The sequence below is a fragment of the Paracoccidioides lutzii genome, assembly GCF_000150705.2.
Source record: "Paracoccidioides lutzii Pb01 unplaced genomic scaffold supercont2.1, whole genome shotgun sequence".
NCBI lineage: Eukaryota > Fungi > Ascomycota > Eurotiomycetes > Onygenales > Ajellomycetaceae > Paracoccidioides > Paracoccidioides lutzii.
In genome coordinates this window covers 75,990-214,585 of record NW_015440947.1, presented here as the reverse complement: position 1 = coordinate 214,585, position 138,596 = coordinate 75,990, and the positions used below count along the sequence as shown (strand labels likewise).

General features: G+C 42.9%; 36 protein-coding genes across 36 annotated transcripts; 15 read left to right on the top strand and 21 right to left on the bottom strand.

The window, feature by feature from the left end:
- Positions 1-1,407: 1,407 nt before the first annotated feature.
- PAAG_00051 (hypothetical protein) lies at positions 1,408-1,854 on the bottom strand (the record flags this gene model as incomplete). Its single annotated transcript, XM_015843886.1, has 3 exons — positions 1,408-1,494; positions 1,599-1,652; positions 1,741-1,854. 3 exons carry the CDS (start codon positions 1,852-1,854, stop codon positions 1,408-1,410), a joined length of 255 nt encoding a protein of 84 aa, XP_015700221.1.
- Positions 1,855-3,613: 1,759 nt separating this feature from the next.
- On the bottom strand, positions 3,614-4,978 carry PAAG_11035 (pyruvate dehydrogenase complex dihydrolipoamide acetyltransferase; the record flags this gene model as incomplete). The annotated part of the gene is made up of 2 exons (XM_002797465.2): positions 3,614-4,696; positions 4,781-4,978. The coding sequence occupies 2 exons, from the start codon at positions 4,976-4,978 to the stop codon at positions 3,614-3,616; spliced, it is 1,281 nt and encodes a 426-aa protein (XP_002797511.2).
- Positions 4,979-5,116: 138 nt separating this feature from the next.
- PAAG_11034 (hypothetical protein) lies at positions 5,117-5,359 on the bottom strand (the record flags this gene model as incomplete). Its single annotated transcript, XM_015846746.1, has 2 exons — positions 5,117-5,174; positions 5,247-5,359. 2 exons carry the CDS (start codon positions 5,357-5,359, stop codon positions 5,117-5,119), a joined length of 171 nt encoding a protein of 56 aa, XP_015703550.1.
- Positions 5,360-7,457: 2,098 nt separating this feature from the next.
- Positions 7,458-7,977, bottom strand: PAAG_11033 (hypothetical protein; the record flags this gene model as incomplete). The annotated part of the gene is made up of 2 exons (XM_015846745.1): positions 7,458-7,530; positions 7,799-7,977. The coding sequence occupies 2 exons, from the start codon at positions 7,975-7,977 to the stop codon at positions 7,458-7,460; spliced, it is 252 nt and encodes an 83-aa protein (XP_015703549.1).
- A 3,090-nt stretch (positions 7,978-11,067) lies between these two features.
- Positions 11,068-11,655, top strand: PAAG_00048 (hypothetical protein; the record flags this gene model as incomplete). The annotated part of the gene is made up of 2 exons (XM_002797463.2): positions 11,068-11,250; positions 11,311-11,655. 2 exons carry the CDS (start codon positions 11,068-11,070, stop codon positions 11,653-11,655), a joined length of 528 nt encoding a protein of 175 aa, XP_002797509.1.
- Positions 11,656-14,381: 2,726 nt separating this feature from the next.
- On the top strand, positions 14,382-15,499 carry PAAG_00047 (hypothetical protein; the record flags this gene model as incomplete). Its single annotated transcript, XM_002797462.2, has 3 exons — positions 14,382-14,480; positions 14,703-15,208; positions 15,322-15,499. The coding sequence occupies 3 exons, from the start codon at positions 14,382-14,384 to the stop codon at positions 15,497-15,499; spliced, it is 783 nt and encodes a 260-aa protein (XP_002797508.1).
- A 698-nt stretch (positions 15,500-16,197) lies between these two features.
- Positions 16,198-22,606, bottom strand: PAAG_00046 (transport protein SEC7; the record flags this gene model as incomplete). The annotated part of the gene is made up of 6 exons (XM_015843885.1): positions 16,198-16,546; positions 16,629-17,696; positions 17,755-18,115; positions 18,175-20,489; positions 20,543-20,727; positions 20,807-22,606. The coding sequence occupies 6 exons, from the start codon at positions 22,604-22,606 to the stop codon at positions 16,198-16,200; spliced, it is 6,078 nt and encodes a 2,025-aa protein (XP_015700220.1).
- Positions 22,607-24,107: 1,501 nt separating this feature from the next.
- PAAG_00045 (hypothetical protein) lies at positions 24,108-24,764 on the bottom strand (the record flags this gene model as incomplete). The annotated part of the gene is made up of 3 exons (XM_015843884.1): positions 24,108-24,328; positions 24,372-24,483; positions 24,564-24,764. 3 exons carry the CDS (start codon positions 24,762-24,764, stop codon positions 24,108-24,110), a joined length of 534 nt encoding a protein of 177 aa, XP_015700219.1.
- A 4,489-nt stretch (positions 24,765-29,253) lies between these two features.
- On the top strand, positions 29,254-31,170 carry PAAG_00043 (ribose-phosphate pyrophosphokinase; the record flags this gene model as incomplete). The annotated part of the gene is made up of 4 exons (XM_015843883.1): positions 29,254-29,516; positions 29,682-29,802; positions 29,895-31,027; positions 31,140-31,170. 4 exons carry the CDS (start codon positions 29,254-29,256, stop codon positions 31,168-31,170), a joined length of 1,548 nt encoding a protein of 515 aa, XP_015700218.1.
- Positions 31,171-35,817: 4,647 nt separating this feature from the next.
- PAAG_00042 (hypothetical protein) lies at positions 35,818-36,448 on the bottom strand (the record flags this gene model as incomplete). The annotated part of the gene is made up of 2 exons (XM_002797457.2): positions 35,818-36,143; positions 36,259-36,448. 2 exons carry the CDS (start codon positions 36,446-36,448, stop codon positions 35,818-35,820), a joined length of 516 nt encoding a protein of 171 aa, XP_002797503.2.
- Positions 36,449-36,814: 366 nt separating this feature from the next.
- On the top strand, positions 36,815-37,873 carry PAAG_00041 (hypothetical protein; the record flags this gene model as incomplete). Its single annotated transcript, XM_002797456.2, has 4 exons — positions 36,815-36,955; positions 37,084-37,177; positions 37,261-37,629; positions 37,764-37,873. The coding sequence occupies 4 exons, from the start codon at positions 36,815-36,817 to the stop codon at positions 37,871-37,873; spliced, it is 714 nt and encodes a 237-aa protein (XP_002797502.2).
- Positions 37,874-38,988: 1,115 nt separating this feature from the next.
- Positions 38,989-39,773, bottom strand: PAAG_00040 (hypothetical protein; the record flags this gene model as incomplete). Its single annotated transcript, XM_015843882.1, has 3 exons — positions 38,989-39,227; positions 39,382-39,553; positions 39,582-39,773. The coding sequence occupies 3 exons, from the start codon at positions 39,771-39,773 to the stop codon at positions 38,989-38,991; spliced, it is 603 nt and encodes a 200-aa protein (XP_015700217.1).
- Positions 39,774-41,819: 2,046 nt separating this feature from the next.
- Positions 41,820-43,225, top strand: PAAG_00039 (hypothetical protein; the record flags this gene model as incomplete). The annotated part of the gene is made up of 3 exons (XM_015843881.1): positions 41,820-42,067; positions 42,553-42,984; positions 43,069-43,225. The coding sequence occupies 3 exons, from the start codon at positions 41,820-41,822 to the stop codon at positions 43,223-43,225; spliced, it is 837 nt and encodes a 278-aa protein (XP_015700216.1).
- Positions 43,226-49,996: 6,771 nt separating this feature from the next.
- PAAG_00037 (hypothetical protein) lies at positions 49,997-52,154 on the top strand (the record flags this gene model as incomplete). The annotated part of the gene is made up of 6 exons (XM_002797452.1): positions 49,997-50,013; positions 50,099-50,303; positions 50,387-51,183; positions 51,293-51,344; positions 51,418-51,629; positions 51,737-52,154. The coding sequence occupies 6 exons, from the start codon at positions 49,997-49,999 to the stop codon at positions 52,152-52,154; spliced, it is 1,701 nt and encodes a 566-aa protein (XP_002797498.1).
- Positions 52,155-52,557: 403 nt separating this feature from the next.
- PAAG_00036 (DUF890 domain-containing protein) lies at positions 52,558-54,869 on the top strand (the record flags this gene model as incomplete). Its single annotated transcript, XM_015843880.1, has 10 exons — positions 52,558-52,637; positions 52,769-52,816; positions 52,889-52,964; positions 53,069-53,079; positions 53,196-53,294; positions 53,397-53,470; positions 53,532-53,664; positions 53,737-53,836; positions 53,967-54,230; positions 54,357-54,869. 10 exons carry the CDS (start codon positions 52,558-52,560, stop codon positions 54,867-54,869), a joined length of 1,398 nt encoding a protein of 465 aa, XP_015700215.1.
- A 671-nt stretch (positions 54,870-55,540) lies between these two features.
- On the bottom strand, positions 55,541-56,569 carry PAAG_00035 (hypothetical protein; the record flags this gene model as incomplete). Its single annotated transcript, XM_002797450.1, has 1 exon — positions 55,541-56,569. One exon carries the CDS (start codon positions 56,567-56,569, stop codon positions 55,541-55,543), a length of 1,029 nt encoding a protein of 342 aa, XP_002797496.1.
- A 694-nt stretch (positions 56,570-57,263) lies between these two features.
- PAAG_00034 (APSES transcription factor (MbpA)) lies at positions 57,264-60,049 on the top strand (the record flags this gene model as incomplete). The annotated part of the gene is made up of 3 exons (XM_015843879.1): positions 57,264-57,536; positions 57,638-59,303; positions 59,367-60,049. 3 exons carry the CDS (start codon positions 57,264-57,266, stop codon positions 60,047-60,049), a joined length of 2,622 nt encoding a protein of 873 aa, XP_015700214.1.
- A 1,227-nt stretch (positions 60,050-61,276) lies between these two features.
- On the top strand, positions 61,277-62,108 carry PAAG_00033 (hypothetical protein; the record flags this gene model as incomplete). The annotated part of the gene is made up of 3 exons (XM_002797448.2): positions 61,277-61,480; positions 61,569-61,894; positions 61,988-62,108. 3 exons carry the CDS (start codon positions 61,277-61,279, stop codon positions 62,106-62,108), a joined length of 651 nt encoding a protein of 216 aa, XP_002797494.1.
- Positions 62,109-62,491: 383 nt separating this feature from the next.
- Positions 62,492-63,520, bottom strand: PAAG_11032 (hypothetical protein; the record flags this gene model as incomplete). Its single annotated transcript, XM_015846744.1, has 2 exons — positions 62,492-62,797; positions 63,341-63,520. The coding sequence occupies 2 exons, from the start codon at positions 63,518-63,520 to the stop codon at positions 62,492-62,494; spliced, it is 486 nt and encodes a 161-aa protein (XP_015703548.1).
- Positions 63,521-63,958: 438 nt separating this feature from the next.
- Positions 63,959-65,053, top strand: PAAG_00032 (hypothetical protein; the record flags this gene model as incomplete). The annotated part of the gene is made up of 2 exons (XM_002797447.1): positions 63,959-64,325; positions 64,413-65,053. The coding sequence occupies 2 exons, from the start codon at positions 63,959-63,961 to the stop codon at positions 65,051-65,053; spliced, it is 1,008 nt and encodes a 335-aa protein (XP_002797493.1).
- Positions 65,054-65,630: 577 nt separating this feature from the next.
- On the bottom strand, positions 65,631-65,994 carry PAAG_00031 (NADH-ubiquinone oxidoreductase 20 kDa subunit; the record flags this gene model as incomplete). The annotated part of the gene is made up of 2 exons (XM_002797446.2): positions 65,631-65,774; positions 65,863-65,994. The coding sequence occupies 2 exons, from the start codon at positions 65,992-65,994 to the stop codon at positions 65,631-65,633; spliced, it is 276 nt and encodes a 91-aa protein (XP_002797492.2).
- A 3,916-nt stretch (positions 65,995-69,910) lies between these two features.
- Positions 69,911-73,326, bottom strand: PAAG_00030 (elongation factor 3; the record flags this gene model as incomplete). Its single annotated transcript, XM_002797445.2, has 3 exons — positions 69,911-70,038; positions 70,114-73,013; positions 73,136-73,326. The coding sequence occupies 3 exons, from the start codon at positions 73,324-73,326 to the stop codon at positions 69,911-69,913; spliced, it is 3,219 nt and encodes a 1,072-aa protein (XP_002797491.1).
- A 1,941-nt stretch (positions 73,327-75,267) lies between these two features.
- Positions 75,268-76,344, bottom strand: PAAG_00029 (hypothetical protein; the record flags this gene model as incomplete). The annotated part of the gene is made up of 5 exons (XM_002797444.2): positions 75,268-75,446; positions 75,552-75,593; positions 75,843-75,918; positions 76,141-76,214; positions 76,269-76,344. 5 exons carry the CDS (start codon positions 76,342-76,344, stop codon positions 75,268-75,270), a joined length of 447 nt encoding a protein of 148 aa, XP_002797490.2.
- Positions 76,345-78,883: 2,539 nt separating this feature from the next.
- Positions 78,884-81,949, top strand: PAAG_00028 (TPR repeat-containing protein; the record flags this gene model as incomplete). Its single annotated transcript, XM_002797443.2, has 1 exon — positions 78,884-81,949. The coding sequence occupies one exon, from the start codon at positions 78,884-78,886 to the stop codon at positions 81,947-81,949; it is 3,066 nt and encodes a 1,021-aa protein (XP_002797489.1).
- Positions 81,950-82,635: 686 nt separating this feature from the next.
- PAAG_00027 (hypothetical protein) lies at positions 82,636-83,823 on the bottom strand (the record flags this gene model as incomplete). Its single annotated transcript, XM_002797442.1, has 2 exons — positions 82,636-82,755; positions 82,825-83,823. The coding sequence occupies 2 exons, from the start codon at positions 83,821-83,823 to the stop codon at positions 82,636-82,638; spliced, it is 1,119 nt and encodes a 372-aa protein (XP_002797488.1).
- A 647-nt stretch (positions 83,824-84,470) lies between these two features.
- PAAG_00026 (hypothetical protein) lies at positions 84,471-85,193 on the bottom strand (the record flags this gene model as incomplete). The annotated part of the gene is made up of 1 exon (XM_002797441.1): positions 84,471-85,193. One exon carries the CDS (start codon positions 85,191-85,193, stop codon positions 84,471-84,473), a length of 723 nt encoding a protein of 240 aa, XP_002797487.1.
- A 4,039-nt stretch (positions 85,194-89,232) lies between these two features.
- On the bottom strand, positions 89,233-95,346 carry PAAG_00024 (ubiquitin carboxyl-terminal hydrolase; the record flags this gene model as incomplete). Its single annotated transcript, XM_015843878.1, has 4 exons — positions 89,233-89,915; positions 89,993-92,224; positions 92,307-94,507; positions 95,288-95,346. The coding sequence occupies 4 exons, from the start codon at positions 95,344-95,346 to the stop codon at positions 89,233-89,235; spliced, it is 5,175 nt and encodes a 1,724-aa protein (XP_015700213.1).
- Positions 95,347-95,705: 359 nt separating this feature from the next.
- Positions 95,706-98,074, bottom strand: PAAG_00023 (sorting nexin-41; the record flags this gene model as incomplete). The annotated part of the gene is made up of 6 exons (XM_002797438.2): positions 95,706-95,801; positions 95,931-96,044; positions 96,155-97,219; positions 97,288-97,554; positions 97,630-97,916; positions 97,981-98,074. The coding sequence occupies 6 exons, from the start codon at positions 98,072-98,074 to the stop codon at positions 95,706-95,708; spliced, it is 1,923 nt and encodes a 640-aa protein (XP_002797484.1).
- Positions 98,075-98,600: 526 nt separating this feature from the next.
- PAAG_11031 (hypothetical protein) lies at positions 98,601-99,297 on the bottom strand (the record flags this gene model as incomplete). Its single annotated transcript, XM_015846743.1, has 2 exons — positions 98,601-98,842; positions 99,078-99,297. The coding sequence occupies 2 exons, from the start codon at positions 99,295-99,297 to the stop codon at positions 98,601-98,603; spliced, it is 462 nt and encodes a 153-aa protein (XP_015703547.1).
- A 633-nt stretch (positions 99,298-99,930) lies between these two features.
- On the bottom strand, positions 99,931-100,731 carry PAAG_00022 (hypothetical protein; the record flags this gene model as incomplete). Its single annotated transcript, XM_002797437.1, has 1 exon — positions 99,931-100,731. The coding sequence occupies one exon, from the start codon at positions 100,729-100,731 to the stop codon at positions 99,931-99,933; it is 801 nt and encodes a 266-aa protein (XP_002797483.1).
- An 891-nt stretch (positions 100,732-101,622) lies between these two features.
- Positions 101,623-102,045, bottom strand: PAAG_00021 (hypothetical protein; the record flags this gene model as incomplete). The annotated part of the gene is made up of 1 exon (XM_002797436.1): positions 101,623-102,045. The coding sequence occupies one exon, from the start codon at positions 102,043-102,045 to the stop codon at positions 101,623-101,625; it is 423 nt and encodes a 140-aa protein (XP_002797482.1).
- A 623-nt stretch (positions 102,046-102,668) lies between these two features.
- PAAG_00020 (hypothetical protein) lies at positions 102,669-108,337 on the bottom strand (the record flags this gene model as incomplete). The annotated part of the gene is made up of 10 exons (XM_015843877.1): positions 102,669-103,499; positions 103,556-104,190; positions 104,249-104,389; positions 104,439-104,980; positions 105,085-105,395; positions 105,444-105,675; positions 105,731-105,970; positions 106,042-107,059; positions 107,126-108,093; positions 108,153-108,337. 10 exons carry the CDS (start codon positions 108,335-108,337, stop codon positions 102,669-102,671), a joined length of 5,103 nt encoding a protein of 1,700 aa, XP_015700212.1.
- Positions 108,338-108,861: 524 nt separating this feature from the next.
- Positions 108,862-109,470, top strand: PAAG_00019 (mitochondrial import inner membrane translocase subunit tim23; the record flags this gene model as incomplete). Its single annotated transcript, XM_002797434.2, has 1 exon — positions 108,862-109,470. The coding sequence occupies one exon, from the start codon at positions 108,862-108,864 to the stop codon at positions 109,468-109,470; it is 609 nt and encodes a 202-aa protein (XP_002797480.1).
- A 1,150-nt stretch (positions 109,471-110,620) lies between these two features.
- Positions 110,621-111,755, top strand: PAAG_00018 (hypothetical protein; the record flags this gene model as incomplete). The annotated part of the gene is made up of 2 exons (XM_002797433.2): positions 110,621-111,508; positions 111,594-111,755. 2 exons carry the CDS (start codon positions 110,621-110,623, stop codon positions 111,753-111,755), a joined length of 1,050 nt encoding a protein of 349 aa, XP_002797479.2.
- Positions 111,756-112,640: 885 nt separating this feature from the next.
- PAAG_00017 (catalytic protein kinase domain-containing protein) lies at positions 112,641-114,892 on the top strand (the record flags this gene model as incomplete). The annotated part of the gene is made up of 2 exons (XM_002797432.1): positions 112,641-114,234; positions 114,345-114,892. 2 exons carry the CDS (start codon positions 112,641-112,643, stop codon positions 114,890-114,892), a joined length of 2,142 nt encoding a protein of 713 aa, XP_002797478.1.
- Positions 114,893-121,348: 6,456 nt separating this feature from the next.
- PAAG_11030 (hypothetical protein) lies at positions 121,349-121,828 on the top strand (the record flags this gene model as incomplete). Its single annotated transcript, XM_015846742.1, has 2 exons — positions 121,349-121,375; positions 121,559-121,828. The coding sequence occupies 2 exons, from the start codon at positions 121,349-121,351 to the stop codon at positions 121,826-121,828; spliced, it is 297 nt and encodes a 98-aa protein (XP_015703546.1).
- Between the last annotated feature and the right edge of the window lie 16,768 nt (positions 121,829-138,596).

The following is a 138,596-nucleotide window of genomic DNA, read 5'->3' as shown; positions in this document are numbered from 1 at the left end:
TCTGTATATATCAATTTTTTAAATATATTTTGAAGATCAAGATTATTAATAATGAAATAATATGATTATTTATGAATATATATTCAATAATTATAATCAAATCTCTTGAAAAAAATAAAAAAATGATAAAATTAACTTCTTTAATGCAGTTATAACTCATTCTTCACATTCTTATTCTTCTTGAAATTCAATCTTATTGAAGTTGTATATGTCACAGATGTGAAATTGATACTACTTAAATAGAATCTAAAGATATTCAAATCATATATTAATATATTTAATATCTTTAACTGCTATTTTCTTTGAATTCATCAATTTCTGTTTCACTCTATTATAATCAAATAAATGTTCAATGAATCTATAAGTTCACATCTTGTTGACTTTTGAAGAGAAGATAATAGAATCTATATGCTGATATTTAAGTATTAAATTTGTAAAATCTTCAATGTGTTTAGCTATGAGAGAATAATTCTTTTCATCAAGTAGTTTGATTTATTATTTAATCATGTTCTTCTGACTCTCATTTAATCTCTTGTTAACTGAATCCTTTGCAGTATTCAGATTTCTTTCATTGATACATGCTTGAAGATGTTGATAAGAAACCTCAAATTCTTATGACAGAAACAATATTTTTGAAATTTGAGTTTTTTCAGTGATAAGTGATAGCTTTTTGAATACAGTCTTCAATATTTTTATCCTTATTTGACATTGTGGTGAGTTATTAATCGATGAAGATGATGAAGATGATGAAATTGCAAGATTTTTATCATTTTGATGTTTTTATTGTTTTGATGTGGCACACCCACATGAGGTGTGGGTTGCGCAGCGGCACGATTAATATATTACTATAAAAAGCTTTTTAATTAGTTCGCCGTAGATATGGATGTTGGAAATCCTCCCTCCGCGAATTTTGTTTTTCCTGGATCCTCCACAGTTAGAAAGCAATAAAAATTACACCAAACCGGGTAACCACAAGAAACGTCCATCTTCTTCTGACAGAGTGGCAAGCTTAATTGCTTGCAGAGTTTGCACGCTACGAGTTATTGGTTGGAAAGCAGGTCACGTGCTCGAAGGGTCCTACATCCCTACTTCTGTATCCTTCACTGCTGTACACTACATACTTCCTGAACCAGCGAGAAAATCCACGCAAGGCACCTGGGAAGTTATATCATTCTATCGTTGAGATTTTGAGGCTGACAAACCGAACGCACATAACTAACTAGGTATTTATTAAAATGAATCTTTATTAAAAACAATCTTTTTTTTGAGCTTATACATAACCATTTGGTATAGAGCAAAACAACCATCGAACCACAGCTGAATGGTGGGACATCAGGGTATCCGACTCCGTTCACATAGTCTGTACATCACTGCAGCGCATTCGTCGTTGTCTGGACATTTGCAACCTTAATGAGGCTGCCCTTCCGTCCAAGCCCAGCAGGTGTGAGGCTGGAAGATATCAACCCCGCAGTGAATCAAGCGCCGATCGTGTCTCTGTTTTATATGGTTATTTCAAATTTCAAATTAGCCATTTGCCTCTCTCTTATATTTATTTACAAGCAGTTAAAAGGAAAGGGAAAACTTCAGGAACAACTCACATATGCAATATCTTTACATTCCATGAGAAAGGTGCAGTCGACATCATCGTTACACTTTAGAGAGAATATTGTGTTAGTTATCCATGATAAAAAGGTGCTTTAATTTCAGGGCGATTGGGGTTGATTTATATATATCACATACTCCTTCAGGAAGACCACAGATAGCCCAGACTAGCTCCTCGGGAGGTTTATCCCCAATGGTAGCGCCCATGGCACCGGCAATGACTGATAGTACAAGTACAAGTACGAGCTTCATCTTGATAAGCGCGTTGAAGGGCTGGTTTCAAATGTCCTCGGTAGCACAGTTGAATCTTCTAAACGAACTTGCCTAACTAGAGCACTGTCTCCTTATATAAAGTCCAGCGTTGTAAAATAGACTCGCTTTGCCACACGAGATGCGCATTCTATAGAAGGGGTTTTGGTTACATCGCTCACATCCCCAGTGTTCTATTCGTATAGATTTGAGTATATACACCTGATATATATATATATATATATATATAGATGTTGAATCCTTTGGGCTCCCCACAAAACGGAGAGGATCCTTGGACTCCACCATCTACTATCCATCCAAAAGACATCATTTCATTGTTAAGCAGAACTTTTTGAGTAAATTTTTGGTTACATCTCCAAAAGGCTATTATTATGCTTAAATAAGATAATGGAATGAATATACATAACTAATCGCTTGTTCAAAAAGCTATGATTTAAGCACGTTGCAACTTAAAGTTTCGTATAACAAAGTTAAGTGGGTCTAGTTAAGCGCTCGTCTAAGTAGTTAGTTAACTAGTTAAAATCTAAATGGTTGCCTAATTTGGTAATTGCTCCACTTTTCTCTCTAAACCGGGAGTGGGGTAAGTTAAACCTCATCATGGCTCAACCTTAACTTAATCATTGAGGCTTGTACGGTGGTCAACGTGGAATAAAAGCGCAAAATTCAAGAAAGCTATGTTACATTTTGCTTATTTTAATCCCTCTTTCCCTACTTCCCGATCTTGGCTCAGTGGCGTGTGGTCGTATCAGACCCCTTTACACCCTTAAGGCATGACGTTTGTGGAGGAGGAGGAATTGTGTGGTAACTTTCTGTGGAGATTGCGGGATAATCCCAAGTTGCGGAGATTTTTGAAGCCGTACCGGTCATCTCTCAATGGGGGAGTAATACGTAGACCTGGAGTCTCCATGGCTCCATAGTCTGCCTATACCTGCTCTGCCGCCAATGACGATAAGGTGTGTTGGGGTGTGAGGAATAAAGTTCTCTGTCCAGAGCGGATATAGTTTAGATGAGGGGTTTCTTTGTCGAAGTATGATGAGAATACGAGTGATACACGGGAACACGGTTCCTAAAACCACGATCAATTGAGGATTGGATGCACATAGACTTTAGGAGGCAATCTTGGAACATTATCTGTCGATGCGGTGCGGCCACTCATTCCAAAGTTTCGGAGTGGTTCTCTGCAGGATCAGCGATCGTGGGTTTGGATAGGAGATAGTTGCGGTGTTGCAGAATGGTAACCATACGGGATGGTATTTCGATTTCATGGATTTACCTGTATGGCATCACAAAACTTATGTTGACCGGCAAGGAAATGTGTTGTGGGTTACAGTACATATAACCTGGGACATGTTGTGGGTGAAATCGTTCCCGGAAGCTCACTGTAGATTTAATGATCGAACAAAAAGCTTAAGTCAAGAGAACACAACAAACGAAAAGAAACTCTCACGAATGAAATAGCAAAAAAAGCAAAATTAAAGCGGATGAAGAAGGATGGTCAAGAATGCATTTTAATACATGTTAGGATTGAAATTGTCCGGTCAGTGATTCGCTCTGGGGAGTGAAATAGGAGGGATATGGGAGTGAAAGAGGGAAGAATGGGGGAACTTAAAAACATGACATGGGTCCGCATCCCTTTCTTGGCCTTCATAAAGGCTTTAACTGAGTTCGATTGCTAGCCAAATTCTAAATTAAAGAAGAATAACAAGAAGTAAAAGAGCATTAAGGCATTTCCCTAGTGGTTTTAAAGGAGAAGCTCGAGAGGGTTCTCAACTATCTGCTTCAACTCCCTCATCCACTCAGCGCCAACTGCTCCGTCAACGATTTTGTGGTCGAAACTGGCCGTCACGACAATCTGGTCATCCCATTTGACAGAAGTGCCATCTTCACCCTCCACGGGGATAGCGACTTTCTGCGTCGTGCCAACGGCTAAAATGGCGGATTGAGGAGGATTGATGACTGCGGTAAATCGCTCCACGGCATGGTTCATGCCCATGTTGCTGATGGTGAAGGTTCCGCCAATGTATTCCTCCGGTTTCAATTTGTTCTCGCGTGCGCGCTTGCCAAGGTCTTTGACCTGGCTGGAGATGCTGGAGAGACCGAGGGTGTGCGCGTTTCGTACAATGGGCGTGATGAGGCCGACGGATGTGGCGACGGCGACGCTGATATCCGCTGTCTTGTGTTGGCGGATGACGACCTGTCCGTTCTCCTCAACCCAGCTCGAGTTTACGGCTGGCACCTTAAGCAGAGCAGCCGCGCAGGCTTTGACGAGGAAGTCATTTACAGAAAGCTTATATTTTCCGTCAGCGGAGTTATTGAGAGCCTCGCGCAGCTTCAGCAGTTTAGTGACGGAGAGGTTCGAAGTCACGAAGTAGTGGGGATTTTCTCGCATGGATTGCACTAGACGGTTGGCAATGATCTTACGCATGGAAGATGCGGGAATATCCTCGAAGGCTGGACCAGATGCACTGACAGCCGTACCGGCGGGTTGGTACTTCTCAACATCGTTCTTAGTAACCCGCCCACCAGGACCTGTTCCCTTGATGTCTTTCAAGGGCACACCCCGTTCTAAGGCTAGAGCTTTTACTGCGGGGGCAATAAATGACTCTCTGTCCAGGCTAGGTTGTAATCTCTCTCCCGTTGATACAGGCTCCTCCTCAGCTGCTGGGGTCGATTCCTCCTTTGGTGCAGCTGGAGCAACTTTGAGCTCCTTCTTGGGCTGCTCTGGCTCCTTCAGAGCGGAGGACTTCTCACCACCAGCATCCTCCAATGAGAACGACTCGAATGGTGTGATATCTGTGCCTTCTTCCACCATGACTGCAATTGGCTGTGGAAAAAACATTTAGCATACGACAATCAACCGCTTCCATATGGCCGTCTTGCGTGTCGCAACCTTGGCAATTTAGCTTACATTTCCTACAGCGATATCCTTCTCACCAGCCTCCCTCAAAATCCTTGCCAAGACTCCTCCTTCCTGGAATTCGAAATCCATCTGAGCTTTGTCTGTTTCGATCTCCACCAGAACATCACCGGGAGCAAGGGCATCCCCGACTTTTTTCTGCCAAGCCCCGATGTTGCCGGCAGTCATTGTTGGGGAGAGCGCGGGCATGCTAATTATTGTATGTGGAGGATAAGCTAGGGTAGATATGAACACATCAGAAGTCAGTAACAGTAACAGAAGGCCAATTGAATATGCTCCAATCAAAAGAAAGTGGGTATAGAGCCTTTTATTAACCAGTCCGGTTTGCTACTTGCATTTGGAGGCATAGAATCGGGCAAGGGCTGCCAATGCTGGCAACTTCCGTCTACCCCGATGAACAACAAGAATTAGCATAAACATCAACTACAAGAGCAGTATTCGTGAGCATTGACCATACCGGGAAGCATCACGCAGCCGATACATATGCCCTGATTCCCGTATGCAGATGGAAGGGCTTCTGGAGAACAAGGAGCGGCAAGAAGCAGACCGCGACATGACGGAAGCAGCCATCTTTCGAGAGTAAACGAAGATAAATAGGAGGGTGCAATTGACCGCCCAAGAATGACAATCGCAATGGAAGAGATGGATAGAGACAGAGCCCAGAAGCACAAGGACGAAGAGTGTTGGGGGGGGGGGGGGATAGACAAAGGAAAGCTGTTGGTTACAAGTAACCCTCCTGTGGTTATGCGGATGACCAAGGCAGGCAGGTCCATTCGTCACTACCTGCGTATATTCAAAGGAACAATTCGGGGCTGAGCCGGGTGTCGGCAAATAGTTGTTCCTGCATCACTCTTTTGCGATGTTTCCAACTTTGGAAGGCCCCAATAGGCCGAAAGCAGTTAGTTGGGGCGAACATAACACACCCTAATCCATTGCCTCAAACCATGAGGATTAGTCATCAGTGTTGTTGCACCTTTCATCTCGATCATTAATTTATTCAGTATTACAACCACGGAGAGGCTTCTTCTAATTGAGAAGGAAAACCCTTACTAATGAAAGTCTATAAAACTGATCAATTTTCAAGCATCAGAGTCACTGTTAAGATGTATAATGTTTCTCATTTTATAATAATTTATTATATCAAAAATTAAAGTTTTTAAATTCTCAATTTAGTAATTAAAAACTGATTTTTGTAAAAAAAGAATTTTTAATTCAATAAAAAATATTTTCTTAAATTGTGATTTCATAAAAAATACTTAATTTATTATTATTATTTAATTAATATATATATAATCAATAAGTATATTATTTATTTAATTATATTAAAATTTAATTATTATATAAATTTAATATATATATATATAAATTAAAATATATAGTTATATAATTTTATTCTAAATAATATAATATTTAAATAAATATATTATATAAATTATAATTATATATATTTAATTTAATAAAATATTTATATAAAAATATCTATATTATATTTATAATATATATTTAAAAAAAGATATAGATAATAAAAAAAATTATTTTTTTTAATTTTATAAAATATATATAATAATTAAAGATTAATAATTAATATATAAAATATAATATAAAATTAAAATAATTTTATAATAAAAAATTAATAATTTTATAAATTTAAATAATTATAATTTTTATAATTTAATTAGAAAAAAAATTTTTTAATTAAATATAAAAAAAAATATTATTATATTTAAAATTAAATTTAAATATTATTTTATTAAATTTTATATATTTAAAATAATAATAATAATAATAAACTTTTTTATAAAAAATATTATATTTTATTATAAAAAATTAATAAATAAAATAATATTTAAATAAAATAATAATTTTTTATCATAAAATTGATTAATTTTAATTAAAATATAACTTTTATATTTATTAAAAATTAAAGTTAATATTTATACTTTATATATAATTAAGTATTTTTTTTAAATATTTTTTATATTAAATTAATTTCAATTTATTATTTATTTAATTACTTTTACTAATTTTAAAAACTTAATTATATAATAATTTTTAGTTTAATATTAATATATTTTTTTAAAAATAATTATTAAATATAATATTTATAATAAAAAATAAATTACTTTCAATTTTTAAATCATATAAAATTAAAATAATTAATTATTTAAATATTTTCTATATATAAAAAACTTAATCTTATCAAAGTTGTGTATATCATCTGATAAGATTATACTTTATACAAAATTAAATTACTCACAAATGATCTCAGAATTTTCTCATTAAAGTTGCTGATAAATATACTTTAGAGGATTTTGAATTATCCTCTCATCCATCTTTTGTTTCACAATTAGCGCGATTTCATTAGTGTATATTATACATGATATTATTGGCTAAATAGTGTAATATTGTATACTATTTGGTATTAATGTATTATAATAAACTAAGTCTAATTAGATTATATAGAATCTCCAGCTCTGACAATGTCATGAAATTTCTCTCAGCATCTAGTTTTCAAGCAAAAAGTCACATTTTTACATGCTGAGCATTCAGATCTTGATCTAGAAGTTTGCCTATTCTCCTGCTGACCTAGCTTTCATATATATCAACACCAGGCATAAATTATAGGTTTTGGTAGAGAAATTTATTGATAAATAAGCTTTAAATTTAATCACTCATGAACTAGATCATCATGAACCTTCAAATTAAATTCAAAGAGTTGCTGATAGAGCTTCTCACAGAAGCTTATATGAGTAAAAAGTCTAAAGACCTCCTACTGCTTTATATATATATACTAAAGCCTCTACATGTTGACAACAGCAGCATTTATAATTCAATAGAAAATAAACAATCAGATTCAATAGCTCACTCTATGAGAGCTATAGAAAGTTTTATATTAATTTACTAAATTAACTCTATTTATATTATGATTATAGTTATCAATATAATTGAATAGAGGTAAAGTAGTTATCTATATAAATTGAGTATGAAGTAATTTATTAATTAGCTAACTTTTCAGCAGAAGGTCTAGTAGAAGCTTCATTAATAGAAAGAGCTTTGATGATAGAAGCTTCAATGATAGAAGTCTCAGTAGAAGATCTAGTATTTAATTTCTCAGTAGAAGGTTTAGTATTTGATTCCTCAATAGATTTAATAATAAAGATCTTAAAAAGCTGCTGAATCATATTCATGATTATGAATTCAGTTCTAATAATTTTTGAAAATTGAAAAATAGATATTATACTTTATTGATGATTAAATTAGAAAAATATATAAAGATATTTATGTTTTGCTAGTTCAAAGATCTTATATCTCTGAGAAATTAACTTTGCAGGTATCTTATATATATGCTGACTTTGATTAAAGTATTTAATCATAATTATATCTATAAAAATCTCTGAATCATAGATGTAATATTTCTAGTAAATATTATGAAAGTTAGAAATCAAAGATTTTATTTTATATTATTAATTTTTATTTTTAAAATCTGATTGATAAGCTTCTCAAGAATTGAATATATGAAAATAGTATTTGATTTGCTCAAAATGTTTCAAAATCATATAGAATTGAACTGAATAAATAAAATCTTCTTTTAGATTATTTCTTCAATAATGATCAGTTTAGCTGAATTTATGAATTCTCATATAGATAAAAGCTTTTAAAAAGATCATTATTTTCTCTAAAGTAATCTTTTTCTATAGATATTACTGAATAAAAATCTTTAATTTTTTAGATATTTTTATAAATATAGAGGATTCTGCAGAAGTTTTTATAGAAATTTTCTCTTTTTTATTCTTCTTCTTATTTTTCTCAAAGCTCTTTGAAGCTTCATTATCAGTATCTCTATCATCTTTCTTCAATTTTGCATAAAAATTAAATAAAGTGATAATATTATGAATAAAATCTCTAGAGAAGAATAAGATAAATAAGATATAAATACTTTGAACATCAATATCTGATGAAATATGAAGATTTGACAGCTGTGAACTAGGTTCAAGAGAAAGATATTTAACTTACTCTATAGATGATATCTCTGGAATAATTTTCTCAATTGCTTATTTTTATTTTGTAGAGATTCTATTAAACTTTTTCATAGATTCTAGAGAATATATTAGTTATTTGATGCATAGATTAAAATTGGAATTCTAGAAAATCATCTGAATTCTCTATATACTTCATATTTGCAGGTGAGTAGAGCTTCATGGTAGGCATGTAGATAGGTTTGAATTCTCAATACATTTTCTATTTACATGAAAATCATGAATGTGTGGATTGGTAGTGACCAATAGCAGCCCATACAAAATAGTATGTGAACCTTGGTTGAGACATGCTGACAAATGCCTTTATTTTACGCCTAGTGATACCACGCTAAATTGTGCAACAAAAGACAGACGAGGGGATAACTCATCATAATAATTAATAGAATTTCATATCTAGTGTCATGGCTCCATCTAAAGTCATGATGATAACAAATTCATCTATTTAACTAGGCAGCTGCGACGAGAATACTCAACTGGGAATTAGAATGTGGAATGAACGAGCAACCGAATATATAGAGGTGGTTGGGGATCGGATCGGATCAACATTAATCCATATTACAAGCAGCTGCGCCGTAACATCTAGTTTAACATTAACTGTTGAAGGAGAAATTTAAACTTGATTTCTTAATTTAGATAAAAGCAAATTGACTATATTTCATACAATTATAATTTGGAGTGACTGATGTCACTCAGTGATATGATGAATATAATGAATAGAATTCAGAATAAAAGATTCTTCTTCTGTAATACTGGATTTTCAGTTTTTTGATGAAGTATCAATGTGTGCTATACAACCCTTCACCTGATGAAACAGAGTTGTATAAGAGATGTTGTACAAGTTTGCTGCAATTTGTACACTTGAAATCTGATCTTTATTAAGTGCTTCAATAGCAAGAAGAATCCTTTCTTCATTTTGAAGATCATTGCTCTCTTTCATGACTGACATTTTTTATTAAGTTGGAAGTTGCATCATCTTGTGAGAAACTGTTTCTCTTACTTGTGTGTTTCACTCACTTGCAGATTAACTACATTAAACTTACCAATATTACTCACTATCAGACAGTGAAGGGAATGGATTGTGGATCGAGGGAGCAACAGCATATCTTTCCACAGGAAGTTGACTTGCTTTGTTTCACCATAAAAAGCTGCTACTGCATTTCTGGTATCAGGGTTGCCTGGGCCAGCGACACATCATTGCACGGAAACATTCCCTGGCATTATCTTGATCACTCCTTTATCGACCGCCGCATCCACCAGCTTTCAGACCTCAGGGTCATCATCAGCAAACCACCAGCATGCAACTATGGTGGGTGGTTCGACTGGTCACATCGGCACGAATGGCGGCCCACTGCGGGAATCTCAGCAACAACTCTCCCCCGCTCGATCCCATTTACTGGCAATTGGAAACCGCTCCACATTCCCACATCTGATGGTGTTTTTGATCTTTGTATTTAGCCTGGCTCTCTTTCTTTTAAAAAATTGCGGATTCAGTGTTGATTGGCAGCACTCAATTTGGTTTTGCTTTCTTTTGCATTTTTTTTGTCCCCTAAACCCGATGTTCTAGCAAGTAATAAAGCTGTCTCTCCGAATCTTGGATCTTCTGATGAAGCAGATTACACGTAGGAATCTGTTGAATGATCTGCTCGTTGTCGTTGATCAACTGCGTCTTACCGAACCTTTCAGGGGAAGGGTTTTACACGACGCTGGTCCTAAATAAACTGGGCCAAAGAAGCCCGTATAATTCAATCTCCTCGCCAGGAAAATAATCCCCAATTTAACACTCAAAGGAGGTTACCATGTCGCTCTGGGTGGCCTTCACATTCGATTTCCCTTCGCAGCATCGCTGGCATGTCAAAGATCGACTGAGTTTAGCGGTTGGGCAGTAATGCCAAGCACGGACGCAATGCATAACGAATCAACTCGGCATCCAGTTGGAGAAGTCAAATTCTTTAGACGCAAAAGATTTTTTTTTTTTTTTACTTATTAAAGGTATCCCGGGTTCACGGCCGTTTTTGTGAAGTCACATATGGTAATAACTAATAACTAGTTAATGCGTTGGTTGGACTGAATGCGCTTAGGTAATATTGAACTCTGAGCTAGTCGTCATGTTATGGAGGGGTAGTTATGATGGGAGGGGTAGACTGAAAACACCTTACCCCTCATATAACTAAGTATAAAGCAGAAGATCTGCAAGAAGAACACAAAGGTCATGTATTCCAAGGCCTAGCAGCATACTTAAATATGACTTTTACCGAAGGGTTTTCAATTATAGAAAGTGCAGTTTCGGGGGATCTGGCGCGGCAGCTTGCCAAGTTCCTTGAGCAGGAGTTGCCTCTGAGAGCGCCTGGATTAAAAGGAGAGAAATATTCTCAATACGATATCCAACCACCACTTGCATTACAGATAAAGGAGGAATTTATCAATGTATTTCATGGAAGCCCTCCCATTCTTCTCATTCTCATACTCTAGCTAAGTGTTTTTCAGAATGCTGAAAATATCACCGTGGTTGCCGAACTTCTTCAGAAATCTGTTGCGAAGGCGCCCGACTATATCAGTATCGGAATATTTCATGAAACAGACGCCGATCCCACAAAGCTTAAAACAGCAGGAGAAGGTCGGGTTTATGCGACTATTGCTCTCACTGATCTCGGCCCAAACAATGGCTGGTTCGCTTTCTTCGAAGGGTCTCACAAGCAAAAAAAATCACCGTTGAAGGGACCAACAACCGTCAACATGAAGGCCGGTGATGCATTTGTTTGGAGAGGTGAACTGGTGTACCATCATTCATCTGGAGGAGGGGGGATGTTTGAGACCTTAGTGTATAGGTGATATATGCCTTGCGGAATCTAGATTGACATTACATTCCCGTTTCGTGTTACGCTGAGATTCGTTAGTAGATAATTGTGAGCCCAGTGCGGATTTGGCGGCGAAACCACAAATTGATCCCAATCCAGGGCCGTAAATGTTTGCCAACTGCGGGCTCTGGCCTTTAACAGTCCTTCGGGGGCATTACTTTTAGTAATTTGTTTCCTTTTCTGCGAAAAGGTCGGTTGTTGCTGCAGTTCTATTGGGGTGTAAGCATAAAATGAGCATCGTAAGGCGTTCTGGAATTGTATATCACAAGACACCCGTTCCATGGAACGCTTAGAAATGATATTATGGAATTTTTCCTTCAAGTAGTAACTACTTGACCACGGTCCTTATCACATCATTGGCGTTTCGCCACTGGTCCTCAGCCTGCTGAGGGGTCCCCCACATGGATTGAGCTTTTTCTGCGATGTGTTGATTGTGTAATATAGCAAGAGTAGCATGATAATTCTCTCGCTCAGTGGCAAATGAACTACGTATTTAGAAGCCATTGGTCAGTCCACCAAACCAAAGTACACCAAATACCTGGAGACCTGGAGGTATACTTACATCGAACGATTGATACTATGAAGGTAAACCCAACACCAATAGCCTCCCAAGTCACGAGCAAGAAACGTATAATTTCGCTCTCCGCGCGTTCTCGACTCCCACTATTTCTGACTGTTTTCAATCTAGGAATGGGATATCAACCCGCATTGCAACAAGGTTTCAAAGGCGTCTTGAGAGGAGAATGACTCCTGAATCCAAGCCATCACGGCCAGAAACACCCGCCAGCGTATATCATTGACAACAATGGCTCTTTCCACAGTTTCAACAAGACTGAAGAGGAAGTCCAGCGAAGTGTGGTTTTATCCAGAGAAACGGTTTTCTCCGGAGAATGGCCGTTCAGAGTGACAAAACCGTCTGTCAACCTCCTCAATGTAGTCGTGCAATCTCATTGTTACTTCTTCTGTTTCAATATTATAAAGGAAGTCGTCTCCTTCCTTGATTTTCAGATCTCTAGTGAGGGTGCTTCTCTTGCTGCTAGCTCTCTCTTGACTGAATAGTCCTGCCAATAGAGATCCGGGCAGATCTGTTCACCTCTTGGTATGATCTCAGCCAACAGCTTTATCTGCTCCGCCAATTCTTTGAGTTTATGTCTCAATTCCAAGACTTCAGGATGCTCACGAACTGACTTCTTTACCGCACCTGAAGGCTTGCTTCCAGGCGCTCTTGTGTCACAGTTGTCTCATTTGGCTCCTGCCTCGTTCAAGAATTTCCTTGTGGTGGGGTCGTAGAAGGACAAAACACTGCATGGTCATTCGAACGAATGCGCCTTGGGAGATCACCCTTGAATTCATCATTCTTGGATTTCCGTGGGTTGGTGGCCTTAGGTTCCTCAGATTTTGGTACAAGTGAACCAGGTCATGAACCCGTGATTGCTGATCACATTTCCAGAACTTCAAACAGAACATGCATATTGCCATGAGAGAAATGCCTCGAATGTACCCAGTGATGGCACGCAAGCACAGAAAAGACTACAACATCTATAGTACCTCGTTTTTCCCCCAGATTTTCTGGTCCTGGTCCCCTCCTTTTTGGGGGGTGCTGTTTTGAATTCATATGCGAAAGACTTTTTCCAAGATTGGTGCTGAGCTTTGTGTGTAAAATCTATAAAGAAACATAGGCACATCAAGTGGGTGACAGACTCTCTGCATCTGCTGAAAGGATCTCTCATCCAGTCGATTTTGGCTGAAGAAGGTATGGTATTCAGAGAGCACATTCCAGTAAAGCTTATAGGTATTCAGAGCCTCGTAAAACCCTTATAAAACCCTGAGCCTCTTTCAACAAGCATCTGCATCCAGTCAAAGAAAGCCTGGTATTCAGCTACCTCTGCTCGATGACATTCCCCTGTAACCCCCATTGAGTTCTTTCGCAGTACCTGCCTATGAAAATTAATGTCTTGTAGAGGGATGAACATAAATGGGACCAAATCAGCAGCGCCAAAAACCCTCTATCTCTCTTAAACTGTCCCATGTCGCTCCATCATATTGGGGCATTAGCCATCCACGTTTGCGGAAGCATTCTAAGTGTTCTCTGGTCTCTTTACCAAAGCGGTCCTCCCAAGCTTTTAAACTATCATCCAGCCAAGTGCGCGCCGCACGTTCTCCCACCATTGATTTGATGGTTTGACTGTGCTTTGGAAAAGTACAGAAAAAAGAAGTCAACCATCGAGAGAGGGCCGCAGTGGGGGCCGCAGTGGACGCCGCAGATCTAAGCAAGAATAAAGATTGGGAGGGACATTTTCATTTATTTATATCTCTCAATCTTTTAGGCAGAGAGATAAAACTACTAACTTGGTCACTGTTGGAGCCGAGGCTTCCTATTATGGACTAGCGCACCGCACAGTAGTATGTAGCTACCAAATACAACCACTTCAGACGTCCCACCAGTCACACCCTATAGGCTTACTAAATAGAGTTATATCACGTGAGTAAGTGATCAGTGACTGGCTAAGTAGTTAATAGTTATAGTTATTAACTAACTAGTTAACTAGTTAGTAAGTTGTTCCGTAGCTAGCTACAGATTTCTTATTTGTAAGCCAGAACAAAATTGTATATATTTAACTGCAGAGTATATTAACGACCATAACCAGTACGCGATATATATACCGTGTTGAAATTTATCCTACATGTCTCCTGCTGAGAATGCCGCCCTCGAAATTCCCCGAGATCCAGCCCGGCGGTTCCCTCATCGTCGCATGGCAGGCTAAGAACAAGCACATCCTTGTGGTCGGCGGGGGTGAGGTACAGTCCAACCCATCCATTCATATATATATACAGACATACAATTGAGGCTGCTGCTGTGGAGTATATCAGAGTTTTCAATTGGCCAGCCCTTTTTTCTTTTTTCTCTTTATTTATTTATTTATTTATTTATTTATTTATTTTATTTTTTTTTAATTAATTTATTTATTTATTTATTTATTTTTTTTTGGCAAACTAACCCAACCCAACCATTGCTTGCAGGTAGCAGCCGGGCGCATCTTTCACGGGCTCAACGCAGGCGCAAAGGTAACTGTGATAAGCCCGTCCTCAGGCCTCAACGACGAAGTCTCCTACCGTATCGCCTCCAAACAAGTCTCGCACATCGACCGCAAATTCGAACCGCATGACCTTGATCCGGAAAAGAACGATGGCATAGGGGTGGTAGATATGGTGCTTGTTGCCGTCGATGACCCGGAGGCCTCAACGCAGATCTGGAAGCTGTGTAAGGAGCTCAGGATCCCTGCCAACATAGCCGACGTGCCTTCAGAATGTGATTTTTATTTCGGGAGCGTGCACCGGGATGGGCCGTTACAGATCATGGTGAGTACGAATGGCAACGGGCCGAAATTGGCGAGCATAGTTCGCAAACACATTGCGCGGTCGTTACCAGGGAATACTGGTGCTGCGATCGAGAACGTGGGTCGATTGAGGAGGAGGCTGAGAGACTTGGCGGCATCACAGAAGGATGGACCGAAGAGGATGAAATGGTCAGTCACTTTGTTACTTCTCTTTTTTCTGCGTCTACGTCTGCTTTTTATCAGTTCCTTGGTTCTCTGTTCTCCTGTTTTCCGTTCCCTTTTCCATCTGATAGCTACAATAGGATTTCCCGGATATGCGAAATGTGGAGTCTGGAAGAGCTCGTAGAAATGGATGAGGATGATATTGAGGCCCTGCTCGGCTACTATCCTTCAGACAGAGTGCCGACGTTCGAACAAGTGCGTCTGGGAGAATGTGCGGGCGTGACGGTATTTGACGGGAGCATGGGCTTCAGTTGCTAATGCGGTGTCTGGACGGAGTGTTGTATAGACACCAGGTGAGCCCCAGTGGAAGATAAGAAATCGTATAGTATGGACGGACGGAGTGATGTGCTGTTCATGTAACAGTTTATATGGTTATTTGCATTTTCCAACGGGCGTTATGGGATTGATCAATTGATATCGATGGTTCAGCTACGGAATATAGGAACTGGGAAAAAGAAAACACCAAGCTAGCCGTTTCATTATGTAACTCGAGAAATATTGAAATCTGGTGGGCCTTTCTGCTTAATAGGGGTTATAGTAAACTCACAAACTCCATCCACACAAGGACGAACGTATGCACGCCCATACACGAAAAATGAAGAGATCGAGAGGTATTAAACAAACGAATAAACAAACAAATAAATAAAAAAGAGATGCCTAGCGTTTCGCTTCTGTTCAAATGCTCAAAATGCGACAACTGCAAAATAGGACGGGGGCATAGGAAAGGAGAATACATGTTCGAACCCAATGAAGTCTAGGTATCTAGGCAGATGTACAGGTACAGTATTAAAGGACGGATCCAAAAAGGGGGCTTACAAGTTAGAATCGTCAAACAAAACCAACAAAGCAGGACGTCAACTTGCTAAATAGGAAGCATGAGCAGCAGCTAAAAGATATCACCACTAGTAATGCAAGAAGGGGAAAAAAGGATAAGAAATACGCGCAGGGCCTTTCTTTCACCGACCCTTACTGCGCCTCCTGTCACTATTGAAATAATGTTGTGAAATGGAGCTCAGAGGGCTGACGGGTGTCTCCTGTGGAGAGTATGGTGGCATTCCAAGGCGAGACTCTCCCACGCGGCGGAGGAAAGAATAGAGCGCAAGGCGAATGTCGTTATTGAGATCCCGGCCGAGTAGATCGATGCAGATGGGGTAGAAAATTTCAATGTGCTTTTCGAAAGTTTCGCGGGGGACACCAGTGTACCCTTCCATAACATCCACGACGACTGGTCTCCATGCCACGATGTTCCGTTGTTGGGTTTCTTCGTCCAGATGGGTATAGCCTCGTATGATATCTGCACAGAGTCTAAAAGGGCGTGGAAGGCTCATGTTAGTGCTAGTTATACAAGGTATGGTGGTAGATGGGGGAGGTATGCCAGCAGACTTACGGTATCAGTGCCGCCTCCGTCTCGACCCTATTAGTCTTCTTCTCGTCGCCTTCGTCATGATACATACGGAAAAGAATATTGACATATGTAGCCGCGCTTCCACTTTCTTGTTTGAGGAGGTTGGGAGGTTGTTTCATGAACCCCTGTCGCCACAGCTGGACTCGCAGATCCTTGGCTTCATTGAACCTCTTAGCAAATTGATAACTCTTCTTTAGGAGGGCCATGAGGCGCAAAAGCTCCTGGCTGGGTATCTGCGAATAGACGGAGTCATTCGAGAAGAGTTCATTGACAGTTTCGATCATCAGCAGCTGCAGAACACAATTCGTTATGATTCGATTGAAAAATCGTCTTCGAGCAACTGTCACAACTGCTGGGGGTTGCTCCATATCGGAATGTGGACGGTAATCCTCAAGTTCGGCAGATGCTGCTGGCGGCACATGGCCAGGACTCGTTTGTAAATCTTGTGCATCTCGATCTTCAGCATATGTAGGTTTATTTCCGTTAACTTTGGCGGATGTAGAACTCGACGGAAGCTCGTCTTGAGCACCGTCGTCGGACTGCTCTGCACTAGCGGCTGCTTTAGCGGTGTGCTTCGGGCTCTCTAGGTCCCTGGAGGATGCTGTGGCGCCGGTTGCTGTGAATAGCTCATACGCAGTTGTTTTCTCGAACAATTCCACAAAAGCACCAACAATTTTAGTCCAGTGTTTCTGCTGGAATTTGGAAACGTTCTGCAAGATAAGTTGTTGCAGGCAATTGCTCCCAATTCGTGCAATCGTATCATTCTCCTGACATATGCAGAGCGTGAGAAGCTCCAAAAACCGATTCAACATGTACTCAAGAGAGTCGAAGTAATGTGTGAACAGTGTAATCATATTCCGAAGTGCTTGGATCATCGTGGTTGAAAGCCAGACAGATAACTCTTCGTGATTGGGCACTTTCGACATCTCAGATTTCGACTGGAGCACGACGAAGATGGGATATAATAGCTGCCTCCAAAGTACATCCCAAAATTCCGGAGGGAAATCTCCCCCATATCGAATTAGCGTCTCGAAAAGATAATTCAATGCCCTATAAATTACAGTTAGAAATATGACTCGTAATATAGGTTTGATATTCAATAATTTACCTGGATCGAACTTCAAGGTCATCCCCGGTCATCAGAACATCCTGGAACGCGATCAGGACAGGGTACCAGAATTGCTCCTCAGAAGATTGTCGACTTGGCTGTAAGGAAGCAGCTGGCATATCCTCTCCTTCTTTTCCAGGGCGGCGTTGATACAGTGGGCATTCAGGCGTCTTGAGCATTTTGGGAATTGTTGACTTCAACGTTTCAATTGCCTGGAGCGACTTTTTCTGGAACTTCAAGTTTTTCGAGAATTCTGTGAGACATACAATGAGGTCCGCAAAAGCCCCTTGGGTGATGATGACTCCGAAACGGGTTGTGTAGACCTGCAGCACATGCTCAAATGCCATATTGACGATCCCCTCTGTACGAATGGTTAATAAATAAAGAATGCAGGTTTTAATAAACGCTGTAGAAACTTACCATAGGGCTCTCGTGCAGCAACAGCGAAGACACCAAACATAGTTTTCCACCCAGAACGAATATTATCACCACGCGCTTGAATCATCTGAATGAGACAGCGAAGCACCATATCCTTGACAGTGACCGTGGTGCTATTCGCCATAACATGTTCAAAAGGTTTCAGGAAATCCTTCTGAAATTTGAAACCAGGAAGTTCTGCAATTTCCATAAACCGCATAGAAAGCTGGCGTAGGGAATCCAAAGCAAAGAATACAACAGCTGTATTAGTGTGGCACCCAACTTGGTTGAAGTGTTCACCTAAAACATCCCAGATTCTACTCCACTCGATCCTAACTCGGGTCATGTTGTAGTAACTGACCTCGACCACTTTCTGCAAACTGTAGGTACGAGGAGACTCACTTTGGCCAGAAGACTGGATTTCCTGCCAGCTCACATGGCTAAGGGCACGGACAAAGTCAACGATGGCATCGTTTGACAGATTGGCGGTATTAGTAAATATCCGGTCCACCCCGCGAATCATTTCTGTGGAGCGACTTTCCATAGCAACTTCGGCCCGATAAGGTACATTTCCATTATTGACAGATCGCGATCGTGGTCTCCTGGGGGCCTGAAAAGACTTTCGGCTACGAGAGCCGTCCGCAGTGGATGGCGGAGTGAGTCTAGCCATTGAAACATCCGGAAGAGCCCCTTCATCCACGCCATCGGTAAGGAGCTGGAATCTGTCAAGTTGACTTATGCATGTTAAGACTTCCCGCCAAGATGCTTTCAAGTAGTTCCCTTCGGTGATGGCTACGTCCAGGAGCACCTTCAGTGCTTCCACGTTTTTAGCCATCATTTCCCTGAGATTGCCTAGGTTGGTGAATTTTGCTAGCACGGTAACAAAGGCAACCCTTGGAATTTCTAGGTCGAATTGGCAGGAGATGCGGATAGAAAGGCGGATCCCTTCCATGCAAAGTCGTATTGTTTCCAAATGTTGGGTATCTTGAACCTGAGCAGAAAGGCCGGAAAGGAAAGACATCCAAGTAACGTTAAACATGGATCCAACGTGTCGTGCCGAAGTGGCGGGAATGAAGCGCGACAGGGCTTCTTTGACTGCAGACTTGCGTTGTGCTCTGATCAAACTACGATAAAGCTGTTCGGTCTTGTTTGCAATCTCTTCCGATGCTTGTGCATAACGTTCACCTTGTACATCTCGTCCAACCGTTGCTAAAACCTGCCCTGCCCGGGTCGCTAAGCCTGGCTGTGGATGTGTTTGAATACCCAAATTGGCCGCATTTTCCCTCTCGGTATAGAGAACGATTTCGTTGTTTGCTATCTCGTCGTAGATGCCGGAAAGATACTCTTCAGGCAGGTCGCTATTATCATTGATACCCCTGTTATTATTGATGAAATCCTGTTTCGTCATTCGTCGTCCTTTCATCTTAGTGCTATGGAGATCGGTATTTAACAAAATAACCGAATATGCAAGAACGTAAGCAGCATCGGCGGTAGCAAAGGCGTTCGGATTGCCAGTTAAGTAGCGCTCTGCAAATTTAAGCATGAAACGATCGATTTTCTGGGATTCTCCTGGCAATCGAAAGCTCTGCAAAAACTGCCTGAGGGCATCCACGAAACGTCGTTTCTTGAAATCCATGCAGTCGACAAATGCATGCATTATAGCAATATTCTCCGCATCACCTTCCCCGAGGTATTCACCTAGGGTTGCTTTATCTAGCCGATCGTTTCGAATCAGGAAGCTCGCTATATCCGCAGGGGAGTCGGACCGAATAAATCCTTCTGATAAAAGGACCTTGATTCCTCTTTTGGGTTTAAAATTAAACTGCCTAATAGCATTGGTGAGGGCAATTTTTCGTTGTTTCACTTTTTCGATTTGGCTAGGATCATCATCTAACACTGGGGTTGATTGTCCAGTTGCAAAATCTCCGCTATCAATGTTAGGCGAATGAGCAGCTAACATAGAATTCGTATCTAATGATTCTCTGGAACCTCCTATTGAACTTCGATGGGGGGCTTCGCGGCCGGGAGGGGCCTGCTCTGCGAGCTCCCTAGATGACCAAACATCCAACGATCTTAGAATCTCCACTAGGCATTCTAGTGCTCGCTTCTTCATCATATATTCTAAAGGTATATTCTGCGTATTTGTCGGTGTAGTAGAACCCATTTTTGCAGTGGAAAGCGACGGTGGGAGTGTCCCCTTCTGATGCCAATCATGAGCATTATGGGGAGATTTGCCCTGTTGTTCCTGGTATTGTTGTTCCTGCATAGCCGAAACCGTTACAGGGGTGCTGGACTGTCTCGATAGGTGCTCGATGATACTGTTTCCGTCAGTAAAACAAGCTCTAGTCTATGATGGTTAAAGTTTGCATACCCTTGAAACATGTTCTCTAAGGCTGTCCTATCGCAGTCATAATTCAAATATATTTCCACGAGCGCTCTCGGGTCCGCTGAAAGTCTTTCTAGGATGTCCATAAAATATTGTTTTTGAAACATCGGGGAATTCCGCTTCTCCAAAATGGCGAGGTAAATTTCCTTCAGGAAAACCTCCAGTTCTTTCTGTTGGAATTATCAGATGATTCTCGTTCAAAAAAAAAAAAAAATATAAGGAGTGGAGATAAGGGATCCGTTAACGAACCTTGAGCATGACTCTCATGTGTTTAAGCATGAGCCAGAAGATCTCACACCCAACCTCGAAAACACGGGGCACAGAGCTAGCACCATTTCTGCTCAGGCTCAGACAGAGATGGGGTTTAATAGCTTCCAAAAGGGTCATAGAATCAGAAGAGCTGCTGCTGTGTTTTAATGTGGCGAGAGGGGAAGAGAAAACCGAAATATGGTTGCTGAGAAGATGCTGGATAAGATGTAATGAAAGTAACTTGGATCTCATATTCTGTGATTTGAGATCCAGTTGCTGTTCGTGTGAAAGGATTTTATGGCTCAGTTTGCACAATGCCCGGAAAACAAGGAAAGCATCTTTCACGTATATTTCGTCCTCGTCATCGTCAGCGAATGAATCCCCCTCCTCACCAGATACGGACTTGGCCTGCTTCCTGTTGGCCTTCGCCCGTGTTACCATCGTTGGAGCGTTATCGCTGACCATGGTATCATCTTTATTTATCTCAAAACTCTGTAGCGTGAGCTTCTCAACCAAATCTTTGGCAACTGGATGGTCAGAAACAGGTTGAGTCGTCTCCGCCGATGAATCTTGCTCATTGGGAGTGTCGCCATTTGTCTGACCAATGGATTCGGGTGCCTGGGAGCCATCATCATGGTCTCCGCGATCACGGATTCGAGCCTCCTTCAAGTCAAGTCGGATACGGACTCTGTCGTACACGGTTCCTACCATTTGGGTGAGCGATCCTTGGGCGATCAGTTGGTTCTGGCTAGATTTGGAATATATAAAGATGTTATATATCTGCCTAACGGCCTTCAGAAGGCCAGCGCCGTGGACAACAATCTTGTCATTCAGTACCGCGGCAAGGAGAGATTTGATGATCTGTTGTTGAATTTCAACTGGAGTAGATTCATTTTCAAAACAATCGCAGATTGTCTCAATAGCACGCTCTATCAGCGGAGGTTGATCGGATGAGGTTTGCAGATGCCCATCGTGCGGAGCGGAGGGAAACGCAAAGTAGGAATATGTTATCAGTTTGCCAATGCAATCGAGAGCAGTTACTTGTAGAGGGATACTCGAGGTCTTCGTAGCCAGCTGTAAAGGTAGGAAAATAACTTCTGGATCAATAGGGTGTTGTTCCGATTGCTTGATATTCGCCCGGGCTTGCGCCACAGCATCTTCCAATTCCTTGCTCCGTCGCGCTGCCTTCGAAGATTCAATGGTATCGAGAGCCGTTAAAATAAACACTGCAGAACTAATCGGTGCGGATCGCTGTGTGACTTGCGTTGCGGTGGTAGACCTCGAGTCTGAACGTGTCCTGATGTCGGGGGTGTTCGATTGTCCTGTAACAAAATCTGCTGGAGCATCTTCTTCTGTTATGGCGGACTTTGACACATCTAACTGCGGGGGCTGCAAGGAAGTCTCAGTTCTTTTTTCACCTTCTGAAGCATTTCCCTCAGCCTCTGCACTGGAGTCTGCTTCATCTTTCTCAGCATCACTAGCGTTTTCCGACTGCACGAGATCGACTGCTATTGAAGGGTTTTTTCCAATGTCATCTCTCTGTAGCGACTCTGTATCTGGGGAGGCAGCGGTCGCGGAGGCGCCCATATTACCCACAATGTCCACATTGTCCATCTTTGTTTTGCCTTCCCCGTCAGCGCAGGAATCTATACCTACACCTTCTTTGCCAACTTGTAACAGTCGCCGGGAGCCAGGGTCTTGAATCAGATCGTCGGAGCCGACCTTGCTGCTGCCGCCTACCTGAGCAGGCTCCGCCAAAGCCGGGGAGGGCTTTGGAGGAACATTATCAGGCTCAGCCATTGAAAGGACAAGCTGACATAGGGAGATTGCACGCCGCGAGAATAACCGTCCACATCGAACACAGGGAAATCAAGCAGGAATCAAAAGAAAAGCACGGGCAGAGGGTATATAGCAACACATAAACAGAGCTATGACATGAGGTAAAAATTCATGGGAGGGAGTTAAGAGAGACTGAACATTATACGATTTGGCGGTAAAGTCAAACAGTCGTTCGAGAGGGGACTTCCGAGGCACGTGATTCCAGTTTGAGTCTGGGGAGCCTAGGTTTCCTATTACGGACTAGCCCCCTGCACACAGCAATATCAGTCATCGCTTTAGTAATCACATCTAATCTGTTGGGACCTCACGTGATATACGCGTACAGCTAGCATCCCCTATCCAAATCTAACAAATTGAGGAATTAAGCAACCATCAACTAGAATTTTTTATATTAAATATATAGATCTATCTATTAGGTCTGTTGACAGCTTCTAGCAGTGTGATCAACTATATTACACTAGCTGCAGTGTGGTGAAGCTTGCTTTCCATACAACTGATTCAATTTCTCTATTCTCTTTCTTTGGCTATCTCGGTGCCCTATCATGTGATCTCTGCTATTAGGTTTGTTAGTATCATGTGACCCATAGATCTCTTCTCTCAACTAAATTAAGTATTTTGTCAGTATAGCAGTTAGCAACGCGAAGAATCCTTCTTTTGCAGCTCGCATTCGCTCCCTTAACATACAGCCTGATCAATTGCTCAAGCTCTAGCTATATCTTTCTCAGCTGTTAAAGCTTCATTCTGAGCTATAAATGTATGAGCTTGCTTCTTGTTACACCTTTTCTTTTTAACTGCAGCTATTCACTTTTTATTTTTCTTTGCTAAGATGACAGCACTAGCTAACATAATTCCCAAGCAAGCGGATCACAAAATCATCGTATCCCAACGACTAGATTTAAATCAAATTATCTCAACACCACAACACTCAATTAAATTACACTAGGTTGAGGACATCTTATTCTTGTATGACTGAGAGTGTCACAATTGCTGCAGTGTTGTGGAGCTCATTGACATGATGCAGGCTCAGATGACTGAACCTCATGAGATTGAATAACTGTCTGTTCAACAGATGCAGCAGATGAAATAATAAGATTCTAAGCTTCATTCCTAGTTAGGCCTTCTGGGTGTTGAATTTGATGTGGATGAGTAGTTAAATGAGAAGACTTGGGAAATACATTAGTTAACTTATGGTTAGGAATAACTAGTTAGTTAACTAATCTTAGTCAGCCCTCCTCGAATGATGTCACTTTGGGCTTCTCGTTCATTGGGTTGTTCGACTCCAAAATAAAATAAGCTTATTTTAAGATTCACAAGCGAGGACGCGCATACTTCATTTTGAGTACAAGCAAAAGGTAAAAAATGAACGGGAGAGCAAAAGATACCAAACCGATAAGACGACCTTTTGCCCATGATGTCTCTGTGAACAGCTGATGCTGCTCAAGTCAGTGAGGTTGTCCATTCTTCATGCAGTGCTGTGACTCACTTTACGCCATGTTTTGAGTGGGATGTTCGACGCAATAGATGATAGAAATTCGGTAGCACGAGTCACACGGCCATCATCCACACCAGCAATATCATGCTCCTTTTCGTATTTCTGCATCAACTGCATCGTAATCGCACCCAGTGGCTTGGAGTTCTGGGGAGTCTGAGTGGCCGGGAGGTCTACCCATTCTTTGAAACCGGCTGAAACAGATTGCGTTCAAGAACTGCGTTTATCAAGAAGAACAGTTATACGTATCAACTTTTACCTCCCCCTCCTCAGTAACAAGAATGTCGGAAGAGCTCAGGCGCGAGTGTTCCAGCCGCCAGTCTGTCAGATATAGAAGACCATTAAGAATCTTTGACAATGATTAGCAATATATTTATTGGTTCAGGTGTTGCTCAAACTTGCCTGGACTAGAATGGATGCAAGCTCAACCTCATCCGGATAAGCCTCACAGCCAACAATGTGGCTCAGCGAGATGGCGATATTTTCGTGGAGAGTAAAGATGGAACCATCGTACACAAAACAATTCTGTGAGGAGAGAATATTGTGATGCTGGATATGTTGAAGGAGATGAAGCATCTCTTTAACATCCCTGGCCTGGATAGTCCTAATGGCAATCATGCCTGTAGACATCGGTGACGACCTGATCAATTATGCTTCACTGGAGGAATTTTACCGCAGTCAGAGTGGCAGTGCTGCGTGTGAGGTCGGCCGTCTCAGGAAGGGCAGCTACTCTGTGTAGAGGACAGGGGGTCTGACAGGTCATACAGGGCACAATTTCGGAGGGCATTTTAAAAGAATGTTTGATCGAGGGCTATTGATGAGGGTTGTTTGTTTGGGAGAATAAGAATGTGATGTTTGTAGACAAGTTGGTTGTTGATTTGAGAGCAGCAGGTTTCTTGGAGACATTGTTCCCTTTTCATGTTGCTTTGATAACATTCAGGGTTATCAAAATGGAAGACACTGTAGGGAAAGCTGCGACTTGCTACTTGCTTCAAGCAATTTTCCTATCAGTCTGCCAATCAATAACTATACATTTTCGATTTATCATAGGCCTTAAGGTTCATAAATCTCAGAATTTGTGCCAAGGGTAGCGTGTGCTGTAAAATTCCGCGAAAGAACACAGCTAGTTAACTGCATGGGCAATGGGTTGTAACTGTCCCGTGTGCATGCCCTAGACAAATAATATGGCGCTGCAGCCATTCTCTGAGAAATGCCTGCGATATCCCTATCATTACCAATCCGGGAGAATAAAACATGACTAGGAAACACTCCAAGTTATAAATTGAGCATGAATGCTGCATTGGCGACGCCGTTCCTCTGTTGTGTGATAATGGGAAGAAGACCCTGTGATAACGGGGAGTCGAAAACTCAATATCTCCCGAGATCTCCAGAGAAAAATACCCATCTTTCATCCACATCAATCATGACCCAGAGTCGTCCGGCAAGCAAAACATGGACGCAGCGATAGAATGCGAGCTTAGTTTCAGCACGACAGGAGGTGCCATGTATGGACCACCGTCGATCCTTTCGTGACATTCGTCCTAGTCTTAATTTTACGGTTGGTCGGCTCAGGGCGCACCATCACTGCTGCAAATGTGGAAAGATGATTGGCGAGTAATATGCCAGATCTTTTCCATTAAAACAACTACACCTCGCTTATTTGTTCTTTTAGTGATTCCTGTCTCTCATGCCGTGACCGACTGCACGAAGTGGCAAACTCAACAGATACTTACTAAGCCGAATGCAAGCGTGGAAAAGCAATGTGACGAAACTGCCCGTCGACATTTCGCAGATAAATAGTCATATTAAGGCTTTAAAGGCTGAGGAGGTCTGAATTCTTTATTTGAAAGGCCTATGTGGTATGCGCGATCTAGATCTGGCGGAGCACCGAGATTTCATCCGTGCAGCAGTCGAGGGCGAACGTGGAAAAGTTAGGCAGTCCAATGCCGTATTATTCGCGAATGAGCTTCTAACGATACGAAACAATTATCCTCTTCGCAAAGAAAACTGTCTCATATTAGTTGTATTGATCAGGTTCGCGTATGGTTGATCTGGAGCAAGAGAGCTCTCAAGCACAAATAGCTTTCGCTGTACCATACCTAGGAGAGAACTATTTCACAGTACAATCCTCCATAGATAGAATTTTATTGCTATTGCGTTCATCAGATTTGGGATTTGGAGATCTTCGTCCTCATTCAGGTTGTATGCCCGCCGCCTCAAATCAATATAACAAAACAACAATACAGATAGAGAATTCTAACAAAGTATCATAGATATCAGCTATTTGATCTGACTAACATTGATGCTTAAACTACAAAAGAGATATATCTATCATGATTGCAAAATGATAAAAATATATTTACTTAAAAACTCAACAATAATGTGAATATTATAGAAAAATAGAATATCATATAGAAACTTATCCTCGGCATTTGATAATTAACGTAATCAATCACATACCAGATCATATCACCTACCAGATCACCCCCATCATTCTATTTAACAAAATTTCAAATTAAGCAACAACCACAAGGAATTATATATAGAAATTATATAGGATAGACACTTAGATCTGTTGACATTGTCTAATATTATGTCCAGGTGTATTACACTTGCTGCAGGTTGAGGGCCTTCACTTTCTAGTCCCAGGGTTCAAATCCTCAACCCCTTTCTCTGTATATTGATCAGGCTTTTGAAGTCTAGCAGTCCTAGCTAATGCATCTTAAGCTGTTAGAATTCCTTCCTTAGCTATAAAAAACATGATTTCTCTCTCTTTCACTTCTGCCTGGCATTGGCAGCTCTCAGCTCTGTGTTTTCCTTTGTTAATATAGCAGCACTATGCATGGCCAGCTGACATCCCTTCACTAGATGATCAAGAGCTTGATTGGTAGGACTAGAAAGAGTCTCCATATAGTGTTTAATTATGCTGCTCTGTAGCTCCAACTGAGTCACATTATGAGGAGTTTTAGAAGTCCAGAAAAACTGAGATTCATGCACTGACCCAGGGGGGGAAGGAGTATGAAATTGAGTATGAAGTTGAGTAAAGACCTTATCTGAATTGTATGGCACTAGACCTGTGACTTTAAACTCATTTCTTATAGTAATGTCCTTCATGGCCTCCTGCTTAGCTGCTGCATAGCTAATCAGAAATTCCTTCTTATCAATATGATTGATTTCTAATCTCATGCTTTGCTTCATCTTCTTGTCATATGCTTTTTTCAATGATGAAAAGCAGCTCACATCTAGTGACTGCAGTAGATGGGAGAAGTGAGAAGGCATATATAATACTATAATGTCATGATTCGGACAGAACTTGTCAAATTTAACTGTGATATGACTATCATGTTCATTTAAAATTAATAGTCTCTGTGATGGCGTAGAACGGCCGGGCTCCGTCCAGCCTCCTCAACGGCTTAAGGCCACGGGCCGAGGCGATCAGTAATCACAACTGCCTAGGCATTGGCATAGCAACCAACCTCACAATTACCCTACATATGAATAACATATAAATGTGAGAAACAGTACTAAGAAAAAGAGCTATATAAATAGAGCCTTCTCTGAACTCATCTGTTAGAAATTATCTTAGTATTTCATCTAGATAGCTTCTTTAACTGGTAATTAAATATTTATTTCATTTACATCTAGATTAAAGTCTTAACAGTTTCTCTTTATCAATCATATAAATTAGTAAATCTGTTGAATATTTTTTATAATTATGTTAAATCAAATTCATCTATAATTCAGTTCTTCTTATTAATATTAATTGTTTAGTTCTTTGATAGTTACTTATATTATAAGAATTAATAATACTTGTTGTTGAGTATAATTATAAGAGATAAAACTCAGTCTATAACATTGACTACTTCAATCACAGTTACTCATTCAGTATTTTTTAATTATATAATAGATAATTTGTTATCTTTCTCAGCTCTAGTAATCACTCTGACTGTTGAAATAATTCTCATTATAAAGTCAATCTTATTAAAAATGTAAATATTCTTTGATATAATTTCAAACTTCTTTATTATACAATTTATCAAAATAAATTACTTATATAAAATCTTTGAATTCTTACACAGAGCTTGTTGATAGTTATATTTATGTGAGAACTTTATCTTTAATTTAAAATGTTATTGTATAAATTTATTGACTGAACACTCTTTTACAATAGTAGAAGTATTAAATTTATACTTTTCAAAAAGTAGATTAATCATTTCTTGTATAGTCATAATTTGAGAAGACTATTCTCTCTCATTCATGAAAATTATTCATTGAACTAGAGATTCTTCTTTCATAGAGATCAGTTTTTAATTTTTTAATTGAGCATTTGCATGTGTGATTCAACTGCATAGTCTATAGATCAAAAAGAAATTAGAGAACATTATATAACTTAGAAGCAGCTCTAATAGTTGTAATTTACTAAGCTTTATAAGCTTTAATGACTAATAATACTCTGACTTTCTGATTAGAGAAGTCTTTTTAATGAGAGTGATTGACATTTTGAATTTTTTAATAGAGTATGAATGATTTGAATGAAAGTGATCTGATAAATGATATGATTCAGTAGATGATTGATTACATTAAAATAATTAAATAATCTTATTTTTTAATTAAATTAATTTAGTTATTTTTTTTTTTGAAAAATAGTTAACATACATCAGAATTTAGATTTTTATAAAGTGATATACTTATTTATAAATTATATTATTTAATAGTTAATTTTATTCAAGTTGTAGATATTTTTTTTACAATATTTATATTTTTTATAATATTTTTTATTTGATAAAATATTTTTATACAATTTTAAAATTTTTATAATTTTACAATATTAAATAAATTTATTCACTCAATATTGATTCGAAGTCTTAGTTAAGTGTCTTGCTCAGTTGGAAATTATGGTTTAGTTTCATTAGTAAGTTATCCACCCAAAAGATCTGTCTCCGCTCCAATGATAACCATCCTGATATCATCCACCATCTCTCTCACCAACAGGCACTACTAGCTGCAGGGCAGAAGAAGATTCAGCCAGTTATCAAATTATCTGACGGTTTTTCGACACTCGTATGACCACCAACAATTGAAAATCCAGACAACAGCGTCTAGCGTATCGCTACCAGACATGCGCACCGTACAAGTGTTTTCAGGCAGCTCACACCCTGCGTTGACAGAAGCTATCTGTGAACGTCTAGGAACTGTTCCAGCTCAGTGTGAACTACGCAAATTCAGCAATGGAGAAACAAGCGTCAATATAGGTGTTTCCGTGCGGAACCAGGATGTCTTCATTGTCCAGAGCGGGAGCGCCAAAATCAACGACAGCGTTATGGAGTTACTGATCATGATTTCTGCCTGCAAAGGGGGGTCTGCTAAGTCTATTACTGGTATGTAGGTCTTGCATCTATACTCCTCCTTAACTACACGACTACATCCCCCCGGCTTGAACTGTACCCTATGCCCCTGCTAATCTCTTTTGGTTCTGTTACAGCGGTGATGCCGTAGGTTACTGCCTTCTCTTCCCCACTCAATCCCAATACTGCTGACATTCCAGAGTTACTTCCCGTACTCTCGTCAATCGAAGAAGAAAAGTCATCGTGGCTCTATAACAGCACGGATGTTGGCCAATCTGCTCACTGTGGCTGGTGTGGATCATATAATTACAGTGGATTTACATGTATGGACATTCTCTTTTTGGGAAATTTTATCTTTTGGATTCGTTTCCCTTTATTTTATTTTATTTTTTGGTCCTAACCGTTTTGATACCAGGCGTCTCAAATGCAAGGATTTTTCGGGAAACCCGTCGATAACCTCTTTGCTGAGCCCCTAATTGCGCGCTGGATTCGAATGAACGTACCTCGTTGGAACGAAGCGGTTGTAGTCACTAAAAATGCCGGAGGAAGTAAAAGGGTTACGTCCTTGGCTGATTCTCTGAAGTTGAACTTTGGCATCGTGAACACAGACCGGAGGCGTGACAATAAGAACGGGGGGGTTTCAGGCAGCACCACATTTTTCGATTCTCTTGAACATGGTCTTCCCACATCGCGAGATGAATTGGTCCCTGTGGATCATGTTAGCAAATCCGAATATCCGCAGCCGCAGCCTTCTTCGACCGCCGCTCTCGTACAACCATCCCAGCCTACCGTCTCTCCCAGCCCGTTAACTCAAGAAACTTCCGCTAACGAAACTGAGGCGCAGTCATCAAAGTCCACCCGTTCGCTTAGTCCGGCTCAGCATCCTGAAGCATCGTTTTCTGCCCGTCGTCTTTCTGAGCAAGAGGCTGCGTTTGAATACACAGATGAGCGCGCAAGAGAAGTTATTACAGGTAGACTAGTACAGGGACATATTGTAGACGATGACTACCATTCACCCATCCTCTCGTCATGTGCATCTGTTACTAACCTTCATACGGACCGCAATGGCACCGAGTCCTCAGAACCACCCACTCAGGATCCCATGACGCTTTCCTTTATATCCACAACGTCGTCTTTCCAACCTGACCATGCTCTTGGGGGCTCTTTTGATGCTGCTGTTTCCTCTGATGAAGAAGACAATAAACAAGAAATGTCCACTGGAGAAAGGACGATAACCCTTGTTGGTGATGTCAAGGGAAAGACAGTTTTCATCGTGGATGACATGATTGATAAGTGCCTCTCATGGATCGCTGCTGCAGAAACAGTTGTGAAGAAAGGAGGAGCTAAAAAGGTCTATTGCATTGCCACACATGGCCTGTTTGGTATTGAGTCACTGCAGGAGATGGAAGCCTGCGAGTGCATTGATTTCATTGTAGTCACGAATTCGTTCCCAATTCCCACGAAATCGAAGGAGTTGAAAAAGTTAATTGTTATTGATTTATCAGCGCTCCTATCAGAAAGCATAAGACGTCACCATTATGGAGAGAGGTTGGTCTTTGCTAATTCACGGAATAACTCTTTTTCTTTTCTTTTCTTTTCTTTTTTTTCTTTCCTTTCCCCTTTTACCTATTGTAAACGCTGACTGACTGATATTCACCAGTATCTCCTCTCTTTTCCAAAATCACGATTAGCCATCTTGGGGTTACCTTTTGCGCACTCCTTTCTGCATCCGTCTTTTACATCGATGATGTAGCCTATCACCACCCGGGTTTGCCACCTGCCAGCCGTTGCAGGCGTCCAGCTAAATGGTCTAAATTTATTTTTTCCTTCTGAGCGTTATCCCCCGACAACATACTCTTTCTAGTTATGCGGTTTGTGTTCAGATGACAGTTCTGCTATCTCAGGCCGCTACGTAGACTATTTCAATTAAGTTATGTATGATTACGTATCAATTCCAGATATCCATTACTTTTCCCCACCAAACTCACTGCGCATACCCTCCCCTCCATTTCATCTATTACCATATACCTTTTAGGGACAAAATAGCACGCAAACAAAGTGGTTTGATGTCCATCATACACTGGTGGTCACTTCGTTCATACAAGACGTGACCTAACTCTCCAGACGGCACGGCACGAAGCGAAAGTTACAATTTCTCGCCACGTCCTTTGAAAGATTCTTGTTTCACTTCGATTGATTGGCATCAGAGCAACCAATCATGGTATCTTTTCAGTTTTGCAACCGATTTCCCACCCTTTTCTGCCCGATTTTCGTTTCCATCCCTTCCTTTCGTATGCATGCGTGCCGTTCACCATTTCCCTTATACGATTTGACGTACGTGCTTTTCCACACAACCGTGGCGAGGTTTTTTTTTTCTTTTATTTTTTTTAAAAAATAGAGAAAGCAAACAAAAGAAGAAAACAAATAAAAATAAAATCATGGAAATTACATACCAACGATGCAGAACCGTGAAAGGGTACTGCAAGGACATCTGGCAAGAAAAAATGGGTTATTTATATCCCTATAACTTTTCTTGATATTCCCACAAAGATTGTTCTTAACGGAGCGTTGGCAGATCAAACCAATTGCCGATCCAATTCTTTTCTTTTTTATGAGGAACAGTATTGGGTTAGGAATGGAGACGGCATGCACGACTCAGACTTTTCCCCTTAGTGGAATTCCTCTGTTGCGGCTTTTTATCGCTTTTTGCCTCATTCTCTACTGTCTCCTTTCTATTCTCCAATTCCACTCCTGCTTTCACTTCTCTTTGGAACTTTTTTCTTCTCCTTTCTTCGCTTTTACCTGAATATCTCTGTTCATGTTCTATGAGTTGGGGACGTTCGGGGGGAGAGCTGCGGGGAATTAAATCACAAGGGCTGGGTTGGTTTGGGATGAGGAATGGGGCTGTGGAGGGAGCAAAGGACAAGGAAGGCTGTAACTCGATTTGTTTTATACCCAGATGAAGAAGTCCGAACGTTCATCTTAGATATTGTATCTCGTCCTGTCTCCGACATTACTCTTCGATCCTTACATTTTTATTTATTGTAAGTCATATACTTCTATGTACTTCAGTAGATGGAAGGGATACATTTTGTTATAATGGATTGCTTTACCTGTTGCTTCTTCGGATGATATGTACCTTGAACCCTCCGGTTTCTTGCCATTTCCGCGGTCTAACATGCCGAACGCATCTAATATTATTCTATGCAACACTGCAATTAAATCAGGAGCGAAAGAGCCGAAACAAAAGGATATCCCTGCCTTGAAAAATAATTTTTTTCCAACATGTGGATGTATGGTGCCATTGTGTTCGTCGCCCTGCAGCTTTTTGTCCAGCTTTCCCCTCCTTTTCAAATAATTGCCTTATGTTGGGGCAACTGGTGTCGGTGAAGCTTTTAGCGACGAAATAACTTGATTAGTCAATGCATCGGGTAGTAAAGGGTTAGATACAAAAAAAGAAAGCCGGGGAGGACAATAGACGGAAGGAGACCACAAAAATGGTAATTGGTATCTGCTCGCCACTTTGCCATTTCCATTCTCTTCTTGATTTGAGCCAAGTTCAACAGATGGACAGATGGACCGTGCCTTGAGTTTGAACTAGTAAATAAATAAGACAATGCATGGGCCACATGGGGGGAAAAAGCAACGTGCAGCCTCTGGTGCCACAATTCATTCAGTCCCGTGGGATGACGAAACCCATTGGCTCATGGCTTCCATTAGTTATTGCTTGGTCTGAGACTCGGAGCTGGACGCAAGAGCTGCCCACCAATGCGAGTCGCGTCAACTGGCTGTTAATCAGGATGACATTGAGACGGAACGATGTTCCTCTCTTGAATTCCATACCTATGTGCTAGTAGCTCGACATGAAAATTGTGGAGAAAAGGTTTAGCGAAGTGGGTATGAATGTTTTCTTGTTTTAGACCTAAAGCTGGAAGAAAGAGGGGTTTTGATCACCATACCATCGTGCGCTCACACTAATTGGTATAAGATATTCGTATCCATGACTGCTATTCCTGCGGTGGTCTTCTGCAGCTGATTTGGGCTGCAATATGGCTGGATAGGTATTTCCAGCGAATGGAGGAGAGTTAAAATGGCAGGTTGTCCCCAAAGCTCTATGTTTGGGCGCTTTGAGAGACCGAGACCAAGTTATGTTCATGAAGGTGCACGTAGTCTGCAGGACATATCGTCACAACCATGATAGTATCATTTTAGGGAGAATGGACATTGCTAGGGGTTGTTCTCGAAAAATTTCTGGTAGAAAAACAAGGCGTTCTTTTGCCAGCGAACTAAAATTAAAGGGGGTGGATATAAAAAGGAAAAAGGAAGAAAGCGAAGCATAGAGCAAAGAGTTGTTACGAGCACGTAGATAGAAAGCTCAAACAAAAATAACATCAAAGTTGAGCGGTGGCCCATTTAGGCAGACCAGACAAGGCCGCATAGCCGCGCTATGACTCCCATCATCCTATGAGGCACGCGTCGAATCTAATGTGGACTTTTTTGCATGGGTGGCGTTATACTACGCCAGCACTGAATCGGGCGGCGGGTATCTTGCCAGCACTGCATCGTGGCGTAAAAAGCTAAAAATTTGTGATTGGGTCGGCATGCGGTCGGCATGCTGGCCGGATGATAGACATCGATCGCAGCAAGCTTTTCAGCTTTGGAAAACTTGGGTGAGAGGAGCCCGGGCGTCAAGGTGTTGCTGAACATGTGCACATGGAGCTATTTTGAAAGGCGTTTAATTAAAGACATCCCATTATATTCAGTGTTCACTCGGACCCCTCGATGAGTTTTCACAGGCTGGACCATAAATAGGAGCAGTTAGGCTGGCAAACAGCAGATTCAGATGACCAATGCGGGGTTGCATGACGAGATTGGTCTTCACATCGAAGCTTTGATTGGTTGGGCATAAATTAAGAATTTCTGAGCTTGCTGACGCAGGGAGGCAGAATCCAGTGGAGAACAGATCTTATCCAGCTCGCACAGGCCCCGATAGGGGCTTTCGAGTTCACCTTCTCCAGATTGATTTGATTCGGTACATTGTAGACGGTCTGGGCCAAAGGCTTGATTTAGGCCAGCTAAAGGGATCAGCACTCTAGAAATTGGGTTAGGGTCAGTTAATGGGCGAAAAAGAACCTGTATCTCGATCCTTTTTTTCTTTTGCTTTCTTTTTGGATTCGGGCCTATTCAATCATCTTGTTCCCTGCTCTCCTTGATTGGGGCCAGATTAGAAATACATTCGAAGGACACAATCAGGCTGGTGTATGTGGTTATCTGCGAGTGAGCCATGTGCCCGATTTCAATTCTCCTCGCATGATAGAGGGTTGATTTTGCATCAATGGTTGATGGGAAGATTGTTATCGGGTTCGAAAATATAACATAATTTCACAGCGGAGAAAGCCGGCGCAAGTTGGGCTTTCCAGCAATGACTGCTACTAAGCTCTCCCCCCCACCACAGTTCATGATAGCTATATATAGTTCTTTGACCTCGTATCCTTAACAAGAGTCTTATCATCATCCATTTTGCAGTCCACCTAGAGCTTGCATATCCTGCCAATTGACAATTGGAACCATGTACCCTTGATGTGAGAGATTTCGCTGTGATGCCTGTTGTGGGGGCAAGTTCAGGTGGCCAGAATTCGATTCAGTCACCCAATTCCCTAGAAAAACTCCAGATTGTTGGAGTGCTCAGACATAGTTACCACTCTCGTATTTAAAGTGGATTGACAAAGCCTGAACTACTAAATAACCTTCACGGCAAGTCTTTTGTAGTCTCTGGAAACTTTGTTTGACCGATATATTCCACCCAGGGAATGTTAACAGCCAACGAATAATATCACGAGTTGGAACCCTTGTATGCCGCTGCATATAGGTGGATAGTTAATATTACCTTCCTAGGAGCCGCTCAGCGGAGCAATGGCGGCTAGTTGCCACGTTACCAGGAGTGGACCCGTGCATGCCTTGCGCGCCGTCTAAGGTCGTTCATGGCATACGCGCTCGCCCAACTAACTGCGGAGCGGGATGCAGACAAAGGGAGAGAGGAGGGCCGCCGTCTATATACCAAGATATTGATGGTGACGAGGTATTTATGGTCAGGGTCGATTGTGGAGCTTAACTATGACTCTGTGCGCTTGAGTGAAGATCTTGTGAAGTTTCCCTGTTGGGCTGTTCAGGTCACGTGAATCTAGAAGCGGGAATAATAGAGAAAGCTGGTGAAGGGAAGATTTTCTCAGAGAGAGAGAGAGAGGATGGTCGGCATACGCTGATTGACTTGGGGGATTAGATATGTGATGTGTCCCATTTCCTATATGTGACCACGTCTCCCTGAGCTGAGAAGAGTTCTAGGTAAAGACAACCACCTCCAAGATTGGCACAAGCCAGAAATCCAATTGCGGTTCCCGTTGATACAATTTCTTTATAAACGCATAAGCCTTGGAGCGAGGCCCGCACAGACCACACAGCCGCTTGCGCCTGTTGGCAAGCGATTTTGGCGATGCTAGCAGGGCACCGAAACCCTGGAAGGTCAATTTTGACGACAGGAGAGGTGTTTTTATGACCTTGTAGCCAGGTAAACCCTTAAGAGCTCTTACTGAATTGCTGGGCCTCAGGCAGGGCGCGCGCCATGTCAGATGCCACTGATCGTCCTGGCGTGATAACCTCGGTGATGCTGAGCGAATGGTAACTAACTAGTTAGTTAACTAACTTCTCTCGTAAAAGCAAAAGTAAATGCAAAAGTAAAAGCAAAAGCAAAAGCAAAAGCAAAAGCAAAAGCAAAAGCAAACACACGGCTAGCCGTGTAGAAGCACCCGGCGGATGGGGTGTCGGAACAATCGCCTCGTAATTGGCAGAGCTGCTGGATGAGGCTGGACACCCGATCAGGAAATGCACGGCTGGTTCCGCCTCTCGTTCTGTATGGGCGGTAACTATCAACAGCTTCTCACTTCCCTTCTTTGTCACCACGGAGGGACTCATCTTTGAAGCCCAACGAGCCTGTGATAACGCTAATGATAGTGGTTTCAACGACGGAAGAAGAGAAAGGGGAGGAGGAGACAGACAAGGGTTAAGTAGGAGCCGGAAGGTAGAAACTCAATGAGACTGGTCAAGTTGCGGTATCAGTTTGGCTCCATCATAGCGCACGCTAAGATTATCTAGCACCCCGCCGTCGCCTATTTAAAAAGGGTCCTCTCACTGGCCAGTCCCAAGTCCAGAGAGGGTGTTGTCCCGGTCTCCTGGTTCGTGGGCTGCAGTTCTATCTAGTGGGCAGATCAAGCCTACGGTGCCTGGACGTTTCAGACCGCAGATAGTTCCCATATTGTGATAGTTACTGCCAAGTGAGGTATGGGGGACCGTGATCCCAGATTCTTTCCTTCTGGCCAGAGACGGGCATTTCTCGCAAATCTTGCGGTTATCACTTGTATCGTGCCAGGCTCACCGAATTTGCTAGAGTTTGTGGATCCAACCATGGATGGCGCCGTCGAGGTATTTCATTCAAACAGAAACTCTATCTAGGACCGAACGGCTGCCCTGAAATTTGATCAATGATAGCTTGCTGCTTGCGCTTCCCATGCGGCTCCCTTTTGAATCCCAATGATCGCTATAAAAAATAGGCATATTCCTTCACTTTGACTTTGCTTACTTCTTTCCAAGCACCAATTGTATCGTCAGCAACTTTCCACCTCAAAATAGGCACTTTCATTATCCGTGATCAGTTGTCTCTCATTGGTCTTCACGTTCATTCTCTGGCATCTTGCCCATCAATTGACGATCGGGGAGTTACGTAACAGAGGAGGAAAGACAAAGACAGAGATTCAGTATTTACGCTGCTGGATTTAATCTACTTGATTTCTGGAAACATTCTCTGAAAGCCGTCAACTGTTTGACAGTTTTTCTCCCGGATTTTACTGTCACACCAACTGTCCCTGTTGGCTCCTACCGATCAATATCTTCAAGAACAATCGACTCCACCGCCAAAGACCAGTTCTTCGTGCAGGGTGACGGGAAGTTACAAGCCAACAGAGATCATCGAATTCATCTCCTCTCTACGGGTAATACTCCGCCAAAATATCACTTCCTCAAATACATCTTCGAACAACCATCTCTAGTTTGGCACAACATATTCAAGTTCACTTCCCAATCTCCTCGATCCAGCGTTGGTGAATAAGAATATTATTGTTCGTGCGCCATAAATCCCAAATCGGCTTCCCTTCCTGCAGTTCTCAGCGCCTCGTCTTCGTTGGAATCCCTCAAGACTGGAACGACCCACAGAACTAAGTTGACTAGCCTATAGGGGCACAGCAACGAGACCCGAAGACCGGAGCGTCGGGAATTCTGGCCCTGCAGAGTGACCCATCGAATCAAAAAAACGATTCGTCTGCTGCGCCAAACCACGCGATCTAATAGTCCAATCATCGTGCTTGTTAATCAAAAATCCGAAATCTGATCGCCTATCAGCTTTCCCCAACCAAAAAACCCCCAAACAATCCCAACCAGGAGCTAGTAGCGGCTTGGCTATAGCCAGGTACAAATTACACATATCTCAAACGATGGCCTGTCCTCATCATTGGGCGGTCATTCAGAGCCCAGTTGGTGGACTCATGCAATGGTATTGTCACTTTTGCACTTCTGGGCCATTTATTGCTGCCTGGCAGTGTAAACTCTGTCTTGCGGTTAAATGCAATAGTTGCCATCAAAAACAACAAATGAGATTCGTCATGGTTAACTGACCGGCCAGCTAGAGAGGGACTTCACTATTTTTAAGGGCCTGTTTTCCTCTGTTCTCATGAATTGAGCATGTTTTCCCTACCTTAAGACACTTACTATTTTTTCTTATTTATTCCCATTCTTATTTCCATGTTTCTTTCCTTGTTTCCTTCATTTTTACTCACTCATTTATTGTTCTTTTCCCCTTTTTTCCCCTTTTTCCCCTTTTTTTTATTTCTATTTTTTTTGAAGGGAGGGTTTCGCATTGCAGCGAAGATCATAACGTGGAGGTGTGGATTTAATTAGCTTTCTATTTTCCCTCGTAACCAACTAACGCTAGTTTACTCCTTGCTTGCTTACTATTGTTATTATATCATTTTGGTGCTGAAGTTGACCATGTCGACTGAACACAAGCATGATAACAATTAATAATGGATGATATATGCATGTCATAAACGAATTCTGGAGTCTGGGACCACGCTATGTTAGATCCAAGTATCGTTGGGAACAAGCCAGCCTAGAGTTCTATATTCTCGGAAAGCAAAGCATCGGAACTGATGTAAAAAGGAAGGGCGCAAGAGCTCGGGAGGGAGACGATCATTGTGCATGAAGTAAGTGGAAACATTATGTCCTTCATCCCAAGTGTTTGTTGTATGTATTGTATATATATACATGAAGTTCTTTATGACCCAGCTTCCGCATATCGTCGGGTTTTGCTTGATATTCTCCTACTTACAGGATTGTAACACTCCGTCCTGTATTAGATAAATAAAAAGCTTGATGTGAGAGTGATTGCACTGACAAACACCTTCCTAGCAATGAAACGGCCAACGCTTCTCAAATGCCTCTATATCTTCATCACATTTCAAGTATCTCCACATGATATGCACCTTTACCTCCTTCAGTTCTGTCATCAGAGCCTCATAATTCGCGTGTTCTATTATCCCCTTTTCCGGCCACCGATCTTCAAGCTTCTCTTTGGTTATATTCAGTACCTTGATTCCTTCATCATCACACTCGACATCTTTTTCAATCTCTGCAACCTCTTCAGCTAAGAATTAAAGGGAAAACTCGGTAACTGAGGACCATTCATCCCGAGCATCGAGCAGTAACGCTCGAAAGTAAACTTCATCAAAAACAGAGATGTTCCGAGCAAGATTGAGTAAATGGCCAGCCGTGAATTGCGGAATTGAAATGTCTCATACTGGTCAGGATTTTACCTTTCACCATCATCCGCCATGCCACCATGATCGCCCTATCATGGTACCTTTTGCTGACAAGCTTCCTTTCTGCTTGGTTGATATCTTTGGTGTCTAGAACAGGGGCGCTAAGGTTATTTCCTATATCAGGGGTCTTCGTAGCCCAAGAACGCCGTGCCTAAAGATTAGTCATATAGGGGCATGACATCCATTGACTGCCAGTCAATCATAGCAACGGTCTCGGTCCATTTCTCCGGGTTCATGTGAATGTTCTCGTAGTGCAGATCGTTGCGCCAAAGGGTGGTTTTTATTGAGCTCTGGTTCAGATGGTAACAACAGTGGAAGAATTTGCGAGCACGAGTCAAGCGCAGCGAGTTTCTTGGAGTAGGTAGGCACATACAACCCGGGGATGTGCATCACCACAAGTTGTTTCGGCAACCCTTGGAAAGTTTCAACTGCAATCCTTTCTCAAAGAACGGCCGCTCTGCAGTAGTCAAGCACAGAACTCCCTACATCCCAGCTTTAGTAAGTAGTGGGTTAACAGTTTGCAGAATTCCACCTCTGAAATACTGCGCTCTGCTGCGTATAGTGAGAATATCACTCTAGTCCAGAATACTCACTTCAGAGAACGTCACACTCCAGAACATCTCAAGAACACACTGTTAGTTAAGCTACTTATGTTTAAGGATTTTCAGCTTTTATATTTTAAAGAGTGTTCTACTAATCTATATTTGCTTGGTAATAATTCAGACAACTGCAAGCTATGTTGGTCTTTGGACACCGTTGACAATTTTGGAACTTGAGCTTCGCGAGGTGTGAATACATAATGGGGTATGTAACGTGATCAACCACCCAACGCCCGTTTACACCCAACGCCCGCTCAAATCTTCATTTTTCATTCATCTTTAACCACCCACAACATGCACCATGAAGCAGTTATAAAAGCCACAATTGATGATTTGAACACGCAATTAATGCCTAATTACACTGAAACTGCTAAAAAATATGGAATCAGCTGATATACATTGTCAAGGCATTATAGAGGTGTTCAAATGTCAAGAAAGGAAGCAAGCTCTATCCACTGCAAAGCTCTCACTGATTCACAAGAAAAACAGCTCCTTTTTCATATCAATCAATTGGCAGATCACAGTTTCTTTTGTATGCTTTAAATTCTTCATAATCTTGTTGTTGAGATTCTAAAAACATTTATTGAAGTCAACTGAGTGACTCAGTTCTGCAAGTGTCACAAGAATGTGATCAAGTTGCTCTATCTGTAAAATATCAATCAAAAACACAAGATTGCAGACAATTCTGCATACTTCAAGCATTATTTTAATTTTGTAATAGATTTCTTTCTTATATTACTTTTTTAATTCTCATCTTGCTAATTTATCTTAATTTTTCAGCTGCAGATAAAAATTATGAAATGTAATTTTGAATCTGTGAATATCTACAACTTTGATGAGAAAGAATTTTTATTAGAATTCATTCACATTCTCAAATATATTGTATTGATTAATTCACTTAAATCAGATCATATAATACATGTCAGCCAGAATGATAGTTGAGAATTCATAATACTATTTATTTCAATTTGTACAGATAGAACTTCACTTTCACCTGCTCTCATATATCAAGAGAAATCAAGAGATATGCAAGATACTTGACTTAAAGATTTTGATAATGAAAAGAATCAGATCTACTTCACTACTTTAGAAAATAAATGAAGCAATGATGAATATAAGTTAATGTGATTAAAGAAGATCTTTGAACCTCTTATAAAAAAGAAGACAGACTGTGAATATAGACTTCTTATATTGAATGATCACTCATTTCATGTTAATATGATATTCATCAATTATACAGATCAGAATTGAATTCCACTCACTGTTTTTTCTTCTCATTCTACACACTGATTACAGTGGCTAGATGTTGAAATATTTGAATCATTGAGTAAATCATATTTTAAACAACTGAATAAATGAATAAGAACTAAAATAGAATTTATACATACTACAAACAGGTCTTTTTGACAGCTTTTTGACACTGTGTGAAAGAAAATAGTTATATCTTCAAATATTGAAGCTGCATTTGCTGCTACTGATCTACATTCATTTAATTCAAAATGTGTTCTTAAAAAGCTTCAAATATGATCTTGCACTCTCTCAGATGCAATATATCAATCAAGAATATCTACTTCTATTGTTGGTTTGTAAAAATTGATAAAGCAAGTCAAGCAACAGCAGTATCAAATATATAATGATCTCAACTGAGTGATCTGTGCAGGAGAAAATCTTGTTCTTGATAAAGAGATTCTTAAAATAGAGAATAGACAACTACAACAAGCTCTTAATCAAGAGAGAAGATATTGCAAATGTGACAGGGCAATAAGATTGCTAGATTTCTTGAATTCATCATTAATGCAGTTCTTCTTACTGACAAAGATGCAGAGCATTCACAAGAATTTAACAGTCTTAGAGATTGTCAAAAAAAATGAGCAAACTTATAATAAGGATGCAAAGCTGCAATGCATTATTCTTAAGAAACAGAAGAAGGTAGATATTATTCAGCAGAGGATGAAGCAGGAGACAGCTCATCAGATCACAAAACAGCAAAAGAAAATGAATAAGATCACAAGAGCTGCTCAACAGCAGATTGACAAGGAGCTTAGAGATGAGAAAAAGGCTCAGAAGTAAAAAAAAAAGGAAGAACAAGCTGCTGTACAGCTACAATCACAATTGAATAAGAAGATGATTAAAGAATTCAAAAATCACCTTTCTAATCAGGAAAGTAGACTCTTGATTTCACAAAGAGTGACTAAATTGCATTTTCAGAGCCCTGTCAGAGTGCCTGTGAATCCACTGCCTGAGTGATCTGGCAATATTGCAATCTCTACTGATTTAATGACTGCTTGCTCACTGAATCTGTCTTCACTCAGGATTTCACATTCTGAGCAAGTCATTAAGTCAAACAATACAGAATTAGCTATATATTTTTATATGTAATTTTCTATATATATTTTCATCATATAATATATCATCTTGAAATCTAATTGCGTTGTTGAAATAACGTTGAAAATATTTCATCATTGTGATGGCGAAATGGCGGGCGTTGGGTGGTGGATTACGTTAATTATGCCGACTATACGCAGCGTACATACGGTATATAATTTAGCAGGGATTGCTTGATCAAGCACGCTGGAAATCCTACCCTCCTATCTCTTCATCTGGAGGCGAAGCACAATATGAGCGTACTTTTTCTGGTGGTTAGAAGAAGAACGCCAATTGCACCTCGCCAGAAGAGGAGATCCCGGACTTCGAGGTCAGTTCGCTCAACAACTCCGCGACATATGCTGTCCGTTTGTGACAATTTTGATCTTCCAAGCTGCTTAGCCTCCCGAAGTCGACTCACCCTTGGATGTGAGGCGCCGCTTTTGCCTGGCTCGATATTGCATTTTGAATCAACCGACTTCGCCACGCGTGACGGCCAGACCATCCCTAAACGAGTGTTCCATTTCAAAATATCGTGCCTTTTGCATCAAAGAGCGTTCTCACTTGATAGGTTTTCGCGAGCTCCTTACCTCAATTTTGGAGAGCGATGTGGCCGAAGGTGAGTGACGCAGTACATGTACATGCCTGGGAAATGCTGAGGAAAGGTAGATTGGAATAGGCGAGAGGAATTCTTCCTCTTTAGTCGAGGACGCTTCGTCTATGACGAGGAAGAGCAAAAGAAACTCCGTCATGTGCAATACGACTTAAACGTGTTTGCGGAGATAGCTGCAAAAGCAGTTGGAGCAACGCAATGCGTGAAGGTAGAAAAATGCCCTGACGGCCTCTTTAACAAGGTGTAGTAACATCTTCACCATGAACAACGGTAAAGAGGTTGCTTAAAATGCTGGCATACCGCAATTTACGTCTGCCAGAGGTTGCGACCATGGACTTTATAAATTTTACAGCTGACTATTCAACAACACCGCGCTCACATGCGAAAGATATTTCAAACCCCTGTTTCCGAGGTCTACACATGAAATTCCAGGTTTGACGGCAAACCTCTCGGGGCAGATTATATCTTCATGGAAAAGCTGACTGGCATTCCTCTGGCTAGAGTCTGACGTTCCCTTGACTTTAGAGATCGAGTTGGTTCAGAAAGTTCTCAACTACCAGAAAATAAACTGGACAGCTGTGTAATTTTCTCAATATGGAAGTCATTATTACTCTGAGGATGTCAGCTCTTCCGTTCCTGGCGATTCACTTTATGTTGATGATGTCCAGTCCTTCAAAAATAATCGATGGCTGGGAGTGAATTGGCGAAGGGAAGTCAGCGATATCTTGCGACCAGGGTCCATGTAAGTCACACACTTGGTCTTGTTTCCTTTCTCCATATACGGTACAATATATTAATAAGTGAGTGATATTTTATGATACGTATTGATGTTAGACAATTTATCAATTTTCCGAGAAAGATACTTATGATATGTGAGGGACTGTGGATCTATGTTTTGTTGTGATCCAAGTATCAACAAGAGATGAGAAATTTTCATGAAGTCCACATTAACTAGTCAACAACAGATTGAGTGATATGATAGGTAACTATGTACCTAATCTAATCTCTCAATAAGTCCCAAACAATGACATCCAAAAATGGTATTTTTTCTCAGGCATCAATACAGTAAGGGCCAGATTTAAGGGGAACACCTATCCAAATAATTATTCTCAACTGAGTTAGAAACAGCTGTCCATTTAAGTCGCAAAATGCTGGATTCATTAAACAGACTATTCCAACAATAGCATGGTGAAATATCCCAGCTTGTTTCTGGCTTGCTTGTTCCCTGCGAAGCCCAGGAATACAGCGCGTTAGTTAACTGATTGGATGTCACGAAATAACAACGGTCTCATTTAGAGCCTGCCGGAACTCAGCCATACCAGAAGGAAGCCAGGGCAACAACTGTGATAGCCGTGAGCCTTAGTTATAAATATGGGAGCTCCCTTGAGTCTGATTTCAATCCCGATCATTTGAACAAACCATATATGACTATCCAATCACAGTATATTTCCTCTAATCCAAGAACTGCCCGTCCTCGTTCCTTATATCGAACACGTCTCTAGACCCTGGAACAGCGAACCATCTTTGTAAGGAATGTTAGCCTTGCTATGTTCACTGAAACTAACAAGTTGATAGAAAACAACGATTGCCAGCGAGGTTGGAAACTGACATCATCCACGACCATGTTCCGTGGGGAGGAGCCCTGGGACAAGGGCTGCATCCACAAATTCTGGCGATAATGACCAGAACATCGGAAGTAGAATCGACTGGAGGCATTAATAGAGGCGCAAAGAACTCTACCTGCAAGAGGATGGCAGGAAAAGATTCTCACCATGTTTGGTCGTACAACGACATCGAAAATTAAAAGAACCCCACAGAAGAGGGACAAAAGGGGTCAGTGGAGAGTCCTTTTCCGACTTAGAGGATTATGGAAGATCCCTAATCTGCTGTTTTGTGAGACGGTCGATTGGAACGGAAAATCCTGAGAATTATGGTGATCGAAATATCGCCCGTTGCAGCGCTTCTCTATTATGTCGTCTTCCTTATCATTTGTCTCGATCACTTCTTTCCCCCCCAAATCCGAGGAATGCGCATACATAACTCCCTATGGTACGCCATACGGCATACGGCCGACTATGTAACTCTCCGTAAACAGTAAATTATCCTCTCCTGTGCTGAATTGGCTCAACTACGACATGGTACTTCGTACATAGCGACATGTCACACGTTTTCCTTGTGTCTATGGGACGAATAATTTGGCACCGACCTCGTTGGATTTTTGACTGTGGGCTTGAACTGGGTCATTTCCCTTACCAACTATTTGGTAGTTTCCACCAGCTCTATTATAAATCATCCATCACCTAACCCTGTGATGAGCATTTAGTTGGCTGTATTATTTGGAAGACCTCATACCTTCATCCAGGGGAAAAACATCAAGCTGAAACATCTAAATTTAACAACGAGCCTATAATGGAGAATGAACAAATAGAGGACGTTGTCCTTTATGATGATATAAAAGTACGTCTGGCCATCCCAGTGAGAGGTCGCAATCTCTAGGCAGGGAATCCAGTCAACCTTTTAACACTGAACGAACTTTTCCATCATCCCAGCTCTGTACGGACGACTTGGATATTCGGTCAACGCCGAACCGAACGAGTAACTGCATATCCGCGTCTTGTAAGAAGTATCATGCATGTATTATTATTACTCTGCCGGATCCTGGAGTAGTATGAGAATTTAAGCATTATTCTTGATGCGAAAGGATCAATCTTTGAGACTGTGGGCCTTTTACGGGTATTTATTAGTTGAGCCAGCGGACGTCTGAGGGTAGCTAACTATGCTGCGTCCTGCAGCAGGCTTATCCTCCCAGCCTAACATGGGGATGTTTACGAAAGCCTTCAGTTTAACATGATCCACAAGTGAGCGAGACACTAAATTGAATCTCTCGATTTAACCCAAGTTATCTACTTCCAACAAATAACTATATAAAGTTAATTAGAAATAGGATTATGGCAACTTCTTCTAGTATGCTCTACAGTATGACATTTTGTGCAGTGTGGTGGAGCCTGTAATTGTGGCATAGACTCTGGGATCAGGGCCTCCGCGGTGGGAATAACTGGCTGTTCAACAGGTGCTGCAGATTGAATAATGAGACCTTGAGCTTTCTCCCTAGTTAGGCCTCCTTGATGTTGAATCTGATGTGTAGATCTCTTCCATTTTTGCTTCTCTAACTCATTGGCATTGAATATATCCTAATATTGCTTCCTCATAATAGTGGTGCTGATCATCTCATATTCACAAGCTTTAATAATCTGATCAAATCCTTTCATTAAGACTTAAGAGGCATCAAGGCCTTGCACCATAAGCTCCTTGATCTTGTCCACCTGCTTGTATAATTGACAGGGGTTTCTAGGTGATTGTAGGATCCAGGATGACTGAGAGTTGCTGGGTTGACTAGCTGGAGGGGAAGATGTTTGAAGTGAAATATTTAGCTGCTGAATAACCTGACCTGGTTCATATGAAACTATTCCAGTAGCTAGAAAGTCATTTTGAATATTTTGAGGTTTAAAGATCTCTGTACAGGTCTTACGATAGCATCTAAGAAGTCATGCTTCTTAATAGTATTGAATTTAAGATGCATTCACTGTTCAACTAGACCTTCATATGCCCACTTTGAAACTGTGAAAAGCACTCACATCTAGCAGCTGCAAGGGATGTGATGAATATGCTGACATGCATAGAGGGATAACCTTGATATCCTCACAGGTCTGATCAAATTCTGAGGTAAGATGACTGCCATGCCTATCCCAGAATAAGAAGTAGATGAGTGCCAATCCTCGTAGGATTGGTAATAGGGTTAAAAAATCATATAAGTCATTGAAGCTCAATTTCATCTGTAATCCAGTCATTAGGACTAACATCTAGTCTCCAGTCATTTGACAGCTCATCAAACCAGCCTTCCTGTAGAGTCTGATCCTTAAGAATTAAGTATGGGGGTAACTTAAGGCTCAACCTGATGCGTTGACTGACTTAATAACAGTTACTCATTTTTTATTTCCAGGTTGTAACAGCTTTGCCTGGTTATAGCACTCAGCACTAATAATGACCTTGATAGTTGCACAGAATCTTATTGCAAATCCAGTCTCATCAAAGTTGTAGATATCTTCAGTCTGAATTTCATGCTCAACAACTATATCCCTCAAAGTCTTAAACCAAGTCTAAATAACTTTCATATCCTTACATTTAGCCTGGCCATGATTACAATGATGAGAATAACAGCATTGAAAGCTCCAGACAACATGTCACTAGATTTGACACCCAATTCTTTCCCACACAAGGGGTTTTGAAAGGTGGAGAATGGGAGGTTAGAATATGGTTGACCATTATTTTCACGAATGCCAGTTGAGGAGGGATTTCTCATTTAGCCAGATCCAGCACTCATTGAAGCAGTTAGTCTTTTCTTTTTATAAAAGGATAATTTATGTGAATTTGTATATAAATTCAGTCATAAAGGCCAGCCATTAAGTCTGTAAGCTAGAGTAGAGAGTGCACATTGTAAAAGACATGCAATCTCATGAATAAAACCTTTTTTTTTCTTTTTAAAAGCAGATATTGCTAGTTCAAGCTTTCTCTCTCTCTCAATAGAATTTGAAGAATCTTTCTTTTGAATTAGTAGCATAATTACGCGTTAAAGAGCAGGGAATTTTCAATTAGAAGGGAAAAAAAGTTGTCTCACTTACTTGTAGTTTAACATAATCCACCACCCAATGCCTATTTACTCCCAACACCTACCATTTCACCATCACTATAATAAAATATTTTCAATATTATTTTAACAACACAATTAGATTTTAAGATGATATATTATAAGATGAAAATATATATAGAAATTATATATAAAAATATATAACTAATTCAGTAAATATTTATTTGACTTAATATCTTATCTGAAACATGAAATCTTAAATGAAGATAGATTCAGTGAGCAAGTAGTCATTATATCAGTAGAGATTAAAATATCATCATATCTCTCTGACAGTGAATCTGTAAGCACTCTGACAGGGCTCTGAAAATATGATTTAGTCATTCTTTGCAAAATCAAAAGTCTATTTTTCTGATTAGAAAAGTAATTTTTAAATTTTTCAATTATTTTTTTATTTAATCATAATTATAGCTGTAGAGTAGCTCATTCTTTCTTTTCTTTTTACTTCTAAGTTTTTTTTTTTCATCTCTAAGTTTCTTATCAATCTGCTGTTGAGTAGCTCTTGCAGTCTTATTCATTTTCTTTTGCTGTTTTGTGATTTGATAAGATGTCTTCTGCTTCATTCTCTGCTGAATAATATTTATCTTCTTCTGTTTCTTAAGAATAGTGCATTGTAGCTTTGTATTCTTCTTACAAGCTTGCTCATTCTTTTTAACAATCTCTGAGATCATCAAATTCTCACAGATGCTCTACATCTTTGTTAATAAGAAGAACTGTGTTAATGATGAATTCAAGAGATCTAGTAATCTCATTGCTCTATTACACTTGTAATGTCTTCTCTTTTGATTAAGAGCTTTTTGAAGCTGCTGATTCTTTATTAAAAGAATCTTTTTATCAAGAGCAAGATTTTCCCCTGCACGGATCACTCAGTTGAGATTATTAGATATTTAATTCTGCTGTTACTTAACTTGCTTCATTAATTTTCACAAATTAATAATAGAAGTAGATGTTTTTGATTGATATATTATATTAGAAAAAGTACAAGATCATATTTGAAGCTTTTTAAAAATGTGTTCTGAATTGAATGAATGTAGACAGTATATAGAATGAGAAGAAAAGATAATGAGTAGAATTTAATTCTAATCTGTATAATTGATGAATGTTATATTAACATGAAATGAGTGATTATTCAATATAAGAAGTCTATATTCACAGTCTGTCTTTTTTTTTGTAAGAGGTTCAAAGATCTTCTTTAATCACATTAACTCATATTCATCATTACTTCATTTATTTTTTAAAGCAGTGAAGTAGATCTAATTCTTTTCACTATCAAAATCTTTAAGTCAAAAGTATCTTGCATATCTTTTGATTTCTCTTAATATATGAGAGCAGGTGAAAGTGAAGTTCCATCTGCACAAATTGAGATAAGTAGTATTATGAATTCTCAACTGTCATTCTGGCTAATATCTATTATATGATCTGATTTGAGTGAATTAATCAATACAATATATTTGAGAATGTGAATGAATTCTAATAGAAATTCTTTCTCATCAAAGTTGTAGATATTCATAGATTTAAAATTACATTTTATGATTTTTATCTGCAGCTGAAAAATTAAGATAAATTAGCAAGATGAGAATTAAAAAAGTAATATAAGAAAGAAATCTATTACAAAATTAAAATAATGCTTGAAGTATGCAGAATTGTCTGCAATCTTGTGTTTTTAATTGATATTTTACAGATAGAGCAACTTGATCACATTCTTGTGACACTTGCAGAACTGAGTCACTCAGTTGACTTCAATAAATGTTTTTAGAATCTCAACAACAAGATTATGAAGAATTTAAAGCATACAAAAGAAACTGTGATCTGCCAATTGATTGATATGAAAAAGGAGCTGTTTTTCTTGTGAATCAGTGAGAGCTTTGCAGTGGATAGAGCTTGCTTCCTTTCTTGACATTTGAACACCTCTATAATGCCTTGACAATGTATATCAGCTGATTCCATATTTTTTAGCAGTTTCAGTGTAATTAGGCATTAATTGCGTGTTCAAATCATCAATTGTGGCTTTTATAACTGCTTCATGGTGCATGTTGTGGGTGGTTAAAGATGAATGAAAAATGAAGATTTGAGCGGGCGTTGGGTGTAAACGGGCGTTGGGTGGTTGATTACGTTAGTTATGTTGACTAGTTAGTCAATAATATTATCACAGCTGAACAGGAGACTAAAGATGCCCCTGAGGCGGCGACATTTCGCTAAAAAAAAATAGCCGTCTGGCTGAGTCTGGCTAGAAGGGCTCATTTCACTTGGACTAAGCAAGAATATCTGGGTGAAATTCCAAAAGGTGAGAATACAAGCTTCTAGTACAGATAACGAATGAAACACTTGCGAGGGTATGATAAGGCGTCAATACCATATTACAACATCCCTGGTTCTCGTTTTTCAGCTACTAAATAACTGCTGATCCCTTAACCATAGAGTTTCCAACTCGGAACTCCGTGTACAACACCATCTTTGGTTTCCTGGCGGAGGCGTCTCTCCCTCCTGGACCCTTTTACTCATGACTATATCTTTTGTGACATCGTTTGGTCCAATATCAATCGCCCTTTTCGTCGCTATTGCATCCGCTCTTTACTACGTCGGGGCCCGGTTTCTCCATGCTTGCCTGTCATGCCGGAATCTTGTACATCATCATCTCTCTTCATGTCCCATCCCAATCAACATCCTGTTTCAACCATAGTGAAATAGTTCTAACATTGAAAATAGCCCCAACCACCACATAGCTTCTGGTTCGGACATATACTTGTGGCTGCCAAAATATCGAAGTCATACCCTCCCAATTCCTATATTCATCATCTGCTCATTACCATCTCGCGCGAATACAACCTGCCAGACGTATTTTACCTAGATCTCTGGCCTTTTGCAAATCCCATGGTAATACTTTGTACCCCCGAGCTCGCTGCCCAAGTGACTACAGAGCAGGCATTCCCGAAGGCCCCTGCGCTGAACGAGTTCCTCTGCCCATTCTTGGGGAAGAGCTCAATAATATCTGTGAATGGCGCGAAATGGAAGGCTTTGCACTCTATCTTTGCTCCTGCATTTTCTCCGGCTTATGTCCGTACGTTGACGGATAGTATGGTCGATGAAGTTCTATTATACTACAATAAGTTAGCCAAATTTGCAAGGTCTAAGGAAGAATTTTCGATGTCAGATATCAACGTCGAAATGACATTCAATGTGATTGGACGTGCCGTTTTCGACAGCCCGTTTCATACTAAGGAAGGACAAGATTTCGTATCAACCTTTAGAACTGGTCTGGACTATGTTTTCGAGGGAGGCCATATTGGCCGACGGTTGCTGTACGCGATCCCAACGTGGAGAATGGTGCGAAAAGTTGACCGATATGTAGAGAAGAAGATGATCACTCGTTTTGATAAGATGAAGAAGGAGGGATCGTCTGTCAAGAAATCAAGAACTCTTCTAGATTTGGTTCTTAAACGGAAGCTAGATAAACAGGAGGGCATCGTCGGCGATAGGGACTTCATGGAGATGGCAATTTCGAAGTATTTGCCTACCCTTTTTTTAATGACGTCAGCTCGTCTTCTATGTGCCCCTTTCAATATCGGTTTTTTTTTACATGTTTCCACCTTGCTAATGTAGAGATGACTGAAGTATCAAATCATTTCTGATTGCCGGACACGAAACTACAGCCCATACTCTCGGAGTAAGAGAATGCAATTGATAGAAAAGGGCACCCGACAAAAATTTAAAACGCTGACATCTCCTTTCCTATGTAGTATATATTTATGCTTCTATCCAAACACCCTGATGCACTGCAGAAAGCTCGCTTGGAGCATGATCAAGTGTTTGATCCAGATTTCAAGCGCACAGTGGAGCTCATAAGGGCACATCCCGAGAGACTCTATGACCTCCATTACACGACTGGCATCATCAAGGAATCATTAAGACTTTTCCCTATTGGCAGTGTCTCCAGATACAGCGCCGAGGGGTAAGATGAAACTCCCTGAAGGCTTTTTTTTTTTTTTTTTTTTTTTTTTTTTTTTTTTTTTTGTTTTGTCATATTACAAAGCTAATCCCGTTTTTCGTTTATGCTAGCCTCCACGTCATGTACGAAGGTAAAAAGCTTCCATTGACAGACCAGATAATTCTAATCTGTAACATGATAATCCATTACAACCCAGAAATATTCCCTTCGCCCGGCGACTTCCAACCAGAGCGTTTCACAACACAGATAGTTCCAAAAGACGCTTGGCGTCCATTTGAACGCGGCTCGCGGGCCTGCATTGGCCAGGACCTGGCTATGATGGAGATGCGCATGGTGCTGTTGATCGTTCTGCGTAGCTTCGACTTTGAAACGCTGGGGACCAACGAGCGCAAATACCCAGCGGCCGCGTATACTAACCTACATACCATATTTGGTGACCTTGTATATCAACGGCAGTCGCTTACAGCGAGGCCACTCGGTAACCAAGACATGAAGGTGAAGTTTGCACGGGACATGAGAAACTCTTAAAAGAGGTGGGTGTGCGGGAGGAAACGTGGTCATTGATATAAGGAGCTACATTCTCTCCAAATGAGAGAAATCAGTTGACTGGAATGGATGAGTTGTCTAGGACAAATATTATTGCACTATTCGTTTGTGGATATAGTTATGGTTTGTTACAGTAATAAATCATTTTATCTTGCAGGATTGTGTAAAACTCAATTCTGTCTCTCAATAAGCAATGGGTTTATCCGTGATGGCGACGATGCTCTGCGATTTATGTGAATGACACTATAAACGACACCCAATTATCATCGAGACAACGTCAACCATTTCTTCTTCTTAACCAACTGCACATGGGAGCAATGAAAATGACGAATAAACCAATAAACAAACAAAATATACTAGATAAGAACAGATACTTCGACTAACTATGGATACTACACGGAATATCTATAAAAATGATGTGGACTTTGCTGCACTCGCGTTTCAGTACCCCGATTTTGCCAAACAGTGAGTGCTAGTTGCATATCATCAGCTGAGAATATTGTGCTCCGTACATACAAAACGATTAAGAGCAAGAATACACCATAATTACCTCCGTTGGGACTCTGATGCTGGTTGACATTGACATATATCAACAGCCTGAAGCAGAATAATCAACTCGATTTCTCCAATCCGGACGCTGTCCAGTCAGTATCTCCGTTCTTGGTGTAAATTACCGTGCAATGAGGGCTGGTATACTGATGCCATTCATCCGCCAGACAACTGACGAAGAGCCTACTGAAAAGAGATTTTGGCTTGGATGTCGACCTGCCTGACGATCGACTCTGCCCCACTGTATGTTCGATATTATTTTTCACTATGCCAGGGTCGGTGCCGGAAAATTGTCCACCGTGCCCGGCTGTGGGACATTATTATTGCTAATGTCCGGGTGCAACTAGGTTCCTAATCGGTGAGTTTTTACATTTCCCATGAATGTTTGAATCCCTCCAATTATTGCACGGATGCTGGCCATTACCTTTGAAAATCGCGCCCCATATGCTAACGTGCGGCCCCTGGTTCTGGAAGCCTCAATTACATCCTCTGGCTTCAGGATCTCATCGATTTTACGACCGAAAACTATTCTGACGTCTGCGATCAGGAAAAGGATGTTTATGGGCTCGACATGTGAGTTACGTTGTCAGTGGAAGATGGGAGATGTTTCCAAGCAAATATCATCTGAAAAAGTAAATCATCTCTGCTAAATCTCCTGGATGATAAAATATACAGAGGAACTGGTGCTAGTTGCATCTATCCGCTTCTTGGATGTGCCCTAAGGCCAAGATGGAGATTCGCAGCGACGGGTATGTTCTTCTCCCTCATGTGTTGAAATATCACTCGACTAACTATGTGGAAAATCCCAAGATATCGATTCAAAAAATCTCAAATATGCTCGGGATAATGTGAAGAAGAACGAGCTTGACTCCCGTATTCACGTTATTGAAACTACTAGTTCCTGCCCGCTGATTCCATTTCAGGATATCAATATCCCTCAAGCGTAAGGGCTTTTTCCTCCCTCTCTTGTGAGTACGTAGAACGGAAATTATGCTCACGGTAGTTAACTCATTAGGAGGAGTCGACTGGACTTCACCATGTGCAATCCACCGTTCTATGAATCTCGCGAGGAACTGATATCGGCTGCTGAGATGAAGCAAAGGCCTCCTTTCACAGTAGGTATTTTATATGTCGTTTGTTCAAGAGCAAGCAGAGGCGCATATATAGGCCCTCCAGATTGTGCAAATGCCATAAACTATCTACAGCATTTATTTAACGCTATGAACTGACACAACCTAAATCCAGGCATGCACTGGTGCGGAGGTAGAAATGATTACAACCGGCGGGGAAGTCGAGTTCGTCACCCGCCTGATTAAGGAAAGCATGCAACTCCGTGACCGCGTACAGTGGTACACCTCTATGGTAGGGAAATTCAGCAGTGTCGCTACGCTTGTCAACACCTTGCATGACGAAGGGAATAAGAATTGGGCCATCGCGGAATTCGTCCAGGGAACGAAGACAAGAAGATGGGGAATCGCGTGGTCTTGGATGGATTACCGACCTTCGACGGTGAGTCTTGCTCCTCCATTGCGCCAACACTTAGGATTTTAAGGCGTCGTCATATCATTGCCGCGAGATGATCAGCAGCCAGACAAATTTGCCCCCAGGGTCCAATCCTAACTTACGCAAATGCAGGATATTGCAAGACCCCACGGCCAAAGTATCCCCAAACACCTCCTCCCCTTCCCATCCGAATTCACAATCTGTTGCCCACCGTCTACTTCACTATCCCGCACCATCGAAACCATCAACTCTGCCCTCACGGCGCTTGACATGTCCTGGAACTGGAACACTGAAACTTCTACGGGCCTCGGCTTCGCGATGGGAAATGTCTGGTCTAGACATGCACGCCGGCAGAGAAAGAAGGAGCAAGCTGTGGAAGTTGGGACGGCCCCGCGGACAGGTTCTGAGAATACTGCTGATACCACCAGGTATTATGAAGGTGAGGGCGGGGAGGGAACGGGTGATACACACGGTGATTTTATTCCTGGTGTTCAAGATAAGAGGGCTAAGATTGGACTTAAAGTGTCAATGCGCAGGACGATGGAAGGGAAGATTAATGTGGTGGTGCGATGGGTGAAGGGGTTTGATTCAGTGGTTTTCGAGAGCTTTTGCGGGTTTTTGAAGAGGAAGGTTGAGGGGAGGTGAGGGGTTAAAAGTCTTTCAGGGCGTGGTGAGTCTACATGGGATGGGTATCAACTCAAAAATTAACTAGCATGTACTACTATGTTGGAGTGATTGGACAACTTCCAAAAGCAGGCTGGCGCATTGTGCAAGCTTGTATTGTGGTGTTTCTGTTCTGCTCTGCATGTCAAATGAGGTAGTAATACAGCTTAGAATATCAAATATCACCAGGATTTCTCCTCCTCGTACACCCACCGATAAAATTGTTTTTGGAATGGTCGAGGATATTATAACGGGTTGGGTCTATATGAAGTAATCTATTAGAAAATATTAGAACGAGTTCATTGTATTCGACTCCAGTTTTCACGCATGAAATGGATTGACGTCTTTTACTTCTCAATTTCCATTTCCCGCTTTATAGCATATTTAGAGCGGTTTGAGTCGATATGGCCTTTTAAATGCAGGACTAGCAGTGCCATGGGGTTCGATAGGACGCCTCATGAGCTGAGGCCCCATTGGTAAGATATATTGGGAGATGCCAAGAAAGTCAGCGAACGAATACGATAAGAAATTTGGTAAGTATTTCATCATGTCCCGAAGACACACTGAGATCACTACATATCTCAGTGGACTGCGCTCGTCAAGCAAGGAACGGCGGACAATCGGAATACGTGGGGTGGCCACTGTAATGAATTTCACGGTGAGGGGTCCATTGCTTTCGGTATTCGCGCCATTTTGGGCTTCAGCAAAGCTCCAGTAACGCTATCAACACCATCAAACAAAGACAAACCAATACCTATCTTAGGATCCAATTTTCGGAAGTAGGTAACCTCTCTGACCGGCTTTCCCCAGCATACTACCCATTTTTTATTTTCTGGATCCTGTGTCATCCGTGGGGTCACCAGAAGCACCCGCTCCCATAACGGAGTTATGAGTTTTCGTGTGATTATATGCGGCCTTCCACGTACGTATGGTTCGAATGTGTCGCCCTTCTGGGGACCAAAGACCAGGAACTCAGCGTCAAAAGCGCTTTCGTCCTCATTTGTGACTAGTCGTTTCCGTCTCTTTGGCAACGCCCATGGCTCCTTGCCAACTGCCAGATTGTATAAGATGTTCCATTCCTGATCTGGAATGGGAGGGAGAATGCTTTTGATGATCATGTTGTACCACTTTTCCGTAGCTTTTTGCTCTTTTCTCCTTGACACATGACCATCCCAGATACTCTTCTTTGGTTGCGGGATTTGCCGAACTACTGGCGTTACAGCGATATCTCGAACGTGGTGGTTCTCAATCTGGGAGTTCATTAACGCAGATAGGGAGGGAATAGGCTCCCAATTAAGTGGACATGTCGGGGGGATAATAAATCGAAAGGGAATTTTGTTTGGAGCGGAATTCGGTACGAAGAATGGACGCGCCAGAACATGTCGTCGTCTTCCGAGTCGGCCATAGGACAACATTAAAACTCGTTGTAGAGGTTTCAAATATCCCTCGTTTGCTCGGGAGAGAAGGGAGAGGTGCTTTCTTGCCCGGCGTTCCAGGTAAAACTGGCCATTGGGCCCAGCATACGAGTTTGGCACTACTCTTGGCCAGAATGCTCGATAGGTCTCGCGGACATGTTTGGACATGTATTCGCGAGCAATTGGATCGGGGAGATAGGAAGATTCTCTGAGAAGTGCTCTGTAGACATGCCGCCAATGAGGAATCTGGGGAGGCGGCAGCGACATGACTATGCCCACATGCCTCGGATTCTAGTATGAAACCGCAAATCCCGACGTAAAGCCAATGCCTGCACGGATTGATGATCATATCGAGAAGAGAATGAACCCAGGCTTAAAGGGTCCAGGATTTCCCGATTGAGTTTAACGCTTCCGGTGACCGAGTGCTGACTAATCATGCTGAATCATCCAACGCGGCTCCACGCGAACTCCCACGGAACCAACCCCGCGACTCAACACGGCGAACAGAATATCGGGTCTACTACAAACAAACACATATACACTTAGCGGCGGGAATGGCGGCTGCTTGTCCCATGTTACATTAACTCTCTCCTCTCTGTCCTGACTCCTGAGTGAGATCTGTCTCTGTCCACTCTCCTGCTGAAATCTATTTTGAGTGAGGAGTGTAACTGATCACGCGATTCGGTACAGCCTCGCGCCTCTCTATCATGCTAGTATGCCAATGATCAGCCTCTCTTTTGCTTCCAATTCTACCAAGTACGAGTTATTTCCGAATGACATGGAACAGGCAATTTGGCTGTTAACATCCAGATTTAGAAATATAATACGGATTCCGCAAACCAACCTTCTCTTAATGGTCCACACCCTACCCTCGTTGCCCCAGCAGACGCCAATCGCTTATTAGACGTTTCGATTTTATCCTTCGAAAGCGCGGCTATCGTCGCGCATAATACTGTTCCCCATGTCGTTCTCGCGAAATAATATTGGCCCTCCTAATGGCTCGTCATTGCCGCAATCCCATGTGGGATCATTTAACGCCTCCCAAAATGTGGCTTCTACCCCTGCTGCGACTCCCCCACCTAGAACTTCCCAGCAATCAAACATGTCGATGAGTTTCCCAAGTAACGGGGTGTCGCGCAACTCCGTGCAAAGAGCGAGTTTTAGCGGATATGATGATAGCAATGGATATGGCCAGGTGGTTTCCTTTGAAGAGTTTAAGCCGCAAATATATACTGTTCGTATTCTTCCTTTACTCTTGAACTGAAGTTTGGTTTGAAAATATGCTATTCCATGATTTCGACTGAACCGGAAACTAAAAGTATGTCTGGTATATAGGCTGTTTATTCTAATGTATCGGTATATGAGATGGAAGTAAATGGGGTTGCAGTCATGCGTCGTCGTTCGGACTCTTGGCTGAACGCGACTCAAATTTTGAAGGTGGCTGGCGTTATGAAAGCCAGGAGAACGAAGACCCTAGAAAAAGAAGTGGCTGCTGGTGAGCACGAGAAGGTTCAAGGCGGCTACGGAAAATATCAAGGGACGTGGGTCAACTACGAGAGAGGTGTAGAACTCTGTCGCCACTACCATGTTCTCGAACTCCTGCGGCCCCTCCTTGAGTATGACATGGGCGTTGGCCCCGCGGGCAGAGGAGCAATTCAAACCCCCACTAAGGAGCAGGCCATGGCGGCGCAAAGAAAACGGCTTTACCGCACAATGGATGGCCAAGGAATGAGCCAGACACCCCAGGGGACTTATTTCCAGAACATTTCCCGCACAGCTGCCAGTGCTGTAAATGCGATAAACAAGGCTCGGTTTGATTCTCCCGTGGGAAAGGGATCAGATGGCCGGCGTCCAAGCATTAAGGCTCCTTCTCAGATGGGCAGCCAGGAGTCTCAAATTCGGTCCGCAAGTCAACAAAGCATGCAAAGCATCGCATCAGACAGTGGGTTTGGTAGCAACATGCAAAATAGCCAGCCTACAGGTCTTCTGGATCATGGCGATGAGCCATTGGAACCTCCTAGAAAACGTATTCGCTCGTCACCCGCTCAGTCACGACCGTTCCAGTCCGAAAGCGCAATGCTACCCAACAGCTCGATGATTGAACCCACGCCTACGGAACCGAGTAACTCATTTTCTCAAGTGTATCCCGAACCTACAGTGCCAGGTGGTCCATTACGGGGTCTTCACCACCTTCCTGCCGCCACGACGCCAGACAGGTACCAGAAAATGAAACTTATTATGACATTATTCCTGGATAAACGCGCCAAGGATTTTTCTAAACATCCTGCTTTCCTCAACCTATCTGTTGAGGATTTGGAAATACCTTTGGACAAGTATTTCAATTCTGCTTTGCATTGGGCTGCCATGCTCGCGCGAATGCCTCTCGTACATGCTCTCATTGACAAAGGTGTTAACATTTTCCGTTTGAATGCGGCGGGTGAGACCGCACTGCAGAAAGCGGTAGGGACCCGGAACAACCTTGATTACCGCAGTTTCTCCAAGCTACTTCAGGTACTATATCCTACCATAGAGATAGTCGACTACCATGGCCGTACTGTACTTCACCACATCGCCATGATGGCTGCGACCGGCGGCGGCGGGCATGTAGCCGCAAAACATTATCTTGAATCCCTCCTCGAGTTTATTGTTCGTTATGGCGGAACAGCTGGCAGCTCACAGGCTCCTAATAATGCTCCCAATGGTTCTAATGGCCAACAAAAGTTTGAGGTTATAGGCCTTGGAAAGTTTATGTCTGAGATGGTGAACATCCAAGATGACCAGGGTGATACAGTGCTGAACCTAGCTGGTCGTGCGCGAACTGTTCTGGTCCCGCAATTGCTCGAGGTGGGCGCAAACCCGCATATACCGAACCACACGGGGCTCCGTCCTGCAGATTATGGAGTTGGTGTTGATATGGTCAATGGTGGGCTCCCGGGTCAGAATGGAGAATCAGAATCATTCACCAGTCGGCTTTCCAGAACTCGAAGAGAGTTACTAGACCGTTCGTATCTCCTGGTTTGCATATAACCACATTAACTATATAATTTTGCTGACTGATAAGCAGTAACCATCTCCCAGGTCTCGTCTCTCATTGAACAGTCGTTTGGAAGCATGGACAATGAGCTTTCGGCCGGTTTAAGCAAGAAACAGGAAGAATTCGAACAGTGGCACAACAAAATCCGCGAAAGTGCCAAGGCAAGGCAGATTGAACAAAAGCAGCTAGATGATATGAAACGCAGATCCAAAGATCGCGTCGGACTTAATAGGCAAATAAAGAACCTAGAGCGCTCAATGGAAGAGCTTTCTACCCTCCTGGAGACCCTTCAAGATGACCAGTTCAGTAGAGAGATCTTAGATGCTAGGAATGCCGACAGCTCACCCGGGTTCGACATATCTCAGTTTAAACCGCTTTTCCCCGAGGATTTTGACGCATCAGTGGGTTTCTCAGATAAACAAACTGCGTTCCTCGAGTCTCTTCCTTCTATTGGAACGCTGACGTCCCGACTTGAGTGTTATCACGACTTTAATAATGAAATACACAGAGAAGTGGATAGTTTGAAATCGAAAAATGTGGTTCTGGGTGAGAATTATCGACGAATGGTCATGGCTTGCACTGGCTGGTCTGAGGAACAGGTGGACGAAGCAGCGGGTGGTTTGACGGAGTGCATCAAGGACTTAAACGCGAACCCTCTTCCGGAGGATGTTGCGATCGAGATTTTGATGAAAGACCGCGGTCAGGACTGGTAATTAATTTTATGACATGGAAAGCGTTTATTTAGTGGCCCTGTTGGAGTTTTTGTAGTCTTATCTGTATTCTTTACATTCGCCCTCCCCCCCCCCCCCTCTTCCTCTCCCCCCTTCCCGGGGTCTCCTTTCATTTCTGTCTCTTTTTAATTTAATGTTTACATACTTTGTACAGATGTATAGCTCGTGTTCCTACGTCTTCTTGCTCTGAGTTTATCGGGTCATATCATCTGCGGAAGCCATTGTTCGGGCACCCTGTAGCTTCATCCAGAAGAAGCGTTATGCAATAATCTCTTTCTGTTTCCAAGGTTATTTCCGGGTTCTTTAAGACTCAAAGGAAGCTGCATATAGCGTGTTGACTTTTCATTATTCATGTTTCTTTTACTTGAATCTACCAGCTTTTGATGTCCTTTCAGAATACCTGATTTTCTTTTTCCTTCTCACTACTTCGTTTAGCTCATAATTAACTGCAGCTTTTCAACTTCATTAATCTATATTACAAGAGATTTAAACATTTTTAAAATATATTTGATTTCAATTTTATTTTAAGTTTATTTCATATTAAAAAACTAATCAATGTCTTGTTTGTCTTCATTCACCTAAAAGTTTTTTATGAGCAAGTTATCAGTTTACTTAACTGATAAACATCAGGTCGGCAGTTATATTTACTTCAGACATCATCATAACAGCACTGACTGGCATAAATGTTAACTTAGTATAAAGTCAGAGTCTTCAGATTCTGACAGACCTCTCTTTTGAACTCTCACAGGATGGTCCAGGGTAAGATTAATTTGATAATGATATGAATGTTAGTAGCAGGATCTCCGGTTGTTGGGTATGGCGGCTCCACACGGATCGCCATCCACTCCAGTCCCTGGAGGCTTGGGAGTTCAACTATCCCCATCCTTCCCTAGCCGATGTTTCAGCAGTGGCTAAACCCCGCACGCTCTCTGCCAACCTGGATGCAATGACCCGTGGACAGGTTTGTTCACTTAATTAGTTATTTTTAATGCAGGTTTCAAAGCAGAACCGCGCCACGGGATCAGGCGGCAGTCAGAATCATTTCGACGTCAACAACATCAACGGATGTCGGTTGCTTGGCTGCATGGTTGCGCGGTTGTTATATAATTCGTCAGGCCCGTTCCCGCTTACTCTTTGATTCTGTCGATTAACTATCCCCCGTGTCTCTATTCTGCCATACCAAAACAAGATAAACAAGACATAAACACAATGTCAAACTACTACGGCGGAGGCCCTCCTCCTGATCAGTACAACTCTGGTCCGCAAGGTGGACACCCTGGATATTACGGGCAACCACCACCACAGGGCGACTATCCCCCTCAAGGTTATCCGCCTCAAAACTATCCACCAGGAGATCAGTATGGGCAGGCTCCGTATGGGCAGCAAGGATACTATCCACCCCAACAGCAGCAGGTATGTACAGTGCAACAATGTTCAGTTTCGCTTTTGGTTCACACCCATCACGGAGTCGATCCTTTAACAACACCTTTTTCTCCTTAAGCAACCGCCGTATGGCTCATCGTCTCCCGCCCCTCCCGGACAGGGATATGATAACCGTGCCCCATCCTTCGGTGCATACCCCTCCGAAAAAGCTGGCGGAGAGAATGCCAACTACTATGGAAACCAAGCACCACCAACATCTGGCACACCCGGCGGACCCGGTGGGCCCGGTGGACCAGGAGGGGAAAAAGGGTTCGCTTCAACCCTCCTCGGGGGTGCTGCTGGGGGTTTTGTCGGCCATAAGCTTCAAGGTGGTATGTTGGGAACTCTGGGGGGTGCTGTTGTTGGTGCTGTGGGCGCAAACGCTGCGTCCCATGCAGTTAAAAAGTAAGTCCTAAATTTCCACTCCTTGTTATATCTCTTCGACCTCTGCGAGGGTTGACAATATGTATTTCGTTCTCACAATTTTCTCTGCATTAGGCATAAGAAGGACAAGGAGAAGCACGGAAAGAAGAAGAAGGATAAGAAGTACAAGAAGGGCAAGAAGGGCGATAGTTCGAGCTCTTCAAGCAGCAGCAGCAGCAGCAGTGATAGCGACTAGATATGGCGTGTTGGACCCGGTCCCTATAGTTTGCAAATCCGATCCTTTGTTTTTCTTCTCTCTTGTTTTCTGTTTCTTCTGTGTGCCTCCAGACATCTGGGCTATGGGGGGTTCTGTTCTTACCTGCGTCTACTCCGGGAGTATATAAATTATTACTTATGTCTCCGAGCTGTGGATGAACGTTGTATAAAAACTTCTGTGAAAAGCTTGGCTGCCTGCTCGGTGAATCTTCTGGCCAACCTGAATCATCACAAAAACATTTGCTTAACTCTCATATGCATCTCAGCTTGGCTCGAGTCATCGCAACCAATTGTTGATCCCAGCCCAGCCCAGCCCAGCCCAGCCACTTCTCAACAGAGTCAACACACCTGTTCTCTCAGCTATTATTCGCAATGCCTGGGACAGCGGTTGAGAGTCGTCATGTGACAGTATGTGTACGCGTCCATACGGATGCGATGGTCATTAGTTACCGATGATCTGCCAGAGCAATTTCTATCCAGCAACAGCTGCCCATGACATGAATCTGCTTCGACGACTGGTTCAGGTGAAGTTTCAAACATCCGGCCCTGGGATGCTTCGTCCACGTGTCGGGAGGGACCGGAAGGCCAAATCTCCCTGGCAGTGGATAGGTTCAAATACTTGTTCCACACGGCCACACTTGCTGCTGTTCGATCACTGATCAGGGATGCCTAAGATTCAGAGATTAGTTATCAACCTCTGTTATCAAGCACAGCCTCATTCCGGGCATAGGTATTTGTTAGCCGTACCACCAAAGCATCCATAGATGCGTTTTATTTCCTGGTGGCGGCTGCGCTAGGCTCAATAGATGTGCTCTGCATCACTCCAATTGGCGGCAGCGGATTACGCCGCATTCTTTTCTTTTTCTTTCATCCAATGCTCTGTTTGGAACGGAGTTCAAGCTTATCTTTGTTCCTCCACGTTGTTGAGGTTGAGAATTATTCTCAATACTGCGAGAGGATCCACTCATTGCTTAAAAACAGAAATAATAGACAGACCAATGCTATCACCGCTCTCCTCGCAATACGTATCCACGATCATCATCTAGATCTCAACTCTCATGTTCTATTTCTGTTCCCTTCCCTTCCTTTCCTCTTCCTCCGATGTGGATCTCTTCTCTTGGCCCCAAATATCCCGGACTGTGGAAGTTCTTGGCCCTGAATCCGAGCTCAGCTAAGGGCCGGCCTGACCCAACAAACGGAGGGAATCCTCACCTGAGAACCAGCCCCTGAACTCCGCTGAACCACTGATGAGATGACTGCTGCTATTATTACTCCAATTCTGACCACTATTGCTTCCAGTTCTTCGATAGCCATTTTCGCGTCATTATCAGTCATGATGAGGATTCCCCTGGCAGCGCAAACCTTCATTTGTTGGATAAGATGCTGGATCATTATTGCCTAGCTCTTGGCATGCGATACCCCCAGTGCAGATCATTTCAGCCCACCAGACGTTTGTTCAAGGAGCTTGAGAATCGAAACTTATTTCCTAACTGGTCTAGTCCTTACGTGGCTGCCAATCCTGCACCCCTATCTTGAACATGTGCTGAAGTCAAATTAGTTTGTGCGTTTCTGGGACAAGAAACTCTGGTTCACCCGAGGATCGATATTGGAATTCTTCCTTGTTTCCTCCGTATCTCTGCTGACATACTCAGGTTGGAAACTGGATTTGTAACTTCCACGGATGCGTGTGTGGCGTTCTGAAAGAAGTTGATGCATGCCCGTTGCAATCGGAGCCCAAAAACTTCCATTTTCCCCGAGATCTACATATCCGATTGTCGAGGGTGCATGCTACGATCTTGAATATAAGCAGAGCCCTTGCCCAACGTCAGAATGAGGGTCGACTACAGCCACCAAAGTCTCCCTCAACTTTCAGACGTGATGGATCCCAAGGAGCGTAGTGTTAAATTTTCCCCCACCATCCTCCGACTCTCCCAGGCACAAGAAGAACGTGATTTGTCCCGGCTTAGGAAGGGTGAACATGACCTGCCCCATCTTTCACGCAGTTCTTCCTTCACTCTAGTTGACCTGGAGAGCTGTATCTCTGAGCTTCCGTGGCATTCGAAACTAGTTTACCATCTCAAGGAGGATGTCGACCCCGCGTGGAGTGACATGCTACTGCTAGCTTGCTCGTTCGTCAGTGGGGTGATTGACAGTGTGGCTTTTAATGCGTGGGGAAGTTTCGCCAATATGCAAACAGGTGCCTATTATACCTTCTATCCATCCAGAGCAGGCTTCTTTTGCAAGAAAAGAAGAAATATATCATCATATACTAACATCCATACAGGAAACACTGTCTTTATCGCCCTAGGCGTCTCTGGTCAACCCGTCCACCCCCCTTTCCGTTGGGCCAAAGCTCTCATGGCCTTGATATCCTTCGTCACCGGCATCCTCTTCTTCTCTCACGGCTCCTGCCTTCTAAAACCCCTCCGTCGCTCCACCCTCATCACTTCTTTCGCCATCCAAACTCTCGCCATCCTTACAGCTGCCGTCCTCGCTCAAACTGGAGTCGTCAAACGCATGCCAGGTCTCCTCACGGATCCCATTGAATGGATGCAACTGCTCCCGCTATCCTTACTCGCCTTCCAAGCTGGCGGACAGATCGTTACATCCCGCTTCGTTCACATGGATGAAATCCCTACCGTCGTGCTCACGACGGTCTTGTGCGATTTACTCATTGATCCACGGCTGTTTGACGGGGGTGTCGGATGGCACGTCCATCCAGTCAGAAATCGTCGCATTGGCACGTTTCTTGCTTTGTTTATCGGCGCGATGATTTCCGGGTTCATGTCTAAGAAAGCTGGGGTGGCTAGTTCGTTGTGGTTGGCCACTGGAATCAAGGCAGCTGTTACGATTTGCTGGGCTCTTTGGAAGGGGAAAGGATGTGATGATAAAATGAAGGACGGCGCAACGCATGTTCATGTTTGATTTCTGAATTTTGCGTTTCTGATTGGACGCTCTAGCTGGCTGGATTTTGGTGTGTGTTTTCTTGGTTGAAATTGGCTTACTGCAAGTGCCACAAGGCGTTTCGAATTTTAAGGGGAGTTTTATTATAGATCGCTGGTTATTTATTTATTTATTAATTATTTATTTATTTATTTATTTATTTATTTTGTTTAAGAAAGACAGGACAATATTTTCTGGGTTGTTCGGGAGAAGATACGATGAGACGCAGCGGTATCTGATTAGTTACAGGAACACGTATATACTTTTTTAACTTCGTATTTATTTATACTCCTTGATTGGGGTTCGAGCGGCATGAGAAGCTCAGAGAACCTAAACCTACCAGCGGTAATTCCATCCCTCGCAATGTAGCTCTGCTACTGGTAATGGGAGTGCTGTCCATTTCACAGCTATATTTACTAAAGAGACAGGTAAATAGTAATCACAAGAGGACTGAGTTGAGATGTTGAAGTGGAGGACTCCTTTGGATATTACCACAGAGATACACCGCAGCGCAAGCTGTTTTCCACCTAGTAAAACAAGTTACAGCATAAAAGCAATGCTATTTCCGATAATTCTCGTATTCTTCGTTCTGGAAATCTTTTTGCGAACCAACATAATCCGATAGAGCAATGTCTCTGCCGTTGGAGGACAGCTCGGAACATAAATATCGACTGGAACCAGCTTGTCCACGCACCTGGCCACGCTATAGCTGTAGTGATAATAGCCGCCTCCATATGCACGGCTGCCCATGCTGATTAACTACCCATTTGGGATCTGGCATCTGGTCATACAGTAACCGCAAGGCGGGGCCCATCTTGTTTAGTTACCGCATCCGCTACGATTATCACATCGGATTGGCGAGGTGAGGCGCGGAAAATGGTACCCAGCCGATCTTGATCATATCGAGGCATGGAGACAGCCATCATTTCCATATTGCAGCAGGCAAGTCCAAAGCTGAGAGGCCACAGGGAACCTTCCCGTGCCCAGTTAACGACTTTGTCGATGCTCCCACTACCGAGCGAGGGGGGAAAGCGAGGATGGATAGGTTAGCATCATATAAGGATACATAAATACCAAAGCAAGATACAGTGACATGGCTCAATATGTGCATATTGTCACTTCCAAATGTAGGGAATAGAATTGGGACTTAGAAAAGGAAACGCTGTTTTGTACATAAAATGGCCAAAAGCACACTTCTTTTCTTCCTGGAGAGATATCAACGACGAGATTCTCTCCGCTTCTCTGATCACCCCCAGCGTGGACACCGTTATCTTTTGGCGTGGATGCGTTGGCATGTTTACCTTTGAAGAGGTAGATATCGCATTGTATCTAGTTAACCTGAGCCCCATAATAGTAACTAGCAAGTGTCCACCGTTTGCTCCGCATTTGGGGAAAGCCTTGCAAGCGTTTGTCAGTCATATATCTGTAAAATATTGCCAATATGGAACGAAATTAATACAGCGGAAACAACGCTACCTTTGGCTTTTAGCAAGAATTGCCTTGCAGACAGAATCTTCAGACCCAGCAAACCAGCAGCCATAGCGAGGGTGGAGGAGACGGGGGAGCTGTTATTCAATCTTCTCCTCACTTCCTACCTGACGGAAAACAAACAAGAAAAAATAATTATTTGAATGAGAATACATCACTCAAAGATTTTTACGCATAGAGCGCGCTTGAAAGCATGGGTTCTCGTTGGCATCGGCGCCGTTGTCCCGTGTCTGCCACACACTGTTTAGTTACTTCTATCCACCGGGTTTTATGTCTGCGTTTGGAAATACTGGACAGTCATGTATAGATCTGATTTCTACACTCTGCAATCATGAAGCAGATCTGTTAACAGCAAAGGAGTTAAGTATCCATAGATAGCAGTGAGCGGGGAATGGCAAGGTTCATATGTAATATACAGCCGAAAAGGGATGATTAGGGGCAATTACATTTAACTACTTCAATTACAAAATAATTTTCTTTACGATATACATAACATAACTTCGTGAGAAGGATAGATAGAATTAAAAAAAATAAAAATAAAAATAAAAAAAAATATTGGGGGGGGGGGGGGCATGCCTGGTATACTTTCTTCACTCCCTTGGCTGTAGAATTCTCAGTCTTTTAATACGAAAAGCGCCGTCTTCTTAGCTCTACCACTACCACCCATGGCGTTATATCCCTACATGTTGCTGCCAGCGCTTCAATCCATATATCCTATTTTAGGAGGAGAAAACTGAAAGGGCTTGGAAACATGGAAGAAAGGTACGGAGGAAAAGTAATAAAAGAATTTATGAAGAAAAGGGGGAAGCCAGATGTAGGAAATGAAAGAATATGGGAAATAATAAGAAGCAGGAGAGAGGGGAAGATCTTTACCCTCATAAAGAGCTAAATTCCGTCGTCATCGGATAGAATTTCTCGTCACAGATATCTTGTAGTTTCTCTATCGGCTGCCAGAATAGGATTTTCGACAACGCATATCGGATAGAGAGTTAGACCATTCTCTGATAGCAATCCAACAACGCGTTCTTGACTTGCTTTTAGACGACATATTGGAGTTGGAAGGGAGCTTTGACATAGGTGTCTATGCAAAGATTGCTCCCTGAACGGGAGTCCATCGCTGATGGAGAATAAAAACAAACGATCTCTGGGAGGAAGACATCTCTGAGGTTGCTATTTCGTTGTCAGTTCAGGCGCTGAACCCCTGCTCCACCCACCATGTAATTCCGATTTCTCAGCAAATTCAGCCCAGATCCTATATTTTCAAGATGCCGTCAAAACATCCAGAAGGGTTTGATAAATCGCGTAATTTATACTGAATGTCAGCTATCAACTGGGTCTGCACAGGTGATAATGTGGGCTGGAAGTTAGAGCTCCGCTCTGACAAATTCAAATGGAGAGATAATCTACCTCCGAAACCACGGGTGTGCTCTGTGACAATGAACAAATGTTGACTCATATAGGATCTGCAACCTCCAACTCCGTAGCCTGTACTCTGTAGGGTAGGAATCCGTCTCAGCCAAAATAAGGTTCGGCTGAGGATAAGTAGTAGCAGCGTCACATTGATTCATGGAGGTTCAGTCTGCACTGTACGGACGGTCCGTTTGAGTGCGTTGTCAGAAATGGAAGCATTTCGTGCCCAGTTTTTTTTTTTTTTTTTTTTTTAGTAATACACGATATTTTCCACGTCAGCAAAGCTCGTGGAGGATCTGCAGATGGGAACGGGATCGTTCCAAATATTCTCTGTGGCTACGGCAAAAGCACGTCGGTCATCCCGCTGCTGCATTTTGCGGCTGCTGGATGAGAGGCGATGAATTTTCCTAGCTAACCTAGCTAACCTAGCGGTGACGGCGGCGGAGTAACAACGGTTTTTGGTTACACCATCGCTGTTGTATGAAGGTCGATAGATCGCAGAAGCCCAACTTCTGGACCACTTCATCAGGCAGATACAGCTTCCCAACCAAAATTGCATACGTCTTTAGGCATCCAGACGTTTCTGGAGCTCCGAGAATGTTAATATGCCTTGCTCTTTTCAGAAGACTGCTTTATGAGCACTTTTAGAAAAAGATCATCAGGCTACCAGCTGCAGCTGTCCCTGCGTCAACTGCGACGTTGGCTGTGGTTGTTTTCCAGATTCACCACTGTGGCAAGAGAAGGAGGAATATTGCCATTGTAATCACTCTCCACTTCGACTTGTCCAGGGCATTCATTCCAGTGAAAAAAAGGAATTTGAACGGTATACGTATCAATTAGGATGTTTGACTAGGTGAGAAGGGGACATGAAATGAACCGCGTATTTCTTGTCGGACCCTTCCATCACGTGACCTGTTGTCTACCATATAAATTCAAGTCGTTCTCGTAAGTTAGCAGCCTTTGCAAATTTCTGGGTTATGTTAATGGCTTAATTCCAGAGCCAAGGGGAAACTGGAGGTAAGTCAGTTAATTTTGCTCCGTCCCCTGTGAAGATGGTGCGCACACCATGAGCTTCTTCTCCTGTCACCATGATGCGGAGCCATTCGATTCCTTGAGGGTTAGGTAGAGCACATCAATCCACAGTTGTAGTTAAACGAGGGAAAGACAGCAGGATGGTATAGAGTTAGGGTTGGAGTTGGTAAAGTTTACTGTTACAACCGGAACCAAGTAAGCCGTGGAGTCGAAAGGTCGAATACCCGTATACCAACCACATACGCATATATCCATTGCACTTGGCCGTTCAACTCTATTCGCTGTGGGCGAGAGGTTTGGAGGTGGTCATCGCAAGCGATGACAAGATTACTAAGTGAGGCTCTGCCAGACACCTTCCAAAAGACCAGGCTCGAAACTTTAACCTTTTAAGTCTATTTTTATGTTTTTCAGCCCTGTAATGCGTATTTAAAACACTATGACGGGAGTCTTGACTGCAATGCAGACGGACAGGTGAGAAAAACATACAAGTCAATTGAATCAATTGTATTAAGAAAAAGAAAAAGAAACAAGAGAATAAGAGAAAAAGAAAAAATGAGTTATATCTTTTCCACCAAGCGCGAAGACATGGCCCATGAATGGAAACAGCAGATCAAGAAAAGATAAAGACTAGAGAAGAAAAAGAGGTAAAATGTGACATATATCACACTGGGTGACAGAACAAAAGATTTCGTAACATCCAACCAACGCCAGGCAAAATCATACACCCAAGGAATCAAGGAAAAGTTTTTAGTGACTATCAACAGAACATGAAGAACGCAAGGTGGAATCTATGGCAGGAAACGAGGAGAAACCAAGGGTGGGAACAAGCCACTGGAGAAGGGTGAAGATCAAGTCTAGATGGAAAGGAAAAAATATGAGGGAAGGAGATCTATCCTGTTGGTAGAGGTTTCACATATCCTCTTCATCCGAAAAGACATCCTCACCCTTCTTCCGTCGAGCCATGCGGTCCTTGCGTTTCTTCCGGAGTTCAGATGAAGTGAGCTTCTTGGTTTTCTTCGTGGATTCGATTTTGTTACCTGAAGCAGAGAAAAGAAAATGTTAGTGGACTGGTGAAATCATCTTAGACAGAAGTGGGGTGCGATAATACATACCCATTGCATCGAACTTATCCTCAGTGTCATCCTTCTCCGTCAAACGAGGCCCTGTGCCTTGTCCCTGAACCCAGTTGTGTCCAGATGGCGTCATGATACCGATTCCTTGTTCGTTGGGTCGCATGGACCAAACTTCCTGTGTAAGGCCTTCGGTAAATTCGCTGGAGTGTGTGATAATAATCACACCACCCTCGAAAGACTTAAGTGCCTTGGACAGAGCACCCAGAGAATCGCGATCGAGATAATTGGTGGGCTCGTCAAGTACGATCAAGTGAGGTCGTTGCCAAGAGCAAGCGGCGAGCACGACTTTAACACGCTGACCTCCGGAGAGACCACGCATGCGCGAGTGGGAGACCAGCTCGGCATCAAGGCCAAAGTAGGAGCAGTGTTGTTCGATCTCCTTGCGAACCAGAGGGCGGAATTGACCGCTGGCGAGAGCCTCCTTTTGATCAACTTCAGCGACAAGCTTGGCGTGGGAGGCGAGGATCTCATTACGTGGGATCCATGCGTTGTCAGATGTCATCATCGGAGTCCACTTCTCGTTCTTCATACCGACGTTCTCACCGAGGACGAAAGAACATTCGTATTCGTAGGAGTTCTTGAATTTGCGGCGGGAGTGGACGCCGATTACGCGACGTTTGCTGCCATCTATGTTGTAAATCTTGTCCATGGCCTTTTCATCTTCGTCAGTGACGATCTTGTTGGCGCGGTCCATGGTCTCACGATCTTCGCCGGTCTGGAAACGCCATTGGATGTATTCGGATGGAGTTTTGTCAAGGTGGTTATCGATGTGAGCAAACGCATGCTGTTTGATGTAGGCAATACGGATGTTCTCGTGCTGGTAGACCTCACCGGAAGTGGGGATTAGTTCACCAGTCAGGACGTTGACGAGAGTGGACTTTCCGGCACCGTTGGGACCAATAACAGCGATACGGGAGCCGAGCGAGCATTGGAAGCTGATGTCTGCGATCTGGGGTCTGGAGGTGCCAGGGTATTGGAAGCTCATGTTGTTGACACGGACAATGGCCTTGGCCTTGGTCTTGACACCTTCAAGGAAACCGGGCTCTGGGAACTTGAATTCCATCTCTGACGCCTCGAGATCAAAGTAAGAGCGAGCAGAGGGACAGCGCTTGGCGAACTCGGACAGGTTACCGCGATATCTGCGGAGCTTGAAACGCTCATAGTGGATGACATGCTGAATGACGTTATTCAAGAACTTGCTGTCGTGGGACACGATGATGGAAGTGCAAGGAGAGTTGATGAGGTACTGCTCGAGCCAGGCAACGTTTTTGACGTCGAGATGGTTGGTTGGTTCGTCGAGCAAGAGGATATCTGGCTCTTCGAAGACGGCACGGGCAAGAGCAAGTTTCATTTTCCAGCCACCAGAGAGAGAGGTTATTGGACTTTCGAACTGCTCCTTGAGGAAACCGAATTCAATCAGACGCTCCTCGATGGCCTCCTGGGAAATCTGCACGCCAACATCGGCCAATTTCTTCTGGGTCCAGCCAATGACGGTCTGCTCTGTATCAGCAGCGTCAAGGTCATGCTCGACGAAGACAGTCTTGACCTCATCCTTCTTGGGGAAGCCCTCGACCTGCTCGTTGTTGATGGCACGCATGAGGGTGGATTTACCAGAACCGTTGGGGCCGAGGAGACCGTACCGTTGACCACGCTTGAGGCGCAGGTGAGTCTGGTTGAGAAGGATCTTAGCACCGTAGGCCAAGTTGAAGGTACAGTTGCAAAGATCCTCTCCTTCCTCTTCATCTGGCTCAACCTCAGACTCCTCAGCAGCACCGGGGGAGGCACGCTTGCGGAGAGATTCAGCGATGGGCCTGGCATCGGCCTCGCCTACAATAGCAGTGATGTAGGGGAGGGTATTTTCAGTCCAGGATGGGAGGTCAACAACCTTCTCGTCGACGAGTTGACCAGCAATGGCGGCAACGTATTGGATGGTAGCCTCGGAGTTGAGGATCTGAGCTTTGTGCTTTGGCTCGAGGACCTCCTTGAGGATAGCAGAGACTGTTTCGAGATCACTAGCCTTGGAGACCTCAGGGATCTTGCCATCTTTCACATCACCGACGCGGATGAGAGTATCGAGACCTTGTTTGGTCTTCTCACGTGCCTCAGGATCTGCCAAAGTTTCGTAGTTCTTCTCAAGCGCAGGCATGAGCTTGGGCAAGAAAGCGGCAACGATCTGAGGATCCTCAACGAGCTTGCACATGTTGTCGACGATAACTGCTGACTTTCGCTTGATGGCAGTTTCGCGCTCCGCAAGTCCACGGTCGAGCAGAGGAACCATAATAGCCAGGGTGGGTTCGTGGACATCAGTGACGAAAGTAGTAGCACCGAGCAAGTGAACAGTCTCGGGGACGTTCTCGGGTTTGGCGATACACTTGATCAGTTCAGGGATGAAGCGTTCGATATCCTTGTTGACAATCAAGCCGCAGACTTTCTCCATGATACTGTAAGCGTATTTCTTGACCTCTGGCTTGGTATCCCACATGGATTCCGAGACAACGGGAATGAGATCTGGGACGCGGAAAGCAAGCTGTGCTGGAGCAGTTTCGACGAGGGCCTCAATACACTGAAGACCAGTCATCTTCTCCTGCCATTTTTGAGCTGACAAGATGGAGTTGATGATGGAAGGCAGAGCGGCCTTAACAGAGTTGGGGTTGATGGCCTTGACAAGGGCAACAGCTGCGGCCTGGGCGATCTGCTTCACGGAGACCATCTTGTCACCGACAGCAGCCAAAGTTGGAGCAAGCAGAGTAACAAGGTATGGCTCGACAGCGGGAGAAACTGTGGAGTGTGAGGCGATGGCGAGGATGCCATCGAGAGCCCGCTCACGAGCACCAGCATCTTTCTTGTTGGAGAGTTGTTTCTTCAGGAGTTCAACAGCCCTGAATTTTTTTAAAAGCAAATCAGTCAGCCAGTCAGCCATCTCCAAAACCTTCTGCTAGGCTCCAGTGTTGTAGTTCTCGTTGGATTACTAAGATTAAAAAAATAGAGAGCAAATACTTACTTGGCTGGGAGAACCTGCTCTTCGACAGGGCCGTTTAGGAGGGTGGCAATGTTGTTAGCGGCAGCTTTAGCCTCATCAGCAGTCTTGGTGATGGAAAGACTCTTGACGAGCTCTTCGAGGACAGCGATGGATTTGGCAGCCTCTTTGCCGGTAGGGGATGGGATGGATGGAGAAACGTCGACGGCAGGCATTTTGAATGAAATTTTGGATGAAATTGTGGGAGAATTGAGGACCCTTCTTTTGCAAGAAGGGGAAAAAGAAGAGAATCGCTGAATTGACTGATACGGAGAGTTATTAAGATATTTTTGTAAAAGAGATTTTTCGCTCAAATTTTATTTGTGTGATGAGAGCGAATCGAAGTTGGGATACTCGAGAGAAGCGAGCTCCTCGCAAATGCAAGATATGAACGAGGAGATGAGAAACCGTCAAAAGTTGCAAGACCCTTGCTTTTCGAAAGTCTATCACAAGAAGATAATAAGAACACCCAAAGAGAAAGAAAAGACGGGAAAGAAAAACGAGAGAGAGATGAAAAGGGTTGAGTGGAGATGGAGAGGGAGAGGAAGAGGAAAAAAAGGGAAGAAAACAAACGCAGAAGGGAAGAAATTCTTGTCTTTATAAAACTCTCAACTTTTTTTAATTTTTTTTTTTCTGGCTGGGGCTGACTCTTATTCTGAGTCTAAGCCCGAAAGGGAAGCCGCGGTATGCTGGTAACTCTGAAACCCAAATACCGGCTATTCAGGGCCTCTGATTGGGTGGCTGAGGAGGCGGTGTATGGTATCGTTGTGAACTATGCCGTACATGACTAATCGCACGCCTCACAGGTATTGATGACAGTATAGAGAGGGGCATCTTATTTTACCCAGGTACATACGGAGTATATGTACATGTATTTCAAGATGATTACTCTGGATGATGGATGATGTCCTGGCCATGTCTGCTTCCAGGTCTCTAGAGACACTATTCTTCCCACGTATGACTGGCTCTGACTCAGCTTCAGGGCGCCAGGCTTCATCCAAGGGGGCGCCGGGCGCTTTCATGCAAGCACCCAGATATAAAATCATCCTGTTGCGGTCCTGCTGGAAGCTGGGTGGGAATTTGGGTTGGCTTCTTGCAGCTTACAGGCTTGCAGCCACCTATTTTTATCCAATCCACATGTGACGCTCTACACCACCAACTGACTAAAATCGCACAATCAATGCTTGATCGTTCGTCAAAAATAAAGATGAAAATAAAATGAAAAAAAAAAAAAATTATGAAAAAAAAAATCTCCACACCTCTTAACTGTTAAGATACTTCGACGGAATACTACCATCCCTACTGATAACTGATAAGACTCTGATGAAATGGACTAATTATTTTCAGCCCCGTCTCCCCTTTTTCCGAGAGGGGTAAGGGGAAAGGGGTGGGGGTTTACCCACTTTTCTGTTTTTTTGTTGGGCACACAAAAAAAAAAGGAAAAAGAAAAAAAAGAAAAAAAAAGGAAAACGGGAAGATTAAAAAAGTCTGCATTCTGATAAGCAAAGAGCTAGTTATGTGGCGGTGTTCGAGGCTGTATCTGACTGGTTCCAGCCAGGTTTGCTGCAGATCTACAGCCTAAACCTCGAGCCGGGCCCAGGTACGGAGTATAGAACATCCAGTATTCGCTGGGTTGGTTCGAACTCTGGCACAGGGGTTCATACCGCTGAGGCTCACCGCCTTGACACAAGGCTCTCCCTGGTAATCTGATTCGTAGCTTTCGCTTCCTGTCCTGTCTCCCCCTTTTCGCCTGGGCACCATTTGGAAGGCTCCAAGTTCCCGCTGGGCGCTGGCTGGCTGCAGATTCCAGAGCGGGCTCCAGATTCTCCACCGGATAGGGCCTGATAAGACAAGGGATAAACAAATCAAGCTCTGGGAGTCGTGCCTTTTTTTTTTTTTTTTTTTTTTTATTTTATTTTATTTTATTTTATTATTATTATTATTATTATTATTATTATTATTATTACTTATTTTTATTTTTTTTTCTGCTTTGTTTATATTTTTTTTTGCTTTCTCCCTTTCATAGATTGGGGGACAGTTGTGGCGCGAGTACAGCAGCCAATCAGCATCGCGTAAATCACGGGATCGATAACTTAGTTAACTATTTGCCGCATTACCTAATCGCCCCAGTGTTCCAGGTTCCTGCCGATTCTCGCCCTGCCAAAGCTCGTCCGGAATTTTGCGGGGCGAGGCGGGCTGTAATCGGTGGCTTGCAGATGCCCTACGAAAAATTGCTGCCCTTTGCGGCCCGCAACTCCATACCGACGACCTTGTTTCGCTGTTCTTATCCCATTCACTGGGGTAACGGTTACCATTCATTATTGTGCTATGTATTTTATCCTTCTGGGGATGGATAATCATATTTCCCATTTCCTGGGGTAATTGGCTAGTATCTTGCTACACATTTGGTTTTGCTGTTTTCCGTTTTCGAGTCCAACAGGGACTTACACAATGCAAGGTATAATTATGGCCCTTGTTTCAACGCCCAAATCCCAAACTTATACCCCCTTTTTAGCCCTCTCAGTTTCGTTGCGATTTAATATAATTAATTCATAAATACGTTAATTTGAGATAAATAGTCCGCACAATAAAAAATAATAATCTCACATGCAAAAATTACCATCTCGCCAAGCCTCCGCTTAATGAATGATATTTCAATCAAAGCTCGGAGTAATTATTCTGGTTTCGCCACCTGGTGCCCGCGTAAACCTCCTCAACAGATTGTTCCACTGCCAGGGATCCACGAAGTGTTCTGGAACTTCTCCGTCCTGTCTTGGCACTTAGCTAATTTTAACTCTAAACTTAACTAACTAACTCGTTAACTAACTAACTAGGTTATAACTTAATAGTTACTACCAGAAGACAGACTGCAGAAAAAGTTTTTAGGGGCGTATTATTTCCATTCGAATCCCCACAAAAATTTTCTCCAACGGCAATTTTCCGTCCACTGTAAACTGTATACAGATTTGATTTTAAAGTTAGGTACCTACCTCTCCTTTGTCGGTGAATTGGCACTTCACAAGTACCAGGTGGTTGCCCTCATCGATGGAAGACTGCCCAGGTTCTTTGTCCCCCAAGGCGTTAGTTATGGATGTAATCCGGCAATTACGTCACTAACCATCATCGAGCATCTTTGTAAGAACGAAAAACGTTCTCACGTTTAGCAAGTGGACCTCAGGTTTATTGACTTCCATGTCTCCACTCTGACAGCGACATTGTCGTCGTTGATTAGCTTGGAGCTTGGACTTCTGGTCACAGACCCGCCACTGTCTTGCCTCATTCCCAGGCCGCACGTTCGTTGAAAAGGTGACAGACCACTTTTCACTTGGAAAGAAGTCCTTGTCAAGGATTTGGTTTCTCGAAGGAGTTTATCCTTCGCTGACCTAGTCTACTCTTTGCTATTATTCCCTCTCGGCTTTCTCTGGCATGTACTGCAATATGCTGCTGGCTCTTGATCAGCAGCAGACCCCATCCAGCTATTTTGGCACCAGTCTCGAGTTTTGCATTCCCTCTGAAAGGGCACGGCTTGAGGTTGAATGATATTGTTAGGCTCTTCCACTGGAGAGAAAGATTGACCCATGAAGTTCCTCTTGCGATTCCGTTGGTTCCACTTTTGAAGATATTGACTGCGGCTTATAACAACCCTTGGACATTTTGGTCCTACCGGCTGTATTTCTCTCTGGTCTCCGGAGAGTACTTCCGTTCAAACACCTGTGGGCCTTTTCTCGCATTCTCTCAGGAAGATGGACTAAAATGGGTCTAGGAGCCAAACGCTTGACCAAACGAAGTCTGAAGTTGTCTCTACTGGGCCGCTGCTGGTCATCCACATATTGCGGCGTAAAATATAATTTTAACCACCAAATCTGCCCAGGTGACATAAAAACAATTCAACATATTATGAATTTCAGTCGCTGAACCCATGCAGCCCCATGAGAAATCCGTATTCCCTCATTCAATAGGTACTAGATCTGCCGAACACTAGGAAATTCTGATGCTTGGTGACAAGTGACTGGATCCAATAATTATTGGATTGTGCCGGATATATCGATCCTTAATGAGCCGCTTCAACCCATACAAAGCCAAGGTCAAAAAATAGACCGGAGGCTACCAGCGATTTCCCGACCAACCGGCATAGTCAAACAAACACCTCGAGCCATTGGAGGCTGATCACTCCCAATTGACAGGATTAAAGAAGATGTAATCAAAGAGACAACCAACATTGGTATCTCTCTCTAGTCTACCAACATAGGGCCTAACTCTTTCGTGGCATGTCCAACACAGACAGAGAATATATCAACCCTTTAAAACTCACTGTGTCCTTGGAGTAGGAAGTCGTTAATGGATTGGTTTGGCATTGGTAGAAGCCTATCAGAGCTACAGGTCACGTGAATGATCTAGGCCGGATCGGGGGCGGGCATTGGACATCAATGGCGGAGTCATGTGACTGCAGAACCGTTGATCTTATTAAATTCTCGATATTGAAAGAGATCAGTTATTATGATATTTTTTTTTTTATATATATATATATATATATTTTAAAATTTTATTTTCTCTTCTTTCCTGGTCCACGGCACCAAAAGCTGTCTCTAGCTGATACTTCTCCCACAGGATAATACCATGTCATTTCTCAAATTCACGGATGTTAGCGTAGTTTCATTTTGCTCGCAATTTTCAGTTTGGGATCTTATCACTAGTACCTGGTTAACACAAGCACATTGAGAGTCTGTGACCATTTCAGACAGCAAATTTCACATACTTGGCTCCTGAAAATGCAACACTTGATGGGTATCTCAGGTCTTGTTGCTTTTTACTATGTTATACTCAACATTTGGAAGCACGGCACACACTGTCTAGCATAGCTATTCACTTGGTTGCAGTGTGATCGCTTTCACTGCAAAGTCAATCAGGGACATATTTCAGATTACACTCAATTTTGTTTCGAATTTTGAACATCTGTACCTGCTTGCTTTCTCAAACAGGACTGTTTTTCCAATAGCTGGCATTCAGTAATTGTCTTCATAACAAGGAGGAACATCTTGTTTCTTGCATGCCACCCACTCCATCTACAGTGGTGATTAGTCTTACATTTTTTCCATATGTTAGTTTAAATGGATTGATGGCATATCAGTAAGCCAGATGCTTCAGCAGCTGTTGCGATGGCTCCTTGATCATCCTCTTTTCTATTCAAAATAAAATTCCAGTTTTAAAACTCATATTCCTCGGGAGATGTTAAGAACAGGTCTATCCACATGAGTAAGAGCCATATCTAAATTACATGCTACAACAGTGAAGTAAGTTCTCACAGCTCCAACAACTTTCATGCGTATTCTTCTGGGTTTGTTCTTCCTTATTTTTCAGTTGACGAAAAGCACCAAATGTATATTTCTCAGAAGCTACCTCTACCACTCATACAATCAGATAAGGTTCAGAGATCCACTTAGTAATCCAATAAAAAACTATTGAGAGTTAACTATATCCATGAACATACACTGAATGGACCGAAATTTGCCCAATTTTGGCATCATATTTTATCAAAATGTCTGCTTTCACCATGGCGGAGACTGAATGAATTCACATTGTCAGGGTGATCTTTGCTGGCTACTCTCAAAGAACGCCAGGTAATTAACCGCACAGAATTTTTTTTCCCGATCAACTTCCCCACCAAGGATTAGTTGGGGGGAAAAAAAAAAAGAAAAAAAACCCCTTGCACCAGCCAATACAATCTAATTACTCATGGCAGACTTGGAGCACCTCCCCGCGTCCTTGGATATTTTATATACCAATTTATCGAATTCCACATTCTCCAGTTATGATGCGCTCCATCTTTCAGATGACGCATGTTGCGCCATCCTACATCTCCCACTCACCCAAATGGTCTGCGGCCGTGTTGAACAAGAGCAGATCTCACTAGATGCAAAGGAATGCCTCATGAATGGCCAGTTATCGTATATTGATTTTCTCGTCAAAAGTGTCGACGTGATTCTCCGTGCTGAGGGTGCCGCTGGTGCATCACGTACCTGTTCCCAGCTCCTCCACATTGCAGTCGCGGCCTTGTCCGCATTTCTTCAGTCAAATGTTACTGGTCCTCCATTGCCCTTTCGGTCCGCTGATCTTCTGATCGCTGACTTCTTAATGGAAAAGGGTGGGAGAGGAGCCGGTGCGGCTGAAACTCTGCAGGCTCTGCGTGAGTCGATGGTGCGCAGCCTGACTGTTGATGGCGAAGCAGCATATAAACTCACGCCCAACGTTGAGCTATTCTGCCTAGCCAAAGCGATTCTAAATCATCCGGCTATTGTTCCCTCCTCCACCGGTGAGAACGAGACGGTTAAAAATACACCATTGCTTGCCTGGACGTTTCGGATGAGAGTTAACTTCTTGCATCAAAAGATGCTTTCGGAAAATACCACGACGTTGCAGTCACTTATTTACATGGACTTGGACTTTTTGGGTGATGAGATTTTACAGGCTGATACTGCAGCTTCGCGAACTGTGGAGGAACGCGCGAGATTTCTATTAGAAAGAGCAACGATCCATACGCATCATGGTTTAGACACCAAGGCCAGGGCAGACCTAGAGCATGCTGCACATGAAACTGGGTTCCAATATGCACTGACGGGGAAGTTGGGGAAGCGGACCAAATTTCAGGATCGAGATATTAGTCAACTTGTTGTGTTGGCGAAAAGCGCGGATGGAGGGCATATATTAGAGACACCAGCTGATCAAGAACAGAAAACTCTGACACAGAAGAAAATACGGGACACAGGAGCAGCAAGCTCCAAGCCTAATAATCTGGATTTAAACGACGACACACTTTTGGAGGCTATATCTTTCAGGAAAGACGAGCCAGTAGAGGAACAGGAGAGATCGATGACGATTGAGGACCATTCTACTCTACCCCCGGTTCTCGCAGCTCTTGATCCCTCAGACCAGCCAAAACTGAACACGTTGGATTCCATTATCCTCCTTTCGATTGCATCAGCAATAACCAATACCTCACCACAACATGGACTCACGAGAGAGGAAACATTACCCTACGCGACACGAGTTCTCGATGATGGAAGCTCGAACTGGCAGGTCTATTCTCAGGCTCTCCTAGTTCGAAGTAAGATCGAAGGGTACCGATCACGAACAGCGGAACGGGGTTTGCTACAGCTACAAGCACTAGTCGACCAGGTTATTGCTGACACAGCATCCGATCCCATTCCCAATACCGGTGAAGCTTCTGAGCAGGCTTCTACTTTCCTTCCTCGCCCTGAAGCATCAGAGTCAGCACCTGCAATGGATCGGCTTGAGTATATTTGGCTTCTCAACTTCTCTACCAGATGGGACCTCGAGGCTGAACTTGCTTCCCGATGGGTTAGTCTGGGCGGTCTCCGCAGTGCCCTTGATATCTATGAGCGACTGCAAATGTGGGCGGAAGCGGCCTTGTGCTATGCCGCTACAGACAGAGAAGATATGGCTAGAATTATGGTGCGGAGGCAGTTATTCAAACGGAAGAATCCAAGCTCTACTGATGGCAACGATGTTTTTGAAGGTGGTGAACTCCCACAGCTCCCCGTGGATGCCCCGCGCCTGTTTTGTATTCTGGGTGACATCGACAAGGACCCTACAATGTATGAACGCGCATGGACAGTTTCGAATCAGCGATATGCTCGTGCCCAACGCTCCCTCGCGCGCCTTTATCTATCTACTAAACCTCCTTCATTTGACAAAGCAGAGGAAGCATACTGCAAGAGTTTGGCTATCAACCGTCTCAACCATAGTGCCTGGTTTGCGCTTGGGTGCGTGCGGCTTGAGTTGGAGAAATACGAGGATGCTGTGGAATCGTTCACTCGAAGTGTGCAGTTGGAGGAAACAGATGCTGAGGCCTGGAGCAACCTTGCTGCAGCGCTAATCAATCTTCCTCCACCAACCACCACCACAGAACCAGTCACAATTGCCGATCAGAATACAATAGATGTTCGTGGAGAGGAGTCAACTCCCGTTCCACAAAGGCCTGACCTACACAAGCATAAACGCGAAGCCCTTGTCGCCCTGAAACGAGCCGCCAAATACAAACACAACGACCACCGCATCTGGGACAACCTGCTGACAGTCAGCGCATCCATTCCGCCCCCGGACACCCCCTTTCGCGACATCATCTACGCTCAGAAACGCGTCATTGATCTCTGCGGTCCCAAGAAGGGTGAAAAAGCGGTCGACGTTAACATCCTCACCATGCTTGTCGACACCCTTATAGCGGATCATGAAGTTAGTAACTCCAACCATGGCGTATCGAAATTCATACCTACGCCCCCGCCCGCAACTGTCTTCCGCCGGGGCACGATCCCGGCCCTAATCCTCAAACTCCTCGACGAAGACGTCGTCCCGCTCATTACACACTCAGCGCAACTATGGCTGCTCATTGCCAAGGTAGAGGCGTGGCGGAATAGACCGTCGCGCGCACTGGCGGCGCATGAGAAGGCGTGGCGTGCTACTGTCGCATCATGCACGCAGGGGGCGTTCCAGTTGGGCTATGAAAAGAAATGGGTGGAGGTAGTGGAGGCGACTGAGCGAGTTGTCCATGAGGGCTATGCTGTCTTCGGGCCTATGGATAAGGAGAAAGAAGGGACCGCAATTCCGGAGGAGGGAGGGAAGGCAGACGGGAGTCGTGGAGCAGAGTTGGTCGCGAAAGATTGGAGACTTAAATCGCGTAGTGCGGTGCGGAGTGTACAGGGCAAGGGGAAGGAGTTTTGGGAGGAAACTGATGGTTGGAGGCGATTAAAAGAGCTGAGTGCTGCAGTTGCTGGCGGTAATTAAATAATTTCGTTGTCTTGACCATAGGGATATTGTAACTCATGAATGATTATTAGTTTTGATTACAATAGAGTAGAGAAGACAAAAATATAGAAGATGGCATCTTGGATAATCTGATGCCGAACATCCGCGAAGCTGAAGAGCCCTTCCCAAGACAGTTCATTCTCCTGTTCATTCCCTCGACTATGCGGGTGCTTCCCCTTCGCTGGTGAAACAGGTCTCCCACATATTTCATACCACGTAACTATACAACTCGCTGTCTGTTCCGGTATCATATCTGTCGAATTGTTTGGGTCTATGGAAGTTACTCTTCTGAGAAACGAAAGAAAAGAAAAGAAGAGAAGAGAAAAGAAAAAGAAAACGTTCTATAGTGATTCCCGTGATTGTTCCCTATCCCACGCGAACAATCGATTCGAGTTTGACCGAAAAATGTCTATTTAGACATTGATGACACTTCTGTGTAGGCCGAAAAACAAAATGCAGCGAAGAAGAGTGTAACGAATGCCAGACATCAAACATAACAGAGTCAGCAAGAATGAGCAACCGCATCAAAAAAACACAAATGATAGTAGGCAAGTAAACGGTTCTTGTTGTTAAAATACTTTCCCACTATCCCAACGACCAGCCGTTTCGACATAGGATTGTACGCACCACACAGCGCGTCTAGTGGCGCTTACCGGCAATGCGAACTACCGCTTGCGTGGTCGTAACATGTATCCGTGCTTGTGAAGTGCATCACCTCCAGAAATATCCCAGCCTTTCCCTGTACTTGTTTCCACTCTTCGCATTTCTTCGAGGTCAGATGGGGGCTGGAGCGAAGGTATGTATTAGTTTTCACATCGAAGAAGAATATATCTTTCGAGCTGCGAATAACGTACAGAACTTGACCCAGCTTTATACCCCTTGTCGCTCTCTTCCAATAGGCGCCGGCCATCATCTGACAAATCATAGTTATCGGTTCCAAAGGTGGATGAGCAATCAGCAATGGCGTGTTCATTGTCGCTTGCAAACACCTCCCCACTAGATAGCCTTGGATGAGGTTCGAGTCTATCAGAAGAGCCGCGTATTTTGACTCTCCTGGAGCGGCCCTGGGTAAGAATTGGGCCCCCTCCTGACAATCGTTTTGGATTGGGTGCATCTGCTGGGATTAAATCTGCATGTCTCTTCAGAGGCGTTTTAGCTCCGTCGGCTGCGTTGGCAGTTGATGCCTGCCCCAGCTCTTCAGGGGTCGCAGCCTTGCATACTTCCATCTCGTCTCCACTCAGGTGAGAAATATTCGACTGTGCGGCGCTAGGGAAGACATTATTGGTAGCAGTTTCGAATGCTAGAACACCTACGTTGGGCTGTGCGTTCCACGGTCGGGCAGCGAACGGAGGATGTACATATCTGGGGTGGTGACTTTCGCCGTGTTGACTCCCTTCATCACTACGTACGACTGCAAAGGAAGTTTCAAGACCCTGAGCGGTAATCTGGGCCTGTCTCGAGATTGACTGCATGGAAGACTGGGGATGGAAACTAGTGGTTAGCCCACTTGTCAATGGGCTTGTGTCTCCGTGTCCTGAAGGCGGTTGTGCGGTAAGTGCAGGATATTGCGACATGACTGCCCCCTGTCCTCTGAGATCTAAATTTCTTCGTTCTGCGTCGGGGCGTGCAGAATCCTCATGTGGAATCGAATATCCTGTGCTTCGCGTATCTACAGCCCTCGTAATATCCGTAAATGATGCGCTTATCAATGCATCCTCCCGTTCTCGTCGAGTCATGTCTGCACCATAAATATGTGAGATATGCTGCTCCCAAGAGGGCCTCTGTTGTGGCATATCCCTTTCTGTGTTTGAACGGTGAGTCCAACCGGGTCGAAAATTAACCCATTTCCCCATTGTGGGGAATAGGTACGTTAAAAGATAAAGGAATGGGGGGGAGAAAATGTTTATCCTGAATATGAAGTTCATAAGTATATAGCATCTAAAAATGAAGATGAAGCAACAGAAACCAGCATCGACCAACGTAAACTGCAGAGAGAACATGCATGGCAGCGAAGCATTTGAACAAGAAATGGCCCGCAACAATAAATATAGAAACATAAAAACACCGACGGCTCCCATGTCTTTTTGGCAGGCCCGAGTCACGATTGAAGGAGACGAATAAGAAGAAGAAGAAGAAGAAGAAGAAGAAGAAGAAGAGAAGGGGAGACCAAGCGCGGGCAAGTAGTTTCCAAAGGATTTGGGCTGAGGGATCGCAGAGAAGGAGTCTCTACTGCAGCTGGAGGCAGGAGACGCAATTGTATATAAAACGCCCAAGGAGGGGGAGCGTTTGGAAGAGCGATATGGAAAAGAGAGCAGTCTGATCTGATGGAAAAACCCATATCCAGCCCATCATATATAATAAATACCACAAAGTGCTGCCGTCTTGTCTCAATTTTCTGCCCAAGGCAACATCTCGGTAAGGTTGTTGTTAACATCGTAATGTTCCTTCGATTAGTCCCACCTGGATCCTAAGTGCGAGATGGAACGACATCCACCACAATTCAGTATAGGGAGAGGGAAATTGGCTTTTTCCATTCTGTTGTGGCGAATACCGTCTTGATCGAAGAGGATAGAACAATCTCCTGCGGTTCCAAATCAATGCTGTCCATGCCTCCTCCTCCCTGACCACCTCTCGTCAAATTACGTGTATTTGTCTGCTTCGTCCTGCCAGTAGAAGAATATCCCCCCTCATCGTTAATTTCCACCAAAAAAACTTCTCGCCCAACCACCTCTGCGTAAACAGCTGCCTTCTCAATTGCGTCCAAGAGGGCCTTTTTTTGGGCTTCCTTAGCAAGGACCTGGATCGTCTCCTCCGTCAATCGCCAGTCGATCCTCTCCACTTCTACAAAAGGCATCATGAAAAGCTGACTGATCACCATGCTGAGCTTAGCGAAGTCGCGGAAAATCGCGGAGATAGTGGCATAGGCTGAATATTTGCGTGGGCCGGTGGTTTTGCCTTTGTCGTCTAGTGGGATCGCTGACGAGGTGGAGATTGATCCTATAGTAAATAGAGTAACGGCTGCTTCAGGGGTGGCACCTCCACTCTCCGTCTTTGGAGATAACTCGCGAAACAGCTGGTGCAGGCTGTTTACTGTGTTGGTGGCATTCTCTGCCGCTTCTTCTTGTTTTGGACTCTCTGTCGATACACGCACAGTGAGAAAGGCCCTTTCGGCAGTGCGGTTCAGGTGGCATTCGCCAGGCACATTTATTTCGAGAGTAGGCATGTTGAAGTTCACATAGTCTTGTAGAGCTTCTACCATTAAAGAACGAAGCTTGATGTTCGAGGCAGTCAAGGAAGGAAACGTGTCTACCCGTGGAAGATTAAAACAGCTGAAAAAGGTTGCCGGCGCATTGGGCCCCCTTTATATGACAACGAGTTCGGACCCATAGTTATCAGGTCGCTGCCTGCCCAGTGACACCCACTACTAAATACCCCTCAACCGCACAGCGACAAGAACGGATAAATGGCTGCATCCATCGACACTAGCAGAGGAGTTGAACATGCTGAGCGTCTATACATCCCTGATCCCGATAATCCGCGGCTGGGGGGATTTCGCTGCTGATCCAATGATGCTCCTAGCGTGGCTGATAAATAAATGATGGTTAATTACGATGACGGCAAATATCGCATACGCGTGTCTCTTCGTTCGGTGATTTACCCTCCTCCCAACCCCCCCAAACAAAAACGCTATATATTATATAGTTCCATATTAACCGTGCCACGCGCACTCACCATTAGTGAGTGCGCCCCACCGTAAAGAAAATATCACTGTAACGAAAATCTCTTTCTTGCATATTCATCACCAATCTTCAAAAATCAATAACCACCACCGCCATGCCTAATAATAGTAAATATTCGGAAGATCAGATTTAGATGGCATTAGACACCATAAAATCAAATCAAAATTTAAAAATCACAGATGTGGTGTGAGAATTCTAAATTCCATATGGAACTTTGTATCAACACATTAAAAGAAAAAGATCAAGGAATATAGAAGCTTTGATCAATCAAATGTTGAGTGACAGTCAGAATGTTGTGAACCAACAGGAGACTCCCAGGGATCATTGGATAAGAATTGCAGAGGATAAAGGAACTAGGGTTTCAGACGGAATAACCCTGGGTTCCAGGACTAACCTAAAGAGATGGTCACGTGATTGATAGATTGATAGATTGGTATGACTATCTATCAGACATTACCAAGTCTACTGGGTGGTAGATTGGTAGGCTGGTATGACTATATACCATGGGCTGTCAGATCTATCAAGAGGTTTCCATCATGTATATAAACACGCTCATTACCCCTAGGATCAAGAGGCCTATCTTCTTGATCACGATCAATTTTATATTCTCCATTCATCTACCTGATCTCTACTCCATCCTACCCACATTGTGTCTGCGTTTATCTGATACATCCCCGCTCCTATACTTGTCATAGCTTTGACCACCTAACTGTACACCCTCTCAGGTGCCCGTCTCACTCAAGCCCTACGCACACCTGACCCCCTAGCCGTAGCTATCGTTGGTTATAAGGATCCTCTAATTGACATCCTTACTACTCGTGATAGTGGCACTACCCCCTGTCCTAGTTATCAAGCTTACGGCACTCCCGTTCGGCTTAACCTTACCCTGCGGCTACAGGTGAAGCTTGCTAGTGATAGAGGCTCGGTAGCACAGAAGAAAGTGATCAAGAAGTGGATTCATCAATTGAATAAAAACTTTTGCCCTTCTATAGTTGAACATATTGAAGCTGCTGCGAATTGAATGCTGAGTTATTATCATATCAATTCTAATACCCCCTCCTTCTATCATTGACAAGATGTGGGTGTATCAATTCATCAAATATCTGCTAGATTATAAGAGGATCAAGCAGAAACCTATGAAATCAAAATGAGTGTCAAATGAAAATATAAGCTTTGTTATTAACTAGTTCAACTACTATGAATCTGTCTTCAATCAGTATAAGTTTTACATCAGTGATATTGTGTTTGAATTCTCATCTCATACAAGTTATTTACTGTAATCTTTTGATGATTGACTTTCCAGCAATATAAGCATTATCATACAAAAGTAGTTAACAAGGCTTCTTGATACAGATATGAGCAATATAATGAGAGACTGTTCCTTGCTAATCTAGAGAATGTCTGTCATCAAATCTTCAAATCTGTTATCATCAGAGTTGAATTTACTGAGATTCATTGATTGTATAATCTATTCAATCAAATGAGAAATAATCCTTCAATCCCTGAGACAATATAAAATAGATGATGGCCCAGAGCTGCTTGTTTATGATGATGATGAAAAATGCTTCAGTTTTACTCCATCTATGAGATCTAATCCTTCACCACATCTTTTTAATTGACATTTTCAGATATAATTATAAAACTACATCAGCAAATCAAGACAATAGATAATATCATACAAGAGATGAAAAACACTCTGACATCTGATGTGACCCAGCAATTGGATAAGATCTTCAAAGGAAGTCTGATACAAGTAGAATTGAATATGCATTGAGAGAATGAATTATCTGCTCATTATTTGATGAATAGATATTGAATTGTCAAAAACAGCCACAGACAGATGCAGATAGAGAGGATCCTCACTATCAAGAATGCCAATCACAAGATCAAGTATTGTAAGGAAGATGAATCAATAAAAGAGAGAAATAAAGCTTTATAGCCAGTTGGGATTAAAGTCTTCAAATCTAATACCAATCAACCACAACATAATATTATTAATGAATCTCAATCTATCAGAGATTCTACACACTCTAATGAGTATATAGATAATCTTTATATTATAGATAGGCATGGTGTTGACCATTAATTAATTTTTGAAGATTGGTGATCCTAGATGATTTTCATTATGGTGATATTTTCTTTACGGTGGGGCGTACTCACTAATGGTGAGTGCGCGTGGCACGGTTATATTGTGAAGGTCTATCTAGGTCACGTGTTGCTGGCCAGCCTTATATAATTACTTGGGGACAAATGAACGAGTTGCAATCCCATAGGAAGTCACCTGACATCCCTAGCACGCACAAGGCCAGCTAAAACTATGTCGGAGGACAGGAAGGTGGATGACTAAGCTGGGTAGCTCCAACCAACAAATAACTCGGGGGATTTCATATAATCAGGGGTTCTTTTTAAAATTCCCTGGGCAAGAGTTTTCAATTCCCGCTTCCCGCAGTATATGTGTAAACTGTGCTAGAATTACCCTTTGTTATAATCTAAACCAGACCATGCCTCGCTGATCTCCTGTAGAGTAGAAACCGGAAGGAAGAAAAATGGGGAAAAGACGGCAAGACCTGGATGCAACCGGTATGTACATAACATGCCTCAAGTAAGTAAACTATGTATATTGCGCGGGTTGGTAGAAGGGGAAATATGATAAGAAGAATGATTCAAGTTGGACTGGAGGGAAGCAACAATTACCCGGTTGTATGTACCTGGAACAAATAATGCTGATCAGTCCTGAACATTGTCTCAGTTGCACCACAACAGAAGGGAAAGAGAGGGACGGAACGAGAGGCAAAAAGAAAAAGAACGTGGGCAGAAACAACCTGTATAGTTATGCTCTAACGCCAGCATGATATAAAACGGAAAGCCATCTGAACAAGCGCAGAAAAGAAAATGCGCGTGCTAACCGCGCGGGATTGCTAGGACTTTGGATTTTGGGGAAATAAAAGTCCGATAAAATGAAGAGATTTTGGACGAAAATCTGTGTGTACGAGGAAAAGAAAAGGAAGAGGAAGAAGGGGAAGAAGGTAAAGGAATGCCCAAGGTAGCAAGTGACACGAGGCAACGAAGTTAAATCTCAGCCGTCATTGAAATATATATCTACTTTGTCCCTCCTTTTGCATCTCATCATTCGCGCCAAAAATGTGCAACGAAGAAAAAACAGAGACGAGGGGACAGGGTTAAAGAAAGGAAGGAGGGGAAAAAAAAAAAAAGGGGGGGAGGGACTTGAAGACGAAATGATTAAATACAACACAGGGAACGAAAGCCCTGACGAAAAACGTGAACTTTTTCAAGCCAGCCTCCCTCCCCCCCGGTTATACGTACCATTCCATTCCATTCCAACCTAAAGCAGAAAACAATCATCAATCAATCAATGCAAAATAACTCATTGCAACTGAGTTCATCTAATTTAGTTGCCTGCCACAATAGCATTTCCGATCTAGGGAACGGTAGTTAGTTACTCCTCATCATCACCCACAACTCAAATGACGGACATATATCCACGTCAATTCTCAGTGAAGGCTAATGCGTAATATTCTGTACCGTAGTCGGATCTAGATCGTCAAAGACCATCCCCGGCTCATCGGAGTCATTCAGCATCGCTAGCCGTGATTCCGAATCGCTCATGTCGCCACCGCCGACGGCCTTGTTGCTAGCATCGTCATCTAGATCCTCATCACCGTCGCCGTCGTAGAAGGAGTTGGCGGGCGCGGAAACGAGACCTGACGGTCCATACGGGACCTCTGCACGGTCAAATGACCAGATTGGGTGGTTGGAGAAATTCAGCTCTGGGCCAAAGCTTGCGTCGAACCCTTCATCTTCCAGATCCATGTCTTCTAGATGGTTCCGGCTGGTGCCATCTAGGCCATGCTCGAAGTACTCTGGGAGGTCGTCATCATCCCTCGCTTGGATTCCGCCCCGCAAACCACCATCTCCCGCTTGGTGAATTGCTGCGGCTCCGGTTAAAGCGCTCGACGACCCACTGCGGGAGGAGCCACCGAGGCGCTGGCCTTCCCCCGAAGGGGAGGGCTGTCGGGAGTCGGTCTGTGAATCAGAGTCGGCTTGGTCTTGGTTGTTCGCCATTCTGGTGACATTGGCGAGATATTCTCCGCCTAAAGGGACGTCAGAACGACGGCGATAGAATAGAAGGTATGCGGCAGAGGTAACCACTGCAGAAGGGTTTGTTTTCTTCGAAACGTGGGAGTCTAGGATCGGTTTTAGCAGGCGTCGAAGTGGGCAAATATTAAGAAAGAAAAAAGTCAAAGCAGTTGAAAATTCTTACCATTGTATTCATACCAACACCCATCAAAAAAGTTCTTGGCGAACGCAGTATAATGCCCACCACCAAGGCCGCCGTAATGATTATCGACAGCGATCAACTCATACTGCAAGCTCTTGCCCTCCTCAGGCATTTGCACCCGGCCAGTCATATCCAACTCATGCGGGAAATCAACTAGTGCGTCAATCTTATCCCGGAACCCTCTATTGGCGCTAAAGCGTTTCAGATGCATCACCAATATATCTGGACACTTCCACAGCTCAAATTTCTTCGACGCGCGACGGTGCTCTTTGCAACGGGGACAGTACCAGGCGTCATTCTCGGAGAGAATCTCCTCCTTGCCGAATTCATCCAAACACTCATCCAGACTAACCCCGCGCTTTTTCCGGGATTGACGCAATTGACGTTTCTCAGCTAGTTCCGGGTCGGGAACGCAATCGATATTCATCCATGTTGGGGATCCTCGCAGGGAGTCCTCTTCACGCGGATCACCTGCGAAGAGAGCGTCGAATGCGTGTTCATTCCACTCCAGAATAATACCCTCTCCGGCACGTATCAGGGGAATGGGTCTCTGTGGTCCGTTACGGACTGCCGATGTCTTGGGCTTCTCACGTCCAAACTTGTGTAGGAGAGTCGCATTGTGTGGGTAAGAGTCTGTGCCACTCTCTGTGCCGCTATCGTCCTTGGTCTCCTGAGAGCCAGAGTCGTCTGAATCATGACCATCTTTCGAGCGAGCGCTATTAACGCGGCGAGCAGGACCACTGAGTTCGTCCTCGCTACTAATAGGGCTGTTTCCACGGCTGGCAAACTTCTTCTTTGCATGGACACGTTTGCTCTGCTTCCTGGGCAGTCTGGAGGCCATCGAAGTGAAGTCTTTGATTTCGTCAACGGAGGAAAATCCGGTGGGAACAGCATCGGTAGATCGCATGATTTTTATCTCGAATAATTTGCGAAGATTAGGCGGGATGAAGCTACCTGGCCGAAGAACTTTCGGAATAGTAACAGGATTATTTCTGGGTTTCGATTTAATTTGACTTGATGGATCGGAAGCATCCCGCATCGATACATCAACTAGACCGTCCTCCCCGTCAACGGAAGACACCTTTATCTTGGGATCGGAGGAGTCAAAGTCATCGTCATTGGTAACGACAGTATCGGAATCCTCAGCTGGACTAGAGCTCATGACAGCATCTCCATCATCTTCACGGAGGAAATCTCGACTTGTTAGATTTGCCGAGTTTCGCAGAACTTTACGCAGTATGCTATCATAATCATATGCCTCTTCGCGGTTAACCACAATATATGAAGGAGCACCGAATAGTTGCCGTGAAATCCTAGCGCCTTGCGATTTGATGGTACGGTGGAAAACGGGGATGAGCATCCTATCGCATTTTGGGGAGTCAAAAGGTGGAATATCTTGGTCAGCGGAGCTACTGGTGAAGACAAGGCTGGAGTAGGAAGATCGTTTGGGGGGTTTATCTGGGTCGTAACTAGTTGGTACGGATTCAACTTCGAAAATACCGATATCATCCGATGCACTAATCTGACAATCGGCAATGCTTGATGTATTATCAAACATTTTATAGAACTTTTGTTTGTAGATCTCAGCCATAACAAGTCTGCTGGTATCGACGTTAACTTTTTCCCCCACATATTCTTTCAAAGCCTTGACACTGGAGTTTTTGTCGATGTCAACATCCAATCGAACGGGGCGGGAATAAAGAGGGAAGAAAAACAATTCTTTGCTCCAAAGGTTTTCAATCGGGAGTTGCAAGGTGAGATTGCTAAATGGATCGAAAATTATGCTAACTTTATCACAAACGGGACAGACCACAGTGGACTTGTACATTCCTGCGAAAAGGTCAGTAATTACCGAGTCATTCCGTGCCTTGTAGATATCCCAGCATTTGCTAGCAAATTGTTGCAGTGCAGCATTGTCGTTAACCATATCATCAGTAGAATCTGGTTTTTCGATATACGGCTTCTTTTGAATCCTATTCAAATCCTCCTGCAACCCGTCCAGAAGGAAAAGCACAAACTCCTGAGAATCTTGCTGGCCATATCCAGAGAACGAAGGACCATATCTTCCGATCGTTTGCTTAAATTGACGGGGAGCAAAAGAGGAGGTTCCATTTTCATCAAACAGTTGATGCAACAGATTTGCATAAGCCTTAGCAACATTCCCATCATGAGAAAGTGGATTGCCTGGATTAAGGTCCTTCCTGTATTCATCCTCTATTATGAAAAGGGAAAGCCATTAGATAAGAAAAAAAAAAAAAAGTAAATATAGGAATTTCGAAGGTGGTACAATACTTACGGAGGAAATATTGAGTCAATTCTTCTACACTCCGAACACACTGTAAAGCGGAGTTCATATAGCAACTATTTCCAAGATTGCTCAAGCCAGTGACGCCACGAGAGCGGCCGTCTTTACGCTGCCGTCCCCTAGTAACGGGCCCAACAGCAGGTGATGAGGCTCGACCGCTGGTAGCGGGAGCTTTGGCCTTAGCCTTGTTTTGGGAGCCGGCCTTGATTGCAGTAACAGAAAGATGATTTGCGTTTTTGCCAGCGCAATCAGCAACCCACTCTCCGCCACCAGGACCACCAACTTGTTCTTCTAGCACAATGACATCGTCGCCTCCCAGGCCGGCAAGGTGCAATGTAAGGCTGCCGTTATATTTTAGATTGGCTGTTTGGTCCTTCATTTCAAGTAGTTCACGCTGAGAGCCTTCGACAAGAGCAACGAATTTGTTCACGTCCAGCACAAGGCTGTTGCCAGCGTTGGCGGTCAATGTGGCGCCAGGGGCAGGGGAGGTGCTTCTGGATGCCGCAGGGGTGATGATACCAGACGTTGCGGTGCTGTTCAGCCCTTCGAGAATTCTCCAGACACGGACTTTTGTAGACATTTCGATAGATGCCAAGCTTTTCACGTTCCGTAACCACTGCTGAAACGGTGTGTGTCTGCTAGCCAGAGTTTTTACAGGAGCACGAGCTTTGTCCTGGGCGATCTGAGCCTGGGATTGGGAAGGGTTTGGTAATTTCAAAATGGTAAAAATTGGAGGGTTAAGCTCATACTGGACATTTTCCGTAGTTCCCGTGGCGGTGTCATGAGCGAATCGAACAATGGCAGGAGAGTCTCTTGAGAGGCCGTACCATTTCATGATCATTTCCCAGGCGTCTTCTGGTAGCACTTCGAAGTCCTCTCCGATCTGCAAGCCAGGTCGTAAGGGAACGAATAGCTCGCCAGCCTCATCTTTGTATGAGAGGGAAGGATCCGTAACCAAAACAAGATCTGAGTTGTCGACAGGACCAATTTCTCCTTCTGAAGCAGTTTTATCGATTTTCTCCCGTGGTAAGCCTCCTTTGGAACTCCTCGAAAGGACACGGCCTAGCCAGTTCGCAGAAACCACATATCCCTTCTGGTTCTCCTTCAGCGGTTGCAGCAGCAGTTTGGTTACAATGGCGACCTGGTCGTCGATTGACGGCATGTCATGACTGGCACGAGGCTGAGTATGGGATGGTTTGTAATCTTCGCGTGTGGATGAGGTATATGTCGACATGCTGGATGGTGTGGGATAGACGCTATCCGAAGACGAGCTAACTGTGTCTTCGGAAGAAGCAGACTTTGGGTTCTCATGTTTTACCTCCATGGAATCATCATCCTGTCCTTCCATATCCACAGATACAGCTCTACGATGCCTCGTTGGTCGATCCGTCTGCTTCTTGCTCTTAGGAACAGGGTTGTAGGATGACAAGACTTCCTTCTCCTCATTGCCACCAGACGGAGCGGCCCCCATTTCGACATCTTGAGGTTGGCGGTCGTCCTCACCCATTTCAGCAGCAGGCCGCTTTACGGCGGGGGCAGACTGCAATTCTTGTCGACCATTCTCAGAGACATCATCCGCTCCATGAGGATGAGGAGACGAGCCCGACATGTCTTCAGATGCAGCCATGACAGCAGCAGCAGCAGGAGCAGAAGCAGCAGCAGAGGGCTCTGTATTCAAGCTGAGTTCGGCGTAGGCAGCACTGGGAGAGCTGGCAGCTGTATCTGGAGAGCCTGGGGTGGCAGATCGAATTTTTTTCGGAGTCCTCGTGCAATGTTTTTTCCGACGGAGTTCGCGTTGTATGTGGGCAGGGATATATGCTGGACCAGACGAAGCAGTTGTGTTGGAAGGGAGCGTGGTAGAGGCGTTGCTTGCGTCAGTTGAGGAAATGAGACTCGTAGGGAACGGTGTCGATGTCAATGCCGATATCGACGTTGATGGTGACGTTGGTGATGATGCTATGGGCGTTGTGGTTGCTATGGTTGCTGTTGTAGGCAAGGCAGAGGCAGATCCGCTAAGATGGCTGCTACTGGTACGCCGCCGTAGCCTGGAGGAGGAACGAGGGCTGGAAAAATTGTTCGTTTGGGGCAAAGAACGGGCAGGGCGGCCACGGGCTCCAACTTTGCACTCTGCAACCTTGCGTCTCTTTGAAGAAGGCGTGGTGAAAGTGAGCTGACCACGGGCTGTGGCAGCTCTGTGGTGCAAGAGGGGGGGGTGGGGGTTGTCTAGAGCACAAGGATGTATGTACGTCCAGGATAAGGGGAGAGAGGCAGAGAGGGAAGAAGGGCGCGGCGGGAGGAAGGGAAAGGAGCGAGAGGGAGGGAGAGGATGGGATATGGGAGTAAAGGTCGCCAGAGGTCCAGAGGTGGGTCTTAACAAGGCGAAGATCAGGTTGGGCGAGGCGTAGATTTTGGCATATTAAAAAGAGACGAGGTTGTTGAGGTTTGTAATGGGTGGAAGGGCCGGTAAGTATGAAGGGGTAAATAGGTCGGGCGGTTGGGTGGGCGGTTGGTAGTTCAGCGGTAGAAGTTTTTTTGGTGGTTGGTGAATGAGAAAGTTGGGCGGGGGACGAAACACAACCGGTGTGTGTTAAGTTAGGTTAAATGTTGTTGAAAAATGGTAGATATTACTACAGACAGTGCTGAGGAATGTAACTAACCGTCTGTTGATTTTAAAGGTCACGCTCTGTAGTCAGGCTTAATTATCAGGCAATCTTCTTGCTGTGCTGACTGAGTTGTATGATCTCTCTACCCAGGTAGGTATTCTCTTCTGTTGATCGTGGATGTTCATACAAATGGAGGAAGCGTGTCTTCAGGTACACAGTTTTGTTAGTTGGTTAAACTACCTATCACTGGAAACATCCGTATCTACTGTCCCAGCCGTAAAAACACTCCAAATAGACAGTATTATATATATTTAAAAAGGGTCGTGATGGTAACTGTCTTATCTTCCCTTTTGTACTCCCGGCACTAACAACTGTAAATAGAATCCTTGCTTCTCTCCACCATCCCGTACAAAAACTCTGGCAGGCATGGTGATGGTAAAGAAACCTTCAATGGTTACAGACATCCTATTCTGACTGGCCAAGGAATCTAAAACTATACCAAATAGTATTAGATACAGTCAATTAACAAGCAGAGATGGAAGGGAAACCGCCAGAGTTTAAAGCTGACCGGGAACCACCGTGATTATTTTGCCACATACAAAGACGAAGCTCAAAACATAATGGAAAAAAGATAAAAATAAAGATAAACAAATAGTTAAACAAAAGGAGGACCTTCAATGCAAAGCTACAATGTCATCCATTTTTCATACCTATAATGAATTCCCAGTCATTCAGACTTTGAATCAAATTAATATATATGGTTCGGTGGAGGAGGAGGAATCACTATTCAGTGGATTACTATCTTGTCCACTTCTTCCCTCGCCTCAGTCCATGTCTCAAGGTTCTTGCGCGCCCAGTCAAGGTGGCAGCGGGCGTATGATACCTGAGTGGCGGCGGCGCCAAAAAAAATTAAAAAAATATAAAACAAATAAGCAGTGGAACAAAAAGCCATATTGAAAATTTGATGAATCAATCCAAGATAGAAAGGGGGGATGGCTTGAGGGGTACATACCATGTACCGCCGCAGATCGTTTTCCTTTTCCTTCTGGAATCGCTTTAGATCTTGCAAGACCCCGGAACTGGCATCCTTCACGTCTTTCTCGGATACTTCGAGTGCTTGCTCCAACTGCAGATAATAAGCGTGGTCAACCGAATTAGGATTCCTTCCGTCCACTTCTTGATGAACAATAATAATTACGGTTTGGAGGGAGAGGTAAAGGGTATCAAAAAACCAACCTGCAATAAGATCTCCTTTGTCTTCCCAATCTGATCTCGCCGTGTCCTCTCCGGGTCAACATCAACAAACCCATGTACCGCATGGCTAATTCGCCCAAATATCTTATTTGTCACGAAATTGCCGCTCGAGGTTTTACGGTGACTTGGCGGTGTTGCTGTGGGAGGTTCCGCTGTCCTCTGAGGTAGGCCCTGCGATGCAGATGGATGTGGAGAGTCTCCTCCCCCTGATGGGAAATCTGAGTCGATGGAGGCGGTATCTTCCGCTGGACTCGCTCGAGCTCCTTCAGCAGGTCCCGATTCAGGGGTGCTGGGTGCAGAGGAGTCCGATAATGATCTTTTAAATGTTGCGGGTGTAGTGCTACTACCTGTGCGGTTAAGATACTGCTCGATCCGTTTGGCCTCCAGCTCGCTTCGTTCTAGAGAATCCAGTAATGCTCTTTTCTTACTGAGCTCGTCCCGCGTCATTTCTTGTTGGATTCGTTTTAAGATCCGGTAGCGCAAAACGTTACGGACGACGCCGGCAAATTGTGCGCTCTCCCTCATTGGTTCCGCAAATGTCGCGCCAAGGGTTGCAGATAGTTCCTCCGTCTCAATATAAGAGGTGTCCGCAGCCTGACCAATTCGTTCGATAGCAGCAGCAACAGTTGCGGAAGGCTCGGAGAGTGAGAATCCATTGTATCGAGCCCCAAGTTCCATTAGATCAGCCGAAAGTGACGAAAGATGCGTCAAGGTGCGCCGGTTGACCTTTTCAATATTTCCTTGCAAGAGCAGTTCAAGCTCACGGGTTGACACCTCGAAATTCACAAAGTATGGATCTAGATCTTCTTCACTTAGATTGCGGGATGTTGGAGGGAATCGGCTTAGGAAGGACCCGTTCCCTGGACCTGAGGACGTAACATTATCTAAAGAAGGTGGAGACATGACGACAGAAAACTTCAATTTGGCAGAAGACGACGGAACTGGAAGCCAGGCATGCGCAGGTTGCGGGTTTGCTGGGTCAAGCGGAGGCGCTTTCAGATTGTTCTTGGGAACAGAGGAGGCGGGGTGCGAATGAAGCACTTCGTTCTGCAGGAAGTTAGGTACCTTGGTCCACAGGGTATAATCTGACTTGATGATTTGATGAGCTCACTAACCCAACTTGCATTTGGATCCAGAAACCTCCACCACACTCCATCCTCCCGAATCTCCTTCATCCTCCGACATCGGTTAAGGAAGACAGCCAACATGCGTTTTCGCAAATCAATGATGGAGGTATCCTCCTTAGCCTTGGTGGGTTTCGCCGCATAATCTGCCATTGTATGTTTCTCGGGAATTGGAGGTATGATGAGGGTAGGATGAAGATTAATGAGGGTGGCGCGGAGGGAACTAAATTCAGAGTATCGACGTCGAACTTCCAGATCCTGCAGGAAAGTCAGCCTTTAGGCAAGCAATGACATAAGATACCAGCATTATTTCCCCCTTTTAGGCGCACATACCCCTGTCCGTATAGTATACACAATGAAGCTGCCTCCGCTCTCGTGGTTTTTACCCGCATCCGTAATGAGAATTGGAAGCTCTGGATTCTCGTAGAGTATCTGTTCTATTCGGCTTTGATAGACCCCTTTGTTTCGAGGGTATCCTTGACTTTGTTCGGAATGCGCATATCTCCTCCCCTCGTCTGGGTCTGCAACATCGGGGCTAGGGCTATCTAACCGCGATACATAATCTGGGGGGTGATCTAAAGTTGAGGCTGAAGACTGAGGGGTGGAGGGTGGGTCGAAGGCTGAAGGATGGATTGGGTTAGTTGGAGCGATATACAAGGACGGGGATATGAAGCCATATCTCACTGGTAGATCCAGGTGAGCCATGGAAATGATCATTAACGGCTTCCGAGTGACGATCAAAGGACCCATAGGGGTTGTTGTCTTCGTCGTTCCACATGCTGCCCGGGGAGGCCGAGAAGAGACTCCGGCGGAGAGAACAGGCCCAGTGAGTATGAACGGTTGGATTGCACACCAGACGGTGACGGAATAGAAGGAAGATCGAACACGGATGTGTATGTGTATGTGTATGGCTGTGTTAACGTTAGAGGTAGCGGATAGTGGATGGGAGAGTGTGAAGTTGTGGTTGGTTAATGAGAGGAAGACAAAACCACTCAACTTGGGTGATCTGAGCTTGGCTGCGACGGACAACGTCACCATAGATTTAAACATTCCAACAGCCTAACCATTAACTTCGATTTCTTTGCAAACTCCAAACACTCTTCCATATACAACGAAAAATAATATCAATTAATTATTAACTAACATCTATCATCTCCAAATCCCGAATCTGAAGAATGTACCACTAGCTGCAATCCCACTACTGTCAAGATATCTAACATGGATGGGTATTGCCTGGTGCCCGGTCTGCTATATTGGCTGCACAATTATATGTCTCACTAATTAGTAGTTAACTGTTGATCACCTCATATGGAAACCCCGAGGCCATCGAAGTATAGACCATTTTGGCAATGCACACATACATTCCCTCCAGCTACTGTTCTTCCTGGCTTCGGATCGCGCATGGAGAGGGATCTTTCTGGCCTCAACCATTCGCTAAGCTCGGCTTCTTCCCTCCGGTGTGACCGAACGAGCTCGATCCTGACATCCGATGGCGCAGAATAATATTCGGATTCCCTAGTCCTTATGTTCGTGTGTTTTTTCTGACCTGCATATGAACATTGACGGATTTCACGTCTCAATTGCTCTTTCGTCAAACTCGAAACAACTGCCTACCAGTACTTATCTTGCGCGCTGCTGCTGCTGCTCTTGACGATGCTCTATATCACTCGGGTCTCGGGCTGACCCATATCTTCTTGGGTATCTGAGTTATGAAATATACGCAAATGGCCATTTTTCTCAAATCTCAGTGCGGTTCGTTCTGGAAATGAGAGAATTCATACTGTAATTGCTGGATGCGGTTTCGATAGTAGGTTTGGGGCGAGAGGCCCCTTGCTTGATTTGGGGGCTATTATCTTGCAATGCGTCCGGCTGAGGACATGCTTGATACACATTCCCCTCTCCATATATATTCTGCTCCAGATTCTCCTCTCTTCCGTGTTTATCTTGCCCGACAATAGCTGTCGATGCTTCTGGTTGAGGCACTGAGGGAAATTCCTCCATGGTTTGGGCTATGCAGGGTGCTGCATTTTTCTATCTATATAATGAACCTTATATGAGAGAACATGGAGTGTCAGCAATGGTGATGATATCTAAGTTTGCTTGTATTTATTTTCAGCAAACTATCTGATGTTTTCATTTGCCCAGAGGCTTTTGTTTTACATTCCCGCTGGCAAACAACATACTCATATCTGTATGTTTCAGCTTGATTTCCACGCAACTCCTCCTCATGCCAATTACGGGCGTTCAAATATTTGCAGAACTGTTATCCTGCTGTTGAGACATCTGAGAAAGGATTTTGTTCATTTTCTCCTGGGCTGTATTAAACTGTCCATGGGAGGTAGAGGAGCCTATATGTCACTATAGGACAGGCTACCGCTAAACACTGCAGCGTGCTTCCTCGTGGCAGCTGGGATATCTAGATATCTACCTATCACAAATAATGATTATAGCAATGTTTGATTCTATATCATTAAGATCCCAAATTTGGGGTAGGGAGTAATAGCTCCCACGATAGAAATGTATAAGACAAGAGATATTCGGTATATGTATATACATAAAAATGTTACATCATCTCCGTGCAGTCAAATTGGGAGATCCCTACAACATTTCCGTCCTCATCTTTCCATTACCTGCTCAATTCAGACTGAATGAACGTTTGTGGCGACGAGGCTTTCCCTCCTGGGCACACCCATCCCTCTGTTGATGTCTATGAAATCTCGCTTTCTCCTTTCCTTTCAGCGTTGATGGTCCTGGGTTATCGTCGTCAATATAAATACTGTCCAACCCTCTCTCAAATGTCTCATCACTTCCATCACAGGCAATCATACTGTTGCGATGTCCTATCCCTCCGGTCTGGCGTGACTGTTGACCACGGGGTCCAGTTTCCCCCTCCAACAGACCAAAATCTCGTCTACATTGACATGACCGTGAGCGCTGTGCAGTTCTTAATTTTGGACCGTTTTCGCGGTGGGATCTTGTCATTGATCCCCGCCTTGCGATTCGGAGTGCGTCAAACACTTCTCGCCCTTGATAGTCTGAGATTCGTCCATTTTTTGTAGTTTCGTGACTACGGCTATCTTTCACAGCCTGTGGAAATATACTTTGGTTTTGTTGTAGTTGAGTGACTGGCTGTGAGATTCCGGCGCTTCTCCTCCTCAACCTTCCAACCCTCCTACTCCGTCTCCTTTGGCCCGGCTCCCCCATTGCTCGCTCTTCGTCTGGTGGCCGGTGGACTTTCTTTGGAGCGTGAAGGGACACAAATAGCGTCAGTGCGAATAGAAAGAGAAAGACGAGTATCGACGCAGCTAGAATACCACCTTGCTCCTCCGGTGTCCAGGAATACCAGCCCCCCTGGGAATTGGGTTGAAATTGCTGCTGCTGTTGTTGTGTATCCGGAGTTGGGGTGGTGGATGGTATGGGAATCAGCGTCGCCATGGCTTGGGGGAGCCAGGGGGTATGGAGGGTTTGCTGCAACCAAGGTAGTGGTGATGTTTGTTGGCTGGACTACCTCGAAGAGCGGTTGAGTGATTATGGAAAAGGACGTGATGTTGTCATTGACGGCATATAAAAGAAGAAACAATGGAGGATTGAACGTAACTAACTGGGAGTAAATGAAGACAGCGATCTGTATATTAATACAGGTAGTTAACTGGATGAGGGCTGCAATTGGCATATCTCATACCAAAGGCTCATTGCCCGCTACATTGGAAGCCACAGATCGCCTGAAGCAAAAAAAGGGGGCAATGCACCCAAAAGCAAGAACAAATACATATACAAATACTGTATATTATTCTTTTTACAAGTAATGGGAATAACACCTGCGGATATTCACAAATAAACAAAGTTGGAATTATGACTTCGTTTAAAAATAGAGCATTTGGAAGAGATACACGAATAAAGAAAGTATTTGGACTGGGAATTTCCCCCGAAAGAAAGAAACCAGCTATTGCTTCACATAATATGCAAAGCAATGTATACAAAACAAAAGAAAGAGAACTCTCGACAAACGGGATTAAAGCCCGATATTCAAGATGCAGAGTTCAAGTTTGTAAATGACTGTATGTGGATTCCTTGAAGGCAAACGGGGGAAGTATAAATGCATAAGCATGATCTTTATATTTATCCATTTGAATATAGACAAATAGCTTCGCAGCAAACAAGCTCGCTGTATTCTAAGCAAGAGTGTTTATAAGTCCTATTTGCTTTGTCGTCTCCAACTCCCTTCTACATTAAATATTCACCCTCATCCCGTCCCAATGCTATCCCGGGAAACAAAAAATTAAAATAATACGCAATATTTAACCTCAACCAGTCCTCTGACTAGTGCTAACCGTTATAGCCATTGCCCGTGGCAGGGCCTCCACTTGTTTGCCCGCTTGCTGGGTGTCCATTGCCCAGCTGTGGGTTGGTTTGCGGTTGCCCATTCCCATTCCCATTCGCTGCTTGCCCGTTAGCTGGATTCCTATTTGCTACCTGTCCATTGGCCGGTCGTCCATTATTGCCGGGTATTACATTGACAGCCGACGGTGGAGCTGGATTAGGAGGAGATGGATTGGTCGGTGGTGTATTGGCGACCTGGGATTCCTGAGCAACGACTGCTTCCTCCACCTGTCGCGTCTCTCGCATCACCTTGTGCATTTCCATATTGAAGTAAAATACCGAGGAGAGGTGGAGGCCGACTCTCCATATGATGAAGGCGAAAACGGGAATTAATATGAGGATGAGGACAATAGCATGGTTAAGCTGCATGGCTTGAAGGAGATAGATAGAATTACCTTGGGATGAGTGATTAGTTAAGGGCTGCAATAGTTTGTGGCTATAAAGAGAGGTTTCGGTATATTCACTATAGGAGCGCCTAGATTACAATATAATAGGCAGTCTTTGCATGATAGGCATGCGGATGAAGCAATAATATGCCGTGCGAGGTGTCAAACAATCGTTGCGCAATATGGAGTGTTGGAGACAAATCAATGACAGATGTCTTAAGGGGACTAAAGATAGCTAGGTATGCATGCTGCAGGGTGTATTAGCAAGCAATATACGGAAGATTGGAAAAAAGACTCCAGACAGGCAAAACATACCAAGGTTTAAGTTAAAAGTGTACTTTTATAACTTGTTTTGAGATGGTTGAGTCAGGAAATTTATTAAATAAAAACAAATAGTCGATAGTGAAATATTGCCAGGCAACAAAGAGACGTCCGGTCGCGGTTCAAGGAGTTGTGGATGAATGAAAACAGACAAAATCAAAGGGGATGTCGCAGACAATTTCTAAAATGAAAATAATAGTACTTAAATAGAATTAATTGAAATTAGATGACTCAACGCCTTTTCAACAAAACCTCCTGTCAATAACACAGTATAGCCGTAAAGATTTAACAAGGTCTCTGATGATCAAGTGCTGTCTTCAGGAGTGATATCCAACAGTGATGCATTCCCACCTTGCGGCCTTGGTCCAGCAAATCCTCAAGTCTTCTGTAGATCAGCGTTTTGTCCAATGGCAAGGCTCCAGATGAAGGGACAAGCAGCAGTATCTTTGCGCCCCGAAGGACTCGGACACCCAAGGTAAAGACATCTGGATTCGATATCCAGCCTAGCACACAGTCAATACCGGCTGTTCTAGTTGTCGCTATCAGTGTAGAAAGACCTTCAGCAACCCAATAATAGAGAAGCAGGGCAACGGCTGTGTGTTCTTGCCTTGGGATCAATCGGGATAGGACTTTGGACCATACGTCAACTTCTCGCACATCTTCGATAAACAAATTCTGTTTTTCTTCTTGGAATAGAACCGTGCTCTCCTTCTGGAAACTAGCAAGAAGCCTGGAAACAGGTGGCGGTACCGTAATACCGTTGTTTTCGGCTGCTGATATGTTGATAGGCAATGCAAGAAATCGGCCCAATGCTTCTACGCAAAGCGCCGTGGAGCCAACATAATCTTCGGCAATCACCTCAGTCAATCGCAAACTAGCCGCAAGGGGAAGCAGTTCCGTTGCTTGGGTTGACCTCTCTGGTCCAAGTGAAAAGAGGACACCTGCCGCCTGAGTTGCAATATATCTGATGTCTTCGTCATCGTCATTGAGCATTCCATACAAAACAAGGTATGTGTCCAGTAAAAACTGGTGAAGTTTTCGATGTCGGGAACTTATTTTTAGCCCCAAAACAAATGTTTTCATAGAAAGAACTGCTGCGTGTCGGGTTGTGAATTCCTAGAGGTGGATTAGGACATGTTCAGACAAAGTTGTGTTTAAAAAAAGCAGCTCACAGTTTCGTCTGCAATCGCAGAACGTAGGCTTTGATTCCATTTGTTCAATTTCATTTCAACCACAGAGTAAATTTCGGCATCATCGAATGACAACATTTGGAGTGCAAATAAACTTCCCTTCAGTCGCAATGAAACATTCACCATATCGCGATTCCACATGTTGGAGCAATTGCTATTGTCTGGAATATCGGTAGATCTAGCCCACTGTCGAAGGAAGGAAAACTCGTCAGGTAGGTAGGTATGCGTTTCGAGAAGTGACTCCAAACTGTCTGCCAGATTTCTCATGATAACTGATTGTACTCTCCGGGGAAGCGAGTCCTCGATCATAGTAGTGTAGAGCGTTATTCTCTGCACTTTGGTCCGTTCATGTGACCCAAAACAGTGGTGCATGTGAGTTAGGAGCCAACAGGTTGTGTCAACGTCAATTGACGATAGAGAATTTAAAAATCTCAATAAACTTTCCAATGCCGAATTCTGTGCTAGCGAAATTGTGGTTTTAGAAATAGAAATCGCTCGAAGGAGTATAAATGAACCCTTGGATATGAAATTTTTGGCCTTAGCTTGGGAAAGGAGGTTGGCTAGCATATCGAAGACACCATGTTCCTCGAGTAGAGAACTGATTTGGAGTACAAGACCTACAATTCCTCTTGTTAATTTAATTAAATGGCCCAAGAGAACAGAATTGGTATGTACCTTCTAGTCCACAGCGGATACTAGCTTCCAAGACATCATTAAGGACCTCAACTAATGCAGCCAGTACGAATGGAGATCTTGCGTGGGCGATAAGATTTCGCCATACTTCCTTGACACTAAGAAGAGCAGTCCCGGAGTCATCTGGAAAGAATAAGCAACCATACGATTAGAGAATAATGACAGAGCTCACCTAGCCAATATCGGCTTGAGGAAACCCAGAGCCTTTGCAAGGAGTATCTAATGCATAATACCGTTCCGTGAATGTAGTTTTGTGAGACAGGTGAATGAGGGACAGTTGAAAGCTCACAAACAGTTGGCAGGATCTCATCATGTCTTAGTAGAGACGCATATATTCTGGCTGAGTGCTCCCGGATACCCCATACAGGGCTTCGAAACTGCTCGTAGACAAGGTCTCTTAGAACCTTTTCTTCCTCCCCTGAGAAAGAGGGCACCTTCTCTCCAATTAGCTCCAAGGCAGGAAACACTCGCTCTGTCGTTATAGAAATTCCCCAGGACTGGCCATTTGAATTGTCCAGCTTTTCGTTTGGAATGGGGTCTTGAAGAAGCTGGGCTAGGAGCTCAACTAGACCAGGATATTTTTGGAAAACGATCCTACTTCCGAGTTCCGACCCGGAACTTCCACCTAGACCTGCACTGTATCCTGCCTTGAAGCGACACATACGATTCATTAAAGCTTTGAATAGCATCAGTCCGCAGTTGCGAATTGCCCATCTGTTTTCATGTGTTAGCTGAACTTGAAAAAAATTTCAAGATTAAAAAAAAAAAAAAGAAAGAAAAAAAAGAAAAGAAAAGAAAAGAAAAGAAAAAATCCCCACATTTTAGAACCCAAACACTCAGCAGATATCATTAGACATGGCATCACATATGATTCTGTGGACGGACCAAGTTTGGTATTGGTGAAGATATCCTTCAAACAATTTAAGGCGTGAACCTGAGGCAACTTCAACTCAGACCCACTAACACTAGTGGGTGTGCCTAAGCTGGCAATTTCCTGTATGTCACGCATGATTTGACGAAAGAGGGGGCTATCGGGTTGTGATGTGGCTAACCCTGTAATCAGAGCAGGGAGTCCAGCGGATCGGCGAGTCAATTTCGATGCCTGCTGGTCTATAATTTTCAATGCATCCTGCTAGTGTTAATATATATTTCCAATTGAGACGGAATATTCAATTACCTTGTACCACATATCTAGCAGATTAGATATTCCCAGATCCTTCGACTGGCCACATCTTTGGCAGCAAGCTGTGAAAGTCTGAGACACTGCAGAAAAAGCGCCTCTGTGCCGCAACTCCGCAAGTTGCCTAAAGCTTAGAGTTCCAATTTTATTAAAGTCGGCTTGGACGAGCCCAGTACCATCAGATTCGGGCGCGTAGGTTGAATTGAGTAATATGGCGTGAAGGAGCATGCTGTACAGATCTTATTAGCACAGTTTTTGCTTGGAAACAGATTTGCAGATGTTACCTTGATTCTCGCAAGGCACGCCAAGAGCATGACAACAAATCCTTCGGACCTTTAAGCTCGTCTGCTGCATCCTCATCCTGCCCTTCAGGAGAGTCTATACAGAGGATAGTTCGGACTCCAAGCCAGATCTTTTCACAGAGCAAGACAAGTCGATCGTGGCATTCTCTCCAAAAAGGGACCACCACACTTGTCGTTGAGGGAAAGCATGCATAGAATCTCGGAGTTGACACAATATACCTTCTCGTCGCAATTAGCAAAACTTTTTACCGATTTCCAAACTCTCCAAGAAGCGTTATTGGTTGAATGAATACCTTAATGCGGAGATGTAGCCATGTAAAGAAGTCTCCCGGATCGCGTGTTGGAACAAACCATCGTTTGAATATATATGTTTCTCTAAAGTAGTAAGGAGCATTTCCACAATACCTTGTTTATGTTCATACCACGTTTTCACTGTGTCTGAGAATTTGTTGAAATCAGCAAGGTCGAATAAAATATGATACAAACGGGCTACGGCATCAGCGTGATCAGCTCTGCTTGTGCGGCTTGCCACATTCTCAGCCCTTTGCAAAGCTTTAACTAGTTGACGACGGGAATGAGAATATTTCCCGCCCAAGAAGCATTCCTCCTCGTCATTTGTAGGACATGTTTGGATATGTGTTCGGGGGAACATATTTAGAAGAATCAGAGCTGAAGATCGGACGTCGTCATATGGATTTATAAGCAAGTCGCCAATGACTCTGAAAAGACTTGGTCGAAATATTTCGATATTGCAGTTCCACAAAGTCTGATCCTGGCCGAGTCGTGAAAGGTAAACAGAATCAATCCTCTTATCCAGACCCGATTGCAGAATCAATGCCAACGTTTTGAGAGCCGATATATGTCTTTGGTATGACATTGTTGGTTGGAGTTCTAGCTCGAGAAAATCCACATACCACTGCAAAAATTGCACATGAGATATAGCCGCATTAGCGTGCTTCGTTCTCAGTGGATCTTCTTCCGTGGTACGATCGTTGACAGCATGCGGACCATCCTCAGAGCCAGTCGTTTTGCGGCTACCAGATAGGCCGCCGCATAATCTAATGATAAGTTTCCGAATTAAGCTATACACTTCTCCCCTATATTGTGGGTCGCTGTCTGTGTGTATATAAGGGAAATTTTTCGTCAATACTTTGAGCGTGACTGAGGAGAATGGTTTCCTAGTAGAAGGTGCTGTTATCAACAGAGATAGAGCCGAGAGGCGTATCGCAGGTTCAGGGTGTATTAAAAAGTCGCCAATTCGACTGCTATCCATGATATATGGTTCGCATGCAGTTAAATGTATCTCAAATCCTAAATCTGGTTAATTCCGAATTAAAAAAAAAAAAAAAAAAAGGCCAAATTGGGCTTGCGACTCACTGTCTTCTTGTACAAGTCCGAGCTCTTTGCCTATTTGGAGCGCAGCAAAGAGTACAATAAGTTCATCCGGTGAGGCCTCACTGGAGCCGGGTTGCAGGTCGTAGAATGGTAGAGTGCGAATGAATGATTGAAATCCAGATGGCATAACTTTAAACAAAGGATATAGGAAATGATCCGATACGGCGTCTAAATCACCTCTATTCTGCAAGGCGATGTATCTGAGCGGGGCTTGCCAAAAAGGGCATGAGGTCCTCGGACTAATGTACAAGAAACTGTTATCCCCAGAAGCGATGTCCAATGTATGGCACAACAAAGTAAATAAAGTCCCAGCTGGAAGGGCCAAGTCCCTGTTATTAGAATTAAGGAGAAGAGAAATGGTAAAAATTTGAGTGCCGTATAAGAGCAGTTCGTTTTCTCCAATACTCTTTCTGGCTTCTACATCAATAAAACAGCTCATAGGAACTCCTAGTTTGATGCAATGCCCTTCCAGTCGCGATATCCAAGCCATGGGGTTATCTAGCATCCATGTATTCATCTTCTGGATCAAATCAAGCACAGGAAGTGCTTCTTTTCGGATAAGCCACTCTAAGGAAACCAAACATGCCTTGAGCCTTGACCTGGGTTCACATGATACAATGTTGGGTAATATCAACTGGACTATTCTTGAACGAATTAAGTGGACGACTGAATCCTCACCACGATGCCTCAAAATGATTCTAATCAACGAGGTTAGGACCTGTCTCATTGGTTTCGGCTTGCGTTCATAACGGTCAAGAAGAACTTCAAAGGCGGCGATCCATGGAGGCTGGGAACCAGAGAGAGCAAACTCGCGGATGAGTTTATTGGCAGAGAGCGTTGTTGCGTCAAGAAATGCACTGACTGCATTACAGCTAGCCACCATATGAGACGATGGTAAGTTGGTGCTGGAGAATGTTCTGAAGAGACATTTCCAGGGGGGAATGATCAATCTGCACCGGCGTTAATCCAGACGATGTATCAAGAGCGTTGAGGGAAATAACTAGCTTACAAAGGGTGATCCGCTTTCAGTATGAAGTCCCTTAGCGGACCCCTGGTTACCCTGTTTAGCACATTTCCAGGAATAATTTCCAAGTCTGAGGCAATGAGTTCCTGAAGCGCTGAAGGTAGCTGAGTGTGTTGATCATGGGCAGTGACACCAGGTTCCGACTCCTGGCAATCCATAATTTTGCCCATAAGTGAGGTCGCCAAACTGGCAAATAAAGAGGCAAAAAAAAAAAAAAAAAAAAAAAAATTCTACTCAACTAACCCCGCCTCAGACAGTACATTTTGATTGTAGCCAGTCTATACAACGTTAGTTAATGCTTTCTCCCCTTTTTTTTTTTTTTTTTTTTTTTTTTTTGCGCAGTTTGGCGAGATGTTGATGAATGACTAAGCTACCTAGGATCTCCCGAAGCGGTCTAGTGCCCCGCCCTTGTTTTTCCGATCGCCGACGAAAAATTTATATGGAGCCAAAGCGTAGGCCTAACCGCGCAAAGGACAAACCATCCAATCCAATCCTACATAGTGTGTCGAACTTTTCTATTTCAAGAAGACACCAACGCAGAACGGAGAAACCGAACTCAACGCCTTTGTATCAATGCAAGTTGCTCCTGGGGAACGACAACAGAGCTAGGAGCGTAGCTGGCGCCCACGGGTTTCTTTTGTTTTTCCGTTTCTATATTTCCTCCCTGTATATTATACTGTAGTGGTCCTACGCCATGTCTATTTGGGATACCCTCTCTGGTCGGAAGACCTCACATCCTCCCGCCCCTGCCCACTTCGACCCTAGCTCTGCCCAAGATGCCTCCTCATTCCTCTCAGGCCCCGCGATGCCGGACCCATCGCTATTACACCCGCTCGCTGGTTTGAACCAAAACACGCTAGATTACCTTTCCCTCGAAGACTCTGCTCTCGACGATCTTCCCGGTTCTCGTTCCGCACTTCCGTCAAGGGGATGGTCAGACGACCTTAGTTACGGAACGGGAACTACGTATCTAACGGCTCTGTCACTGGGGGGCCTCTGGGGTCTGGTTGAAGGACTCAAGAAGACCCCAGTCACAGCGCCGCCGAAACTTCGACTGAATGGTGTTCTCAACTCGATTACCCGAAGAGGCCCGTTTCTGGGCAACTCCGCAGGTGTGATTGCGATGGTATACAATGGGATTAATTCGACTCTGGGGCATTTCAGAGGCAAGCATGATGCGGCAAATAGTATATTGGCGGGTGCTATGAGTGGCATGCTGTTCAAAAGTACTCGAGGCCTACGCCCTATGATGATATCTGGCGGAATTGTGGCCAGCATCGCTGGTGCTTGGGCTGTATGTTGATTTCCCCATCTCCAGTTACCAGAATTGGTGGTTGCTGACACTTATTTCCCCCTATCCATTAGGTTACAAGACGGGCATTCTTTTCATAGTCGCGATGTCATTTCGTTTTCTATTCGCAAGGGGGCTCCAAAATTTCCCCAAGTTGGCACCTTGCTCTGCTTCGGGCAGCGTCGTTTACGTTCCTGATCTTTAAAGGAAAATGCCACCCTTATATTCTGAGATTCGCTTTTTTATTTTTCCATGGCAATGTATTAAAACATTTGGACATGATGTTTCCAACCCCCTCTCTTTCTAACTCCGGTGTGTGTGTGTGTGTGTGTGTGTGAAGCGTCTTTTTTGACCATGATCTCCTCGGATGGAGATCTTTGCATGATACGGGGTTTGTGTTTATTTGTATGTACTGCACCTATAGAGGGTTCTGGTGGGTGTTTTTGTTCGCTAATTTTCTCTTGCTTTCCTCTACTCATTTTTCCATGTCGACCATCGGTTCATGGAATGTTCCTGTTCTTCGATTTTTAGCTCGTTATCATTTCCTTAGTTTCAACTAAATCATATTCTTTGTTCTGAAAGTTTTCTTCCACATGTTCTCCCCTCGCATACCAATCATTGATTTCGCCCATGTATCCATTGGGCAAAGTACCTATAAACTATGGGTATGTAGTTGTCCAGGAAATCACCACCAACCTCATGAGGAATTTCGCCGTGTTTGTGGAAGTCCGATGCTCTCTCACAGCATGTCAACTTACGCAAGCACGAGAATATTTTGCGGAGTAAGTTAAAATCCAAGTTTTCAGCTCTCTTTGTTGAAACAGGTGTTTGTAGGTACAATGTCAACGCCTTGGTTGCCGGACAAACAGCTAGAACTAGTACCCAGGATACTCTGATATATCCTTAATATGTTTCAACCTAACAACAACAGAAGATCGTCGCGATTACCAACATGAGAAGGTGTCCATATCATTCACCATTCGTGAAATTGTGAACCCCCTTGTTGTTTATTGCTCTTTTTGGACACTTCTACCTATCCAATTCTTTCCAGGGGGGGCTCCCTGTCATTAGAGCTCTGTGCGAATTACGTGTTGGCAGAGATCGAGTTTACCCTTGCAGGCTGCAGAGGAAAGGTACCTTCATCTAACCTACAGGAGGCAAAATGGAGTCTACTATTGGGGAAAATGAAAAGTGGGTGGCAACAGTTGATGATATGATAAACTGGCTTTGGCACAAGGGGAACTATGAGGGGCACGTTGGCTGGTCTGCAGAAAGAAATCCAGATGGTATTTTTGGAACTTCTTCTCATTTGGGGCCACGCGACATGTGTATGTCGATGATCAACATAGGGGGGGATGATGACGAGCTACAGCTGAGTTCTCGTATGAGCACAGGAATCAACGAAGGATTTCGAGAAGTTGTAGATAGGAAGGCGCATGAAGAACACGTGAAAAATATGATCAAGAAACATATAAAACTTATTCCAGAGGCCGTTCAAGTAATCGATCAACGGCTTTTGAAGACGGGGGTATCCGCGGAGGAGATCGCGTCTCTCAGCACCGGGCGAGCGACGGATGCATACAAGAAGTTGACCAGGTTGGACGAAGCGACAGGGAAATGTGTTCCGTCAACTAGATTACAATTTCGTGTTATGTCTGATCTTCTACCAGGCGAATGGATGGCATTTGATATATACCTTCCTAGGTCTTGCCAGCTAGAAGACTTTGAGTGCGCAATGCTGCGCCATGGCCTCGTGATGCATTTGAACCTTGCAGCATTGCCTTCGGATGATAGTTTACCTGCAAATGTGGTAGATTCTCAGGGAGCATCCCTGGCTAGAAGTGGATCCCAAGCCCTTGTCAAGAAGCGGGGATGTTACCAGAAAGTCTGGGCCTACAAGATAGCTGAGCGGCGGATTAATGATGATGATGCAAACTTGAAGAACTTAGAGGGTTGGAAAGCTCTCTGTGATGAGGCTGATTTTGGGGAACTCATGCAGGCGCTTCTAGGAGGGGAATCAAAACAAACGAAAATGGCGGTTGTTTGTCATGTAAGTGTGGCTAACAATTAATATTTGGTCTTTGGTGCCGGTGGCAACCACAGGGGAAAGAGCTTTAACAACAAGGCCTATATAGGAAACAACCCTTGAAGCCAAGAAGACGGAAAAGGAAAGACCTGCTGACCTCGACGTGGCGACCAAACTCAAATATTGCACGTGGGATGGTAAGTTGGACGACTACACCGACAGGGGAGACAATGTGCTGATACGGCGCCTGAGTAATCCCGTTTCCCTCTGATTTTAATGGGACGACTTTGAGGACGGGAAAGTTAAAGGATGGGAAAAGTATTACGAGAATTATCAAACTTAAACTGCCGTACTCTTGGTGTTTGGCAAGGCAAAGGCATTTAATTGTGCATATTGTGCTGAACTGTGTACTTTAAAAATATTTCTCTGTACGGATTTCTCCGTACGGATGATAGTTATATACATTTGTTGGGAGGTTTCATTGGAAGGGCGGACCCAGAACCGCAGTGATAAGTAACTGTAACTAACTAACTAACTAATCGTAATAAAATCCAAAATTCACATCAGTTTTTTGTTTGTTGTCCCAGTGGTGTCTATATATAGATCAAAACAATCTGCCTGATGATGTCATAAGCCAGCGCCACAATTAAGAGGACTAATCAACTAGTTAACTAACTAGTTACGGTTATCTAAACACGCACGCCAGAAAGGGCTTAGGGTCGAAAACCTTATCTGAACCTACCAAAATTCTCCCCACCATCAATGCAGTATTGACGTTTTGTGATTGGTTGTCACCCTCCATAATCAGCTGAACGCCCCAATTGAGGCTCCTTCTGCCAAATCGGGGACGGGCGTTCTGCCCTCTGTCCCCGCCTGCTCAACGTCTAAATTTCTGGTGCAATTTCCGCCCGCGGTTTCAACTCTCCGCCCTCGCTTAACTTTCTATATATGCGGACACATTCGACATATCTTAGTGTTAAGGTATATTGATATACTGCCCACTGCTAACGCCCTTGTGCTGCTCCTTGCTATTGTCCAGGGGGCATTTCGTGCCCGAACTACCAGCAGCCGCGAGATCTTCGCCTTAACGCTTGGCTAGCGCTATCTCCGCCACCTCGCCCATACAGAGCTTAACAGCCTTACAGGGTGTGGGGCGATGCATCGTCTCCCACCGTTACCAGTAATTCCGGTGATAGAGCTGCCATATTGCCAGAATGAGCTCCCTCCACGTACCCTCTTCCCCGCGGACTCCCATCTTCCCCCGGATGGACGCATGCCTCCGCGTTATGCTGCTACGAGCACGCCGTCTTCCAACCCCTTAGATTCCACCGGATCGCAACGGCCCAGTTATACCCCCACACCGGAAGATGAAGGTTCTGCTTGTCCAGAGCAAGACCGTTCCAACATGGGAAGAAACTATACCTCTACTACCTCTCCTCCGATAGATGCCCTACACTCGTCGCAAAACCGTGACCTAACCCCAATACCACGCACGCCTTCTCTTCAAATATGTACCGACCTGCCAACGATATGTCCCTCCGTTGTGCCCTCATCCGACATCTCTCATGAGCCTAGTATATCCCTTCGTGCTAGTACATCGACTACCAGTTTACCCCGCCGGGCACCAAGTATTCGAAACGCTCTTGCAGCGGCGCACTCCTGTGCCGGGTCAATTTCTCCCAGCTCTGTTATCTCTTCCCCACAATTAGCTGCCTTGACCGATATCACCCCCTTGCCGTCGCCCATTCTACCGGGTTGCTCGCCCTGGAGGTCCGGAACGATCCATCCACCGTCCCGGACATCGTCAACCTCCTCGAGAAGCAGATCTACATTCAGTATCCGCAGGATTGGGTCATCGGAAGGGGTACATAGATCCTCATCTAACCGGCGACATGTTCCCGGTGGTTTGGCTCCCAGCAGCGGTGAATCTCAGCCGTCTGACCTCGAGCCTGCCTCTGAACGTACCCGACAGAATGATCAAAGTCGCAATCAAAGTTTGAGTGATGATTCCCAAGAGGCCCCCCATCTCCCTTTACCCCACAAATCCTCGCTACCAAATGCTATACCACATAATGGCGCATTATCCCATCAAGAAATAATTGGTCGCACCAACATGCATCGCGAGGAATATTTGGCTGTGCAGCGTGGAATAGCGCTGCCCCCGCTTGTTTGTCCTCCAACGCCTCCATATAGTGCTCGTAGTAGTTATGATAGTAGCGACACTGATGTGGTACCAACGCTGGTGGCACCGACCTCTCACGCTCCTATATACTGTGTCAAGTCTGTGAGAACACAGCAGCCCCGCAGGTACCGAATGCTCCGCAGATTAGGTCAGGGAACATTCAGCCAGGTGGTTCTTGCTGTGAGAGACGACCCCGGAGATAATGAATGCCCTGCTGCCGGTAGCAATACAGCCATGCCACCTAGGTTGGTGGCAATAAAAGTTGTCGAGTACGGTCCAGCTGGTGGTGCGGACGAAGAAAGAGTGGAAATCTCGCTACACCGGGAGGTTGAGATTCTCAAGTCCGTCAACCACCCATCCCTCGTCCAGTTGAAAGCATTTGGAAACGATAAAAAACGAGCTCTATTGGTTTTGGACCACTGTCCTGGTGGTGACCTTTTTGAGTTCGCCAGTAGAGCAGTGACACCTCTATCACAGCATATTATCCGGAGAATATTTGCAGAGCTTGTGGATGCGGTGCGATATTTGCACGCACACTTTATTGTGCATCGTGATATTAAACTTGAGAGTACAGTTACCCGCCGATTCTTTCCCGCCACAGCCTTTCTTTTCCGCTTTTATACTTTCAAATTCCTGTTATTATATTTTGAAGTCTAGGTGCTAATTTCCTGTTTCTAGATGTGCTGGTCAACATTCCTGCGTCAGTGATACAGGATGTCTACGATTGGCAAACATATCCTTGTGCCCTTGTCACGCTGAGTGACCTAGGCCTATCGCGGCGCATCCCTCAGCCACCGGAAAGCCCTCTTTTGAAAACGAGGTGTGGTAGTGAAGACTATACGGCCCCAGAGATACTTATGGGTCAACCGTATGATGGCCGGTCAACAGATGCCTGGGCGATGGGAGTACTGCTCTATGCGATCATGGAAAGCCGTCTTCCTTTTGATCCGTTGCCCGGAACCAAAGGAGACCCTGACAAGCTTCGAGCGCGAACTCCACACCGAATAGCCCGCTGCGAATGGTCGTGGTACCGATTCGCAGATGAGGATGGAGAGTGGGATCCTGTCCGGGGAGAGGGACGGGAGGGTGCACGGGTATGTGTTGAAGGCCTGCTCCGGAAAAGCATGAAGCGGTTGAGTCTGGATGAGATCGCGAAGATACCGTGGGTGCAGGAGGCGATCAATGTTCCGGGAGGGTTGAAGAGAGGGGATGCAGAAGTTCCATAGAGAGCTGAGTGTTTTCGTTTTATTTATTATTTCCTTATTTTTCTCACCATTCAGCCACCCCCTTTTTGGAATCTATCGACCTGTTCTTGTTCACTTCTGGTCTCCAGCCTTTGTTTTCTTTTCTTTACTTTCCTCCCTTTTCCTTCCTTTCCCGCCTTCCTCTCTTTCTTTATAGATTTATATTCCCTCGTTTATTGATACCATAACGCCCCTCATGAAGTTTGCAACAGGCCACTCGCTTCGCTCTATCCCACCCTATTTTTCTTTTGATTATTACCTACCACCATGATGAGACAGATCGTGAAGTGAGAGAATGTATGAGTTCATGGCAACGGCTCTTTGCTCCTCCAGTTGCCTCACTTTCTATATTTTTATTGTGTATTGTCAGACGTGATGCGACCACCGCGTTCTGCTTTCACCTGCAAACTTCTCCTCGCACAGCCTTTCCTTCGCTTCTGTGTAAATAAGAAAAATTTTCAAAATAATTAAGGACATGATAATGTGCATACACATGTGCATAGCTAATACATACACACCAACCAGTTCAGTAACTGGTAAGAAAGTACAGATTCAACTAACTATCAGCGTAAGTCGAGTAAGTAAATACTGAGTAACGTAATCCACCCCCGAGCGAACCACACTCCTGAGTGAACCACCAAAATCATCATATTTCAACTAGCTAGAATTTAACCTGAAATATCCATATCAACAATGCCTTATTAAATTAAATTAATTTACACTAAAATTGGGGCATCTTGTTCTCTTATAACCAGGCAAATTGCAATTGCTGCACTGTTGTGGAACTTCTGACCATGGTCAAGGTTTTGTAAATGGAGGTATGGGGGGTTGAATTACTAACTGTTTAACAAGCACAGCAGCTGGAATAGCAAGTTGAGTAGCTTTCTGTCTGATTAAATCTTCTTCTTGTTGAATTCTTCAGGTAGACCTCTTGCATTTTGCTTCTTTTTCTCATTTGCATTGAATATATTCTGATATTATTTTTTTATAATAGTGGTATTAACTATTTTATATTTATAGACTTTGATAATTTGATCAAGTCCTTTCACTAAACCTTAAGGCTGCTCTTCCTTCATAAAGCTTTTGATCTTCTTGATCTGTTATTGCAATTCCCACAAGTTGCCAAGTATTTGAAGCACTGAGAATGAGATTGAATTACTTAATCTGCTGACTTGAGGATAGAGATTCAGAGTTGAATATCTAGCTGCTAAATGACTTAGTCTGGTTTAAATAACATTATATCAGTAGCTCTGAAACTGCTTTGAATGTTTTGAGCTTTAAAAGCTTTCATATATGCTGCAGAATAAGCATTTATAAAGTTTGCCTTCTTAATGATATTGAATTCAAGCTATATTCACTGTTTAATAAGATTGTAGCAGTGTACATGTGTTTCAAAACTACAAAAATACTCACATATAATGACTACAAGAGATGTAATGAATGTAGTGGTATGCAAAGAAGAATAATTTTATTTTTTTGCAGATGTAGTCAAATTTTGAAGTAAGATGATTGTTATATCTATTCAGAATAAGAAGAAAATAAGTATCAATTCTGTGTGAATTTGCAGCAGAAATAAATAGTTTAATAAGTTATTTAACTATTATCTCATCTATAGTTCAGTTATTGAAACTAATATTAAGTCTTTAATTATCTGAAAGCTTATTAAATTAGTCTTTTTATAGCTTCTGATTCTTAAAAATCATATATAAAAGCAAAGCTCAGTTTGACATGTTAACTGCCTTAATCATAGTTATTTATTTCTGATTTCTAGACTATAGAAGCTTTATTTGATCATAGTACTCACTACTAATAATAATTTTAGTAGTAATATAGAGCTCTATTGCAAACTTAGTCTTATCAAAGTTATATATATCTTTAGATAAAATTTTATACTTAGTAATTATATTCTTCAAAATTTTAAATCAAGTCTGAATAATTACTATATTTTCATATTTAATTTACTTATAATTATAGTATTTAAAATAATAATAATGAAGTTCTATATAGCGTTTAATCAGCTTATAAATTTAGTTCTTGCCAATCTGAGAGACAGAGATTGAGATAAAGATTAAATATTAAAGTTTAAAAAGATAATTGACTATATTCTTAGTAAATACTGATTAAGAAGATATTTTTTATTTTATCAGATCTAGAATTTACTGAACTAGCTGATTTTCTTTAGACTCAGTTAATTTGATTGAATTTGCACATAGATTTATATATACAGTTCATTCATTAAGTCTATAATATAAAGTAGTATATAAAACCTCATGAAGACATACAGCTTCACAAATTGAGATAATTTCATTATTATTTAAAGCTTCTATCATAAGTTCAATTCTTCTCTCCATTTCTATAAAGTTTTTGATATTTTTATTATAAATTAGTGACATTCTCATATGTTGAAGTGAATGAGTTAGAAAGTTGAAGCTTTTTTGAATTTGATAATTTGCTCAGAGATGTGATTCACTCAAAGATGAATTACATTAGTAAAGACTCACTCTAAATATAATACAAGCAAGTAAATTAGTATTTTTAACTTGAGTATATTAAATCTTTAAGTCTCAAACTATTACAAAAAACTAATGAATTAATTTATTGATCATTTTCTGTCTATTGAGAGCATGTATAAGTGATATGTTTAAGTAATTTTATATACACTATACTATGATAATGCATGCTTTCATGATTAAAATTCAGCATTTTGTAATTTTTTTTTTTCTCATTGAATCATACTTTGTACAAAGCTATTCCCTTTTTGACTTTTTTTTAATTTTTTTTTAAAAAAAACTTAATTTATATATATGATTTCTTTTTTATTTTCATTTTTGTTTTATTTGCAACTTTAAGATTTTTGCTTTTGTTCTCTTCTTAAAGTATTATTTATGATATATTTCTCTATAGACTTGATTATCTCTGTGTTAGGAACTGGATGTGAGCTGTCTAAGAAAGAATCTCTCTATGTTGCTAACTTGTTGTGAACCAACAAGGCATCCCTCGGAATCATTGGATAAGGATGGCGGATGATAAAGGAACTAGGGTTTCGGACGGAACAACCCTAGGTTCCGGGACTAACCCCAGGGAAAGGTCACGTGATCGATAGATTGATATGTTCGGTAGAACACCGTCTATCAATCTATCAGATAGATTGATATAACGGGTAGCGGATCATCTATTGATCTATAGGATCTATCAGGAGGTCTCCTCATGTATATAAACACACTCATTACCCTTAGGATCAAGAAGCCTATCTTCTTGATCATGATCAATTCACTTATTCATACTATTCTACTTCCCGTTCGGAGCCCTCACCCTTTACTGTCTTTATCAGCGTCTACCTGATATTACACTACACTCTTACCTGTCATAGCTTTGACTCTCTACCCACAGGTGTCCGTCTCACCCAAGCCCTACGCACGCCTGCCCCAAGCCGTAGCTATCGTTGGTTATAAGGATCCTCTAATTGATGTCCTTACTACTCGTGATAGTGGCACTACTGCCTGTCCTAGTTATCAAGCTTACGGCACTCCTGTTCGGCTTAACCTTACCCTTCGGCCACAGGTGAAGCTTGCTAGTGATAGAGGCTCAGTAGCATAACTGCTATAAAATGAAATACTAAAATTGATGAGGAAAAAGAGGTGTCAGAATCTACTCAGATTATAAACAGCTCACATGATCACATGACTGATTATAAACTGTGGGATGGTTGAACCTTCTATTCGGAGGAGCTAGCTAGGTTATTGCTATATTACATACAAGCGATCACGTGTGGGCGGGATGGTCGTTAGGGCAACGCCACCCAGGCAGGTGCTACACCCCCCCTCACATCACCATGTGGGATCTTGAATGCCATATGTGAAAAAGGAAAAACTAGCTATGCCATCCTCAAATCCATTCAAATCATGCTACATACATTAAGTTTTGACATTCCTGCCTTTTCCACCTGTAAAATCAAGTAAATTAAGGAATTGTTGAAATGTCACTGTGTTCAAGGGTTTAGTCAATCTGTCTGTTGTCATTTCTTCAGTTGGGATGTATTCAATCAAGATAATGTTATTGTTCAATTGACTACAGGTGTAATGGAATTGTGTGTCAATATACTTGCTCCTAGCAGTGATTGTGGCTACAGTGACTAGATCAATCATATCTTTATTATCTGCCTTGATTGACAGGGAGTCATTCACTATAAAGCTCAGATTCATCATCATGTTTCTTAATTATATTGCTTCATATACAGTCTCACTCAATGTCATATATTCAGTCTCATTGGAACTCAAAGAGATGCATGACTGCTTGCTTGATTGCCATGAAATTGACACACCAGCAAGCATAAAAACATAGTCAGATGTAGACTTCTGATCATCATTCAATGAGCTAACTCAGTCAGAATCTGTGTATCTGATCAGCATATATGCCACATTAGAGAAATCATTCTCAGGTCCTTCATCATCATCATCCTTCACATAAAATATGCTGATTTCACATGTCTTTTAAATATTGAATGATGTATAATAGAGTTTTTCATATCTTAAAGATAGAAGCAATATTCTTCTGTGTCAATAGAAAAGCTATGTGAGTGATATTCAGCTGCAGTTTAACTGTCAAATACTGCAAGCAGTCAACACCATGTTGGAATTGATGTTTTGTAAAACCAGCCTTTTTTTCAGAAACAGAAGAGTCATTCAAGCATAGACTTTCATCCATGGGTGAATAAACAGTAGTTGCATCATCCAGGTAGAAATCTTCTATCAATCAATTGATATAATGTCAGAGGATCAATTTGATGCTGCTATTTGTACATTTTACTTCCATGTCTAGATATTTTGTGAGTTCATTCAAATCATTAATCTCAAGCTTCTGGTGCAGAACATCAACTAGTCAATCAGCATCCTTTGAGGCATCCACAAAAATATGAAGATTGTCAATGTATATGGTCATATATAGGTGTTTTTAGACTGAATGTCACTAAAGAACAGAGTCATAAGAACTTGAGATAAAGCTGTTCTTCTATAACAAAGCTGTCAAGTAATCATATCATATTTTGACAGTTAGATTCAACTCATATATGGATTCTTCAACTGCACAAACAAGTGTACATGGAGCTCCTTCTTCAAAGCCAGTAGGTTGTCTCATATAGACTGTTTTTCCAAGTCTTCTGTATAAGTACATCATTACTATATTCATCTGTCATAAGGTCCAACTGCATTTTGCAGTGATTGCAAATATCATGTGATTTGTGATATCTGTAACTACAGAGAGATATATTTCTTGATGTATTTTCTTTTTGAGTTAATTGTCACAAATTACTTATCTGAACTTCTGTAATATGTTATCTTCATCAGCATTGAAGTCACTGAGTATAAGGGGTTGAACCCCTAGATTTGCTCTGGCTGGCTGACTCAGCCTAGCTATTGTTTGCACGTGTGCATGTGATCATACTACGTGAGCTTGCTTAAGCTCAAGTTCTCATCTCATTCTTTTCTTCCCTTTCTCAAGCAATTCATCCTTGTTATATAGGAGGACTAGCCTCTAGTTCTTAGAGCTTAATCCTTTATATTATAAATTGCTTCACTCCTTTCATTGATAGGCCGCTGGGAGTCTTAATTCTGTATCATGAAGCTCAGCAAACATGCTGATATATGATAGACTATTGAGAGCCTTAAATTCTGCATCATGAAGTTCAATGATAGCACTGGTATATGAATAGACTGGGTTAGCAATCATGCTAACAAATGAATAAGTAACATTGAAAATGTCTAGCTGAATGAGATAAAGTGACAGATTTGTACAACAAATACACAAATAGATCAACATGAAGCAATAAGCAAGAACACCCTTAGCAGCTTTGAACAACAATGAATGATTTTTCTTCAACAGCAGGAACAGGTTCAGTGTGAGAACAGAAATTTAATAGCAGCTCAGCAAGCTGAAATAGCTAATCTACAACAAGCTTTGAACATTCTGACATCAACTCTCTCTCAATTGAATCTGCAATCACTCATTGCAGTCAGAAGATTAAAGACTAAGCTATCAGACTGCAAGAAGTATAATGATTCTAATCTGAAGCACTACCCTCAGTGAGAGCTAAAGCTTCAATCAAAACTTAAGGTCAATGGAAAAGCTTTAAATAATAATGAGGAATGTGCTTGGTATGTGTACTTGAGACTGAAAGAAATGGCAGCAGCTTGAGTTTACCTCTGAGTTGAGAATAATAAGAACAAGATCAACTTCATGATAGAGAGCTTACTGAAGCAGACACACATGCTCTTTAGTGATTCTACATGACAAGAAAAGGCTATGCAAAAGCTCAACAATCTATGACAGAATAGAAGAGCTCTCTTTGACTTTCTGTCTGAATTTAATCAGCTACTGCTGGAAGCTGGTGATCACAGATAAGATGATCATGTTAAAAAAAGGTATTTGAAATCCATTCTAAGCATGGAGCTGAGGGAAGGTGTGATGAGTGTAAGAAAATCATCTCTCTATGAGAATTACTGCAAGGAGCTTAGATTAGTTGATTATCAATTCTCTGAGCTGAAGACTTTAAAGCAGTGATCTAAATGTCATGAGAACAGATCTTCTTCAGATCATACAATGTCTAATTCACACTCTCTACTTCATCATGCTGTTCTTGACTGATGAAACCAGTCTCAAGCTTCCACTGATGATCTGATGAACCTCTCTCTTGGTGCTGTGATCCCAAGCACCTGCTACATCAAATTGATAAATCAGACAGAGGTTAATCAACAAAAAGAGCAAGGCCTGTACCTGAGATGTGAAGCTAAAGGTCATATGATTAAGAGCTATCTGTTCAAACCTCCCAGACACCCTGCCACCCTCATGATAGCTAAGGTGATCCCCAAGCCAGTACTGAACAACAATGATGTGGATATGAGTGAGGATTCAGAAAAAGAGTAGCTTCAATCAAAAGACACTGAAAGAAGCAAAATAAGAAGCTTATGAGGAAGCAATGAAGAAGATTTAAATTTAAAATGATATTCAAACCCTTCACTGTCAATGCTCTAGTAGATAATGCCTTTTCAACTAGAGCAATGATAGACAGTGAATGTAATGTCTATGATCTTATTTCTCAATTCTACATTAACAAGCATAAGCTCCCATGCATTGAAATTCCTCCTGTTAAAATGACCAGCTTTGAAGACTCCATGGGACTCTCCACAAGCATAGTGACTGGCATTTAAATTGATATAGATGATCATATAACTGAACAGGCCTTTCTCTATGTGGTGAATGAGTTACATGATCATGATATGTATCTAGATGACTTCTGACTGGCCCAGCAAAAGGTGACTGTGATTCCTCATCAAAGAATTGTGAGATTTGAAGAGAGTGACATAGAGGTAGAGTCTAGTTCAAATATAAAAGCTGATGTGATTTCCATCTCTGCTATAAGCTTCTCTAGACTTGTGAGCACTCAAGAGAAGTGAAACATCAAGATCTTCACTGTCAGTTAGACCAACATTTAAAAGACTCTAGAAGTGAAATCAAAGATTGACCTTAGAGAAAAGCTGTCTGAACATTATCATGAGTTTTTGAATATATTTGATAAGGAAGCTGCTAACACTCTACCCTCACTTCATGGCTCAGGTAGAGATCATGAGATTGAACTGATTAAAAAGACTAATGATAGTGCAGAACAACCCCCTTGAGGCTCATTATATAATATGTCTTGAGAGGAACTACTGTAAAGGGTTAAGCTCTAAGAACTAGAGGCTAGTCCTCCTATATAACAAGGACGAATTGCTTGAAAAAGGGAAGAAAAGAATGAGATGAGAACTCGAGCTTAAGCAAGCTCACGTAGCATGATCACGTGCGCACGTGCAAACAATGACTAGGCTGAGTCAGCCAGCCAGAGCGAATCTAGGGGTAGCATGATCACGTGCGCACGTGCAAATGATGGCTAGGCTGAGTCAGCCAGCCAGAGTGAATTTAGGAGTTCAACCCTTTATAATACTCCCTTTCTCCCTCTTTGTTGCAGGCCTTTATGACTATTTAAAGCCCTCTTTACATCTAATTTTACCTGCTGAGAGGCCTCCTGAGCATTCAAAACCTTCACTTCTTGTAGAAGACTCACATCATTTCATGTAGACTCAGCTCAACTTACTCATTTAATGAGGTATTGCTTTTTTCTCTGATAGATTCATTCACTCTGAATTTTCTCAATCTCAAACTCAGGTCCTTCTGAGATCTCTATAATGAATGACTGTCAGTCAGTTTGCCTCTTGTAGGAGACTCATACCATTCCATGTAGGCTTAGCTCAACCTACTCATTTAACAAGGTATTGCTTTTTCCTCTGGTAGATTTGTTCACCTCAAATTTTCTCAATCTCAAACTCAGGTCCTTTCAAAGTCTCTATAATGAGTGGCTGTCAGTCAGTTTGCCTCTGACTAGACAGGGAATCCATCACTGCAGCATGTAGAAGCTTTACATTAATGACATTGTAAATGTCAAATGAGACATTCAGTCAGTAAGCATGAAATTCTATCTTTTCTAGCACAGTATATTAATTGTATTTTTCATTCAGCTTCTTGCACAGGTGATTAGTTCTTATGTTCTCTAAGTTCAACCAGACCTTATCTTCAGGTTAAAAGCTTGAAGCTAAGTTTATTCATCTATTCATATAGTTCTTTTGAGATTGCTGAGCATCTGTCATTTTTACTTGAGTTCACTTCAATATTTTGTGAGTCTTCTTCATATAATTATCTGCAAACTCAATGAGATTATATGACATTTCAACAGAGAGTATATCAGCTATATCAATGAAGAAGATATGAAAAAGATGTGTTAAAAAGAATAAACTTACATCTGTTGAGACAGCATCTCTATTATTGATGATCAGCTCTGCCAGAAGAAGTCATTCATACCAGTCATCCTGTTAAAAGCTAATATACTTGTGTAGATAGATTTTCAGAGTCTAATTCATTCACTCTGTAGCTCTGTCAGTCTCTGAGTGATAGACTGTGAAGAGTCATCTCTTAATATCTAATTTCTCACACACCTGAGTTCAAAATATGCTTGTGAAAGCTGACTCTCAATCTGACACTACTGTCTTAGAAATGCTATGTCAAGAGATGATGTTGTGAAGGAACACTCTAGCCACTGTCTTCACATCAGTTTTCTTAACTGCTTGTAATATAATTCTCTTGATCAATCTGTCTATTATAATCATGATGTTTATATATTTTTTAAAGCTTGATAAGTTCACAATAAAGTTTATGAAAAGCTTTTGTCATATGTATTCAGGAATGAGAAGAGGCTTAAGCAGTCCCTGACATCAATCTCTTCATGTGATGTTTGATCTGCAAAGATGACAGTTCCTGATCATTCTTTTCACATCAGCAGCATAGTCTGACCAGTAGAACTCATGTTTTAGAACTTCTGTCATTTGCTCTCACCCAGGATAATCAGTAAGAGATAAGTTATGAGCCTTATATACTAATCTGATTCAAAGAGATTTAAAGTCTGGTACTCACTTACAATCTCAAAAGAGAAGCTCTCTGGTCTCATTTAAAGAGCACTCAGAGACAGAGGCCTTAATGCTGAGTTCAGAAGAAAATCTAAATCTTCTCTTATGAAGAGTCTACTTCAGACACTGCAGAATTTTATCATTTTTGTGAGTCTCATTTTACTGAGCTTGAAAAGACATCTCAGGTTTCACACTAGTAGCAGTCACTATTGATTTCATTTCAGATGTCAGTATATTAAACTTAAGTAGTTGAGCTTGTCTCTGCTTGATTCTCTCATCATCAGTACTCTGTGACATGTTCTGCTCTCTTCATAATAGAGTATCTGGTTCAGTGTTCAACTTCCTTAGCTGGTAATCAATTCTGAAGTTGAATTGATAGAGAATATCCATTCAATGTAGCTGTCTTTCATTTAGTCTGCATGTAGTCATGAAGTATTCTAAATTCTTATGATCTATGAGAATCTTGAATTCCTTTACACATTATAGCTCAGCATTTTATTTCTTTAAATACTCAATTATTGCTAATAACTTCTTATCATAAATCTCATAGTTGCATTCTGCAGGTGAATACTTGTGAGAGAAGAAGGCACATGAGTGTAGAATGCTCTGCTCATCATATTATAGCAGCACTTCTCCTGAGACATAACCTGAGAAGTCTGTTTTCAATATAGTCTCACAGTCAGTGTCAAATTGAAGCAGGATTGAAGTAGAGATAAACATTAATTTTAAACACTTAAAAGCTTCTTCAGTCTTGCTCATTCACAAAAAAGGAACATTCTTGCATGTAAAAATTATCAGTGAGATCATAATCTTTGAGAAATCTCTGATAAATCATCTATAGAAATTAATAAAGCTTAAAAATTCTTATACACTCTTAAAAGTAGTAGATATCACTCATTTCAAAACAGCTTTAATCTTCTCTGGATTCATTTGTATACCCTTGTCTGCTTCAATGATGAATTTAAGATATTTTGTACTGTTCATCTTGAACTCACTTTTTCTGATGTCTGCCTGCAGGCCTGCTTTCTGTAGATGTATAAGTATCTTTTGTACATACTCATGATGCTCCTGTAAGCTTCTTAAGGAAAATATCAAGATGTCATCTAAATAAACTGAGCAGAAGTCATCTAAATATTCACATAATGCTCAGTTGATATATTTTTGAAATGTGCTCAAAGCATTGGCCAAATCAAAGAGTGTAACCAGCTACTCAAATAGTCTGTATCTGATTCTAAAGACTGTTATCCACTCATCACCTTTTGTGATTCAAATCTTGTGAAAAGCTGCAATAATATCCAGCTTAGTGAATCATTTAGCTCATTTAATTCACTGTAGAGTCTCACTGATTAATGATAAAAGATATCAATTCTTTCAAGTAATTTTGTTAAGAGTTCAATAATTCACATAGAATCTTAGTCCACCCCCAAACTTCTTTGCAAATAGTATGAGAGCAGTCATGGGAGAGTTACTTACTTTAATAAAACTCTTATCTATATAATCTGTAAGAGTCTTTTGCAAAGTCAGTAGTTTCTCTCAAGATATATTATATAATGAGCTCTAATAGGGTTGTTCTGTGCTACCATTAACTTTTTTGATCAGTTCAATCTCATGATCTCTATCTAGGCCATGAAGTGAGAGTAGAGTGTTGGCAGCTTCCTTATCAAATATGTTTAAAAACTCATGATAATGTTCAGGCAGCTTTTCTCTAAGGTCAATCTTTGGTTTCACTTCTAAAGTCTTTTGAATATCAGTTAAACTGACAGTGAAGATCTCAATGTTTCACTTCTCTTAAGTGCTCACAAGCCTAAAGAAGCTTATAGCAGAGATGAGAATCACATCAGCTTTTGCATTTGAACTAGACTTTATCTCTATGCCACTCTCTTCAAATCTCACAATTCTTTGATAAGAGATCATGGTCATCTTTTGCTGGGCCAGCCAGGGGTCACCTAGATACATATCATGACTATGTAATTCATTCACCACATAGAGAAAAGCCTGTTCAGTTACATGACCACATATATTAATTTGAATGTCAGTCACCATGCTCATGGAGAGTATTATAGAGTCTTCAAAGCCAGTCATTTTAACAGGAGGAATTTCAATACACAGGAGCTTATACTTGTTAACATAGAATTGAGAAATAAGATCATAGATATTACATTCACTGTCTATTATTGCTTTAGTTGAAAAGTGTAAAGGGTTAAGCTCTAAGAACTAGAGGCTAGTCCTCCTATATAACAAGGACGAATTGCTTAAGAAAGGGAAGAAAAGAATGAGATGAGAACTCAAGCTTAAGCAAGCTCACGTAGCATGATTATGTGCGCATATGTGAATGATGACTAGACTGAGTCAGCCAGTCAGAGCAAATCTAGAGGTTCAATTCCTTATAATACCCCCCTTCTCCCTCTTTGTTGCAGGTTTTTATGACTATTTAAAGCCCTCTTTACATCTAATTTTGCCTGCTGAGAGGCCTCCCAAGTGTTCAAGACCTTCACTTCTTGTAGTAGACTCACATCATTCCATGTAGGCTCAGCCTAACCTACTCATTTAACAAGGTATTGCTTTTTTCTTCAGTAGGTTTATTCACTCTGAATTTCCTCAATCTCAAACTCAGATCCTTCTGAGGTCTCTATAGCAGGTGACTGCCAGTCAGTTTGCCTCTGACTAGGCAGAGAATTCATTGCTGCAGCATGTAGGAGCTTTACATTAAAGATATTGTGAATGCTAAGTGAGACATTCAGTCAGTAAGTATGAAATTCTATCTTTTCTAGTACAGTATATTGATTGTATTTCATATCCAGCTTCTTGCACAGATGATTAGTTCTCATGTTCTCTAAGCTCAACCAGATTTTATCTTCAGATTGAAAGCTTGAAGCTGAGTCTCTTCATCTATTCATATATTTCTTTTGAGATTGCTGAGCATCTGTCATTTTTACTTGAGCTCACTTTAACACTTCATGAGTCTTCCTCATATAATCATCTGCAAACTCAATGAGATTATATGATGTTTCAACAGGGGGTGCATCAGCTATATCAATGAAGAAGACATGGAAAAGATATGTTAAAAAGAATAAGCTCACACTCATTAAGGCAGCATCTCTATTATTGATAGCCAGCTCTGCTTGAGAGAGTTATTCACATCAGTCATTCTGTTGAAAGCTAATATACTTGCATAGATAGATTTTCAGAGTCTGATTCATTTGCTCTGTAGCTCCATCAGTCTCTGAATAATAGGCTGTAGAGAGTCATCTCTTAATATCTAATTTCTCACACATCTGAGTTCAAAATATACTTGTGAAAGCTGACCCTTGATCTGACACTACCACCTTAGAAATGTCATATTGAAAAATGATGTTGCAAAGAAACACTCTAGTCACTGTCTCTGCATCAGTTTTTTTAACTGCTTTTAATATAACTCTCTTGGTCAGTCTGTCTGTTATAATCATGATGTTCATGTATTTTTTAGAGCTCAGTAAGTTCACAATAAAGTCTATGGAAAGCTTCTGCCATATACATTCAGAAATGAGATGAGGCTTAAGCAGTTTCTGATGTTGATCTCTTCATGTAATATTTGATCTGTAAAGATGATAGTTTCTGATCATTCTTCTCACATCAGTGGCATAGCCTGGCCAGTAGAACTCACATCTTAGAACTTCTGCCATTTGCTCTCACCTGAGATGGCTGGTAAAAGATGAGTCATGAGCCTCATACACTAACCTGGTTTGAAGAGGTTCAAAGTCTGACACTCACTTATGATCTTGAAAGAGAAGCTTCTCATTCTCATTTAAAGAGCACTCAGAGACAGAGATCTTAATGTCAAGTTCAGAAGAAAATCTGAATCTTTTCTCATGAAGAGTTTGCTCCAGACACTGCAGAATCTTGTCATTTTTGTGAGTCTCATTTCACTGAGCTTGAAGAGACATCTCAGGTTTCACACTGATAGCAGCTACTATTGATTCCATTTCAGATGTCAGTACATTAAACTTAAGTAGTTGAGCTTGTCTCTGCTTGATTCTCTTATCATCAGCACTCTGTGACATGTTCTGCTCTCTTTGTGATAGAATGTCTGATTCAGCATTCAACTTTCCTGACCAGTAATCAATTCTGAAGTTGAATTGATAGAGAATATTCATTCAATGTAGCTGTCTTTCATTTAGTCTGTGTGTAGTCATGAAGTATTCTAGATTCTTATGATCTATAAGAATCTTGAATTTCTTTACACTTTGTAGCTCAGCATCTCATTTCTTTAAACACTCAATTATTGCTAATAACTTTTTATCATGAATCTCATAGTTACATTCTACAAGTGAATGCTTATTAGAGAAGAAGACACATAAGTGTAGAATGCTCTGCTCATCATATTGTAGCAGCACTTCTTCTGAGACATAATCTGAGAAGTTCATTTCCAATATAGTCTCACAGTCAGAGTTAAATTGAAGCAGGATTGAAGCAGAGATAAACATTGATTTTAGATGCTTAAAAGCTTCCTCAGTCTTGCTCATCTACAAAAAGAAACATTCTTACATGTAAGAATTGTCAGTAGGGTTGTAATCTTTGAGAAATCCTTGATAAATCATCTATAGAAATTGATAAAGCCTAAAAATCTCTATACACCTTAAAGAGTAGTAGGTGTCACTCATTTCAAAACAGCTTTAACCTTCTCTGAATCTATTCATATACCCTTGCTCACTTCAATGATGAATTCAAGATATTTTATGCTGTTCATCTCAAACTCACTTTTTCTGATGTCTGCCTGCAGACCTGCTTTCTGTAGATACATAAACATCTTTTGTACATGCTCACAATGCTCCCATAAGCTTCTTGAGAAAAATATCAAGATGTCATCTAAATAGACTGAGCAGAAGTCATTCAAATATCTATATAATGCTCAGTTGATATATTTTTGAAATGTGCTCAGAGCATTGACCAAATCAAAGAGTGTAATTAGCCACTCAAATAGCTCATATCTGGTTCTAAAGACTGTCATTCACTCATCACCTTCTGTGATTTGAATCTTGTGAAAAGCTGCAATAATGTTCAGCTTAGTGAATCATTTAGCCTGTTCAATTCACTGTAGAGTCTCACTGATTAATGATAGAGGATATCAATCCTTTCAGGTGATTTTGTTAAGAGCTCAATAGTTCACACAGAATCTTAGCTCATCCTCAGACTTCTTTGCAAATAGTACAGGAGCAGCTGCAGAGGAGTTGCTCACTCTAATAAAACTCTTATTCAGATAATCTGTAAGAGTCTTTTGCAAAGCCAGTAGTTCCTCTCAAGATATATTATATAATGAGCCCCAATGGGGTTGTTCTGTGCTACTATCAGCCTTTTTAATCAGTTCAATCCCATGATCTCTACTTGGGTCATGAAGTGGGGGTAGAGTGTCAGTGGCTTCCTTATCAAATATATCCAAAAACTCATGATAATGTTCAGACAGCTTTTCTCTAGAGTCAATCTTTGATTTCACTTCTAGAGTTTTTTGAATGTTGGTCAAACTGACAGTGAAGATCTTGATGTTTTGCTTCTCTTGAGTGCTCACAAGCCTAGAGAAGCTTACAGCAGAGATGGGAATCACATCAGCTTTTGCATTTGAACTAGACTCTATCTCTATGCCACTCTCTTTAAATCTCACAATTCTTTGATAAGGGATCACAGTCACCTTTTGCTGGGCCAGCCAGGGGTCACCTAGATACATATCATAATCATGTAACTCATTCATCATATAAAGAAAGGCCTGTTCAGTTATATAACTGTTTATATCAATTTGAATGCCAGTCACTATGCTCATAGAGAGTCCCATGGAGTCTTCAAAGCCAGTCATTTTAACAGAGAGAATTTCAATGCACAGGAGCTTATGCTTGTTAACATAGAATTGAGAAATAAGACCATAGATATTATTACATCTACTGTCTATCATTGCTCTAGTTGAAAAGGCATTATCTATTAGAGCATTGACAGTGAAGGGTTTGAATATCATCTTAGATTTAAATCTTCTTCATTGCTTTCTCATAAGCTTCTTATTTCACTTCTTTCAGTTTCTTTTGATTGAAGCTACTCTTTTCTCAAATCCTCACTCATATTCACATTATTGTCATTCAGTACCAGCTCAGAGATCATCTTAGCTATTGTGGAGATGACAGAGTATCTGAGAGGTTTGAACAGATAGCTCTTAATCATATGATCTTCAGCTTCACATCTCAGGTACAGGCCTTGCTCTCTTCATTGATTAACCTCTGTCTGATTTATCAATTTGATGTGATGGGCACTTGGGGTTACAGCACCAGGAGAGAGATTCATCAGATCATCAGTGGAAGCTTGAAACTGGTTTCATTGATCAAGGACAGCATGATGAAGTAGAGAATGTGAATTAGATATTGTATGATCTGAAGAAGATCTGCTCTTATGATGTTTAGATCACTGTCTTAAAGTCTTAAGCTCAGAGAGTTGATAATCAACTAATCTAAGCTCCCTGCAGTAATTCTCATAGAGAGATGGTTCTCTTATACCCACCATGCCTTCTCTCAGCTCCATGCTTAGAGCAGATTTCAAATACCTCTTTTTAATGCAATCATCTCATCCATGACCACTAGCTTCCAGCAGTAGCTGATTAAATTCAAGCAGAAAGTCAAAAAGAGCTCTTCTACCCTGCTGTAGATTGTTAAGCTTTTGCATAGTCTTTTTCTATCATAAAAAATCACTAAAGAGCATGTGTGTCTGCTTCAGTAAGCTCTCTACTGTGAAGTTGATCTTGTTCTTATTATTCTCAATTCAGATATAAACTTGAGCTGCTGTCATTTCTTTCAGTCTTGAGTACACATATCAAGTACATTTCTCATTATTACCTAAAGCTTTCTCATCAATCTTAAGTTTTGATTGAAGCTTTAGCTCTCACTGAGAGTAGTGCTTCAGATTAGAACCATCATACTTCTTGCAGTCCAGTAGCTTGATCTTTGATCTTCTGACTGCAATGAGTGATTGTGAGTTTGATTGAGAGAAAGTTGATGTTGAGATGTTCAAAGCTTGTCATAGATTAGCTATTTCAGCTTGCTGAGCTGCTATTAAATTTCTGTTCTCATGCTGAACCTGTTCCTGCTGTTGAAGAAAGGCCATTCATTGTTGTTCAAAGCTGCTGAAGATGTCCCTGCTCATTGCTTCATATTGATTCATTTGTTGTACAAGTCTGTCACTTTATCTTATTCAACTAGACATTTTCAATGTTGCTCATTTGTTTGTTAGCACAATTGCTAACCCAGTCTATTCATATACCAGTACTATCACTGAACTTTGTGATGCAGGATTTAAAGCTCTCAATAGCCTATCATATGTCAGCACATTTGCTGAGCTTTGTGATACAGGATTAAGGCTCCCAGTGGCCTATCAATGAAAGGAGTGAAGCAATTCATAATGTAAAGGGTTAAGCTCTAAGAACTAGAGGCTAGTCCTCCTATATAACAAGGATGAATTGCTTGAAAAAGGGAGGAAAAGAATGAGATGAGAACTCAAGCTTAAGCAAGCTCGCGTAGCATGATCACGTGCGCATATGCAAATGATGACTAGGCTAAGTCAGCCAGCCAGAGTGAATCTAGGGGTTCAACCCCTTATAACTACTGGCTTTGTGAAAGACTCTTATAGATTATCTAGATAAGGGTTTTATTAGAGTGAGCAACTCCCCTGCGGCTGCCCCTGTACTATTTGTGAAGAAGTCTGGAGGTGAGCTAAGATTCTGTGTGGACTATCAAGCTTTTAACAAAATCATCTGAAAGGATTGATATTCTCTATCATTAATCAGTGAGACTCTACAGTGAATTGAACAGGCTAAATGATTCACTAAGCTGAACATTATTGCAGCATTTCACAAGATTTGAATCATGAAAGGTGATGAGTGGATGACAGCCTTTAGAACCAGATACAGGCTATTTGAGTGGCTGGTTACACCTTTTGATTTGACCAATGCTCCAAGCACATTTCAAAATTATATTAACTGGGCATTACATGGATATCCGGATAACTTCTGCTCAGTCTATTTAGATGACATTTTGATATTTTTCTCAAGAAGCTTACAGAAGCATCATGAGCATGTACAAAAGATGCTTATGTATCTATGAGAAGTAGGCATACAGGCAAATATCAGAAAGAGTGAGTTTGAGATGAATAGCACAAAATATCTTGAATTCATCATTGAAGTGAGCAAGGATATACAAATGGATTCAAAGAAGATTAATGCTGTTTTGAAATGAGCAACACCTACTACTCTTAAAGGTGTATGAGGATTTTTAGACTTTGTCAATTTCTATAGATGATTTATCAGAGATTTCTCAAAGATTGTGATCTCACTGATGATTCTTATATGCAAGAATGTTCCTTTTTTGTGGATGAGCAAGGCTGAAGAAGCTTTTAAGCATCTAAAATCAATGTTTATCTCCATTTTGATTCTGCTTCAATTCAACCCTGACCATGAGACTATATTGGAAATGAACTTCTCAGGTTACATTTCAGAAGAAGTGCTGCTACAATATGATGAGCAGAGCATTCTACACCCATGTGCCTTCTTCTCTCACAAGCATTCACCTGTGGAATGCAACTATGAGATTCATGATAAGGAGTTATTAGCAATAATTGAGTGTTTAAAGAAATGAGATACTGAGCTATAAAGTGTAAAGGAATTCAAAATTCTCACAGATCATAAGAATCTAGAATACTTCATGACTACACAGAGACTAAATGAAAAACAGCTACATTGAATGAATATTCTCTATTAATTCAACTTCAGAATTGATTACTGATCAGAGAAGTTGAATGCTGAATCAGATGCTCTATCATGAAGAGAGCAGGACATGTCACAGAGTGCTGATGATAAGAGAATCAAGCAGAGGCAAGCTCAACTACTTAAATTTAACATACTGATACCTGGAATGGAATCAATAGTGGCTGCTGTCAGTGTGAAACCTGAGATGTCTCTTTAAGCTCAGTGAAATGAGACTCACAAAAATGACAAGATTCTGCAGTGTCTGGAGTAAATTCTTTGTGAGAGAAGATTCAGATTTCCTTCTGAACTCAGCATTAAGACCTCTATCTCTGAGTGCTCTTTAAATGAGAATAGAGAGCTTCTCTTTTAAGATCATAAGTGAGTGCCAGACTTTGAACCTCTTTGAACCAGGTTAGTGCATGAGACTCATGACTCATCTCTTACTGATTGTTAGGGAGTGAATGCGAGCTGCATAAGAAGAAAGACTCTCTGTGTTGCTAACTGCTATATAACAAAATACTAAGCTTGATGGGATGAAAAGGGGTGTGTGTGTGTGTGTGTTTTTATTTAACGCCCGGTTAGTCCACGTGCCTTAAGGGCACGTGATCTAGTAGAGTCCGCGTCAAACTATAGGGCGGGTAGAGCTACGCCCGTAGGCGACTACCTATCTAGTAGCTATCTTACAAATGAGGCAAAAATGGGTTGCGTATTGCTGCACCGGCAGAGCCCATGGGTCGGTTGCCATAGAGCAGAGGTTTTGAGAGGTTTTAGGTTTGTGGGAGGGAGGTAGGGGAGGTGGATAGGAAGGAAGGCAAGGAAGGAAAGAAAGGAGAGGAAAGAGAGGAAGGAGGAGGAGGTGGTGAGGAAGATGGGGGCAAGACAGAGGAGAGAATGGTCTGTGGGATCTGATCTGGAGGTGCGCGACGGCGCATTGGACAGATATTCTGATAGAAGGCTGTTTCTCTTAGCCAGTTATTGAATTCTAGGGCCCCACGCGAGGTTGCCAGTGTCTCGCGGAGATTGTAGATAGGCCGGCGCCGCTTTGCTGCTTTTCTTGCAAGAGTGCAATAGTAGAAATGTTCTGGAGTTTTGCTATGTCCGCACCGGCAGTAGCACTCTGCATCTTCATGCTTAAGGTGGCTGTGGTAGGCTGCAAAGTCTCCATGACCTGATCGGGCGGCATAGAGCTTTCCTAATGTGAAGCGTGAAAGTTTTACCTCTGTTGAGGCTCTCTTTAGTGGGATCTCCAGCTCCATATAGCGTTTGGGCCGATTTTTGGCCCAGTAGTTCTCAAAGGCCCGTGTGGTTTGTTCCATAGTGTGTCGCTTTATATAAGCTAGAGTGCCTATGCTGTCAGGTTGAGGTACCATGCTTGCACTTGCTGCCTGCGCTGCGGCTGCTTTGGCTTCAAGATCTGCCTTTTCATTACCAGCCACGCCTGCGTGGCCTGGGACCCATCTAATGACCACCCTGCTCTGGGTGGCCAATGGGAGCCTATCCCTGCTCTGCCAGGCCTTTATGGCTTTCAGAAACTGCGCGAAGACCTGCTGGCTAGAGGTGTTTGGCACAGATCCAAGGGCTCGTGCTACCTCCAAATTGTCTAGGCAAATGTAGATGTTGCTGGCAAACTTCGCCTGAGGCAAGGTGGTGGCTTCCTTTAGGCCCTGCAGGGCTGCCATTGCCTCTGCGTCAAAGACCTCTGCTTTATCCATTGGCAGGTTTCCTGTGGAGATTAGACGGTGTTTGCTACCCCAGCATATAGCCCATCCTGCACCAGTCGCACGCTGAGGGTGCTCTATCTGTGAACCATCGGTAAAGACCACCAGATCCAGGGGATTGCGTTGTTGTAGCCAGCTCTTAAAGTCTTGTGCTGCCTGTTCCTTTGTGCGGCCTGCCTCATACCCAATCTGCAGATCTTCTTTCCTGGGAAATCTCATCCAAGGGGGCATGAGTAGAGGGTCATATGCTTCTATCCCACCAGCATGACTGGACGCTCTAGACAGACGTGTGGTATAGGGTTTGGTGGTAGCTACTTTATTAGAGCGTCTCACTAGCGGGTGCCTCTTGTCAAGCTTTTTGATTCTTACTGCAAATACAGCACGCCGGTTGTCTAGTGTCTCTTTCATTGGCATGATTTCTAGCTCACGGTGTAGAGCTGAAATGGGTGTGGTCTTGTAGACTGGCAGTGCCCCTCGCAAAGCATCTCTAAGGGCTAGATCTAGCTTTCTGACTAGGCAATCCATTTGATTGGAGATTTCCTTTCCCTTCTCCATTCGTGTGGCTCCAGGCCACCAGGCCTCTGCTCCATAGCAGAGCACAGAGAGCACACAGGCCTGAATGGATTGTCTAAGCAGTTGTACTGGGGCGCCTCTTGCTGTGTTGCTTAGTGCTCGTATGCCATTAGACACCTGTCGTGCCTTAGCCGCCATGGTCTCCACGTGTTTCTTGAAGCTCAGTTTTCTATCTAGCCAGATTCCTAGATATCTTATGGAGCTTTTCACTGCCTTTGCTGTAATAGAGTGAGTGCCAGATGTTGTTTCAAGGTCAATTGAGGGGTTTGAAAGGGTTCTGCGCCGTGTGAAGTGTGCTATCTCAGTTTTGGCAAAATCAAATGTCAGCCCTTCTTTGCTGGCCCAATCATTTAGCAACTTGAAATCCTCCTGGAGAGTAACAACATTCCCTTCAAGAGTGGTTCCAGCACTAAGCAGTCCTAGATCATCTGCGTAGCCTAAGCGTGCACGTCTTCTTTGTATAGTTCCTAGAAAGAACAGAGGCTGAATAAACAGCATGAATAGAATAGGTGAGACTGGCGAGCCTTGTGGAAGCCCTGCTGGGATATCAAAGAGCTCTCCCAGGAGTCCATCCAATCTGATCCTGCCTGTGCGTCCTGTCATGAAGCTTTCCACCCATCTAATTAAATTTGGTGGCCAGCCTTGTTCTTGCAATCTCCGCAGCATCCTTCCTCTGAGTACAGCATCAAAAGCACCCTTGATGTCCAGAGTAAGAAGAGAGACTACTTTTCCATGGGCCCAGGCTTCCTCTATATCATGAACCATCGCTGCCACTAGGTCTGAGGCAGCCCGCCCAGGGAGGGCTCCAAAATGCTGGGGGTGGACAATCTTCTCTTGTATAGCTGTCCAGGCCAGCCTACGGGCTACCAGGCGTTCCAGTCCCTTCCCCAACGTTGAGAGAAGGGCTATAAGCCTGTAGGATCGCGGGAGTGTTGGATCTCTGTTGACCTTAGGCAGCACAACCAGTGTGGCATCTCGAAAGGAGGTTGGGTGCCAGCCAACCCTAAGGCAGGCTCTGAACAGCCTTTCCACTGATACCTTAATATGTGGCCATGCCTTTCGTAGCACCTCTGTTGGCACTCCATCAGTTCCTGGAGTGGTATTACCCGTGTTCAGCAGAGAACTTTGTATCTCATGTGCTGAGGCAACAGGAAAAGGTAATTTGACAGATGGTGGGTTGGACCAGCTGATTGGGATATCCTCTCTGCTTGCAGCCTTCTGTAAGAGCACCCGTTGCAGAAGGTCTCTTTTCTCTCTAGGGGTTGTTCGCGTTCGCCCAGTCTCTTCATCTACAAGAGGGGGGGAATGAAAGGAGCCAGTTGAATGGGCCCATTTGATCATCTTAAAGATATCTTTCCCCACTGAGGCCTCTGCTATCTTGCCTCGCCAGTATTCTCTCTTGGCTTTCCTGGTGGTCCTGGCTACATTGCTTTTTGCTTCTCGTAAAAAACTAGAGCCTAGGTGCTGTGCACGATGTAGTGTTGTCACTGCTTTCTGGCAGTCCTCATTCCACCATGGCTGACCTGTGCCTTGCCCGGTGCTCTTCTTGGTGGAACTTTCCAGGGAAGCTATTAGTGCATCTGTGATACCTTTAGCCAGGGCATCCAGCTGATCTGTATTGGGGTACTCTGGGAAATCACATAGTTTGTCTAGTTTTGGCTTATAGGCCTCCAGTGTCTGGTTAAAGACCTTCTCATTCATGGTGTCGAGACGGAAAAAATGGGTTGGCCTGTCAGGCCTTGCGCCCTGTGGAAGGCTGATTTTGGTGAGAAGAGTCTGGTGGTCAGAGGAAGTGTAAAGGGATCTGTCCACCTGTGTGTCCACTCCTTTGATAACTAATTCCGGGGTGGCCCAGGCCAGGTCTATCATGTTATGCCCACGTGTGGGAGTGTCTGGGTCCATGGTGAGAGTAAAGTTGAAATTCATGGTCCATTGCAGGAATGGTTCCGCCCACCTGCTTGGAGGCACTCCTGGTTGCCACACGGGGTGCTTGATATTGAGGTCGCCAGCAAGGAGCAACGGGAGTGCTGGGACAGACCAGGAGAGAAGACAGCCCACACCTTGTCCAGGATCCTCTGCGCCTGGGGGTGCATTGTATATGTTGACTGTCTGAAGCTGTAGACCCCAGGCCTGTATGTGCAGCATGTGGATGTCCCGGTTTTCTGCCCAGGGGCCTGGGACTGCATGAGCATGGATTTGTGGGTGTTTATGCACATAGGTGAGGACCCGTGGCTTCCTGTCCCACTTTTCAATTGGGGCAAAGCAGTTGAATGCTGGATGCTTTTTGGAGATGCGTTGGCTTAAGTTCCTGTGAATCCAGGGTTCCTGTATGAGAAGGATGTCAGTCTTTCTTTCAAACGCTAGATTGAGGGCCGTCTCGTGTGCTGGGCCCCCTTTTCCTACGTTGACTTGCATAATCTGCAGGAATTGCGGAGATCTAGAGTTCTTCTTCATTGAGTAGCTGAAAGGAGGGTGTTGTTGCGTGAGATGACGTGTTGGGTGTTGCATTAGATGTTGGGTTGGGCGCCATGCCTAATGCTGTGCCTGATGCTGTGCTCAATGCTGTGCTTGGTGCTGTGTTTGATGTCGGTGTGAGGTTAGATCTACGCTCAGTAGAATCATTCAACCTCAGGTCTGCTGATGGCCCTTGACCACCGCATTTGCTGTTACTTGCCTTGGCCAAGTATGCCTTACTCTGTGCATTGCGGATATCCCTCAGCTGGTTTCTTGAGTGCCTTTGAACAGTCCCATTCTTTATCCCTGGTCTGGTGGGGCAGGATGGATCATCCGCGGCATGTGGTCCAAGACAGTTAGTGCAGCAATTGGGGCATCCACATGCTTCATTCTCCTTATGACAGGATGGATTTCCTTTCACATGATTCTTAGAACTGCATTTTTTGCAGCGAGGGACGCGGAGGCAGTATCTCTCTTGATGAAATCCCCAGCATTTGCTGCATTGTTGTATTTTGACCTTAGGTGCCTTTCTGATCACTGGTCTTTGATATCCATATAGTTCCACTTTTGATGGCAGGTTTATTGCTGTCTCTTGCGAAAAGTGTAATATAAGAGTGGCTGTTGGGTTTCCAGGGTGTATTTTTGCCCAGCGACTCTGGACAGGCTTGATTCTGGTTTGGAGTGTGAATTCTTCTGTCATGGAT